The sequence below is a fragment of the Ptychodera flava genome, chromosome 10 (assembly GCF_041260155.1).
Source record: "Ptychodera flava strain L36383 chromosome 10, AS_Pfla_20210202, whole genome shotgun sequence".
Lineage (NCBI taxonomy): Eukaryota > Metazoa > Hemichordata > Enteropneusta > Ptychoderidae > Ptychodera > Ptychodera flava.
Genome location: NC_091937.1, coordinates 4846708 through 4974311, shown reverse-complemented (window position 1 = coordinate 4974311; position 127604 = coordinate 4846708). Strand labels below are relative to the sequence as shown.

At 37.1% G+C, this 127604-nt stretch overlaps 2 protein-coding genes and 1 non-coding gene across 3 annotated transcripts; 2 read left to right on the top strand and 1 right to left on the bottom strand.

Moving 5' to 3' along the window:
• Positions 1 to 11582: 11582 nt before the first annotated feature.
• LOC139142960 (matrilin-2-like) lies at positions 11583 to 19259 on the bottom strand. Its single transcript, XM_070713156.1, has 9 exons — positions 19106 to 19259; positions 17213 to 17335; positions 16715 to 16834; positions 15491 to 15628; positions 14207 to 14329; positions 13681 to 13797; positions 13313 to 13435; positions 11908 to 12030; positions 11583 to 11626 (listed from the first exon to the last, which is right to left on the bottom strand). The coding sequence occupies exons 1-9, from the start codon at positions 19257 to 19259 to the stop codon at positions 11583 to 11585; spliced, it is 1065 nt and encodes a 354-aa protein (XP_070569257.1).
• Positions 19260 to 38665: 19406 nt separating this feature from the next.
• Positions 38666 to 38737, top strand: Trnas-uga (transfer RNA serine (anticodon UGA)). The gene has a single exon. It is a non-coding gene; the product is annotated as a tRNA-Ser (tRNA).
• An 11122-nt stretch (positions 38738 to 49859) lies between these two features.
• Positions 49860 to 122368, top strand: LOC139142959 (matrilin-2-like). Its single transcript, XM_070713155.1, has 10 exons — positions 49860 to 49881; positions 51816 to 52037; positions 60041 to 60163; positions 118027 to 118164; positions 118502 to 118624; positions 119713 to 119829; positions 120609 to 120731; positions 121178 to 121300; positions 121657 to 121773; positions 122238 to 122368. Exons 1-10 carry the CDS (start codon positions 49860 to 49862, stop codon positions 122366 to 122368), a joined length of 1239 nt encoding a protein of 412 aa, XP_070569256.1.
• The last annotated feature ends 5236 nt before the right edge of the window (positions 122369 to 127604 follow it).

The window sequence follows — 127604 nt, the reverse complement described above, 5'->3', positions numbered from 1 at the left end:
TGAAATGTGACCTTCCCCTGTCCAACATTCTATAACTTGACACGCCCCAACCACTGCGCTATTCTCCCAGGGAATTTCTGAAACAGTATCAGCTATTGGTTGAATTTTTATTTAAGTTAGGGACAGAAATTACAGGGCGCTGGCGTTATGGGAGGGAGGGTTGGAATTTATCACGCAAGCATTTTATAAGGGACATGGTATTTCATGCATTCGCGGGAGGGTCACCATATTTTGCGAAATTATAAGAAGGCGAGATTTGGCTGATGTAGCGCTTCACCAAATAATTATGCAGGGGAGTCTATCAGCAAACTATTGACATTTTCCCCCACAAAACAAGCTACATCTGTACATTTATATACTAGTATGTTTGATAATATATGTAAATGTACTTTGCTTGAAGTGGGAAGTAAAACGTGAATGTGTACACAAGAAATTGAATTTTTGGATTTCATTGAAAATGTTGATTCACTATACATTGTAACATTTTCTATGAGAGAACTATAAATAATTTTTTATCAAATATAAAGCTAACAATATCTGTGCACGTTTGATGATTTATATAAATTTACTTGATTAGAATAGGGTGGTTTGTTGTGCATATTTGTACAAGAAAATTTGATTTTGGAATTTCACCAAAAAATAATGTTGTTACACTATACAATGTAGTCTAAGAAAGAACTATGAATATTTTTTCTCAGATAAAAAAGCAAGCTAACTCTGTGTATTTAAAGACGTTTGATAATTGATATACAATTTGCCACCTGTCTCATATGTTTTTGTGTCTTGTCTTACATCAATTTTCAAGGTGTTTAATATACGATACCAACAAATTGTCTTTGCTTGTGCAGCTTGTGGATAATGTGTATGTATTTAAAAGAATTGGTGTATTTCGTCGGTGATTTCCTACTCAGAAAATATCAATTGGACGATCGAAGGTTTTGCAGTAAAATTAGCTGCTGTTCAAAGCGACCCCCCCCCGCCAAGAGAGATTTGTATAAAAAGTTACCCTTCCGTCGGACAGTTTTCTAAAATGTTACCTCTCCCAGATTCCCCCAGTCCACCCAACTGTAATTACTGAAGGCTCCCATATTACAAATTTGTTCTCCCCAACTTGAAACATAAGCTGATGTAATTAAGCATGATTATGGATTTGAAGGAAACTATTTTCAACTGTCATAGTGTGTCATGTTCCAGACAAGAAATTGACCCAGCTTATCTAACAAATCTCTGGTGGTTAATGCGCTCAGAACCCCGTAAATTATACTTTTTCTGAAAGCCTAGAGATAAGGGAACATTTTGATAACCGCAGTGTCACCATTGTTTGCATAACTATCACGTGAAAAGTAATTTGCATGCCCTTTAAAAAATCGGTTTTCCCTATGTTTTGTCACAATACTTCAAAATATCTTACTCACGCTTGCTGGAATGCAAGCTGTCATAACGCTCTTTAAAAGTGTGTCTCAGATTTTTATATCTTGCTAGTTATTTGTAGAGCACAATTTTAAAGAAATCAACTAGGTTTAAATTCACAACTCTGGAAGTTTTACTGGCATGAAAATTGTTTTAGACGGTTTAAAAAATTCTGAGACACACTTTGGAAGATCCTTCGGACAGCTTGCATTCACACGAATTTCAGCCACATGTCTCAAAGCATTGAAACAAAACATACTTCTAATAGGGAAAACCGATGTTTGAAAGGTTATGCAAATTACCTGTCACGTGATAGCTATGTAAACAATGGTGCAACTGTGCTGACCAAAATGTTCCCCTATATCTAGGCTTTCCGAAAATATATAATTTATGGGGGTTCTGCGCTTTAACCACTAGAGAATTGTTAGCTTTAATTCATGGACAATTTTAGAGAAGACGTTCGCAATGAACATAATAATGGCAGGAACGATAAAGGTCGATGGCCGATAAAGTTCTCTCCTCAAGATAAAGAGCGTGACCGTTTTAACATCAAAATCCGTGTTTGCAAGAACATGTAAATCGTGATCGATAATGCCATAAACCTATTCTGTGAGACATATCAATATTTCCATGAGATTTCGACTCATTTCTTAATTGAGTATACATGTGCAACAACAAATGGCAGTAGAGCTCACTCCGTATGTGGGTCATTGTTCATAAATAGGTCAACACACTCCAACCTAAAGCGTGTTATGATTATCCATGTCGCTTACTTCTTTGACAACGTCCAAGGTTCGACAAATACAGAAAGCTTGAATAAGTACATCGAGTACTGTATATGTTACACACAAGCTGAAAGTGCCTCTTGCTTTCAACAGCATCCTAGACATCTATTGGACATTGTGAACTGCTGATATCGTGTTAAACAATAAAGGCCTATATATCCGAAACTTTACTTACTGTAGAAATGTAATGGTTAGTTTATTAAGATGCATCTAAACTTTAATTGGAGACCTTTCAGACTGTATATACTAACCTTCATGATTTTTGCACAATTTATATTATCATAAATAAAATGAATATTAAAAACAAATTAATACATATTTATCAAATACTGAAAAAGTCGAAATCGCAAAATGACATTTTCTTTACCATACTGAAATGCTATTTTGCATAGACATATTCTACTGGTATTTGTCGACGAATAAGGACACATGGGTGACTAATTTTAACACACGTGATAATCAAAATGGTGTCATGGTGTGACAATCTACCTGAAACCCAGTCCGATGGTATTCCCTATACTTGAAGGGATTGGTCGGCACAAATCATGTATCTAGGCTAATCCCCTGACCGCAGAAAATTTCCACGTTACGGATGTGACTGCCAATCTGAAGAATAGTCCCGGCCCGACGGGCCAGGCGTTCGTCATGCATGGTGAACATAGTCAAGCTCGTTCAACCAATCCGAAAACCATTGATTCAATATTTACGACAGGAAAAGAAATATAAGATTTTATTTTACCATAGATAGTATTTAATGTGTTCATAAGGAGATGTAGCAGTTTTAAGCTGTCCTGGAATCCGAAATCTTGCACAAAAGTGTACATTATAAATATTCAATCGAACGAGGCTGCTTTGGGTCACCCACGCTATATGGAGCTACCAAAAGACCGTACGCCACAACGGTCATGCACGTTTCTTTCTAGATAGTGGAGGTACTTGTCAAATGTTACAGTGACAGGGTGTCAGTTACTGTTCCAAAAAGGGCTAGTCACACCTGTGGTTTTCACATTTTTTTATTTTAGGAGATGCTTTTTTATTTGCAGTGTTGTCGAGTTTACATGCTCAGTATCCTGTGCTGTGTGTACGGAGCTGACGGACGAACGCAACGGAGGGTTGAGCACTGATATCAGCTGTTGGCTAGCCGTAGCTTATTTCTTCGCGATCGTACCGTGGTGTTGGAGGAGGATATTTCAAATAAATATGTAATATCAGTTTCTTGACCAAAACTATGAATGGAATTCATCGAAATCTAAAATGAGTCAAACCTTTTTAAAAAGCCTTTTGTGCCCAACATTCGGGCAATGAATTCTCGTACGATTTCGTCACATTGTCTTGTCAGGGGTCGCTTTACCATTTCACGTATGAAGTCGGAGGACTGAAACTTCTCCTCTTATTTGCAAATACGCATGGAACCCAAAATTAACTCAAAAGCAAACAGTGATATTTGTAGGGCGGCAATCACCGATTGACAGTTCACACCCCCAAGTCAGGTATCTTTTAATATGGAAATGATTTTGAACCTACAGCGTTTGTGCCGGGTAATCACGGTGAACAGGTGCATTGTCATATCAACTGTCCATCCGTCTTCAGAATTTGGTTTTATCGGAGTCGGAAACCTAATACGGACAGGTCAACTTTCTGGGCGCGTCGTCTTCATTGAAATTCTCAAATTTCGGTAAGTGTTTTGCAGTGACTTTAGAAACATCTCAGCAATGAGTCCTACCTACTGAATTTTTCCTATTTTTTCTGAATGTATTATAACTATGGTCGTCACTTGTGAAACATCTTAAAGTACTTGCACGTGTTTGATAGGAAACACTAATCAGTTAACTTAGCCTTCTTTCCCGTCAAATTAAGTTATCATTGTCAGATTTCACCCGGAGTTCAATTTTCAAAGAAATAGTCAAAATTCTTACTGCTATCGGTCTCTTCATCTTTTTTGGCAGTTTAAAACCGAAATGAAGAGAAAAAGCGCAATTTTCCGGTAAGTTTGTGGTTACTTTCAATTGTATGCATTTGTGCCACTTACCCAAGGACAATGCAAATGCGTTATTCCGATTACATACTTAGGTCAGGGATTTGCAATTTCACTTTTCATTTTTTTCGTTTCTTAGTTCTGATGTCTTCCAATCGCTTAATACAATGTAGCTGTCAATGGTTCCTTCACAACACGTTTTTACTGGAATTTGATTGAATTTATTATCGTTGACTTGCTTTTGTCAGATCATGACAATTAACACATTCTTGCTAAGATGAAATCAAATGCAACTATTTGAAAATGTTTACCTAAGTGTGAACAAGGTACCTGTTCAGACATTGGTGACGAACGCTTAAGTATTGGTGAGTAATTTTCGAGTTGCAACTCCAATAGGGTCGCCACAAATATACGTGTAACCCCCTGAGTTTTATCGATCGAATCCGTTACCAAGGATGAAAATAGTGACATTTTCAAGGAGAATCAAAAAACCCTTTCTACACTACCAAAACGTGCAGTAGGTCCGTCAGAAGTATGAACAGAACTTGTACAGTGTATGGAGCAATGTAACCTGATCGAATAGCGGGTGGAAATATCAGAATGAAGTACAAAGAACAAAATGAAAGACCGTAAGACTTTGATCACGAAATGGATTTTTTCTCAGCCTCATGGGTCAACAACAATCAGCTACAAGTATAGCATTAAGTGCGCCACCAGTGTTAAACCTTAGTGTAGAGTATAAAGCTAGGCGTAAACCAGTCTCCAATCTTCAGTACATTTTATTGAATAATACCAACGTTTCGGCGACACACAAGTCGCCTTCTTTAGGGTAAACTCTGATAAATAAAATGTACACATAAAAACAACATAAAATGAGAATAAGGTCCTTATTGATGAAAAAAAAAGGTAAAGCAGAAAACAGTAATATGTGCGAGGTGCTTAAGGAAAATACGCTTAAGGTATAATCAGGCAAAATGTGGATAAAAATTATTCATATAAGCTTAGGCCAAAGTAATTAAATTCTTTGTTTTGCGTCCCCACCCGCCTAGGTTTTGAAGGTTTTAATGAAAAACACACACAGTGTATTTGAATAGGAAATTTTAGGACATAACCGCTTTGTTTTTCTGAACTAAAATTTTGTTACAATTTTGTATTTGCTGCAATCAAATTACATTGTGTTTATTTTCTTGTGTGTTTTTCAGTCGCTTAGACGCGGACCTTTTCCCATTTAAAGTGGACGCAAAACAAAGAATTTAATTACTTTGGCCTTATTACAAAATGAGAAAATGTACGTTAAAAGACTTGGTGGTCCAGAAAAAAAGAGCGATGTTGAAATTGGCAGGACATATGGGAAGGGAGTGTAAATTGACTGTAGTGACAAAAGGCTAGAAATAGAATTGGCGGGAAAGGGTAGTAGGGTCGGACCCATCTTGTTTAACGTGCTGGTAAGGCTGAGGTGTTAGGCTAGAATGCGCCAGTTGCATAGAAATAAGACTCTCTAGGTGTAAAACTATTATAACAAACGTGTGTGAAAAATACAAGAGATGGTAGCTTGCTTTGTACTGAATTGACCATCAAAAAGTAGCATTCCTCAATCCAAGTTTCAGTTTCCATGTGATCGGTAGCCAGTCACTGAGATTTTTATGTCCCCCGTTGTGTAAAAAGTACTCGAGTTGACGGAGTAAGTGTGAGTCATTTCCAACATGTATAAAATGTACCTATTTTGAGCACTCGAATATGGATAACAATAACCATCCGAGATATTATGGTCGGTCCTATCGAAGGCAAGCAGGTACACCAATGTGTCTAAGAAATACAGTATTTTGTCTAAGTGAAAATAGGTACCATATATATATATATATATATATATATATATATATATATATATATATATATATATATATATATATATATATATATTTAAAAACTATCTACTGTTGATTGACCAATCAGAGTGCTCAATTCAGGGTGTTTTATCTACTCGTAAAGCCTTGGTCACCAAATTCCAGAAACGAATGACAGTGCCGTAGTAAAGTACTGTCCAATCAAAAGTGAACATGTCATATTCTGTAGACATCTGGTGCGTTTTAATATTCAAATTTGGTAACGCAGCGGGAACCAGCTGCAACACAAAATCTGCTGTGCCCTAGGGCATTTATATAATGTGCCTTAGGGCATTTATAGGATGTTCCATTACATTGGAAGGCTATTTCACAAATAAAAGTTTTAATTCATATCCTAAACATGTTACATTGACAAAGGGACGGTGACGTAAACACATTGAAAACGAAAATATATCAGTTAGGGGCGATAGTTTTTAAGTCGGATAAAACCCTCGTACTCGGGCTCTTCTGGTATATAAAGTCCAACCCTGTGATAAAATGTCTCGGCCTGCAGCCTCGACATTTTATCGTTGGGTTGGACTTTATATACCAGAAGAGCCCTCGTACTCGGGCTTTATCCTATACATACATACATACATATATATATATATATATTATATATATATATATATATATATATATATATATATATATATATGGTACCTATTACTCAGTTTCAAGCTTTTGTGCGATATATAAATTGTGGGGTTGTTCAAAAATCTCCCGCGGGGTAGGGTTATTAAATTTCTGAATGCTCGAGACAGTTTCTTCAACCAGCCGGCCGAAAATAATGTTTCCTTTCACAGCTATGTGGTCTGTTGAAATTAGGACAGCTAGTTAGTGACCGCATTAAATCAGCCATGTTATTCAATAATGATGATGAAATCCTGCCATCAAAACAAACAAAGCAGTCACGATTTCAATTGAAAAGTTCGCGTGTTCTTATCTACCGCCCCCTTAAAATAGATAACTATGGCACGTACTGTGAAGAGCTGCCCTTCGATCTTCGACTCGTTAAACAAGCGCATTAAGCAGCTTTGAAGAGTACGTCGTACTATATGATGCCGACCTTTAGAATATCTCTGAAACTTAGGTAGTACACACTGTGGTAGCTAGGTTATCTGAACGTTGTTGTTGTTTTTTTTTGATTTGGTATTTTTGCCTCGATCCGTCATACATGACCGTAGTAAAAACATTTTGGTCAGAAAGTTTGAGATGTTTCTCAATGGTATCTCACAGCGATGAAAGAATCCCATACATAAGTATATAGTATCATCAACAGACAATTTATTCTACAAAGCAGCAACTGGCAGAGTCAATCTCTTTCTTAACTTTGTAGAATCATCGCATTACTGCAAGCAAAAGGTAATATTGTATTACTGAATCCACGCCTAGTTCTCTCAACATTGTGACATATTTGACAAAGAACAATTGTCTTGATTTCCACACTTTTCTAAAGCCTGTCTTCTTAGGAGAAAATATCTGTACTCATAAACACTTCTAAACGATACGTGGTCGTGAAGGGACCGTGATAGGTCACTGTACGAATTGTCAGCCTTGCTTACTTGAGCAAGATTCTAAAGCAAGATGGTAATGACTGAAGTACATTTTCTGAGTCTCAGTTAACTAGAGACAATGCTTTTGGTAAGTTTGAAAGCACTAGTAAATATTTTGCAACCAAAGGAACTTATCCGAAATACAGTTGACTTTAGTACCAAGGGCGTCAATAATACATCCACAGACAAATAGAAAGACAGACTAGAAACGGGTATCGTTCAAGGTGTGAAGCTGTTGAGTAAATTCATGAAAGCCTCGCCCCAGGAAGCTCTCGACTCTGCTTTCCGAAGAGTGCCGAACATGCACTCTTCTGTAGTTTCCTGATTTTCACCAGTTTTTAAGCGAAAGTATGTTCGGCAAAGTTCGTGTTGTTGTTGTCGTGTAGTGCTGAGCGGAATTGGTTTGAGCTTTGGGGAGGTGAGTTTACCATTTAAAAAATTCCTCTAACATTTTTATGAATATGTAATAATTGTGTTTGAACCAAATTTGAAAGTTCTATCGATAGTGTTAGATTTTACTCAATGGTTTACGATCAGTCATATCGTTTTCTACAAGTTCGTCATGGGAGAAAGTGTTTATTAAACTGCTTGCGTGTTATGTTTTGATTGGCGTGAGGCGTGTGTCTGCCCTGAGAGCACACAAAATAAGCATGGTTGTTACGCGACAAGCAGCACGATGCCATCTCGTCCTACTTTTCGCATAATGTCGGTCGTGCAATTATAAACCACGAACGAAGTCTCCAAAAAGTCTAACACCTGTCAAGCTCATTTTAATGTGGAAAGGCCATAGGTTATCGAGACGACCATAACATCAGACAGCGTGCCGCGTTTCTAGTCTAGTCTGTCTGTCTGTCTGTCTGTGGTTTAGATCGAAAACTCCAGCGCTGGCTTGTTAGAATACCATAGTATAGTTACCAGCCATTATTTATATCTTAACCGCGCGTTGAATTTGCTTGCACTGCAAGTCGTAACAAGAAACCACGTGCTTGAGACTAAATCATACTACTAAAATAATAACCCATAAAATTATCATCTGTTGTGTGGCTAGATACAACAGTATTGGCCTAGATGATAATATGCTTGTTAAACCTTGCAATAGTGATGCTTGTGCGTACATTGTTGTGCCTAAACTAGGGTACCTGTCAAAATGATATTTGCTTAATTTGATATCATCATATAGGTCGAGTGCCTATCTCAACAGGGTAAGAATCAAAACAAACAAAAAAGTCACGATTTGTATGTAGTACAAGAGCCTAAATTTCTATCAGTGTCATTGATCACCTTCTTGATATACAAAGTGACAACTTGTGTTGCCATTTATCCTCTGACTTTCAACCACCAAAATGGGGCGCTTGGACAGAAAATTACTTGTCCGCAGGTTCTAGATTTTATAATTATTTGCTATATTGATTGTTGGGGTGCATAACTGTGGTGTCAAGCTTGTCTACACAAATCTCTCAAGTTATCGAGACTACGAGTAACGAGACAAGATTATTTTGAGTACATCACAAAAATTTAAATGAAAAGGGACAAGAATTACTATTTATCTTGGGCCGGGTAAAAGCACTGAATAGACAATTTGACAATTATCTGTTCACTGATATTATTCCTTCAACGCTTCGCTTTTCTGCTTGCTAGGTCTTTTAGACATTTTTACATATGTTGGGCCCAAATAAACATTTCGTATAGAGACTACGAGAGAATTGTTATCTCGAGAACAATTTACATACACGTGTAGAAAAACCCACAAGATTTGTTTACCTGACTGTGACGGGACAATGAGAATGTCTTTTTACTCTCACTGTTATTAGTGAGAATTGTTAAATTCTCACCGGTGGGAAGTGAGAAATGCACTCCTAGTGAGAATCAATTATCATAACAGATTTTCACCAGTGAGACCGGAAGTTCTCGCCAAACACTGTGACAATGATAATTTCAATAATGAGAATGTATCATGCTCATCATTCACTGCTGAGAACAAACCCGTTCATTGGTGAGAATCAACAAGACTTGTTGTTCACTAGTGAGAATCAGTGTGGTTAATTCTCACGAGTGAACAACAAGTCTGGCTGATTCTCACTAGTGAAGATGAGTATTATTCACTCTCACTGTTGACATTACCATTCTCACTGTGTTTGGTGGAAAATTTCCAGTCTCACTGGTGAGAATCTGTCATCATACTTGATTCTCACCAAGGAGAGCGTTTCTAACTGCTCACCGTGAGAATTACAAAAAAAACCCGAAAAAAACAACCGTTTCTTATAGCCGTGGGAATAACAATGGATTCTCATCAACTGCGAGAAAGCCTCACTTTCTCGGGCCAGTCTCTCATTTTTTTCTTATAGTGTATGTTACCCGTAAGTGACAATCGATGTACGAGAAATAAATAGTTGTGACCAGTTCACTCCTATACATACACTTGCCCTATGATCCGTGCGTATAGGTCGTGTACTTGTCACAATTTAGGTGTATACGCGTTGCTTCACGAGTTATAGGTATTGCCTGAAAACTTACTAGAAATGTCGCACAAAGGTTCTGTTCATGCCAGGATTGACATCTCAGGAAAGAGTTCAAATATCCGCTAAAGAGATTCAATGTACCTGTTACTGTTGAGACATTACTGTCTAGAATTCGTATTTAGCTCTTCATCACTTAACATTTGTGTGAGATCTTCGAAATCTTAAATGGTTTAAAATTTCGGTATGTTCTAAAATATTGCACATTTGACAAATGAAAACTATATTTTTCATTTATCTCATCAATTCAAAAACATTTTGCTGCATCACTACAACTATGTGTTTATTGTTCTTCATCGGAATACAATAGTTATAATACAACCGATTGGAAGTGATTAACTATCGGCAACTCAAGATTGAATTCCTTCAGAATTGAAGTGTCACCACTGAAAATCTTTTAGTTTGTAGCGAGTCTCCATTCTCAGTTGGCTCACCTAAACCCTATCCAAATAATTGAGATTTTAATTGTCTTAGGAAGATTAAAAATTTCAGTTCAACAATGGTTAGTATACAGAGAATGACAGCAATGTTGATATTCAACTGAAAAAATGAATATAACGAAGACTGGATTCTTAAACTCAATAAATTCAATTATGATGTGTCCCTGAACTTGACATTAGATTATCACAAAAAGTTGCCTTCTGCAAAGTATGAGTAATGTTTAATATTTAATCTTTAGCTAGCTAAATGAAAAATACCGATTTGACCTGGAAAATCCATCTGTATTACTTGATTCTACTAATATCAGCAAGGAAAGCTCGAAACGCGAATTTTGCGAGAAGAGTTAGAAGCCAAATTACAAGGACAATTGATAAGCGCCAAAGTCAAAGTGTCAAGCAGAGTGAACTTTGCTACATCAAAGATAAGGCTAATTAAGTATCGTCACTCCTAGACCTCGACACATGTCCTTCGATCTCGGTCTAGAATATGTCCTTCATCACAGGTACAGTAGTAGCTGCCTTCAGTGTTAACACAACCATGGGAACACTCATGTGTTCCAGCTCTGCATTCGTCGACATCTGAATAAAAAAGAGCTTTGAACTTGTAAACTTTATATCCTAGACTACTGCAGAGATAACGAGCCAAGTTCCCTATATCGTGGTCGACAATATTTTAAACGATTTTTGAATCACTTGGTTTCAGAGTTTTGCACGATATGAAGCTAACCGTCATAGATGGTAAAATCTTAGTACGATAAAATGCTTTCATACTGCCTCACTGTCAACTCAAAATGGGGATTCTTAGAAGACGTAAATATTCAACGAATTCGTAAAAAAAAGTCTACGACTAATAAATACCCTTTTGATATTGCTTACCTTGACATGATGTATTATCGGATGCGAGGTGGTAGCCGTCAGAACATGCACACACTGGTTTGTTGCTTACTGTCTCACATATTTGTTCACAGTGTCCATTTACACACGCATCAATGTCTGTTAATGAATAATCACGAGTCATCAATGTCTACAGCCCAATGGAGGGCTCTCTGGTACACATGAAGCTAATCAAAATAAGCATCAATTATAAAGAAAGGCAATATTGGTATATCGAGAGATATTAATGGCAATTTAAATGGCAATTTAAAATACATATATTAAAATCCAGGCAGCACACAGTAAAACCCAATCAAAACACACGGGGTAAAATGACCCAAGTACAAATCATAACCTCTGCATTAACAAAGTGATTAAATTCTCTCAAAATATGCGAATCAAGGAAGTAAGAACATCAAATTCTGAGCAAAATACTGGTGGCACGCGAATGAATGTAAAGGATACTTACTTGAGCATGTGTGTCCATTTCCATCCAAGTGATAAGGGTGTTTGCAATAACATTCATAGCTGCCTTCAAGATTAGTACAATCATGTTCACATCCACCGTTGTCGGCAGCGCATTCGTCAATATCTGTAAAAAATACGTACAAGTAGCATACATTTCAGCTTTTAAAACTTTATGGCAATTTGGTTTGAAAAATAATCACAATCATACCAATCCATAATCCAATGACATTAGTTCAGAATTCGTAAGACAATAGTTGTAAACATAGACACAAAACAGCACAGAACATACAGTAAATAGACGGTACACAAACAAAAGTCATATTCATGAAAGAAAGGTAGGTCTTATTTCGATAGCTTTAAATAACACTACTGATGAAGCTATTATAGACCTACAAACTAAAATGTGAATCAAAGGTCGGATTCATCGTCTCAGTTACAGTTTGATTGTCTTGGAGATATGCTGTTTGAGTTCGTAATTATACCAGTGACTGGAATAGCCAACAAGCTTATTAACTGATGGTTATCAACATAAATATTTCATATTTAAATATACTATTCGAACAAATCAAATTTTGGAAAAGGCGAAAGCTGCTCGTAGCTTCCCTCCCACTATCATCATACCGCGGACCAGTGCTCCCATCTAAAACATGAAAACGCCTCCTTCTGACTACGAAAGACAACAACTGCCCTCTTCTCTCAACATCGGTACGCTTCTATCAGTAAACCAACGGCAAACAACAAGCTCGGCTTTTCGGTCTTATCCGTAGCGCAAAAATTATCACGGCAAGCTCATATAAAAAAACTGTGTTTTCAATCGTCTTCAAACTCACAACCTACGGTATCCAGTCACCCAACAGTCAACCGACAGACAGAACAACGATCGGCCAAATCCCCGCTCTAAAAAACTGTGGTTACATTTTTCTTTCTACGACCCCTCAACACGTTGTAGAGTTCAGAAGCACTCACGCTGGTACACTCTCTATCACGCATCGCACACAAACTTTATCCAAGCAATGAATACACCGTTTAACCTGAAACGGTCATCTGAACTGCGTATGTGCGAGTTTCTTGTTTACAAACAATGCATTTCGTGCACGATATATAGACGCACCTCATCATCATAGATGCAACATTTAAATTATACGATGTAGATTATGACACACATGTTTAACGTTCATCAATCACCATCGTACCTGGGATATTGTGTTTACATTGGTCGTAAGTTGAGCGCAGTTCCGACGACTGTATCCCTTTAAAACTGGGCGAAAGAGCTTTTTGGATCAGCTTTTCCCAGCCCATTTATAAGGTAGAAAAAACACTCGCTTGCTTGCCAAATATTATTTCCAAAGATAAGTTTACATGAAAAGCTTTGTTGTCTTGCCCTGTTAAAATTGGCCGTTTGTTACCTGCGCAGGTAAATCCACTGTTATCTAATTCGAATCCCGGGTGGCAGGAACATTGGAAACTGCCCGCAGTATTGGTACAAGTATGATCACATCCACCATTATCAGCCTCACATTCGTTGATGTCTTCAGAAACAAAAAAATGTCGATTAAACATTCAAACATTCATGAGCTCTTAACAGACATACCATAAATGTTTAGTGAATGGTTATTAGCAACATATTTTCTGAGACGGAAAATGATATTGTTGTTTTCAAGCATAATTCAAGAAATAAAAACCGTCTAGAACGAGATTTGTCTTAATAATTACTGATAACACATCTACATGTTCTTCTTGGCAATCAATAACAAGATATATCAGGCTTGTGTACCAGAGCATGTGGTGCCACCTTCATCAAGAATGTAACCGTCGTTACAGAGACACACAAAACTTCCAATAGCATTGATACAGATTTGATCACATCCTTCATTGTCACACTCGTTGATGTCTGTAACGTGGATAAAACACTTTTTAATTAGAACAGAATCGATGTATGGTATTTATTCTATCCAAAAACAAATAATACCGATAAATTGTGAAAATACTTTGACTTCAGTCATATAATGCATATTTGATACGATGAAGCAAACAGAAAGTTTGTATCCTCGGTAGTGTAGTGAATCAACAAACAAACAAAAAAACAAACAAACAAACAACAAACAAAAAAACAAACAAACAAACAACCGGTACCAACAATCCCTGAAACATTTCTCAGCTTCCTATGGTGCCATCAGCAAAAACTGAAAACTCAAAGATCATAATAATCTGACCGAGCCTGACCACATTGGCTCTAATTATTATATTAAAGGTTGCTACATTTCTTATCATATACATAAAACAGAAATAATGTTAGATACCTGTACAAGCATGATTGTTGTCCGCTAGTTCATATCCATCAACACATGAACATTGATAACTTCCATCAGTGTTTGTACAAATCTGACCGCAACCGTCACTGTCTTCTGCACACTCATTCACATCTGAAGATGAAATAGTTACAATGACACTCGATGTTAACGTCTCACTTCTGACCCTGTTAACCATCTTGCTTGCATGAGATTCTTCAAATTTATGTTGAAATGATAAGCTCTAAGCTTGTCAGTACAACCAGAATGTGTGTAATGTCAAGGGTAATTGTCATGATGACTGAATTCAATTCAAAACTAGAATTCATCTGTTAAAACTCTAACATCGTACACAAGTTTTGCATTTCCAAGGACTTCCACTTGTTTTCTATACAGATTATGACAATATTTTGTCAAAAAATTAACAAAAATTATGACAATATTATGCCAAAAGTTAACAAAATTATGACATATGTGAAAATTAACTGTTGTCGGCACTGAACTCGTGGGGATTCCGACATTCCGCGACACATCATTAGTATCTGTGAGTTTATCAAGATAGCAGTGTTATCTTTTAGACATAAGATATCGTTGTGTCATGGACTTTGCAATTGTAAAGTATGAGTGTGCATTGTATCATCTTCTTTAAATACACAGACAGTAGACATTCTGAATGTTACCTATATCTTTTTAACATGACAATTTTACATTCATAAACAATTTCCTTCGGTAATAAACAAATTGCCGATAATGTGAAGAGAAGACTGGCAAATGATTATCTGCCCTCTACCATATAGTCCCTTTTTTTGGTGATAATGTACAGTATCGAACCGTGTTTTTACGGGTTTGTCGAATAAATACACTCTGGGATACGAATAAAGTTTGCAGGTATACATCACAGAGTAGAAGTATGTCAATAGTTGTGTATGTTTAATGTTGGTCTCAGAAGAGCTTTAGCATCCCGATTGTCTTCGTGTGTGTCTCACTCGACCCTAATGCTCCAGCCTTTTTGACCTCCCGTCTGGCTTGACCATTTTTTGGCCAGATCAACAAGAAGATTAACTGGTCACAGTAATAAATCTACCCTAAACTATCTATCTATTGAGTAGCAAAACGTGTATAGCGCCAGATGTCCAAAGTTAAATAATGCTCAGTGGCGCCTAGAGTTACAGTGAGAATGCTCTCTGGAAGATGTAAATTTAATGAGAAATCATGACAAGCCTATCCACTACAAAATTGAATACAAGTACGATAATCTGCCCACCAATTACTGTGAGGGTATTAGTTTTGAATCACCTGTGCAATCAAGACTGTTGCAAGCGTCTTCACGGTATCCCAACGTACAAACGCATTCCCATGTACCTGGTTTGTTCACGCATGCCTGCTGTGCTTCAAGGTCACAGTCATGGGTACCATCGGCACATTCATCAATGTCTGCAAAAGTTGAAATTGAACATGAACACTGTAGAATGGCGAAAGATCGTTGTTGAATTCAGTTAGTTGCATTAAAACTGCTACGTCTATCATTGGCAACTTTGGAAAATAAAGATGAAAGGTCTGCGTCTTTTAAGGCCTTATCATTTCGAGTATCTTGTTCAATGTTCATTATAATAAATGAAACTAAAGGACAATATGTCAGCATTAATGGAAGGATTACACGGTATCGAATTGGAATATATCATTCACAAGTAAAACAAGTAAAAATGTACTGCTAAGCATATACATGTCCACATGTCCAGCCTGTGATGCATCACCACATCAAATATTAGAACGTAGCAAATTAATGTGGGTGTCTTTTGAAGAAAAATATGTGAATCTTCGAAATGGCTGCCAGGCGGCCATATTGGATGGTATCACAAAACAAATTAATGTGTATATGTATGACATAGGTCAATGTCCTTGTACTAATTTTGAATGATATTGGTTCAAATATGTCTGAGTTATGACTCCGGACATGAAAAATTCGTAACAAAATGGCCACCAGGCAGCCATATTGCATCACATTGTGAAACCAATTGACGTGCGTGTGTATGACATAGGTCAGTGTCCTTGTACAAACTTTGAATAAAATCGGTTGTGACTTGTCTGAGTTATGGCTCCGGATATGAAAAAATCGTAACAAAATGGCTGCCACACGGCCATATTGGTTGGTGTCGTGAAACAAGTCGACGTAAATATGTAAGTCATGGGTCAATGTTCTTTTACCAATTTTGAAAGAAATCTATACACACATGTCTGAGAAGTGCTTGGTGACGGACACACAGACGAATGCACGCACGGACGTGGTGACTAATAACACAGTATAAAGAATGTTGCCATTCGTTGTTGTTTCTGCAGTCTAAAAAGTATCAGCCCCAAAAACACTAAAGCAGCTCGCGGTGACTACTGTCTAAAGTCAGGTTGTGTGTTCACAGCCTTGGCTTGATGCACCTCGTATCAACTTGATGATGAGTATTGTAACAAAGAACAACCCTGCAGTAAATATTTAAAAAATGAATTTCGTATTCACTGAAGGCTTACCAACGCAGTAGCCACTTTCCTCCATGAGGTAACCATTAAGGCATGAACACTGGAAACTACCTGGTATATTAGTACAGTTGTGATGACATCCACCATTGTCAGTCGCACACTCATCAATATCTGTGAAGGAACATTGAATATAGATCACCCAACTGAATATGGCAATCATGCATCAGTATAAATGCATAAATTGTAAAGTATAGCATTTAAAAGATGCAATGTTACCGGCAGTCAGTGAAATATTACAGCGGCATGGGGGTATTTTGTTGTTTTGATAACAGTTCGTTTATTACAAATGGACCGCATGGAGAGTAATGCCGCTCACCATACACCTATGATACATGTTATAACACTGAACTGCATAGTCGTTGGTATCTTTAAATTCTGTTGTGAGAAATCGTCAAGAAAAGCTGTCCTTTTATCAAGAGGACGATCCACTTTACACTGCGTCACTCTTTTGAAATATCGTCATTAGTACAATGTCCCCGAACAACGTACCCAGACATGCGTGATTGTTATCGCCAAGGTCAAAACCGATGTTGCAATCACAATTGTAGCTTCCAACAGTGTTTGTGCAGATTTGATCACAGCCACCATTGTTGGTTTTGCATTCATCAATGTCTGTGAAAAGAAGACCAACAGTTTTACTGACTTTGTGTGAGGTAGATGATGTTAAATGGTGCCAGTGATTTAAAACCTATAATTTTCATACCATCATTTATTGCCTCATTTTAAAACTTACACAAACATAAAACAATTCAAATGCCGCAGAATACAATGGCAATATGAGGCTTTACGACTATAGCCATGCGCTAGTCGAGTCGAGACTCTTGAACTCGTATGTACATTACATTGGGGACTGGACAGAAATTACAGGGGGGGGGCTATTTTTTTCAAAATGAGGCTGCATGAAATATAGTGACCTCCCAAAAGTGTTTGCAGCAAAATAAGTGACCTACCCAAGTTTCATGCGTAAAAATGGTGACCCCCTGCAGGTCTCAGTTCAATAATATCTTTATCGATTTATAATTTGTCATTTGACTTTTGAACTTTAAAAGAATATTTTTGACCTTTACAATTACAAATAATCACTTTAAGGCACGGTTTTAAGTAATTAGATGAATACTGAGATCACATTTAAAGTAAATAATTTTATCAACTTTTTGAAGTACAATTGAATAGAATTCAAAATTGACAGCGACAATAGCTGTAGTGTTTATCGTCAATTACAGTTTGGCTTGTAATTACACAGAGAGCACTATCATTGTTTGTCAAGAAACTTATTTCAGCCTATAAGTCAATGTTAAACTTTGAAACTTGAAAACATGAAAACTTTCTTGGAGCCGATCTGCTGCACATTTATTTGTATTGTAACCCCTTTGTATATGGACCGGTGGCCTTGGAATACAATAAAACTATTACTATTCTCAATGTTAAACAACATATAGTTTAAAAGCACGGATATAGCAAGTATTGCAGGAAAAATGTTGAATGTTTTACGTCTCGACTATCATCAGAAGTTGATTAAAGGGACATTAGCTGTAACTTCTAACTAATTTTTCACTACTATGTTTCAATGTATCAAGTACAGAATTTTACTATAATCCGATCATCATGACCAATGCCGGTGTCCTGCTTGCCAACACAGCCTGTGTATGTGAAATGAACATTGTTATTGTTGATAAATGTATTCAAGTGCGGACCTGAATACAAAATTTAAACAATAATAATGCAGATAATACTCATATAGGGTATATTTATGAGCTAAATATTAGAAATTTCGCCATGGTTCAGGGATTCAAACCAGAAACTACAGATGATACACAGAACAAACAAAATAAAAAAAAATGACCGGAGTTACAGCTAATGGATCTTTAAAGGAGTTGATTGACATCATCGGGTGATTTTTTTACATTTTTCATATTTGTTGCTCAAATTTGCAATTTCAAACATCCTATTCTAATCAAGTACATTTATCATTTGTCAAACATTTGTAAAAGCAAAGATTAAGTAATTTGTAATGTAAAAATTATTTATAGTTTTCTCTTAGACTGCAATGTATGCTGAATCAATATTTCGGTAAATTTCAAAATCAAATTTCTTGTACACATATGCATTTGTATCCCCTTGTTCTAATCCAGCATATTTTTTATCGAACGTCTATAAATGCGCAGATATTGGCATTTTTATTATCGAACATAATATAAATATATAGATACAGCTTGTTTTGTTGGGAAAAGTTGTTGATTGTTTGCCCAACAGGATCCCGTATATTATGATTTGGTATTTGTGGATGAAGTCATATATCGGCCTTTTCTTTTTCTTTTAAAAGTTGCGCAAAAATTGTGACCTTTCCAAAAACTATATTGATATATTTAACACTTTATTTACCAGTGCATGTATGACCGTTGCTATTCAAATTGTAGCCAGAGTTGCAAGTACAGTAGTAGCTTCCTTGAGTGTTTGTACATCTGTGGTCACAGCCACCATTGCTACGACTGCATTCATTGTCATCTGGTGAGAATGATGCACTTACATTATACATTGTTTCTGAAGTGTTTTTACATGTTCTCAAAATTTGCAAAATTATATATAAAATGTTCGGAGCACTGATCTTGCTACACGTTGTATACACGTTGTATATCGCCAATTTGAATTCGAAATGCAATGATTAATCGATCGAAAGGTAAATTTCGCAGTATACAGATATAGTTACAATTTATTGTAAGAGAAGTAGCTATTTCCATCTTGACAAAATTTAGCAAAATTAATATGAAGTCACATGTTTAGGTTTGTCATTGACGTGTTCTAATTTTTAAACTTTTTTGTACTCGTCTGGATGCCTGTGTATAATTTTTTATCTGTCGCAATATTCCTTTAGATATCACCAACCAATCACAGCCAATATCGAGCAACTGTTCGTGACAACTCTTGCCAAATAAAAACAGATGAGTTTATGAATACTAATTGCTGTTGCTATTGTCCTTCAAATGATATCTTTCCCGTGTTCCAGATTGCTATAAGCGCACACACTTTACAGAAACGGGTGGTTCGTTGTTACACCTACAAATACATTCTTGGTTCGGGTTTACCTACCCGCTTCACAACAAGTACCAATCCACCCAGGGTCACATGTACACGAAGATGAAAGCGGTTGACCACGACCGTTACAACCTGGATTGTTACAAGATCGTGTTTGAGAGAGTTCATCATTACAGGGATATCCACACGTGTTCCCTCTGGTCACCTTTCTTGTACGAGTCTGAGTTCCACTAGTTCCACAATCTCTTGTACAAGCACTCCACGAACTCCAAGAAGAGACCTCACAAGGTAAGCACGTCCGACGTCTTCGCCTTCGTCTCAGGCCCTCTCCTGTCCTTATTTCCAATATAGCAATCAGCATCAGAATGCCAATGACAAGGACAGTTTGCTTCCGCATTTTAATCGTTCTTAAATTTTACAAATCAGAAGACAAAAGGTAAGACAAAGTCATGGTAACCACATGGGAGAGCACTGTTTAAAACAAGTCTTTCATTTGGACTAAAGCTCAAAAGCGAATATTTGAATATAGACAGGTTGGAAACTTTGCTCAGACTGAAGTCAAAATAAAGTAATCTAAACTGTGATATTAGAAAAGGTGTCGATGTTTCTGTAACCATGATTTTTAAGTATCATATGATTGAACTGACAAGGATGTCATATTTGAAATACATTACCCAACAAACAAATAGACACAGAAGAAACCCCGACTTGTCTTGAAACGTGTTTAGCAGGCTAATCTGGTTTAGTCTTGCACAGATGAACGTCACGCCTCTGTGTAGCATCGCCCGTCAGAATCGTCCAATATATCTACTCTACGGCACTAATTAATCATTATCCGTGATGAAGTAGTGTCTGGTACCTAGGAGATCGCTTTGCAGATATCAATGTCACATAGTTGTCGATTTTATAGTAGCGGTTGCTGAGAATTCAAAGTGTACCGGTATGCCAGTCTAAATTTTGGGACATCAACTTAAGTTAACGAGGCTGGAACTGGACTGACAAAATCAGAGATGCTTCATTTTGATTTGATTATACACAAAGGAAATGTCGTATTTTGTACGATTCGCTTAGATAGCCACAATATCTTTCAACATAGAGATACAAACAAATCATCATAAGGGTTATGAGTTTTCAGTCGATCACTAAAAGATGGCTGCAATAAAATTGACACGTCTTGTATTACACACGCACTTCATGTACATGCATTTATAGTAACATAGATTATACATTATTTTACATGGTTTCACATATTTTAACGAAAAAGTCGCGTCGTGTCTGGTCACAGCAAAAAGTCAGTGTGAATCCTCAACATGAGCAATTTCACTCATGAGTGGTGGGTTTTATGACTAACGGTTCGTTGGATACAGGGACATAAATTGCGAATGGCATAAGAAATGATAATTAAACTACATTTCATCATAATTTGTAAATTTGCATTGCATTTGGTCGATTACTTCAAGTTAAATAACATTAGTAACTCACAAGAATGCATGGATGGGGGTCGCCATAAAAGGTTTTATAAAACAATCGCAATCTCTTATTTCACTAACATATTTCAAAGACTGCATTTCGGATGTTCTCAACGTAATCAGCTGACCATTGGTAAGTTTAATTATCTGGAGATAATTGAAAGTATATGATAGGCTATCCAACTATTACGAGGTGAACTTCATTAGCTTGATATGGTTGCATTTTAACTTATTCAACAATACTTTTAATTGAGGCATTGTAAGATTTCACCTTTCAGTCAATGTTGTTTTAGGGGACAGAGAAAAATGATACAGTCATCTGTACCCAGTCAGTTTACAATACACTTTGTTCTGTATCTGAGCATGTCAGAGTTAAGCAGTGACCTAAATATCCAGCAGGGTTTAAATTCATACAAGTGGTGTGTTAGGTTCAAAATTGCTCATTGGTTGCAGCTTGTTTGACATGATTCGCTTTGACATAGTTTTCGTTTCATTTTTATCAGGAGATGAACTTATGACTCTCCTTATGCTTATAATTGCAGGATGCCTGCCTTATCGAAGTCTGAAGTGGTGACAAATACAGTATTTATGTCGTAATAAAATGCAAAATCGTGACTCTTTTACTTGATCTGATGGGCACGATATGGAGAGTACGCCCACTTAACATGTAAGTCTCCCTAAGTTAGCGTTGATAGTTTGATTACACAAAGAGAGTATTGTTATGAGTACTCACTAAGCTTTGAACGTACAAAAAACGCTACATCTCTCATTGAACATCGATCACACACTATCATGCTGTGAATGCTCACATAGCCCTGCACCACAGGTGCTCGCAGCGTTGCCCGGATAGGCGATTCTTAAGGCCGGGATCGAAGTGTTAGGGCGAAGGCCGAACCTCGGTAGTAGCATAAAGAATTCATTAGGGAGCGTTCATTTATTATGGCCGGGGATGGGCCGGCAAAATCCAGGGGGAGGGAGGGGGGTTCAGCTCAAATTTGAAAACTGGAAGGGGTATCATGTTAGTATTTTTCAATCAGCTTAGGAGGGGGGTGTCACTTAATTTTCATAAGTATCCGTCCAGTCAAAAAGCAGTTTCAGTGTTCAGAAATATTCTGGGAGATAAAGATGATTAGTTGCATGATTTCATTCTCTGAAGTCATTTAACTGTAAATCTGAACAAAAGTATATTTTCTTTCACATGAATATCTTGACTTGGCAACTCTGAGGCTTGTCTTATTGTAAATCGAGTGCACTGAGGGCAAGGAACAATTCCTATTACTTACATATTAGAGATATAGCAAGTTAATCAGGGAAATTATTTAACTGTTACATGTATACTACTAGTACCATGAATACTTTTAGGTGAAATACCATAATTGTTGTCAACATCTGAACTTTCAAATACTGTATCAGTTATCAAACAAATATAAAAGCACAAATTAATTTGGTTTAGCATTGTAAAAAAATTATTCATAGTTTCCTCATAGACTTCGATGTACAGTGAATCTGCATTTCGGTGAAATTCCAAAATCCAATTTCTGGCGAACACATTCATTTTTTACCACCCTAGTCTAATCAAGTATATTAATATTAATAATCGAAAGTACATAAATACACAGATTTACCTATTTTGGTATTGAAAAATATATTCAGTTTCCTCATAGACTCCCATGTACAGTGAATCTACATTTTGGTGAAATTCCAAAATCCAATTTCTGGCGAACACATCCATTTGTTACCACCCTTGTCTAATCAAGTACATTAATATTAATAATCGAGAGTACATAAATACAAAGGTTTACCTATCTTTATATTGGAAAAAAAATTATTCATAGTTCACTCATAGACTCCCATGTATCGTGGACGAACATTTTCATTGACATTCCAAAATCAGATTTCTTGTATACATAAAATGCACCTTTAGCCATCATATTCTAATCAAGTACAATTATGATAATTATTCAACGTCTGTATTTGCACAAGTTCATTCTCATTCATAGTTTCCTCATAGACTCCCATGTGTAGTGGATGAACATTTTCATTGAAATTCCAAAATCAGATTTCTTGTATACATGATATGCACCTTTAACCATTATATTCTAATAAAGTACAATTATGTTAATTATTCAACGTCTGTATTTTCACAAGTATGGCAAGTTTTTCATTGGAAAAAATATTCACAATTTTATCATAGACTCCCATGTAAGCTTACAGTGGATGAACATTTTTGGGGAAATTCTAAAGTAAATCTTTTATCCATATGCCAGTTGTAACAACCCAATTCCAATTAAGTTCATTTATTTCAATTACAAAATATCTTTAAATGTATAGATATAGTTTTGTACTGCATAGTTTTTTCATACACTACCATGTATAGTGAATCAGCATTATCAACAACTGATTATCATTTAAATCCAAATATCACCATTTTGTACACACACGATTTCAAAAAAATATTGCAATCCACCTGTAATTTCTGTCTAATCCCTTTGAGGGGTAATTTCAACATTATAGCGAGCCAAAAGGGGAAATTTGGCCTTTAACAACTTGTAAGTTTGTAAGAAGGATCATTTGAAAAAATCAAAGAATCTTATTTTTTTGAATTCTATTGTCCAAAACCCCTCTGAGGTGTTTGTGTGTGGTGCAGCTTTACTAAAACAATGGGGGGATATCATGAAATTTTTGTCATCTTAAAAGGGGGCGGGTCATCTTTTTTTGGTCCAATGGGTAGGGGGATCACTGTATTTGACTGATTCACAGGAAGAATTTGCCGGCCCATCCCCGGCCATAATAACTGAACGCTCCCTTATACTAAAACAGAGATTCGGCCTCACACTTCGAACCCGGGCTTCCGATTGACTCCAAGCAATGCTGCGAGCACCTCTGCCCTGCACGTGCGCACTAACAAAATAATTGCCATCGTCATTGAATTCATACTAGTAAAATCCAAGCAACATACATATAGTCTACTCATGACACGTCATTGTAATGTCATGTTTGTCATTCCAATGTAAGGTGGATGTGTTTTTTCATCAATAACACTCATCTAATAAGAGTGAAAATGTGCCAGATAGATTCTCGACGATATCTTTTTTACAATGAAAACTGAAGTTCACTGCAAGGTTATAGTGGCATCTACGTTTGTTGATCACTTGTTTCATTAACAGTGAAGGCAGTGATGGCCAAAAGCGTAATTTAATCATCAAATCATAATCCATGACGTGTTGATAACTAAAATATACCAGTATTTGTCTCCTATACGTCGAGTTAATCATTTCCTCAGCAATAGCACTTCATAGTTAAAAATAAACCACCTTTGCCTAGAGGAGTATGTTTGCAGCCCGGTTTGAAGCATTAGGGACTGGACATAAATTACAGGGGGTGGGTCGGTGTTTTTCGAAAACACCGTTGCGTCAAAAATAGTGACCCTTCAAAAGTTCATGCACAAAAATTAGTGACCCTCCCCCTTATCCGTGCATGAAAATAAGTGACCCTCCCCTGTTACTCAATACCCCCCAACAAACCCGCAATGTGTTCAAGACCCCCTTCTGACTTGCTATACTTTTTAAGTCCCCTCCCGAAAGGAAGGCAAAATGAGGCCGATATAACGCTTTCTCCAAAAAATATCAAATCATATGTGTGTAAAAATTCATTTGAATGTTCTTTGCTTGAAGTGGCAGATAAAAAGTGCATGCCTGTACAAAAAATGTAAATTTTAGATTTCATCGATAATGTTGATTCACTATACATGGTAGTCGACTATAAGAAAACTACGAACGTGTATTTTCCAGTATAAAAAATTAGCAATATCTGTTAATCTATAGATGTTTAATAACTGATATAGATATACTTGATTAGCATGGGTTGTTTACAAGTGCACATGTGAACAAGATATTTGATTTTGGAATTTCATTCAAAATGTTGATCCACTATACATGGGAGTCTATGACAAAACTGTAAAAAATGTTTTTCAGAATTAAAAATATGCACTATTTGTGCATATATGGACCCTGAATAATTGACATAATTGTGCTTGATTAGAGAGGGTGGTAACATGTGCATCTGTGTACAATAACTTTGTTTTTGGAATTTCGCATAAATGTTGACCCACTATATTACTAACGCTAAAGTGTTTTATACCGAGAAAGACATTATCAGTATGCTTGATTTCCTCATTGACAACATATTTGTTGAATTTGGAGGACACATTTCCAACAGTGTATAGGAATTCCCATGGGCACTAACTGTGCTCCCTTACTTGCCGACTTATTTCTGTTCTCATACGAGGCAGAATTTATCCAGAACCTAATCAAGCAGAAAAAGGTCTCTGTAGCTCGTACTTTCAACCTTACATTTAGATACATAGACGATGTTATTTCATTGAATAACTCTGAATTCAGTAAGTATCTCGCTTTGATTTATCCTCCAGAATTGGAGATTAAAGAGACTACAGAAACGGCCTCTTCTGCTTCATATCTGGACATTTTACTTGAATTTGACTCTAATGGTCACCTTTCTACTAGGGTATATGACAAGAGAGATGATTTCAACTTTAGTATAATTAATTTTCCACACCTATCAGTAATATTCCACTCTCACCTGCTTATGGGGTATACATTTCCCAGCTTATTCGATATGCAAGAGCATGCAGTTCATATGGTGATTTTGTAGAGAGACATGGCCATCTCTCTTTCAAACTGTTAAATCAAGGTTACACCAGAGCAAGACTTGTCTCTACATTCAAACGCTTTTTTGGCAGGTATCGCAAGCTGGTTGATAAATACCATATCTCTCTTCGACAAATGATCACTGATGGCATCGGTGACATGGGGCCTTAGTTAGTGACCACTACCTATCTGACTTACAGATTGATATATGGCGGGTGCCACATGTGGGGCAGGATGCGCTTACTATTTTCGAAACACCTGACATCACTTCTTGGTCTTTTGGCCAGAGGTCCATATATCTTTCTTTCATGAATTTGACTTTTTTTGTTACCGTCTATTTACTGTCTGTTCTGGCTGTTTTGTGTCTATGTTTACAACTATTGTCTTACAAATTTTGACCTAGTGTTATTGGATTATGGATTGGTATGATTGCAATTATTATACATGGGAGTCCATGACAAAACTGTAAAAATATTTTTTCAGAATTAAAAATATGCACTATTTGTGCATACATGGACCCTGAATAATTGACATATTTGTGCTTGATTAGAAGAGGGTGGTAACACGTACATCTGTGTACAATAACTTTGTTTTTGGAATTTCGTATAAAATAATGATCCATTATGCATTATAGTCTACGACCAAACTATGAATAATTTTTTTTAAATACAGAATTTGGCAAATCTACGATTTATTTATGCTTGATTATTGATATTTATGTTCTTCATGTGGGACAGGATGCGCTTACTATTTTCGAAACACCTGACATCACTTCTTGGTCTTTTGGCCAGAAGTCCATATATCTTTCTTTCATGAATTTGACTTTGTTTGTGTACCGTCTATTTACTGTCTGTTCTGTGCTGTTTTGTGTCTATGTTTACAACTATTGTCTTACAAATTTTGACCTAGTGTAATTGGATATGGATTGGTATGATAGCGATTATTTATGTTCTTGATTAGACTAGAGTGGTTACAAGTCCATGTGTGTGCGAGAAATGGCAGTCTATGATGAAACCCGATGAATAAATTTTTTTCCAATACAAAAATAGGAAAATCTGTGCATTTATGTACACTCAATTATTGTATTAATGTTCATGATTAGACTAGAGTGGTTTCAAGTCAATAGTTGTGCAAGAAATTTGATTTTGGCATATCACTTAAATGTTGATTCACTATAAATGGCACTCATGATGAAACCCTATTAACAATTTTTTCCAGTACAAAAATAGGAAAATCTGTACATTTATGTACACTTGATTATTGGTATTAATGTTCATGATTAGACTAGAGTGGTTTCAAGTCAATGGGTGTGCAAGAAATTTGATTTTGGAATTTCACCGAAATGTTGATTCACAATACATTGTAGGCTATGAGGATACTACAAATAACTCATAGGTTATCTGATCCTTAATTGTTATTCAAACGTTGTTCGACCTGAAGCTTCCAGTTGTTATTGATGACACTATGCATTATTCTGAATAGTTTGTATTCTGTCAATGTCCTCAAAAAATGAAAACTGTACATACAGCGACATGAACATTTGACACCGACCTACACCCAATGTATTGTCAATGGAAGAATGATGTCAAATAAGTGATCTCCCAAATTGTTATTGAAAGAGTCATTGTAGGGGTCAGTTATACACAATAGAGGAGTTGAATAAGTAGAAATCGTGACAACTTAAATCAATGTGGCTGCTTGGATCATCAATACATTAACACGATTGGAAATATTTTGGGTTAATGGGATTTAGAACAGTTCGTCGAAATTATTGAAAATAAGGTACCGGACCATAATTTGTCGGTACATATTAAGGTAAATTTCTGAATTTTGTCCAATCTACTAGGTAACAAAGGTAACTTAGTTGTTTTTGACTAGTTCCAGTCAAATTTGCTGTTTTTGCAAAAGTTAATGTAGTGTTATAAACAAAAATTTTGCCAACCTGTCATTGTCATACATTTCTGCAGAACGTTTTAAATCTTACAAATTTTCATCCTTTACCTGTTTTTGATTTATCACGGTTGTCAGACTGCGATTTTTCAAACATTTATAATCACTACATTGTTGAATGCTGCCAGTACATTGTAAACTCTCTGTATTTTGCCGATCTGTCATGTTCATTATGTGGTAGGCATTCATAAAACTAAGTTATTTCATACTTTTTAAGTTAGTACCTCAATATGGCAGAGTAAGTAAAGTACTTAAAATATGTTTTTTATTGTATCTACTTAAAAACTACAAGGAGTTCAGGTAGCTGGTGAAAAATTTGTATTAAAATTAAATTTTAACATTGAAAATTTGAAAATATCTAAAAATTGTTCATAAAACACCATATTACATGATAAAAATCCCTGTGAATTAGGAAGGCAAAAAATCAGCATGAATTTATGATCTGTCATCCTTTTTTTTAATACTGTGCTTTAAAAGCCCCGTCAGACGTGACCCTGTATTTTTCAAGGCCATCTTGGATATGACCCTGTATTTTTCAAGGCCACCTTGGATATGACCCTGTATTTTTCAAGGCCATCTTGGATATGACCCTGTATTTTTCAAGGCCATCTTGGATATGACCCTGTATTTTTCAAGGCCACCCTAGTATTGAAGGCCATCTCCATCGTAACCCTGTATATTGAAAGCCATCTCCATCATGACCCTGTACATTGAAGGCCATCTCCATCATGACCCTGTATATTCAAGTACTATTATAGAAGGCCATCTCCGTGACCCTGTATATTCAAGTATGGTTATTGAAGTTCATATCCATTGTGACCCCATACAGACGTCCTTATCCATTAACCTTCAGACATGTTGCTAAATTCTCAAATAACCCAATTTGGGGGCAGGACTAAACAATAATGAAGATTTCAAAGAAAATAATGGGGTCTGTCATTTTAAAATGGAAGAAATCCCTTTTTTGTACAAATTTATCGTAAGTGTCAGGTACCGTATAGCTGAAAGTTGCAAAATATTACAAATTACCATAAAAAACAAGTGAATTGCAAAAACCGAAGAGTAGATTAGCTTAAATTTACTGAATAAACCAATATTACCACAATTTCCTATTATCCCAAAATATTTCCAATCGTGTTCATTGTTTATTATACCCGAAATTTGGGCCCGAAGGGTGCGCCGAAAATGGAAATGGCAGAAAATGAAAGTGCCAGGAGGTATTTTTCTTTTTTCAGTATTCCATATTCTTCAATACGTGCACCTGCAATTTCAGCTTTGATGCATGAAAAAAGGTGACCCTCCCCCATAGGCTTTTACAACTTGAAATTTTATGACCCTTCAAAAATGCTTGCGCGAAAAAGTGCGGCCCACCCCCCTGTAATTTATGTCCAGTCCCTTATCCCTCATGGTCATTGACGACATAGATAATTAAAATCGGATTTTGTCTTCATGATGCATCATTTTCATCGGATCAGCTGAGATTGACAATCTTCATATCCTCGACACAGGTCTTCTTTTATTCAACATACCAGAGGTAGACTTATAGTCTCCATCAAAACAGAGAAGCGAATGAGGACTGCAGGAATACATAAAACATTCATAGCATGTCTAGAGGGCGCTTTATACATCTCCACCATTATATATCGCGTGTATGAAATGTAACAAGAAAACTTGTTAGCATCTGCAGAGATGCTGAATGTTCAAAAGTTTGATTTAGACTCAATACCATTATAATTTACTGTGTCACGTGTCTGTTCCCCCACCTCTTTTCGAGCTATGCAGGCAATTCTGAAAAGTTTTAATTGAATCATCAACAACACTTTCTTGTATTTGAATCCATCTTTATCGAGAACCGAATGCGATTTATCTCTTTGGGAAGCTGTACTGTATCATTTTGTAACGCCTTAACCTTCTTTTTAATCTTTTTATTAAAACTTATTGAAGTAAGTATCAATACAATATGTAGAAAATCTTAAGTATAAAGTGTTAGCTACTGAAGCAAATCATGTATAAGCAGAGATACCAAAAGCTATATGTAAATAAATCATTTTCTTGATTTTTTTAACAGTTTGAGAGTTTGTAATCAACACACAATTTTTTCCACTTTTCTTTCGCTTTAGCCTTATTTATATAACTTTCACACAGAATACAAAGCTTGAGGTCTGTTTGAAATAAATTGTGTACATTTAACTTATTTAGACACCATGCTTTAAAGATCGCATACATGGCAATTTACAGTATGTGATTGACAGCTGTGTTATCTGATGCTAATATAACTGATACCTTAATACCTTGCCGGTGCGATCGTTGTTGACTTTGTCAAAGTTAATCTGGTGATAATCCGGTGACAGCGTCTACAGATTAGTAATTTACCCTTGTTTGCTTCGGCTTATTAGGCAATCAAACGCATCAGATAATAGACGCAGCACAGTGACAAATAAGATTGTCCAAGGACAAATACGTGACACAACGACGGAGAAAAAGTAATCGTTACAAAACCAGTGCTAACATAAGACCAAGGAACCAAAGGTTGACAGTATAAATCTTTATTGGCAATACATATCATAGTCGAATGTATTTAAATAAAATGAGCCATAGCATACCTGTGCTGAGACCAAGACACCCCTACCACCATCCCTACCCCTGGGGACGGACATTTCTACAACTCCCTATGCTAGATCAGTTTATGGAATGACCGTTCGGTGGCGCTTTACTAGCCCGACTATTTCAAACTATAATGGAAAGCCACTTTGGACATTAATGACAAGATAACATGAATAAAACGCTGCTTTGACATAACTTTGCGCCCCCAATCGACAACTATTCATAACATTAAACAGAATAAAGGTGAAGAAAGGTTCTGGAACCCACAGAATGTGATCGCTCTTGCACATATTTTTGAGCGATATGAATAGGATTTAAGTATGATGAAAACGTTCTACACCAACACATGTTATATTCGGTAAGATGAAAGTTTTATATAATAATACCATAATATATTTCTTGTTATAGAACTTCATAATCTAAAATAGCATTCTAACTTTTTCCTTGTCAGTGATGTGTGCATTCCATGTAAGGGGTTGACTGTTCATTTCTTGTAATGCCATCGAAATAAAAAAAACAAGCATACATGTAGAGTAATCCATCGCGTTGTTATTAATTGAAAATGCAGAAATGCACGGAAATAAAAAACCGTGCAACCAGTACAAAATACAGACTAATGCTTATTCTAAAGACTCTCCAAGTTGTCATCAACCGCAGGTTTCTGGCAACAGAATTTTCTTGGGTGCGAAACATATTGACATCATGTAACTCCCCTATGACGTCCACTACGGTTATTATACTGTCACAGTTTAAAATTCCTTATATCGAACATTGAATGATGAATCGCGATTGGAACAAATAATACGTTTACTTTTAGTGTATTACCCCATTACGCGAACAGGTAGTTTATGTTTCTTATTTTCAAACTATGAGTTTCCATGATACTTTACATGTTAGTATTTTACACGTACACGAGAAGTGACGAGATTGTACAAGTGTGGAAAAAGTATAAAAAACTTTCAATTGCAAGTGAAGAGGAACGAAGAAAAAGACAAAGGAATAAAGAAGTAGTAATCCACGTTATCTTTGACACCAAACACCTTGGTTGTCCAACTCTGGTTTCCCGTATAGATGTTTAACTTACACCTAACTGTATTGCAGCTTCTGTTTCCCAACTGTACCACGCTCTAGTTGGTGACGAGAGGCAGATAACAATACCATGACCATATTTGTAGTACGTTATTATCGCGTACTCATAGCCAAGGTGGTCTATTTACAATCCTGTAACTTTCCAGAGAAAAGGTTTCAATTTATGATCAATTTGAAAGTTAAGTAAGAATGGACACATTTGACATCTATGATGGTGCATGATCCATGCATGAAAGCTGAGCAACTTATGTGACATCAGTGTGATAACATCGTCCAAAACTGAGAAAAGTTTAAAAGACATCGTTTGAAATACGATGAAAGGGGATTCAATTTGAACTGTACCAGTTTTAGCAGACATACCAGGACTTCTGAAAATAATGTTTTATCTTTCCTCAGACATGAAGACAATTTTCCCGTTTTAATGCGAATCAACTCCTTGCATATTTAATACATTTGTGATTAACCCTAAAATAATGATCTTGTGTTACAAAACGGGAAAAATTTATGTACATTGCAGTTAAACATTTGGAGTCAAGTACATTTTAAACGAGAATGTTTGATGCGAATTCTGAGCTGTATGGCCGAAGATATAGTTTGAAGTTCGTAGCGAAATTGTCGATCGTTACGTATCAAAGGATGTTGAGCGTCTGACGAGACTGGCTCAACAGCTAGCGGCATTTACTTAAAATTTACAGATGAAGTTACTGCGCAAGCCTGTGCACGAAGTAGCACGGGCTGGTCTATAGTATTAGTCAAAAGTTGTATTTGTGTTATCAGACATAAATTGCTAGAAGCTAATTCAATTCATAATTTTCGGAACAAGTTGAAACTTAAAATTTAATTTCATGATTATTGGTTAAAAAGATGCTCCAAAATTATGTTTAAAAGCAAGTCTTAGAGTAAAGTGAATAAGAAGACGATGTTTGTAAGTGCTAAAACTTGTACTTTTTCCAAGTTATCAGTAGCTAAGATGGTATCATCATGTCAGACGAGCAAACTTCCTTTGTCATGAACGTTCAAAAAAATTCATTACCCTTTCAAGTTCTTTTGCCAACATAGATGCAACTTATTCCCTTGGTTTCCTTGAAAATGTAGTTGTGTATGGCTGTCAAAATCTGTTGACAAAAATCTGCGGAAAAGGGGTTGATCTTCTCATATTCAAAGTGGGAAAAAGAAAATCATGACTATCAAAACAATGCAGTCAGAAAGTTAAAATATGGGTAGAGTGGAGAATTGTGGGTAACCTCACTTAATGCGTGCATATGCATCCGTTTGTTGCGGACACAAATCATCACGCAATCCAGGTCATCGACGTGTTCTACTCGATTGCATAAATTTCCCGAAATCTCGAAAAGAGGGGACATCTGTGCAAGTTAGACGTACCAGGTTGTGTCATTGATTGTGTTTGTACAATATCGCGCACATATTCGATCGCGCGGGTGCAAGCCACAGCTGAGGGTCGATCTTCTACCTGATCACGCGTTACATTAGCATTTTGGAAAATGCTCTTGCCGTTCAACCGTGAGTTCTTGAATGTTATTCACGGATTGGAGCTCGTATCTTGGAGTTAGTACACGGTATCGGAAGGGAAATTGTGCAAATGATACTTGAAGATGCGCAGGCAGAAGCGAGGCTTATACCTCCATGCTGCAACTGTTTCAGACTGTTATCAGTATTTCGCCTTGGTACAGAATTAGTGGGATAGTCTGATAGCGTGACTACCCACTGTCTGCCTTTGGAAAGCGTAACTTCGCGTGTTCTGAGGCTTTGGCGGTATAGCTCCTTGTGAAGCTCGCCTTATAGTCTTGGTTCGGGGTAGTCGGCGGATAATTATTCAGAGGTGTGGCTTGTATAGGCTTGCACACAGATTTGATTCTTTTGTCTTGTATCATACTCTTCATTCACTGATGGGAATCACCCGATTCACCGTGGCTTTGGTGAGAATCAAGCAGATCCGCCGTTCACTGGTGAGAATCAATCTGGTTAATTCTCACAAGGGAATAACGAGTCTGGTTGATTCTCACTAATGAATGGCGATTCTAGTTGATTCTCACCTGTGAATGATGAGTATGATACATTCTTACTGTGAAAATTACCATTCTCACTGTGTTTGGTGAGAATCTGTTATCATACTCGATTCTCACCAAGGAGTGCATTTCTCAATGCTCCAGTCCCGCAAATATTTTCCTATAGAGACGTCGTCGCCGTCTTCAAAATGACGTTCTCATGTGGCCACTTGACAATATTTTAGTGGTCAACTATTAGACTATATGCAGTTTCTCAGGGTCGGCGGTTGGATCCAGTTGTCAATTGCAGATTATTCCTATCCACGTACCGCAGGTTTATAGTGGGCCGCCAAGTGGTTTCCATTTCATTCCCAATCCCTATTTCTGTCCTACCCCTGACCTCCGGTACAATAACTAGGGAGGAAGGGGATAGTCGAGGGACGTGTGTGGACGAATACAATGGATTAGGTTGTACCCTTTATCGAAATTTCGTGAGGTTTTACAGCATTTAATAAAGGATATGTCTGAAGTTCCCATTTCCCCCGAGATTCCCGATTGCACGACTCTACCAGTGCTTGAACTTTGACAAAACCAACCCACCCCTTCTAACATTCCACCAAAGACAAAGATACCTATTCTATGGACGGTTGTCGGTATAGCAATTTGAAAAGCAGTTCAAGGGATACTCATTCGAGCCTGCGGTATTGGACCAATATTTGTCGGCAATGAATTAGTACGGCGACAATATTTCTCTTGCTCAGCGGACAACTTGAAAAAGAGCAGATATGATGAGCTGAAAGATTTTGCTGACAGGGAAGGAAAATAAGCCTGAGACAAAGAAATGGTTGTGCTGACTTTGTGGTGTGAAGAGAGAAGTGGGGAGCTTTTATTGATAGGGAGGGGAAATTGATAAAATTTCTGTATTGACGATGTCAATGGGAGCGGGAAAAAAATTGGCGGGAGAGATAACTGTTATGTTTCAAGACGTAGCGAATGGCCGTTCCCAAACACGTAGCATATCTACATTTACAAACACCTCTGGTTGCAATCTCTCGACATTGGCTGGATTGTCAGATGCAATTACAGCTTTTGAATATTGAAATGACACATTCAGGCGTACTTGTGTGCGCAACCATGAAGTCACATAATTAATTAATATAACGAGACGGTTGCAAGCAATATATGTCAATTTCCAAGTAATGTAATCAGCCATTGCCACGGACATAGAGTCTGTTGGTGAAATCATACAAGACTTGATCCTAACTGACAACAGGTCATTCGGATTACGAAATGGTAGGTGTGTGAATTCTTTGTATGAACTTAGTACAACATCATGTCTGTGAACTAATTATTATCATTTGACGAGACTGGCATGTAAAGGTTGGCTGACACCCATAACTCTACTCTTTAATCAGACAAGACGGGAGTCATTAAATACTAGGTGACTCTTTTCCTCTAGATTACAGTTGTATCTGTTTGGTTAAATTACTATCAATTCGGAGTCGTTGATTTATGCATCAAGACTGTTTCCATGCATTGTCCATTAAAATAACATATCAAAGTAAAACCCAACACACTAAACGTCAAAATACAAAGTACAAGAAATGTCAGCGCGTTCAAAAGATATTATACATATATGGGTAAGATGCCAATATTTTGCAATCAGACCTTATACGATGGTAACAATATATGGTTGATTAAATCACTTTCACAGCAGTTGAAATGACCTAAATGCAAACTAAATACTCAAGCCAAAACACTTTCAACCACAATTTCTTGATTTTTTGTGATTTTTTAACCATGTACCAAAACACTGAAGACCATTTATTCTTAAATATATTGGTATATACTGGTATACCCGATTTCGCCATGATTTAAGATCAACCTTTACTGAATCAGCCTTTAAAGCAATCAGACTAATATTTAAAACATAGTCTGGTTACCATGTGTAGTTATACGATACTGCTTACAACGTGATACAAAGGCATACCTGCATGGTTTAGTGTTAATCCTTCTTATAGCCTGGTTAGATCCGTTGAACATCCCCCATATGATTCGCTACCATCAATACAAAGCGTGGCTCTACAGAAACTTTGTTGATATGTATACACTGTCAATAGTTACACACATGATGAATTTCCTGCAATATCATCTGCTTACCCTGTGTGAGACAGACAGAATACAATAGATTTAAACTGACCCAGCATCTTCATGAAGGTAGTTGGCATTCTGCCAATTATGGACACATTGGAAATAAGATCCCGAGATAGCATTTCTCGATGACGGATTCGTAGCAATCGTCTGTGACCAGTTCATGACAGTGCCACCATCGTTCAAGTATGCGTGTCTGACATATTGTGAATTGATTCCATTCAGTTGAACAAAACCAATCCGGTTCTACTGGGCTGTGTAAAACCTCACTATCGCTCAACTTATACTTATTTTTAAGTATGAAATAATTGGAAACATTGCGTGATTTACTTCGAATTCGTTATATAGAAATAACCTTTGGAAATGCCCTTTTGTTTGCTCTCTTTTCTGCTTATCTTGGCGTGTATTTTTACTTTGTAATTCACATGGTTATAGTAAAACGAAACACAATTGCACATTTCTAAAATGCAAGCCGGTAAACGTCACTAGAATAGATATACGCTGAAATATTAACAGTTTAAGTATCCAGTATCAGAGAAGATGAGAACTTGATTTGCTTCCTTTCTCGACATTTATTTAATTTTAGAATTATTACTAAGTTAAGAAGTCACTTCTGGGCGTCTTTGTAAACTTAGGGTGACCCCCTTTCCCAAAAGAACAATAGGTTTGCACACAGTCCCTCTATCCACGGGACTGTGGTTTGCATGACTATGTTTGTCTGGGTGACTATGACTTTTTGAGTGTATGATGCCGGATATAATCAATTTACTCCCATAAACTGATTGATAAAGTACATGTAATGACTTTGATAAAAGGTGAAATGTCATCACTGTCATTTTTATCTTAATAAACATTTTGACCAAGTAGAGTTACTATGAACTAAAATAAAGCCTAGTTCATTAAACAAACCCTATGTCTTGTAGGGGGCAATGGCTGATTATGTTACTAGGAAACTGATGTAATAAAATGTATCTGTGTCGAGTTGAAGAACCTTCAAACAGACCAGTTCATTGTACATACAGTAGATGCGGTTACACGTGTATTTTTTAAACCGGGGGAATCCGATTAGTCGCTCTGTAAATTTCTTATCAGCGATCTAAAACGATCTCACGTTTACACACCAATCACTAGGGTATAAATTTAGTTCGGGCCAAGCGGTATTCAGTGGCCCAGAGAACAATTGCTAGTGGTGGACACAAACATTGGACAGCTGCTGTCTACGCTCTTTTTCGTTTTAATCAACGATCGAGAGGCCTTCGGCGAAGACATTTACAAGAAGAAGAGAAATTTGATGAATAGAGAATCATGTCCCCCGACAGCAACCTTTAATGATTTCATCAAAGGCAAAATCCTCAGATATGCTCGCACTTGTAACGACACCCACGACTTTATTTTAAAAAGTAGCATTCTTTGCAAGTAAACAACTCGACAGAGAATACAATTAGAACGAAATCACTAAACTAACAGTGGAAATAGACCACAGTATTCGAAAGACACTAACAAACCGCACAGTGACAAGAAAAGAAACAACGGAAAACTTATTTTAAGCACAACATACAGCCCATGCATTAAAACAAAAGGAAATGTTTTGAAACACTGGGCAGAGCTGGAAAAAGACACAAAAGACACTGAGGAATCTATTCCCAGAATCACCAATCATTGCTTAGGGACTGTCAGTTTCTTCGGCCTGGGGGCGGTGGATTCATGGGGGGTCACCCTGTTTTGACTTGGTGATAGGGGGATCACCATGTTTTTGAAATGCCCGATGGGGGTCAGTGTGTTTTTTTTTATTTCGACACAGGCTCATCATTGCCTAAAATGCATCGTGTCAGCCACAAATTTCATCCAGTTGCATTTTCGGCGCGCCCTTCGGGCGCGTAACTTTAATAATCGGACATATTTTTCAGCACGCCCAACGTTAACATATATCAGGCATACATACATCAGAGATATATGTATGTTCAATATTTTTAGCGTGCTCTTCGAGCGCATTACTTTAATACATCAGACATTTTTCAGCACACCTTTCCTGTGCATTACTTTAATTATACAAGACATATATATCAGAGATATCAGGATGTTTCATATTTTTCTCCGCGCCCTTCGGGCGCCATACTTTAATAAATCAAAGATATATGCCAGAGATATCTTGATGTTTGCTAAGTGAAAGTGTACTATTATGAAATCTGCATTTCATATGAAAAGCATGACAAATTCCTGATACTTTTCTGTTCTCTCTATGAGAATTCAGTATGAGAAAGCAACATGCACAAATATCAATGTTACAAGAAAAGGTCATCTCAGACTCTGCACACATCAGATTTGGCTAAAATGCCTCTCTATGGTTCCTCAGGAGATTTAATTGGATGGCTGGCAAGTCTTAACACCCATCAAAGTTTTTGATTTACTGCTTTTTCCTGTTTGATATTAATGATTGACATCCATTTCTGTACAACAGTTCAGGACATCTGGTTAAGCATAGAAAGTGTGAAATACATTCACAGCTCATTCAAATGTACTGTATTCAAACTTTAAGATTGACACTTTGAAATTCCTATCTTACAACTGACATGCCAACAATTTCATTAAAACACAGAATGACTGTTGAAATATAAATGTATGTAAAATATAATATATATATATATATATATATATATATATATATATATATATATATTATATATTAAAATATAATATATACATATATACATATATACATATATACATATATATATATATTACTATATATATATATATATATATATATATATATATATATATATATATATATATATATATATATTTCCACGCTACACAACACTGGGGAACCTGTCATATTTCACGTTTCTAGTTACATATTTACGGTTCCTTAAAACAACTCTTTCGAGAGAATAACCAGTGTTAAATCTGAGGTCTCATTCGGGGAAGAAAAAAAAGGCCAACAGGACGGCGCACGTCAAACCAACTTGAACTGATCCGTTAGCTCAGTTGGTAGAGCATCCGAACTGAATTCGGGGGACGTGGGTTCAAATCCTACATGGGTCATTTTTTCAAGCCCCAAAAATTTGCTGTGCAGAGACAATCAGATGTAGTTGTGTGTTTTTCAATTTAGTTTCTACTATATATATATATATATATATATATATATATATATATATATATATATATATATATATATATATATATATATATATATATATATATATATATATAGCCACTTTTTGACGTCGGCAAAAATAATCCACCGCCCCCCAGGCCGAAGAAACTGACCAGTCCCTTACAAGAGAAACAAAAATTTAAAAGACACACTGGTCATAACAAAATTCACAGAAGTAATTAACAAAAAACAAATCAACTTTATTCCCAAACGGATCTACAGCGTGATCCAAACATTAAATTATACTTGCGTCGGTACTTAAAGAACAAGAACACTGAATTCACTTATAAATTTCACAAACAGAAACTGAGGAAAGAATCTACTCTGCGACTGATTAGAAACCACACTTGCATTTCGAAAGGCAAGCAACAAAGGTGCATTCTGTCAACCCTTGTAACACTATAGGTCTGGCTGCATCTGTCCAGAAGCTTTCTCCACACAAATAAAGCACTATCATACACATTATACATATAATTCCCTACACATACATGGATCATAAACGAAACAAACAATACTGTAACACAAACCATGACATAGTAATGTGGGAATCCAATTTACACATATCCGAAACGAAACAAACACCAATTCAACACAAACTTTTGGATAGTAAGGTGGGAAGCCCCTTTAACATTTTTATGCGAGGCAGAATACAGGATATAATGTAGTTCCGCGTTTATTAGTTCGGCGTTCTGGTCACACGTTTAGTACGGAGCACCGAACCTGAACCAGCCCTCCGACACCGAATTAATTTAGTTTTTTGATAGTTCCGTGTTGTCTGGTCACACGTCCAACTGACACAGGTGTCAGCTCCGGAGTAAACACGCACGTGTACACCCCTAAGTAACGGCCAAACGTACCTTAGTCAATATTCAACAAGTAGAACAATGAGTGTGCGAATTGTCAAATGCAAGCAATGTTTACTAGCTTAAAGCTTTAAGCATCAAGCTTAAAGCTGGTTATGTTACTGGGAAACTGATGTAATATCATTTATCTGTGCCGAGTCGAAGTAACTACAAACAGATCAGTTTGATGTACAAAGAATCGCCCGAACGTACCTCAGTCAATATTCAACAAGTACTACACTGAGTCTGACAATTCTCAAATGTAGGCACTGTGTACAAGCTTTAAGCTGAATTCAATATCATTCCAATCCTATATTTCCTACATGCCATGCGGAAAACCTCAGCATTTGAATTGTGACAACCTGTTGGTAACTCGTGAGACAAAGCTACGATGAAAAGTTGTGACATTAGCCGATTCTACACATAAATATGCTATTTAAACCCGACAGTAACGAAAGCCATAGCAGCCGCTGTACGTGACTTCTCTCCTGGTACGACATGGAACATTACCCTTCCATCTAATTAGTTTCTCCCGTCCCAAGTACTTGCCGGGATTGTTTTTTGATACCTTCTATAACATAATGAAAACTTTCGTTATTTTCTTCCCAACACAAAGTCTATAAGGCAATCTCTTTGGTGCCTTACGTCTATTTTCCATTTCCCTGTCGGCAAACATCAATACATAACAAGAACATACACTCTGTCCGCCCATTTGTCCTTGTTGCAAGTCGTACTAATTTATCTTTTACTAATTAAGATAATGAAATGTTATCGCCGCTAGCGAGGCAGTATTCCTCACCCACCATTTCCATCAGATGAGGTCGAAAAATACTCATCATAAGTTGCTTCCCAATAATTTGCTGGCTATTCTTTTTGTGAGACCTTAAACAATGAGCTAGAACTAGTAATACTATGTCTATTATTACGTGTATTTTAAGTTCTGATGACCCAGATTGAATTTCAAAATTGGTGTACAGATGTACTACCATTGTCCAAATGGCAGCTTCGACCTTCCATTATGTATGGCAAGTATCAATATGAATATAGGAAGTGGTTTCGTTCTGTCAAAGTTCAAGGACCAGTTTCTTGCGATCGGCAAATGTCGATGGACAAAAGAGGGAAGGCATCAACTCAAATGCCACGAAAGCTCTTTTAAAGGATTGAGTTGTATTCAGTTCGTCCGTACACTTTGAACAAACAAGAAGAACTTACCTATCCTTCCCGCTGCTATAAATTAACTAAGTGAACCCTCATGAAGTAGTTCGAAAGGAGAAGCAGGAGAAGCAAATGTATATTTAGAATGCAGCTGCATACCTGAAACAAAAGTAACCAAACCACTATGGAACTATTGCAATTTCGTAACAGTAAGAAAACTAACCGTTCATGTATTTACAAAACAACTGGAACTAATTTGTAAATTCATCTGCTTTTCCATTTTTTGCAATACAGTAAAAATTACATGTAAACCTATGGCTCTGTACGCATAATCTAAGCCTTTTCGGAGTAAATGAACGTAGAACACGATTGGAATCAATTCGGGAGAATTGAATCGTTATATTGTTCAAAATTTTCAAAGTTGTTAGGTGCCATATAGCTGAAAGTTGTAATATTAGAAATTTCTCATAAGAACAACGTTGAACAAAATTCATTTTAATTACAATTTCTAGTATTCGAGAATCACATCAATATGTACAGTGCTACTAATTACTTTATCAACACCATGGAAGTTTGAGGTAACAAGGTAATACCCGCGCCATCTTTCAGCAAAACTTGACTTGTAAAGGCGCGTCTTCAGCATAGTCTGAATGGAGGCAGAATATTTGAACTTCGACCTTTAGGTTTTCTTTCATAATTGGCCAATTTTTATTCTTTCCATTGCGTGAATTTTAGAAAATTCAGTGAAATCCGTATAATGAAATAATTAATATATGAAACAAGTTCAGTTTTACATTCTGATATTAACATCACCTTCAGATCACCCGTCCATCTACGTGCCTTTGAATGCTTAACTTGCATGTAAAAGCTAATTCTATGTTCTTGCTCTGGCGTGCTATCCCATGAGCAGTTCCCCGGCCGCGTGATTCCTCGTGCACGTTCCTGGCAGTAAACTTTTGTTCCTATGAGGCGCCGACTCGGAATGCAAAATAACTACTTTACACAATTAAAAACGTAGTCTAGAAAATAATGTTGTCCTATTTACGTCTAGTCTAGGTCGGTCGAGATTGTCGAAGAGAGAACCTGTGAGAAAGAAAAGAACAACATGATAAATCAATGTGACGCCCAGGATAGCTAAAATGTCCTTCAAGTATGTTTTTGTTCATTTTCATGTTGCAAGAATAGTATTGTCTCAATGTTCAGATGTAATGTCGATTTCAATTTTGTTTGTACAAACAATGTAAGGACACTGATGATATCAGGTTCACCGTTCGCATTTGATCATAGTCGTTACAATTAATCCGTCAATGTTTAGGAAATAGATTGATTCTACTTCCTGCACTGTTACCATGATAGCTACGCGAATCCGAATTAACCATTCAACCATTATTAACCATTAACCATTCAACCATTATTCGAATTGTTTGGGATCTGTAACAGCCAATCAGATTTGAATTCGAGAGTTGATCAATGACATATCAGGATATATAACACCGTCGTTCACGATTATACTGGCATTTGGAAACGCTTCTAGCATTATTCTCAGCGCATCTCGAGGTAAGTAAAATTTCTAAATCTGAGATTCCTACGTTCTGCAATCGTTTAATATTTCATGATGGAATTTTTGGCGAAGTATTTCTTCCTCAGAGTCTCCATACTTTAAAAAGATAGGAATGGCCTTCAAACAATATACGGAGGGATCGTCTCGTTCGCTCAACTTTGTTGATGATAAACATCGCTCCTTTCCAGAAATTGGCGATGAATGTAGTGCAAAATGAAACAAGCATTGGATGCATGTCTTAGTTAACCAGCTATTAAATGATGCTGGGAATCTGAAATAAGGGACCATCAAGGAAGAAAACAATAAAAACGAATAATGAACGCAAAAAAGTAGGCATGTATGATACAGGGGCAGCGAACGTAGTATGATAATTTTTATATCTCTGTATGACGAGCTTATAACCGATGATGTGGGATCGGCTAAGATATATCTGTTTTCGGGAGCTAAGGGATGAACCATTAAAACTTTGGAGGGGTGGGCACAATGAAATTGTAAAAATTTTATTTTACAATTGTAAATTTCTAAAAAAAAATTTTCTAAATGAGAAAAGCTGTGCTAATTTTTTTTTCTGAGTAAATTTTCAGATTTGTAATTTTTTTAGTTCGACGCCGTCTGAGGATACGATGTAATTTCATATCACTAGCGCAAATAAGATTGTGTGCTGTAACCCCAAAATACATATGGCCTGGTGATTTATATTGCTGATAGATTTCGCGAAATGTTGCAGATCATCTTGCGCACTGAATGTCCAATAGTACTGCCTAATACTGGAACAGAAGGAATGAAGAAGTGGCGGAATCAGAGACTGATCTTTGCCCAACCAATGACAGTCCATCCGTCACTCCTGGTTATGTAAAGTATTCTGAACAGAAGATTCATATAAACGAGAAAAAAGAAAATGTTAGCAATGAGTTTCCCTCTGTAGGATTTTTTTACAAGAGGCGAAGATGTGGTGCTGTGCACCACAAGCGACCGCTTAAGCGGTCGCGGGGGGGGGGGGAGGTAAGGAGGTGGGGTGTGCCCCCTCCCATCTTACATCTTCTTCTGAAGCATGGTCATCTTGCTCCTCAGTTGCTTCACTATAGTTTTGAAAATTGACTATTTGGGGTTCCTGGCTTCCCTTTCTACTGCGTGGTGAAATGCCTACATTCATCCCGCCAAACATCATGCATATATCATGATTTACAATTGATTTTGACAAGCTGAGAAACTGTTTGCAAAATATAGTGAAATAAGTTGAGTTGAGTCTAAAAATATTTCAGTTCTAGCTCATTTTTTAGCTCCGCTGTCAGCGACGCGCAGCTTATCAAATGGGTTGATTTTCTGTCATCGTCCGTCGTCCGTCGTCCATCAACAATAGCCTTCTCCTCTAAAACCGCAAGTCGGATTGCTTTGAAAATTTATATGCAGTTCACTTGGGATGACCTCACTTAAGTTTGTTCAAATCATGGTGAAATTTACATATTTGTCCTTTTGGGGCATTTTTTGCTGTTTTTGGTAAAAACATCTTCTTCTCTGAAGAGCTTGTTCGATTGCTTTGAAATTCGATATGTAGTTTACTTAGGGTGACTTCAGTTAGATTTGTTCAAACCGTGGTGAAATTTGCATATTTGTATTTTTGAGGCAATTTTTGTCGTTCTTGGTTAAAAAAATCTTTAAAAATCTTCTTCTTCTTCAAAACTACCGGTCAGATAGCTTTGATATTTGGTACATATGTCCCTAAGGATGATTATTTCAGATTTGTTCAAATTGTGCAGAAATACGCAAATTTGCATTTTTAAGGCAATTTTTGCCATTTTTAGTCAAAAAATGTATTTCTCAAAAAGTACTGGTCTGATAAATTTGAAATTTGGTATACAGGTATCTGTAGATGAACTAAGTAATATTCATTGAATTTCTGATGAAATCTGTCATTTGTAATTTTGGGGAAATTTTTGCCTTTTTTGGTCAAAAAATGTGAATTTTCAAAACTACTCATCTGATAGCTTTGAAATTTGATATACAGGTCCCTACAGATGAACTGAATGATTTTTATTGAAATTATGCTGAAATCTGCAATTTTGTAATTTGGGGGCCATTTTTTGCCATTTTTAGTCAAAAAATGTGTTACTCAAAAAGCACTGGTCTTTTAGCTTTGAAATTTGGTTTACAGGTTTCTGCAGATGAGCTAAGTAATATATATTGAATTTCTAATGAAATCTGTAATTTTGTATTTTTGTGGCATTTTGGTCAAAAATAAACTAAATAATATTTATTGAAATTATGATGAAATCTGCAATTTGAATTTTTAGGGCAATTTTTTCCATTTTGTTCAAAAAATGTGTTTCTCAAAAAGTACTGGTCTAACAGCTTTGAAATTTGGTATACATGTTTCTATAGATGAACTTATTTGATCTTTCGAAATTCTGATGAAACCTGCAATTTTTGTTTTTTGGGGGCAATTTTCGCCATTTTGGTCAGAAAATTTTATTCTCAAAAATGACTCGTCAGATAGCTTTGGTTGACATGTTCTTAGGGATGATCCGATGTGATTTATTCAAAGTATGATGAAATCTTCAATTCTGTATTTTGCAGCTATTTTAGCCACTTTTTTCTGGCCACTGCATTGAGCTATCAAAGATTTCCACCTTATTCATCAACATGTGTCAAGAATAGTTATTCTCTACATAAACACAGCGGAGCTATATCGGCCGCTAGGTCGCTTGTTAAATCTAGATAATGCGTCTGTATTGCTCTGGGAATAACTTGATTTGCTCAGAGTGAGTTGGGAGCCAGCGTGGCAGCCTAAAACTAGCTTGCCACTCTCGTGTAAATCGTCGATCAAAATCACATCTTTTCGGTGCTTTTTTCTCACAAATTAGGCGAATTGAAGTTTTTAGTACAAAAACTAAATGTTTTGTTGGAATCAAATATACCTTTTGAACGGGCTTTCTTTGGGAAAAAATATTCCATCGGCAAGGTGCCAGTGGCCGACGCCACATTTCTTTTTGACGTCGTCGTTATCAAATTAAAGATGACGTAAGATGACCTTCATACTACTCAAACCAATCACACTGCTCGTAACAAAGGCAACACCATAGGCACGTCCATCAGCCAATCACAATATTTAACAAGTATAAGATCGGGCTCAAAAAGCCACAGATGGGTATATAGGGACTGGACATAAATTACAGCGGGGTGGGCTGGTGTTTTACGAAACACTGCTGCATCAAAAATAGTGACCCTTCAAAAGTTCATGCACAAAAATTCGTGACCCTCCCCCTTATCCGTGCATGATAATAAGTGACCCTCCCAAGTTACTCAATACCCCCAACAAACATACAATGTGTTCAAGACCCCCTTCTGACTTGCTATACTTTTGAAGTCCCCCTCCCAAAGGAAGGCAAAATGTGGCCGAAATAACGCTTTGCCAAAAAAATATCAAATAAACATTGTGTGTGATAATTCATGTAAATGTACTTTGTTTGAAGTGGCAGGTAAAAAGTGCATGCGTGTACAAAAAATGTAATTTTTAGATTTCATCGATAACGTTGATCCACTATACATGGTAGTCGACTATAAGAAAACTATGTACGTGTATTTTTCAATATAAAACTAGTATATCTGTTCATCTACAGATGTTTAATAACTCATATAAATATACTTGATTAGCATAGGTTGTTTACAAGTGCACATGTGAACAAGGTATTTGATTTTGGAATGTCTCTCAAAATGTTGATCCATTATACCTGGGAGTCTATGACAAAACTGTAAACAATTTTGTCACAGTTAAAAATATTTGTGCATATATAGACCCTGAATAATTGACATAATTGTACTTGATTAGAAGAGGGTGGTAACACGTGCATCTGTGTACAGAATATTGTTTTTGGAATTTTGCATAAAATGTTGATCCATTATACATTGTAGTCTATGACGAAAATATGAATACATTTTTAAAATACAAAACTTGGCAAATTGTGTATTTATGTATGCTTGATTATTGATATTTATGTTCTGGATTAGACTAGAGTGGTTACAAGTCCATGTGTGTGCAAGTAAGTTGATTTTGGAATTTGACCGAAATGTTGATTCATCATACATGACAGTCTATGAATAATTTTTTTTCCAATACAAAAAATAGGAAAATCTGTGCATTTGTGTACACCTGATTATTGGTATTAATGTTCATGATTAGACTAGAGCGGTTTCAAGTCAATGGTTGTGCAAGAAATTTGATTCAGAATTTCACTGAAATGTCGATTCACTATGCATGGCAGTCTATGATGAAACTATGAATATTTTTTTTTCCAATACGAAACTAGGTAAATCTGTACATTTATGTACACCTAATTATAAGTTTTTATTGGTATAAATCTGTGCATTTATGTACACCTAATTATTAGTATTAATGTTAATAATTAGACTAGAGTGGTTTCAAGTCCATGGTTGTGCAAGAAGTTTGATTTTGTAATTTCTACTGTGGATTTGTGGAATTTCTATACATATGAGGAAACTAAAAATAACTCATAGGTTATGTGATCCTAAATTGTTATTCAAACGTTGTTCTGAATAGTTTGTATTCTATTTCCTGAAAAAATACAAAATGTACATACAGCGACATGAGCATTTGACAGCGACCTATACCCAATGTATTGTCAATGGGAAGATGATATCTACGGAAGCGTATTCGTGCCATTTTTGTAAGAAAAAAAATTAAAAATCTCGTAATTACGAGTTTTTGATTCTCGTAATTACGAGTTTTTGATGCTCGTAATTACGAGTTTTTGATTCTCGTAATTACGATTTTTCAATTCTCGTAATTACGAGAATTAAAATCTTGTAATTACGAGTTTTTATTCTCGTAATTACGAGTTTTTGATTCTCGACACTATAAGCCCTGATTCTCTTAGTTATCAGACAACCCTTAATAACTCGGTCCTTATATAGTTTTGAGCTTTATTTCTCATACATATTGTTGGTTATTGTTCAACGAGAATATGGTGTTTTCAATATGGTGTTTTCAATATGGTATTATCTTGATTTATAAGGTGTAGTAAGCAATTATAATACACTCGTAGATGCATAAATAAATGAATGAATGAACTTTGGACTGTTACATGGCTACAATTGTAGATATTCAGAATGTTATCCATTAGATCAAAAGTCAAGCATAATAGCGTGTAGATTTTGTTTGGCTGGATAAACATTCTTTTTAGGGTGAAATATCAATAGTATGACATTATGCAAATATTTCACATCTGTCAACACCTTTATTAGAGTCTCACAACCTGATAAACACCCCCTCCCCGCCTCAGGAGATAATCCCCGAACTCCGAATACCGCCGATGTGATGTTATTTTTTTTACATCCAGCATAGATTGGCAGTTGCCATCATGTTGGGTTTGCACTAGAAATTATGACGAACAACTGACATCTTCTGACACCCCTTCATGTGTGAAAAAGACATTATCCAAAACAGCAGTGAATGAGGAAGTCGGACAGATTTCCAAACTTTCAGATTAGTATTATTTGCTAACAAAGATTTACACAATCAAAGTTTGTATGGATACAGATAAAGTAAAGAAAGTTTAACAATCCGTGTCTTTGCATTGCTTCTTCCTAATGTAAAAGAATAGTACACAAACATTGATTATGATCAAGATGAATGACCGAATTGAAGTGCAACTCATTTCAAGAACCAAGAAATGATTGAAAATGGCAAATAAAAGTGAAAATATGTTTATTTTTATCACAATAATATCAAGTAGAAGTGAAAAGGAAATCTCAAAATAGACGATGAGTTGAAATAACGCTGTGATAGTTAAATTTCATATGCTTCCATAAACACTGAAATTACAAAATCATCATTATGCAAACATTCTGGCAATTTGAAAACCTCATAATTTTGAGATTTTTAGAAATTTGCGACTACTTGACTGTAGTTTTTGACCATGTATTCATTTATTCGCAATGACAATGACGGACTATAGATTCTCATGACAAGATAATTCTCGTAATTACGATTTTTTAATTCTCGTAATTACGAGTTTTTAATTCTCGTAATTACGAGTTTTTGATTTTCGTAATTACGAGTTTTTAAATCTCGTAATTACGAGTTTTTGATTCTCGTAATTACGAGTTTTTAATTCTCGTAATTACGAGTTTTTGATTCTCGTAATTACGAGTTTTAATTCTCGTAATTACGAGTTTTAAAATCTCGTAATTACGAGTTTTTGATTCTCGTAATTACGAGTTTTTAATTCTCGTAATTACGAGTTTTTAATTCTCGTAATTACGAGTTTTTAATTCTCGTAATTACGAGTTTAATTCTCGTAACTATGAATTTTTGAATCTCGTAATTACTGGTTTTAATTCTCATCACTGCATAAAAACCCTATAATACTTACTGTATTAACATGGATTATTGCCTGTATTTTAGCTGAAGAGTGCATATACAGATGAATACAGTCAAGAATTCATTTTTTGTATTCAGCAAGCCTGTATTCATGTGGATTCATGTGAATTCACGTGTATTATACTATAATACAGGCAACTCATTAATGTGAATTCATCTGAATTATTGGGTTTTCATGCAGTGGTAATCATGTGTCTTCATTCTCGTTATCTACTCAAATGGCGTACTGACATGGCCTCTACACATTGTAGTTTTCCTCCAGCTACATTATTACCTCTATCTACATTATTACACGACTTTGGTCAGTCTGGGGGCATGATATAGCATAGCCATTAACATGAGAACGTTGCAATACTGTTAAGGAAGTCTGTGCCTGTATAGAAACAAAACACTTCAGCCATGTTGCTTAGTTTGCCAATTTAAGGGCAACTTGTAATCTGTAAACTCTGTACTTAGTGGACAGCAAATCAAAATTAAATTCACAGTTCTCACTTGCACCGAATGTCAAAAAGTTTGATACATCGCAACCATATTTGAAAAAATGCATTTATTCACAGCATAAATGTAATAAATAAAATTAAACTGAACTACAATTGACGACTTACAAACTTACAAGAAGAAAACTGTCAAATATTGATTGCAAATGGCATTGGCATTCTCAAACACGTGCGTTTGTTAAATGGTGTCTAGCCTATCGCAATACGTTTCCATGTGTGATTTACTCAAAGTTCACCATCCATATTTTGGATCACTATCCGGTCAATCTGAAACTGATGGGAAAATAAGATATTTTAGAACATAATTCCATCACAACATGATGTATTAACAAACCCATCGATACAACGCACACTGCATGCATGAACGCACAATGCAAGACAAGCTGTACAATGAAAATATTTTGCAACTACATTAAGCAGAATTAGTAGGTAATATGTTACAATGGTCTTTAACAGGAATTGACTTGACTTCTTTTAATTAATTCCTGCTATTACTTATCAAATGATAGGGACAAACAGATCGCCCTGCATCAACTTAGATGTGAGCGCACTGCAAACATGGAGCTGTTCATACAGCATGGTGGGTTGCTGTTGAAGTAGGGGTCATACAGGTCAATCACTCTTATGCCGCGCATTCATGGCAAGCACATCGGTGATCATTGGATGGCATGCATCTCTTATCCCTAACAGAAAACTGACCAATATAGAAAGAAACATTTCAGTGAAAATTCAGGCCAACTACACCGCGTTTCCGACAAGAAATTCCCGTCCGAGCTTAGCTTAGCTGTGGCTGTGAGTGACCTTGACAACACCTCATTCACTGATAATGGCGGCAGTGAAAACAGTCGACGATGTAGTATGCTCATGTAATTACGTTCTATTGCTGATCTTACCTTTCGGTTTGGTAACACTCAAACAACTGCTCAATGACGTTTCTCCTTCTTAAAATGTTTGTAATTTTTGACTGACTTCGAACATGTCGCACTGTTGTTGTGATCAAATGGCCGGCATGGTAGGACAAGTCCCTTTGAAGCGTGTTGCGTTCTCTTTCATCACATGTCATCAAAACGAGATAGAAGTCGGCTACAAATAGACACTAACAGAAGTGTTAAATAAAACAAAACCCCAAGAAGCCCACGCAAATATTATTTGCTGAGCAGAATATCACAAGAAAGGTGATGTCGAGAATTAAAATCTCATAATTAGGAGAACCAAAATCTCGTAATTACGAGAATCAAAAACTCGTAATTACGAGAATCAAAAAACTCGTAATTACGAGTTTTTGATTCTCGTAATTACGAGATTTATAAACTCGTAATTACGAGAATCAAAAACTCGTAATTACGAGAATCAAAAACTCGTAATTACGAGAATTAAAAACTCGTAATTACGAGATTTTAAAATTCGTAATTACGAGATTTAAAAACTCGTAATTACGAGAATCAAAATCTCGTAATTACGAGAATCAAAAACTCGTAATTACGAGAATCAAAACTCGTAATTACGAGATTTTTTTATTTTTTTTTTCTTACAAAAATGGCACGAATACGCTTCCGTAGATATCAAATAAGTGATTTCCCAAATTGTTATATTGAAAGAGTCATTAAAGGGGACAGTTATGCACTATAGAGGAGTTGGATGAGTAGAATTTATGACAACTTAAATCTATGTGGCTGCTTGGATCAATACATTGTTTATTATACCTTAAACTTGTGCCCGAAGGGCGCGCCAAAAATAAAATGGCAGAAAATGAAAGTGCCAGGAGGTATTTTTTCTTTTTCAGTATTCCATATTCTTCAATACGTGCACATGCAATTTCAGCTTTGATGCATAAAAAGGTGCCCCTACCCCATAGGCTTGCACAAAATTTTATGACCCTTCAAAAATGTTTGCGAAAAATGGTTACCCACCCCCAAATACACCGGCCCACCCACCCCCTGTAATTTGTGTCCAGTCCCTTAGAAACTATTTTATGTTTGTGCAGTTCCAAGTTGGGAAAGCGGTCACGAAACTGCAAATCGTACATGTGCTGTCTAACAGCTGGCAGTGCGATACGTAAATTAATAGGTCTATAAAAATAATCTAGTAAAGTAGCCGGGAAAATGCAAAAAAAGGCGGGTAATCACCCGGCACCCGATTTCTAAGGACAACAGTGCATATTGTTACTGACATGCACTGAATGAATACACAGACTAAGTATCAAAAGTACCAGTGATGTCGCTGTAATATAATTTACATAACAAAGGATGCATTACATCATTGTAAATTGCGACAGCATTAGGTCAAGTGCAAAGTGTAGATGATGCTGCAATCCTGCGAGTTTGTGTCGTGAGTTTCCTGCTGTGTCAACGTTTCCTTTATTTTTACCACAGGGGAATATTGTGAAATGAAAAAGACCACTATCACCGTCCTTGGCATTTTACTACTCATTACCATATCAGAAATAATACCAGGAGCTAACTCTTGGAGACGACGACGGCGGCGCCGTTGCTCGTCGTCGAACTGCGAAGTAAGCGACTGGAGTGATTGGAGTACTTGTTCGGCACCATGTGGTACAAAAGGGAAAACAAACAAAGACACGAACAGTGACAGTAGCGGCTTCGTGTGGTGGATCTTGCAACAAGGATCTATCGAAAACTCGATCCTGCAATAATCCTGGCTGTAATGATCGTGGTACACCGAAGTCATCGTCATGTGAATGTGATTCAGGATGGACTGGTACCTGCTGTGAATTAGGTATGTAAATATAAAGAACAATAACAAACTTCAACACAGTTAATAATAGTCATTAGGGGCCCAAGCCGACCGGCTGGGCCCCTATTGGTTTTATAGGAGTTCAACTTTCTTCTTCTTCTTCTTCTTCTACTTAGGGGCCGAGCGCCCTCATGGCGAGGCCCCTATTGGTATTGCTGAAGTTCTACTTTTTTCTTTTTCTTCTTCCGCTTCTTATTCTTCTGCCGTTTTTTTGTCCTTCCTAATCTCAGAAACTGCTCAACGAATTTTTTTGAAACTTGGTACAATGTTTAAGGTCAATGAGAGGTAGTGCATGTTAGTCTTGAATTTTTAATTAGTCATGTGACCTGGCTACAATTTTGAAATGAAAATGTTTTTTACTGTCCCATTTCCATAAAATTTGACCGATCCAAAATCTTTTCGCAAACTTTATAGGCAATAATATGTAGTTGCTATATAATAAATTTCAAGGAAATTGACCAGGCAGTTTTTGAGAAGAAGATTTTTAAAGTATTATTTTTCTGATTTTTCAATGACCTTTGACCTCCCCTATACCTCTGCAGCTAAGCTATACCAAGGGCTTATTCTGGCCTATGTAAGAGTCCTGTTGGGCCAAGGGCTTGTCACTACTGAACAATGACCAACATGGAATCAAACTGCAAATCAATGTTTTGAGGATGAACTTGACCTATGACCCTAGCATGTTTCTAAACCTCATTTATTATGCACATATCTAATTCTGGGCAAGCCAATAGAGCTGGAGGTCTGATTTTTGGTATAAAGTGATAACTATTGAAAACAATTTTTTTCACAAAATGTCACATGACCTTGTGACCCTTGACCTCAAATATACATATCTGTCAATAACTCAGTAACCACAAGAGCTACACCCTTCATATTTGGTATGATGAGAGACCTTATGGTGCCATATGTCATACCTCATTAAATATGCACATATCTAATTTTGGGCAAGCCAACAGAGCTAGAGGTCTGATTTTTGGTATATAGGGATAACTATGGGATACAATTTTTTTGACAAAATGTCACGTGACCTTGATGACCTTTGACCTCAAATATACATATCTGTCCATTACTCAGTAACCACAAGGGATACACCCTTCATACTTGGTATGGTGGGGGACCTTATGGTACCATAGGTCATGCCTCATTTAATATGCACATATCTAATTCTGGGCAAGCCAATAGAGTTTGAGGTCTGGTTTTTGGTATGTAGGCATAACTATGGGATACAATTTTTTCAACAAAATGTCACGTGACCTTGATGACCTTTGACCTCAAATATACATATATGTCCATTACTCAGTAACAACAAGGGCTACACCCTTCATACTTGGTATGATGGAAGACCTTGTGGTACCATAGGTCATGCCTCATTAAATATGCACATATCTAATTCTGGGCAAGCCAATAGAGTTAGAGGTCTGGTTTTTGGTATATAGTTATAACTATGGGATACAATTTTTTTGACAAAATGTCACGTGACCTCGATGACCTTTGACCTCAAATATACATATCTGTCCATAACTGAGTAACCACAAGGGCTACACGCTTTATACTTGGTATGATTGGAGACCTTATAGTACCATAGGTCTTGCCTCATTAAATATGCACATATCTAATTCTGGGCAAGCCAATAGAGTTAGACGTCTGGTTTTTGGTATATAGGGATAACTATGGGATACACTTTTTTTGAAATAATGTCATGTGACCTCGATGACCTTTGACCTCAAATATACTTATCTGTCCATAACTCAGTAACCACAAGGGCTACACCCTTCATATTTGGTATGATGGGAGACCTTATGGTACCATAGGTCAAGCCTCATTAAATATGCACATATCTAATTTTGGGCAAGCCAATAGAGTTAGAGGTCTGATTTTTGGTATATAGGGATAACTATGGGATACAATTTTTTCGACAAAATGTCACGTGACCTTGATGACCTTTGACCTCAAATATACATATCTGTCCATAACTCAGTAACCACAAGGGCTACACCCTTCATACTTGGTATAATGGGAGACCTTATGACGCCACATCATAAACCTCATTTAATATGCACATATCTAATTCTGGGCAAGCCAATAGAGCTAGAGGTGTGATTTTAGGTATATGAGGATAAGTATGGGATACAATTTTTTCAACAAAATGTCACGTGACCTCGATGACCTTTGACCTCAAATATACATATCTGTCCATAACTCAGGAACCACAAGGGCTAGACGCTTCTCATTTGGTATGAAGGGAGACCTTATGGTTTAATATCCGGTACCTCATTAAATATGCACATATCTAATTTTTAGCAAGCCAATAGAGCTAGAGGTCTGATTTTTTGTATATGGGAATCAGTATGGGATACAATTTTTTTGACAAAATGTCACGTGACCCAATGACCTTTGACCTCAAATATATATATTTGTCCATAACTCTGTAATCAACAGTGCTATACCCTTTGACCCCAAATGTACGTATGTACCTAAACGTGAGCAACAATTAGTACAAAAACCTTCATGTTTGTTATGATTGCAGATCTCAAGATGATGCCTTATGTTTCTCATCAACTATGCGAGCTGCTCGGCCCCTAAAACGCTGCTTGCAGCTTTAATTAGGGGCCCAAGCCTACCGGCTGGGCCCCTATTGGTTTTATAGGAGTTCAATATTCTTCTTCTTCTTCTTCTTCTTCTTCTTCTTCCGCTCTTTTTTTGTCGACCTAGAACTCAATCACCGCTTACCGCAAACTTCTGAAACTTGCAGGGCTAATAGGTACCTATGAGATCTCGTGCACCTGGGTATAGAAATTTCGAATAGTCGCGCGACCTGGCGGCCATATTGGATTGGCGAAAAATACCGACTTAATTTTAAAAATCTTCTTCTCCAGAACCAACATACAGATTTAGCTGAAATTTTACTCATGTCATCCTTAGAGTGATCTCTTTCAAGTTTGCGAAAGACGTTTGGATCGGTCACGTGATTTGGCCGCCATCTTGGATTTTATGAAAATCGCAATTTAATCATTAAAAATCTTCTTCTCCAGAACAAAAACACCAATTTAACTGATATTTACTCATCTCATCCTCAGAGTGATCTCTTTTAAGTTTGCGAAAGACATTTGGATTGGTCACATGATTTGGCCGCCATCTTGGATTTTATGCGCATATCTAATTCTGAGCCAGCCAATAGCGCTAAAGGTCTGATTTTTGGTATATAGGGATAACTTAGCAATACAATTTTTTTGACAAAATGTCACGTGACCTCGATGACCTTTGACCTTGAATATACGTATATGTCCATAACTCAGTAACCACAAGTGCTACACCCTTCATATTTGGTATGATGGGAGACCTTATGACACTACATCTTGTACCTCATTAATTATGCGCATATCTAATTCTGAGCCAGCTAATAGAGCTAGAGGTCTGATTTTTGGTATATAGGGATAACTTAGCAATACAATTTTTTTGACAAAATGTCACGTGACCTCGATGACCTTTGACCTTGAATATACGTATATGTCCATAACTCAGTAACCACAAGTGCTACACCCTTCATATTTGGTATGATGGGAGACCTTATGACACCACATCCTGTACCTCATTAATTATCCGCATATCTAATTCTGAGCCAGCCAATAGAGCTAGAGGTCTGATTTTTGGTATATAGGCATAACTTAGCAATACAATTTTTTTGACAAAATGTCACATGACCTCGATAACCTTTGACCTTGAAAATACGTATATGTCCATAACTCAGTAACCACAAGTGCTACACCCTTCATATTTGGTATGATGGGAGACCTTATGACACCACATCCTGTACCTCATTAATTATGCGCATATCTAATTCTCAGCCAGCCAGAGATAGAGTAGTCTGATTTTTGGTATATAGGGATAACTTAGCAATACAATTTTTTTGACAAAATTTCACATGACCTCGATGACCTTTGACCTTGAAAATACGTATATGTCCATAACTCAGTAACCACAAGTGCTACACCCTTCATATTTGGTATGATGGGAGACCTTATGACACCACATCCTGTACCTCATTAATTATGCGCATATCTAATTCTGAGCCAGCCAATAGAGCTAGAGGTCTGATTTTTGGTATATAGGGATAACTTAGCAAGACAATTTTTTTTGACATAATATCACGTGACCTCGATAACCTTTGACCTTCAATATACGTATAAATCAATAACTCAGTAACCACAAGTGCTACAGCCTTCATATTTGGTATGATGGGAGACCTTATGACACCACATCCTGTACCTCATTAATTATGCGCATATCTAATTCTGAGCCAGCCAATAGAGCTAAAGGTCTGATTTTTGGTATATAGGGATAACTTAGCAATACAATTTTTTTGACAAAATGTCACATGACCTCGATGACCTTTGACCTTGAATATACGTATATGTCCATAACTCAGTAACCACAAGTGCTACACCCTTCATATTTGCTATGATGGGAGACCTTATGACACCACATCCTGTACCTCATTAATTATGCGCATATCTAATTCTGAGCTAGCCAATAGAGCTAGAGGTCTGATTTTTGGTATATGGGGATAACTAAGCTTTACAATTTTTTTGACAAAATGTCACGTGACCTCGATGACCTTTGCCCTTAAATAGGAGTATATGTCCATAACTCAGTAACCACAAGTGCTACATCCTTCATATTTCGCCGCCATATTGGATTTTACGTAGAATATGCAATTCCCACTGACACGTACAGTAACTATGAGATGATGTTCAAAATCATACTTTTCCAAGATCGAATTTTGCACATAATATCATTAGTGCAAGATCTTTCAACCATGTTATCCGCTTGGGCCCCGCCAACGCTGCTTGCAGCTTTAATTCTTCTTCTTCTTCTTCCGCTCTTTTTTTGTCGACCTAGAACTCAAACACCGCTTACCGCAAACTTCTAAAACTTGCAGGGCTAATAGGTACCTATGAGATCTCGTGCACCTGGGTATAGAAATTTTAAATAGTCGCGCGACCTGGCGGCCATCTTGAATTTTCGAAAAATACCGATTTAATTTTAAAAATCTTCTACTCCAGAACCAACATACAGATTTAGCTGAAATTTTACTCATGTCATCCTTAGAGTGATCTCTTTCAAGTTTGCGAAAGACGTTTGGATCGGTCACGTGATTTGGCCGCCATCTTGGATTTTACGAAAATCGCAATTTAATCATTAAAAATCTTCTTCTCCAGAACCAACACACCGATTTAACTGAAATTTTACTCATGTCATCCTTAGAGTGATCTCTTTCAAGTTTGCGAAAGACGTTTGGATCGGTCACGTGATTTGGCCGCCATCTTGGACTTTACGAAAATCGCAATTTAATCATTAAAAATCTTCTTCTCCAGAACCAAAACACCGATTTAACTGAAATTTTGCTCGTTTCGTCCTTAGAGTGATCTCTTTCAAGTTTGCGAAAGACGTTTGGATCGGTCACGTGATTTGGCCGCCATCTTGGATTTTACGAAAATCGCAATTTAATCATTAAAATCTTCTTCTCCAGAACTAACACACCGATTTAACTGAAATTTTACTCATGTCATCCTTAGAGTGATCTCTTTTAAGTTTGCGAAAGACATTTGGATTGGTCACATGATTTGGCCGCCATCTTGGATTTTACGAAAATCGCAATTTAATCATTAAAAATCTTCTTCTCCAGAACAAACACACCGATTTAACTGAAATTTTACTAATGTCATCCTTAGAGTGATCTCTTTTAAGTTTGCGAAAGACATTTGGATCGGTCACATGATTTGGCCGCCACATTGGATTTTCTAAAAATCGCAATTTAATCATTCAAAACTTCTCCTCAAGAACTAACACCAAAATCTTTTCGCAAACTTTATAGGCCATACTACTAGATGCTATATAATAAATTTCAAGGAAATTAACCAGGCAGTTTTTGAGAAGAACATTTTTAAAGTATTATTTTTCTGATTTTTCAATGACCTTTGACCTCCCCTATACCTCTGCAGCTAAGCTATACAAATGGCTTATTCTGGCCTATGTAAGAGTCATATCTAATTATGGGCAATCTAATAGAGCAAGAGGTCAGATTTTTGGTATATAGGGATAACTACGAAAAAAATTTTTCTTAACAAAATGTCACATGACTTCGATGACATTTGACCTCAAATATACATATACGTCCATAACTTAGGAACCACAAGTGCTACATCCTTCATATTTGGTAGGATGGGAGACCTTATGGTGCCATATCCGGTACCTCATTAAATATGCACATATCTAATTCTGGGCAAGCCAATAGAGCTAGAGGTCTGATTTTTGGTATATAGGCATAACTTAGCAATACAATTTTTTTGACAAAATATCACGTGACCTCGATGACCTTTGACCTTGAATATACGTATATGTCCATAACTCAGTAACCACAAGTGCTACACCCTTCATATTTGGTATGATGGGAGACCTTATGACACCACATCCTGTACCTCATTAATTATGCGCATATCTAATTCTGAGCCGGCCAATAGAGCTAGAGGTCTGATTTTTGGTATATAGGGATAACTTAGCAATACAATTTTTTTGACAAAATATCACGTGACCTCGATGACCTTTGACCTTGAATATACGTATATGTCCATAACTCAGTAACCACAAGTGCTACGGCCTTCATATTTGGTATGATGGGAGACCTTATGACACCACATCCTGTACCTCATTAATTATGCGCATATCTAATTCTCAGCCAGCCAATAGAGCTAAAGGTCTGATTTTTGGTATATAGGGAAAACTTAGCAATACAATTTTTTTGACAAAATGTCACGTGACCTCGATGACCTTTGACCTTGAATATACGTATATGTCAATAACTCAGTAACCACAAGTGCTACACCCTTCATATTTGGTATGATGGGAGACCTTATGACACCACATCCTGTACCTCATTAATTATGCGCATATCTAATTCTGAGCCAGCCAATAGAGCTAGAGGTCTGATTTTTGGTATATAGGGATAACTTAGCATTACAATTTTTTTGACAAAATGTCACGTGACCTCGATGACCTTTGCCCTTAAATATGAGTATATGTCCATAACTCAGTAACCACAAGTGCTACACCCTTCATATTTGGCCGCCATATTGGATTTTACGTAAAACATGCAATTCCCACTGACACGTACAGTAACTATGAGATGATGTTCAAAATCATACTTTTCCAAGATCGAATTTTGCACAGAATATCATTAGTGCGAGATCTTTCAACCATGTTATCCGCTTGGGCCCCGCCAACGCTGCTTGCAGCTTTAATTTTACTTGGAGCCATAGCTCCTCTGTGCCAATGATGTACATTACAGTACTACGACAATGTGAAAAACTGTACGGTCGATGATCTACAAACGGGTATATCTGGCAGGCGATGTTTGAAATGGACGAAGTGCGACGTCAATACAAAATTACAAGACAGGAAAATCGTCGGTACTGCGAAAGAAAATTGACAGGGCAAACTTTAGGAAGTATACACCTCGCACTTTTACCTGTCGATTAGCTCATAAACGTGGGTAACAACTGATAACGGAAGGACATAAGACTCATCATGGAGTGATCCCAAAGTTTAGCCATACTGGCGATTTCACGAGTCATTAAACTTTACCACTTATGAACGGAAATGTAATATGAAGATAGTATAACTCAGTGTAACGTAAGACGATGAATTTTAAATTTTCTGAGTTAATCCTCGTTACAAGGAGATCCTCTCACCCTTCAACGTTTTACACTTTTCTTGATGGATTGAAACTTACTTCTATGTTGTTGTTGATCACCAGATGACAATGAATGCAGTCGTAAAAATTGTAGCTGTGGTTGTGACAGAGTGCAAATGTGTTTTAACTTATAAAAACTACGACTTGCTTCGAATTTTCCTTTGAATCTTGGATTATTCTTCTGCCTTCAAGGTGAAAACTTAAAGTAGAATGATTTTTATATCCTCTACAGATATAGATGAATGCGAAGACAACGATGGAGGTTGTAATCAGATCTGTACAAATACTCCAGGAAGCTACCATTGTGAATGCAGCTCAGGATTCGAACTAGAAAGTGATCGCAAAACCTGTGTCGGTATGAAATAATTTGACATTTCTTTTTGGTCATATGTAAGTCTTGAAGAGAATGCAATTTATTCTTCATATAGAGAAAACACGCGTAAAAAACATTGTTTGTTAACAAGAAGGTGCACACGCACAGTTCAGATGACCTTGCTTTCAGGTCAAACGTGATGCGTTCGTTAGCCAAAGCCACGGTGCCTAAGGACATTGACATAAGCAACAGGTCATTTAATGTTTGAATCCTTGTCTTTCTTCTACCAAGACATTGACGAATGTCAGGAGGGACGCATGACTGTGATGTAGACAATCAACAGGTGTGTGTAAACAAAGCTGGTACCTATGAATGTATCAATGAATGTGACACAGGCTACCAAGATGATGCCTGTGATGGCTTCTTTTGCATAGGTAAGACAAATGTTATAAACATATAACAAAGTTACATCGCTAAGCTACTTAATCTGACAATTTAGATGTAAAAGTACTGTTCAATAATTTTATTGACACGTAACAAAGGATGACCAACACAAAGTTTCTGTATCACATGGACTTAAAAAGTAGTGAAGAATTGCATTTTTCTATTTGTAAGAGGTTTACATGAGCTGTTGTTTGCTCCCCAGGGAGTTGAGTGGTATAACATTAGGTCCAGTGACCAGGGGTAATAGTAATTGTAAAGTGCCTTGATCGCATGTACTTGAGGATATGTGCGCTATATAAGAACCCATTATTATTATTATTATTATTATTATTATTATTATTATTATTGTACTTGGGCCTCAGCCCAAGTACATTTGTTTTCATTCCGTGGGAAAAAACTGTAAGGTATAACCATTTCTGGCTGAGACCAGGGAGGGCAAAATGTATTGGCTTCATCTTTCTTGGCATAATAAATGGCGTAATGATGTTAACTGAATGGAAGTGCTGCTCTCAGCCAGTCTTGAATAAGTGAGATGTGAATATAAATGCTTCTCTATCTGAGTTTTTGCCACAAAATCTGAATATAATCAAAATGTGCATCGAAATGCAACAATTAATGCACCCTCCGTTTCCTAGGCGATGGCACGACCCTTGCTACACCCACTGGACGAGCCAAAGTGGGAGGGTAATTTCGGTTTGGTCGAACAGGAGGGCTCGAGACCAGAATTTAACATTTAAACTTGAAACATGTTTAATCACTGACAAGATGTGGATTAGTGTTAATCAAAGAGAAAGTTTGAAAAGGAAAGGTTTTATATCCCGGACACAATGAAAAACATTACGACTGGAAACTGTACCCCCGGTTGAGAATAGTAATGCCCACAGCGATGGAGAACACTTATCCTTGAGCTGAGAAAACCAGACCATCATTTCGAAATAGAGCTGCAGATTCGAGAAGCTCGTTCAAAATAGCTAGGTACACCCCATAAAGGGGTGGTTTCGAGTCTTGAGGGCAAATTTCGCCTCCTTCATTTAGAAATCGTACGTTTGTTTTTCCAGGGGAACACATCATTTGACACAAAATTTGCATGAAAAGGGGTCGCCAGTAAGCACGTGGTCAAATCTGGCATAAGAAACAATATGAAATGTTTGGTAAAGCCAGTCCAAAATAAACTGATTTGAACTTTTGTGTTTTGTAATTTATACCACTGCAGTAACATGACTTTTTTTTGACAACATCACACAATGTAATACGTTTTGAAACTGAATACTCCGACGTATTCTGTGTCCCCTTTGCTAAAAAATACGGTATGCCGATTACCATGTAAGGAGATGATGACGTCAAGACATTTGTAGTGCGTTTGGTCTTGGATGGTGCACGAAGTTTTGTCGAGGTAGCTTGTGTATTTATTTCCTAATTAGGGTCGATCTAAAAGAAGGCCGAAGGATGTTATGATACTCTAAGCGAGCTGAACTCCAATGCGAATGGTGGATAATTTGGAGGATGTCTAGACTGATCTCGTCTCATTAAGATTATTTGGCGGTCAGTATTGAATTTCAACTGCGTCACAAGTTTGCGAAATGAGTATTCCGTCGAACGGTCAACGAACGATATTTTAGAAATCTGGAGACATGGCACATCGCAGTTTTATTTTAGTATTTTATATTTTACAAAAGATGTAAGAAGCAATGATTTTGTTGAAAATTCTGAAAAAAAATATAGGAAGATTTGATCGCGAACACATTTTCACTTGGGGGTCAACTAGCCCTGCGTACGATGCTGTGTGTTCCGCTAGAGCTAATAGCCCCGCTCACCACAGCCTTGCAAAGACCCGTACGTTGGGTCGGTGACTTCAAATCCATTTTGGGACTTGACGTAAAAAGCCAAATTACTGCCGAAATTCAGCGTTCTTGGTCCCAAGTCGTATTCCAGCCTACCTCAGCTACTCGATCGCTTCCAAAAATGACAGTCTTTTATTCACTTCTCGTAAATAACCGTCGATGTCGGCAACTCTCTCGCTAGCCCTGCGTACGATGCTGTGTGTTAGCTGTAGCACATAGCATCGTATGCAGGGCTAGGGTCAACATGGGGTCGCAGCCATGTTGCCTCAAAACTTATTTCTGTCTGCACTCAAAACTCAAAAATGTCGCATATGAACCTGAAAATCGATGTAATTTTGTCAAACTTCGGCGAAATTTCAGCCTATAGACAAAATTTCATCTAGGTAAGGTAAATTTACTGAAGTTTGATCGACAAATAATCCTGAGCTTGAACCGTGACAGCTCGCCTTCTCCGGGAAGTCATGCATCCGGCCAGCTGCCCATATGGCCGCGTGCATGAGATTGTTTTCAAGCGACGGCGGCAGACCGTACGGGGCTCTGGATATGAACCTACCGCGGTGTAGCTGTAATATACTGTTGCGTTGTTTTTAATCACCACGGACGAAGTCCGAGGGGACTCATAGGTTTGGTCATGTCCGTGCGTCCGTCCGTCCGTTCACGCCTAGTACCCAACCCCATACAGATGCACGTCGATTTGTTTCACAATGCTATCAAATTTGGCCGTGTTAGAGGACTTTTTAGTTTACACCTCCATAGACTCCCATGTATAAGGCAGTTCTCCATAGACTCGCATGTATGATGCCAAAAAAATAAAAATTAAGTTTCTCATCGTATTCATATTGCCTAAAGGATGCAGTGACACAGTTTTTTTGTCCCCACGGATAAAGTCCAGGGGGCTTATAGATTGGCTCATATCCGTCCGTGAGTCCATCAGTGAGTCCATCGGTTCACGCAGATATCTCAGACATTTTGACAAAATATCATGTGACCTTGGTGACCTTTGACCTCAAATATACATTATTGTCCATAACTCAGTAACCACAAGTGCTAAACCTTTCATATTTGGTATGATGGGACACCTTATGACGCCACATATTGTACCCCATTAATTATGTGCATATCTAATTATGAGCGAGCCAATAGAGCTAGAGGTCTGATTTTTGGTATATAGGGATAAGTTAACAATATAATTTGTTTGACAAAACTTCACGTGACCTCAATGACCTTTGACCTCAAATATACATATTTGTCCACAACTCAGTAACCACAAGTGCTACACCCTTCATATTTGGTATGATAGGACACCTTATGACACCATATACTGTACCTCATTAATTATGTGCATATCTTATTTTGAGCGAGCCAATAGAGCTAGAGGTCTGATTTTTGGTATATAGGAATAACTTAGCAATACAATTATTATGACAAAATGTGACGTGACCTCAATGACCTTTGACCTCAAATATATATATTTGTCCACAACTCAGTAACCACAAGTGCTACATCCTTCATATTTGGTATGATAAGACACCTTATGACACCACATATTGTACCTCATTAATTATGCGCATATATAATTTTGAGCGCCCCAATAGAGCTAGAGGTCTGATTTTTGGTATATAGGAATAACTTAGCAATACAATTATTTTGACAAAATGTCACGTGACCTCGATGACCTTTGACCTCAAATATATATATTTGTCCACAACTCAGTAACCACAAGTGCTACACCCTTCATAAATGGTATGATGGGACACCTTATGACACCACATATTGTACCTCATTAATTATGCGCATATCTAATTCTGAGCAAGCCAATAGAGCTGGATGTCCGATTTTTGGTTTATAGGGATAACTATAGGGTAGAAATTTAAATATGCCCATCTAAATATTAGACATCTACCATCGAGAACAAAAGAAATTTGCTGTAATTTGAATATTTAAGGAGTTTAAGCAATAATAAATAAAGAACCCCTGCCTCAAACTCCACAAAAGTGGTAGACATATTTTGCCGTTGTCATGCCATTGCTTCGTTTAATAACCAGTTAATCAAATGCCTAATTGACAGGAGGAAATTCAAGACCATATTTGAATAGTAGTATATATTGTCCTCAAAATTACTCTATCTCGGCCCAAGTACTCATTGCCTTCAGCAATACTGCCTTGTTATTGTTATTATTATTATTATTATTATTATTATTATTATTATAATTATTATTATTGTTATTATTGTTGTTATTGTTACGTGACAGAAAACAAACAAAAGGTCAACTCAGCAGTTTCCGTATAAATTTATAACGGGAAAGTAAACTAATTGCTAAGTCAGGGATAAATTACAAACTGTAAAAGTGTACTTGCTACTTATCTAAACTGGGACGGCAAAGCTCCTGTCTCAGAGTTGTAACATTCCGTCGGATGAATGAACAGTCCTTTGGCTTGCAGGCTTGAAGTTGCACAAAGTCCATAGTATAAATCCAGCGTGGCAGTGAAGGTCTTGAAAGTCTTGAAATTAATACTGCTTGAGTTTCCAAAGACTTGAAGCAACACGCAAGAGACACGATCCCAAAATGTCTGACTGCAAGCTTGCTGTCCCAGTATTTATATTCAAGTGGTTATATAAGAGCATATAAGAACGATCTAGATTTTTTATTGACATGCTAAATACTGTTCTAAAATTCTCTCTCTTAGACAACTAATTAAATTTCCAGAACATTCCAAACACCACTAATTGAATTCAAAGTTGTGAGGTCGTTAAGGGCAGTGACCTTGAGAAGGTTCTCGACTAATTAAACTCAGGTCATGATGAGTGTAGGGGAATATGACATACATAACATTATTATTCACTGCATGAAAACCCAATAATTCAGATAAATTCACATTAATGAGTTGCCTGTATTATAGTATAATACACGTGAATTCACATGAATCCACATGAATACAGGCTTGCTGAATACAAAAAATGGATTCTTGACTGTATTCATCTGTATATGCACTCTTCAGCTAAAATACAGGCAATAATCAATGTTAATACAGTAAGTATTATAGGGTTTTTATGCAGTGTTATTATTATTATTATTATTATTATTATTATTATTATTATTATTATTATTGTTATATCAATTTTGATTATCCGCCAAATATTTTCACTATATACAATCAGAAATAAAGAGGAGAACGATAAAATCCTTGATTCAGGTGTCATAATTCGTCATTCTCTCAAGATGAAGAATCATTTTCCACATTTCGCTTTTTTGATTAATTCAGACATTAATGAGTGTGCAGAGGACATCGATGGCTGTGGTCATATTTGTACAAACACTGAAGGTAGTTATGAATGTTCATGTCTCGATGGTTTTGAATTAGCTGAGAACAACCATACCTGCAATGGTGAGTTGAATTACGACTTATAAGGAGCGTGTGTTTTTTGAAATTTTCTTCTCTATGTACATAAACGTTTTATATTGCGGAAAAATACAACTATGCGGGTTGTGCGATTTCATCAGTTGGGACTGGGAAATATGCATCTGCACATTTGACGTCCTTGTAAGCATGTAACGAAAATTAACACTAACTAACTCGTCGTTTTTCATATGCCATAAACATTTCAAGTCAGCAGCAGATGGTTATATGCCATATTGCAATGCACCGAGGGTAATATCTCTACATGTGAATTACAACTGCCATGCCTACTGCTCTTGACTTCTGCTTTTGTCGTTTGATTGCCACTTCTAAGGATCGTGGAATGATGTTTGTGTAAAGGATGAGTATAGATTATAGAAATAGTTGTGCTCCTGTCAAAGTATGAAAAATAAAATAAATGGCACTTCAAAGTCCTTAATGAAAATTGATGGGGCGGGCTGCGCACCTCTTCATAATATGCAGAAGATAGTCATGTAATCCAATTTTTATATCAGTATATAACATAAATAGTCATAAATGATAAAATGATAAAAGGTTAAGCGAGAAATATGAAGTTTTTGACGATTTATTACAAAATAATGAAGTTTAGCAATATATATTATTCAGAAGGCCAAGTATTTGAATTATTTCAATTTTTTTCCATAAAACTTAAGAGGCAGAGCATTGTTTATAAATTATGCATAATAGAGTAGAATCGATAGTTTTTCACAAACAGAATAGTGATGAATAAAGTCATTAGTATATTCAAAGTCCATAGCATCTATGTCAAAAGTACAAAACTATAGTTGGAGATAAAAAATTAGTGCCTCGATCAACCCCGTTTAACTATGCACTCTATGATAGAGTCTGCATCAACAAAACAATGAGAATATTATAAAAAGGGATGCATGCCAACGTTTGTTAGCAATTTAATATGATTTTGTACTCACTGAACACAAAATCATGTATTTATTTTACGCAAAGCAGATGAAGTATCTTCTTTTCCAACTCAGATATCAATGAATGTGAGAATGATGGATGTGATCAGATCTGTGCCAATGCTATCGGAAGTTTTGTTTGTTTCTGCAACGAAGGTTACACTCTTGGTGAAAATGAAACCACGTGTATTGGTATGCAACACCATCAATAATATGCTGTGAGAAGTGGAAGGACGTCTGCGATATGGCAAAGAAAGACACACCTTGCATATGAAGATATAAAAAACAAATATTTTTGAAATGACGAAATATTTTACTGAATAAACCAGAATTCGAAGTTGCCATGGTTATAGATATACAGGAAATATTAATATAGGCAACATATTCAAGCGATTAATTCTGGGATCATTTTACTGCCATATCTTACGACGCCAGCTGACATGTAATAATTTCATGATACTTAAACCGCCATGTTGTGTGACGGGAGTTGAAATTAAGCAAGGTGACGATTTCTGCTGCTTTGCCTAGCGGTCGAGTTTGAAATACGTTGGGATCGCTTCTTGCACTATAATGCTCCCCAACACACCGTAATCGAACTGAAAATTCTTCGGCCATCATGTTTACCACAACTTATCTAACATTTGAATTGAAAACTTATTGGGCGACAAGCAAAACATGTCCCCGTCAGACGAAGAATATTATTTGCAGTATGTAAAACTCTTGCATTCGATATTAATCTAATATCCAAATAATTCACTACCTTTTCCAAACTGTTTCTTTTCACAATTTAAGTACATATGACACGAGTCCATTTCAAATTCTAGCAATCCTTTGATACACTAAAATGCGGCAGAAAGTATTTCGGTTTTTCAATCAAACCAACTCGTACGTCAAAATATTTGTTTCGAACCAAAGTGATGCTACAAGTGCCTTTTATTTGTCTGACTTTTCTTTGAAGACATCAACGAATGCGAGACTGAGAATGGCGGATGTAACCACACATGTACCAACACAGAGGGCGGTTTTGTCTGTTCTTGTCATCCCGGATATGAGTTAGATGTAGATGGATTGACCTGTACAGGTGATGTATCACTGACACGTATCAAGATAATAACTATTTCATGGGCGTCCTCACTGTCTTTTAAGTAAACAGCCAATGTGCATTTGAGAAAGGTGGTTTCTATACCCAGGATGACAATTCAGACAATTTTAAGCAAGTGTCCCACTCTTTGGTGAAGAATGCCGTATTACAATTCCCATCATTATTGACAAAACTTGAGCGATTGTCACACTCTTCTTTAAAGTGTATTACGATGACTATTCTTGTTGACATTCAATGCTTATATGCGTTTTGGGGATACAACTACTATTGGCACTGAATACAGCAAAAAGCCGTTATTAACTTAAATACAGTGTTACTTTAGATGCTTAAATACAGTGTTACTTTAGATGCAAATGAATCAAGAACGGCATAAAGTGTCACTTGTATAGTTAATTAGTTTTATAATTAACAACCTCCTTGATAACATTCCATTTAGTCGTGGTGTCGGACAGACGTAAAAGCCAATTTCTCTTCCACGCTCTTGCAGATATTGACGAATGTGCGGTTGACAATGCTGGATGTGAGCATGGTTGTACAAATGCTGAAGGCAGCTATGAATGCTATTGCAAACACCCATATTACCTTGACAGCAACGGACATACTTGCTCAGGTGAGAGAATTTGTGTTTATGGACACCATATCACTCTTGAAGTGGAGGCTGTCAGTTTATGTGAACACCTCTTAAAGGTGTACTCCTTTCCTTTAAACGTGACGTCAGTTGTCAACATGTGAAAGGGCAGTCTCTTTCTCGTTTCAGCCTGGATTAATAGTCATTAATAAAATGAAGTATTGTTCAGGGAATCGTTAAGGATCCAGCCTTGCCCGAGTCTCATTGAGCCGTGAAATTCATTCAAAGCAATACAGTAAATTTACAGGCGTCAGTTGAAGCTTTCCTAACACTTTTCTATGATAAATTACATAAGGTGCTCTTTTACTGAATCCTACAGACACTGAGACGTGCAGCAAAGGAAAATGCGATCAAATCTGTGAAACACTCAGCAACAAACCTCTCTGCAGTTGTACTGACGGCTATGAATTGAAACCAAACGATCAATCGTGTCAAGGTCTGTATACAAGACATGAAAAGTACATTTTGATGCAAAAAAAATCTATTTTATCTTCAAGAATCACTTAGTACTTTTGTATTCATCCATTCAGATGGCTATAGGGTCTAGATTAGAGGTCTGCATCTCGATGACTATCTGTCCAGAGGCGCGTTATATTTTAATATACTGACGCTTATCGAAATGTGACCGTCATTTGCATTATGTACGTTACCTGATAAACCGTTGTTGCTTTGATTATTTTCAAATTCAGTTATAACTGTCCAAAGTAAATAAGTCACTTATCTAAAACAAAAATGTGACATTTATAGAGAATTGTTTTAAACAGCTTGTCTTCAGATCAAATATCAAAGTCTCCCATCATGAACAAATCGAGACTTCAGGATTAATTTTGAAGCACCGTCAAATTATGTCTCTATGCTGAAAGTATTCATACTCGACTATTTTAAAATCAGCGTTACCGTTTTCATCCCTAGACATCGACGAATGCAGAGCCGGTACACATGAGTGTTCCCATGGTTGTGTTAACACTGAAGGCAGCTACTACTGTACTTGTGACGATGGATATATTCTGGATCGAGATAGACGGACGTGTATCGAGGTCTAGGAATACTTTCATTTTCGATAATTATCGTCAACGACCCTGTTTCACCACTTTCGACATAGAATCGTAACACTCGTGAGCAAAATTGTATCCTTCTTGCCATAGCTAAAATTTGTCACGCCAAGAAATATTACAGTCAGTCTAATGCCAGGACCGACTACATGTAATACGTGTCACTTTATGTAAATACTATCAAATGTCCTAATGTATGTCACTATTTCAATACAAATGCTGATAACTCTTTGCTGTTCTGTCATACTTTGCCTACAGAAATTCACTAGAGGTTTGCATGTAGAAATTCACTCGAGCTTTATATTCAAGAAAGTATAGCATGTACACTCTCTTTCTTGTCCTAGTGCATTGACTCTGACGGGATGTCAAAAAACCAAGCTGACGTTGATCAATCTTATAGACTTGATTTCAATAAAATATGATACATTTTGAGGGAAAATTAGTGACTTTTTATAAAGGTTAGAATGACTTAAAACAACAGAGTGCATTTCTTTTACTGACTCCCGCTAACTCTATTCAACTGTGTCAAAAAGTTAAATCGTTCACGGTATTAAAAGGAAATAAAACAACATTACACCATGCATTTCAGAAAACGAGAAGTCTGCTGGATTACATATATACAGCTTACTGTTCTGAATGGCCATATGCAAGTAACGCACTCTATGTGAATTTAGAAAGCTGGCATTGTAATTAGGTTGAAATAGTCAAACTTCGAATGTTAAAGTTGTGTTTGGTTCATCTCAATCCAGTGAGATCCAGTGAGATCCTTACAGGCATATGCCAGTCAGTGCCTTTTATCAACAAGCTGGTTGGTGATTTATAGGAATCGGCCTTTCCCATAAACCTTGCAATTTTTTTCCGATGCCCATTTACCGTGGTGTCGATTCTGTAACTCGCCACATTTGACAGCTTTGCCACTCCTGTGAGTTAGTTTATTTAGTTGAGGGATGGCTACGCCTAAAGGCGAGCACAACGAATTGTCGTACTGGGTATGACTACGGATAGCAACAGTGCCCTATGGAAGCTGCATGGAGTATGAATATAAACAAAAGCAGTGAAATTTCGATCATGAACACTTTTTTTCGAGGTACAATATGAACACACTGTTGTAGTTATTGAAAACTGTTGAAGTATTATATTCCTCAACGGAAGCCTTCATCGAAAGGCGATGTAATCATCATATGCGAGTGATGTTGTGGTCTAACCTTAAGAGCGCTCGTTTGCTTATTATTGGCTGCTATTTTACAAGATCTGTTGTGATACCGACATAAAATCATAGTCGGGTCATTGCTGTGAAAACGTAACCATAAGGCTGGCAGAGTTTAGTCACGAAATATCAGTCTGGTTTTACATGAGAAACACGTGCAGGGGCCTAGAAAAGGCTGCGAAACAAACTAACAAGCAAGTAGATTATCAAATTGGGCGGGACTCTTTCAACAAGTTCTACGTAAATGTCTTCGCAATGGCACATTTATCCTCAACGTTAGAGAAGGTTTAATTCTTTTTGTGAATAACTTGAGAGAAAGCGTTCGCAACGGGTATATTAATAGGGTATATATGTCACTCAGTCCCAATTCAGAATAAGAATGAGTAGATATATTTTATCAGATTCGTAATATTTTGTATACTTTGCAAAAACAGGGATGAAGGTCGATCGCTAATAAACTTTTCTCCTCTGAGTAAAGAGCGTGACTTTTTAATGGTAAAATACGTGTTTGCAAGAACGTCGTGTTCATTTTTTGTTTATAGTTAAAATTAAAAATACTCTCGAGAAGTTAAAGTTAAGATAAACTTAAGTTTATTTTTTAAAAATTAAATTTTTTTGTTCAAAGTGTTTTAAAACATTTTACTCTAAAAATAAAGTTGCCCGTACAAAATAAAAATTTTGCGGTCGAGAAATAAAATCTCTTACAAATATTAAAGATATTGTCAAGAAAAATTAGAGTTTATATTCAAAAGTAATAGAGTTCCGTGGCGTGTAGGGGCCACCGTGAAGGTGTGACAAAAACAGAATAAATACATCAAGTATATATATGTTACACACAAGCTGAAAGTGCCTCTTGCTTTCAACAGTATCTTAGGCATCTATGGGATATTGTAAACTGCTGATATCGTGTTAAACAATAAAGGCCTAAATATCCAGAACTTTACTTAACTAGAAATGAAATGGTTAGTTTATTAAGGTACATCAGAACTATAATTGGAGACATTTTATAATATATATTATACTAATCTTCATGATATTTTGCATACTATTTAATATCATAAATAAAATGAATATTAGAACAAATTAAAATGAAATTTTATCAAATACTAAAAAACTCGAAATCTCAAAATGATATTTTATTTACCTTACTTAAATGCTATTTTTCATAGCCATATTCTACCGGTATTTGACGACGAGAAAGAGCGTCTTTTTACATACGTGATGATCAAAATAGTGTCTTCAAAGTTGGTATGACAATCAACCTGAAACCCATTTCAATAGTATATCCTATTCATGGACATTATTTTTACGATACTTTGGCACATAACTTTGAAGTCGGATATCGGCGCGACAGAAAATGTCCAATACATTTGACCAACCATCCTTAATTTATGAGCACAAGCCGACGAAAGCTTGTATGTGATCTTAAAAAGTCTTTGTGTTAAAGGTGTGATCTTGAATAATTTCCTTGCACGTTGCAACGTCGTGTGTCTTCTACATACGTGAACAAATAACTTTGCGTATCCGTTTTACAACCATCTTTAGAACTAGTTGTTGAAGTTGGAAACATGATACGGTCATGTCAACTTTCCGGGCGTGTCATCCTCTTTGAAACTCTCAAATTTTGGTAAGCATGTTTCAGTGACATTAGAAACATCTCAGCAGTAAGACTTTCCTGCTGTATTTTTTCTACGCAGACTGTTTATCAGAGCCGTGAACAATTACATAAAGCTTAATGACCGAGACGTTTGTTTGGTTTGATTGGTTGTCGGTAATAAAGGCGGTTCAAGTCCTGAATGTGCTTCTGTTAGGTCTGTGCACTATGTTTATAAAAAACAATCATTTATTTATTTATTCATTCCCATTTTGTTCATTTTTAGTTACCTCGTCACATTCAGTAGAATTTTACATCCTGTAATTAGTTAATCTACAAAACACTTTCCTTTCATTAAATTTAGTTTATTGAAAATTAGGTGTATGTAGTGATGCTTGTTTGACCGTCAACTCATCCAGAATGTTTGGTTTGCTTGTTAGTCGTGGCGTCTGAAAATATACGGAAACTATCAGTCACAGTAACTATTTTAGATATCAATTGCACTCGATACTTTTCATTGTGCAAGGTAGTGTAACTTTTAGGATTGTGTTTGACTTTTTAATTGTTAAAATATGTTTCGCTGTGGCACAGCGTTTGCTTTCTTTAGTGTTACCTATAGACTCTGAGGTACAGTAGTTTTTAATCAGTGAGACAACAATTCGATATATGCCAAAACAAAATTTAATGTATTATAACTCTGGTCGTCACTTGTGAAACATCTTAAAATACTTGCACGTGTTTGATAGCAAACACAAATCAGTTCTATTTTTAATTGAATAACTTGGCCTTCTTTCCCGTCAAATTACGTTTTCCTTGTAAGATTTCACCCCGAGGTTCTATTTTCAAACTCCCAGTCAAAATTCTTACTGCTGTCGTTCTCTTTGTCTGTTTTTTGCGGTTTAAGACCGAAAAGAGAAAAAAACGTCATTTTCCGGTCAGTTTGTGGTTACTTTCAATTGTATTCATTTGTGTTATTTATCCACGGATAATGGGACAATAAAATGTGTGATTCCGATTACATACTTTCCAAATACAGGATGGGTAGGTCAGGGCTTTGCAATTTCTCTTTGCATTTTTTTCAATTTATTAGTTCTGTCGTCTTCCAATCGTTTAAGATAGTGTAGCTGTCAATGGTTCCTTCACAACACGTGTTACTTAGATTTGAAATTAAAATTCATCTTTAATGTTATTAAAATCGGTAGTGAAAGAAGTTAAAATATCCTAATTTATTCTGATGAACATTGTGTCTTATCGGTGAAAATGACAGCAAACCATGGCAAAGTCCATCTGACTGTCGAAGAGCAACAAATGTGTCATATGGTTTCTTGATTACCTTAACGTCCTGAAGCTTTCACAATTCTTAAACTTCTTGCAATCGCTCACAACATTCCAACTTTTCCCCACACAGAAACTGGGCAGTTTGGATTATTCATACCTATCTTAATCCTACTGTTCGTAATGTTTTTGTCGTAAACACATCTATCGCACACTTTAAACACCTTTCCCGGGTTCTTGAACCCGTGTGGTCAAAATTGGCTGTTCTGGCCTTTTTGATCACCCCTCTTAAAATGCTTGGATAGTTGACTTGGAAAACAATTACCATTACAGTTTCATTATCAATTAAGCCAAACCATAGACTCTCGTGTTTTTCTCGAGGGTCTATGGCCAAACACCGGAGACATCATGAGACACGAACAATCGCAACAACACCAATTCAAAGAAAAGTCAAATTGGACTCCACGAACAGCAAAAAATACAAAAACCTGAAAGCTATCTGAAGCTGCTAAACTCGCACTTCTGGAGATACCCTTTCAAACAAGGAAACAAAACATGTCGCGTGCCCAAAGAATCGCGATAAACCAGCTTGCAAACAGTAGACAAATTACCATAAAAACCCTTCGACAAGGGTCGGGTTTTGTCTTTGTCAACACAAAAGATTACGTACACGAATGCGAAAGGCAATTGCGCAACACTAAGTATTATACACAACTAGCCAGTGACGACACAGAACAAACAGTAAACAAAGTACACGAACTATTAAACAAAATGTACGAGAACAAACACATCGATCATGATACTTGTAAGTATCTTGATCCAGAAAACATAAAATCCGTACCCCGCAGTGGTACTTATTGCCTAAAAATACACAACCTCGGCAAAATTCTAAAAGACACACTATTCAAAACAAAATTTACTGAAGTAAAGAAACATAGAACAAACAAACTGAACCACCAAACGCACTCACAACGAGACCCAAACATTAATATACTTGCCTCGCTACTCGAAGAGCAAGACCACAAAAATGCATTAAAATAATTTTTCACAAACACAAACTAAGGAAAGAATCTACACTGCGACTGATGAGAAACCACACTCGGGTTTCGAAACGCAAGAGTCAAAGGGCCACTCTATCAACTCTGTAACGCAGTAGGTCCGGCTGCGTCTCGCCATAAGCTTTCCCCACACAAACAAAACATTACCGTACACACTGATCCAAACTTCCCTACAAATATCCAAGGCGAAACAAACATTTATTGTTAACACAAACAATCGGATAAGAATGTAGGAACACATTTTTGAAACGAATCAAACACAAACTCGACACAAAAACATTTTGGATAGTTAGGTGGGAGCCTCTTTCACACTTTTTACATTCATTGCTCTTCTGTGGGGGGTTGTCAACCTATGTAATCGCAAATCCTCAGATTTCCATCTGATATAAGTATGTACGTACACAAGAAAAGTAAACTCATGAATTTTAATAGACGGGGTGGCTAAGACCAATTTCAATCAAGATTGGTCACAGCCACCCCGTCTAAGTCTGTGTGGGGAAAAGTTGTCATAAATAAGGCTAATGCAATAAGGAACACAAGGATAATTTTCCTCAAAGCAGCCTTTTTATTTCCACGATCGCATTCCCTGACGGAAACCGAGTATCAATAGAAGTCATGTTTGTAGGTAGGCTGGTAAAAGGAACCATAGGACTTTTTTCTTCGCTTAAGAACATCTTTTCTCTTTATTTCAATTTGAAAATAAACAGACTACAGAGACAGAACAAACGTTTTCCTCCGTATCATTTACAGACAGATTAGCCGAGCTATTTTCGGCTTGTTTCTCTTTCTGTTCCACAATCTCAAATAGAGATTTTATAGAAGATCTCAGGTAATATCACCGAGTCTGATGGGCGCCCTTCAAGGAGTAGCATAATCGCAAAGCATTAAAAAATAGATGAGTAAGCTCTATACATTTTCAAAGTTTGAAGACTTTGATTTGTCATTTTATAGGGAGGAGAGATGAAGGCAGTTACGCACCGACGACATACGGTTCATACGGTTATATACGAATATTAATGAAATAAAACATAGCGTCTAGGTGTGAAAATCTTAATTAAAAGCAAGGTGACATTATGAGAGTTGTCAAATTATCGAGCTAAGACATTAATATTTGTGTTGACTTGCTTTTGTCAGATCAAGACAATTACTGTTAACGTTCCATGCAAAATGAATACGTTAACATTTTCTCGCTACGATGAAATCAAATGCAACTGTTTGAAAATGCTTACCTAAGTGTGAACAAGGTACCTGTTCAGACATTAGTGACGACGGTTAAGTATTTATCGGTAAGTAATTTTTGAGTTTCAACTCAAATATGGCCAACACAGATGTATGTGTAAACGCCTGGGTTTTATCGATCGAATCCGTAACCAAGGATGAAAATAGTGACGTTTTTAATCTTGAGAATCAAAAAACCCCTCTCTTAGTCTAACCCCAAAACATGCAGTTGGTCCGTCAGAAGTATAAAAAGAACTTGCAAAGTGTATGGAGCAATGTGAGGAAATCAAATACCGGGTGGAAATGTCACAATGAAGTATAAAGAACAAAAGGAAAGATCGTAAGACTTTGATCACAAATGGATTGTTTTTTTCTCAGCCTAATTCGTACACAACAATCTGCTACAAGTATAGCATTAAGTGCGCCACCAGTGTTAAACCTTACTTTAAACATTTGTTTCTTTGTAAATTTACTTTGACAGTTTTAATTGGCGATTTCAATCATAATCTTTGTGAATTTTCTTTTAACTTTTGAATTTTTTCCCTGCTGATAACAGTGTATGCAAATGCCCAAGAGGCACTAGTGAAAATAACTTTGCTATAAATTTTATCAGGTCAGTTGAGTAAATCGTTTTGCACAATTATGTTGCAACATTCATTTGTAAAACTGTTAAAAGTACGTGCCAAAAATACAAGAGATGGGTATCTTGCTTTATACGAAATTTACATCAAAAAGCAACATTCCCCAATCCCATTTCTCAGTTTCTTTGTGATCGGTAGCCATTCAGTTTTTATGTATTCCGGGCTAGAAGAAGTATATAATATATATATATATATATATATATATATATATATATATATATATATATATATATATATATATATGTTTATATATGTGTGTGCGTGCGTGCGTGTGTGTGTGTATGTATGTATATCAATTAAGGGGGTTGCTGAAAAATATCCCTCGGGGAGGGGGGCTACTGTAAATTTCTGAATACTCGAGACAACTCTTTCAACCACCTGGCCGAAAATAATGACGGGTCCCTAACGCTATGTTTCCTTTCACATCCATGTGATCCTTGGAACTAGGACAGCTAGTTAGTAGCTGCATTTAATCAGACATGTTATTCAATGATGACGATGCAATCCTGCCATCAAAACAAACAAAGCAGTCACGATTTCAATTGAAAAGTTCGCGTGTTCTTATCTACCGCCCTCCTTGAAATAGATAACCTTGGCATGTAGTGTGAAGAGCTGCCCTTCTATCTTTGACTTGTTAAACTAAGGTAGCAGCTTTGGAGAGTACGTCGTACTATATGATGCCGACTTTTAGAATAACTCTGAAACTTAGGTAGTACACACTGTGGTAGCTAGGTTATTTTACGTTGTTTTTAAATCGGTATTTTGCCTCGATTCGTCATATATGGCGGTAGTAAAAACATCTCATTTTGGTCAGAAAGTTTTTGAGGTGTTTCTTACGGGTATCTCATAGCTATGAAAGAATCCCATATATCAGTATATAGTATCATCAACAGGCAATTTATTCTACAAAACAGCAACATCCAAAGTTCATTTCTTTCTTGACTTTATGATTACATGTACTGCAGACCAAGCACGTAATTTGTATTACTTAACTTCACGCTCAGCTCGTCTCAACAATGTCACGTGTAATTTTGCAACATATTTGAAAACGAACGATTGTCTTGATTTCCTCACTTTTCTAAAGCCTGTCTTCTTAGGAGAAACTATTTGTCCTCATAACACTCTTCTACACGATACGTGGTCGTGGAGGGACCGTGATAGGTCACCGTACGAATTGTCAGCCTTGCCTGCTTGAGCAAGATTCTAAAGTCAGATGGTAAGTCATATCGTCTTCTACAAGTTCGTCCCGGGAGAGAGAGTGTTTATGAAACTGCTGGCGTGTTATGTTTTGGCGTGAAGCAGTGTTTCTGCCCTGAGAGCACACTAAGTAAGTATGGCTGTTACGTGACAAGCAACATGATGCCATCTCGTCATACATTTCACATAATGTCGTTCCTGCAATTATCAACCATAAACGAAGTCTCCAAAAAGTCTAACACCTGTCAAGCTCATTTTATATGGTAAGGCCATAGGTTATCGAGACGACCATGACATCAAAGAGCGTGCCGCGTTTCTAGTCTACTATTTCTGTCTGTCTGGTTTCGATCAAAAACTCCAGCGCTGGCTTGCAAGAATACCATAATATAGTTATGAGCCAGTCTTTATATTTTAACCACGTGTTGAATTTGCTTGCACTGAAAGTCCGAGTCGTAACAAGAACCACTTGCTTGAGACCAAATGATTACGAAAATAAAACCCATAAAATTATCATCTATTATGTGGCTAGATACAACCGTATTGGCCTAGATGATAATATACTTGTTGAACTTTGAAATAGTGATGCTTGTACATTGTTGTATTTAAACTAGGGCATCTGACAAAAATTTATTAGCTTAATTTGATATTATCATACAGGTCGAGTGCCGATCCCTACAGGGTAAGAATCAAAACAAACAAAAAAGTCACGATTTTTATATAGTACAAGAGCCTAAATTTCTATCAGTGCCATTGATCACCCTCTTGAAATACAAAGTGACAACTTGTATTGCCATTTATCCTCTGACCTTCAACCAGCGAAATGGGGCGCTTGGACAGACAATTACTTGTCCGAAAGGTTCTAGATTTTATAATTATTTGCTATATCGATTGTTCGAGGGCATACTGGTGTGTCAAGCTTGTCTACACAAATCTCTCAAGGTATCTAGACTACGAGTAACGAGACAAGATTACCTCGAGTACATCACACAAATTTAAATAAAAAGGGAGAAGAATTACTATTTACCGTGTGACCGGTAAAAGCACTGAACGAACAATAATTATCTGTGTACTGTCATTATTCCTTCAACGCTTCGCTTTTCTGCATTTCTTTTAGACATTGTTACATATGTTTTGGCCACACAAACAATTAGTATACTGTGTAGAGACTACAAGAGAAGAGTTATCTCGAGAACGATTTACGTATAAATGTAGAAAAAATCCACAAGATTTGTTTACCTGACTGTGACGGGACAATGAGAATCTCGTTTTATTCTCACTGGTATGAATGAAAAATGTTTAATTCTCACTGGTGAGCCGTGAGAAATGCACCCTTGGTGAAAACCAATTAGCAGATTTTCCCCAGTGAGACCGGAATTTCTCGCCAGACACATTGAGAACGGTAATTTCAACAGTGAAAATGTTATAGTACTCATCATCACTGGTGAGAATAACCCGTTCATTGGTGAGAATTAGCAAGACTTGCTGTTTACTATTGAGAATCAGTGTGGTTAATTCTCACGGGTGAACAATGAGTCTTATTGATTCTCACCATTGAACGGGTTTATTCTCGCTAGTGATGATGAGTATTATACATTCTCACTGTTGAAATTGCCAGTCTCACTGTGCTTGGTGAGAATTTCCAGCCTCACTTGTGAGAATCTGTCATCATACTTGATTCTCACCAAGGAGTGTATTCCTAAATGCTCACGGTGAGAATTGCAAAAAACATTTCATATAGCCGTGAGAATAACAAGAGATTCTCATCAACTGCGAGAAGTGTCACTTTCTCTCGCCAGTTTCTCAATTCTTTTCCTATGTATGTTACCCTTAAATGATAATCCATGTACAAGAAATAAACAGTTGTGACCATTCACTCCTAATATTATATAGGGCTCAGCCTTGGTGTCGCGCCAGGCTTAAGATAGGCAATGTTATTTGTATTGATTCATGATAAAATATAATTGATTGTTACTTCGTAAGACAACTATGCCCAGTTTTCCTCTGATGAAAGCAGTTCACGTACGTACACGACGTCAAACCCTGCAGCAGTGCAGGTATAGATTTTCTGTTATGTGTTAAAATGTTGGACAAAAATTGGCAATTTTTACCATGATAACAGCCTATTGCGTAAAACAATGGTCGTATTATGCAATAATTATCATTGCGATGGTAACCGTACTGCCAAACTTCCACTTGCAAGCTGAAAACTACAGCTTTCCGTCTACAAACTGGCAATTTTTGAATCTAATTATTGACACAGGGCGCTTTTCTAAAATTAAATCTCAGCATTCTCTGCGTATGCCCCGTTCATGGGCACGACAGTTTTCTCCTTTTTTTGATTTTTATGCGTTATATTAACGCTATTTTGTATCAGCGACAAGGCGAATAATAATTACTGGCTAATAAAAGAAATATATTTTACAAATGGCATGTTATATAATAATTTGCACGTTTCGTATTTGTCTATTTACGAGCACTCCAAAAAACATGGCGGCGCCCACGAAAGTAGGCTACACTTCCGGTTACTCGCATATTATATTATAAATATGCGCGTGCGTAGTCAGTAAGCCGCTGGTGCATCTATAAATACATTTGCCCTATCATCCGTGCGTATAGGTCGTGTACTTGTCAAAATTTAGGTGTATGCACGTCGCTTCACGAGTTATAGGAATTGCCTGAAAAATGTACTAGAAATGTTGCACAATGGTTCTGTTCATGCCAGGATTGACATCTCAGGAAAGAGTATAACTCCCGCTAAAGAGCTTCAATGTACCTGTTACTGGTGAAACGTTACTTTCCAGAATTCGTATTTAGCTCTTCATCACTTAACATTCGCGTGACATCTTCGAAATATTAAATGGTTTTAAATTTCGGAAAGTTCTAAAGTATTGCGCATTTGACAGATGAAAACTATAATTTGTCATTTTACTCATCAATCCAAAAGCATATTTTTTTGCTGCACCACTACAACTATGCGTTTATTGTTCTTCAGCGGAATACAATAGTTACAGCCGATCGGAAGTGATTAACAATCGGCAACTCAAGATCGAATTCCTCCAGAATGCAATGTCACCTGTCAAAACCTTTCAGGTTGTAGCGAGACTCCATTTTCAGCTGGCTCACACGGAACCTATTCAAATGACTGAGATTTCGGTAATTGTCTTACGAAGATTGACAATTTCAGTTCAACACATGGTTAGTATACAGAGAAAAACAGCAATGTTGATATTCAACAGAAGCAATGAATATAACGAAGACTGGATTCTTAAACTTAACAAATTCAATTATGATGTGTCCGCGAACTTAACATTCGATTATTACGACAACGTTAAGCGATTTGACCGGGAAATTCATCTGTATCAATTGATTCCACCAATATCAGCAAGCAAAGCTCGAAATGCAAATTTGCGAGAAGAATAAGAAGTCATATGAAAAGGGCAATTGATAAGCGTTAATGTCCAAGTGTCGTGCACAGTGAACTTTGCCACATCAAAGATAAGGCTAATTAAGTATCGTCACTCCTAGACCTCGACACATGTCCTTCGATCTCGGTCTAGAATATGTCCTTCATCACAGGTACAGTAGTAGCTGCCTTCAGTGTTAACACAACCATGGGAACACTCATGTGTTCCAGCTCTGCATTCGTCGACATCTGAATAAAAAAGAGCTTTGAACTTGTAAACTTTATATCCTAGACTACTGCAGAGATAACGAGCCAAGTTCCCTATATCGTGGTCGACAATATGTACACGATTTTTGGATCACTTGGTTTCAGAGTTTTGCACGATATGACGAAGACCAACATTGATAGTACTGACTCACTGTCAACTCAAAATGTGGATTCTTAGTAGACGTAAATATTCAACGAATTCGTAAAAACTAGCCTTAGACAAATAAATGCCCATCGATTTTGCTTACCTTGACATGATTTATTATCGAATGCGAGGTGGTAGCCGTCAGAACATGCACACACTGGTTTGTTGCTTAATGTCTCTTGTTCACAGTGTCCATTTACACACGCATCAATGTCTGTTAATGAATAATCAAGAGTCATCAATATCTGCAGCCCAATAGAGGGCTGTCTGGTGCACAGGAAGCCAATTAAAATAAGCATCGATTACTAAGAGAGGCAATATTAATATATCGAGAGATATTAATTTAGTATCATTACCTCTGCATTAACAAAGTGATTAAAATCTCTCAAAATACGCGAATCAAGGCAAGTAAGAACATCAAATTCTGTGCAAAATACTGGTGGCACGCTAATGAATGTAAAGAATACTTACTTGAGCATGTGTGTCCATTTCCATCCAAGTGATAAGGGTGTGTGCAATAACATTCATAGCTGCCTTCAAGATTAGTACAATCATGTTCACATCCACCGTTATCGGCAGCGCATTCGTCAATATCTGTAAAAAATACGTACAAGTAGCATACATTTCAGCTATTTAAACTTTATGGCAATTTGGTTTGAAATATGAATTTTTACTATAACCCAAACGGGATTCGAAAGGTAGATCTAATTCCAACAGCTTTAAATTACGGTACTGATGAAGCTATTATAGACCTACAAACTAAAATGTGAATCAAAGGTCGGATTCATCGTCTCAGTTACAGTTTGATTGTCTTGGAGATATGCTGTTTGAGTTCGTAATTATACCAGTGACTGGAATAGCCAACAAGCTTATTGAATAATGGTAGAAACTGTATCAACATAAATATTTCATATTTAAATATACTATTCGAACAAATCAAATTTTGGAAAAGGCGAAAGCTGCTCGCAGCTTCCCTCCCACTATCATTATATCGCGGACCAGTGTTCCCGTGTTCCCCTTCTGACTACGAAAGGCGACAACTGCCCTCTTCCCTCAACGGTACGCTTCTATCAGTAAACCAACGGTACAACAAGCTAGGCTTTTCGGTCTTACCCGCTGCGCAAAAATTATCACCGCAAGCTCATATACAAAATGTTTTTTCAATCGTCTTCGAACTCACAACCTACGGTTTCCATCCAGTCACTCAGCAGTCAAGCAACAGACAAAACCACGGTCAGCTAAATCCCCACTATAAAAAGTGTGGTTACATTTTTCTTACTACGACCCCTCCACACGTTGTTGAGTTCGTGAAGCACTTACGCTCGTAAACTCACTATACCACATCGTAGACAAAATTTATCGAAGCAATGAATACACAGCTTAAACTGAAACGATCATCGGAACTGCGTATGTGCGAGTTGAGTTTCTTGTATACAAACAATGCATTTCGTGCAGGATATCTAGATGCACCTTATCATCATAGATGTAACATTTAAATTATATGATGTAGATTATGACAGACATGTTGCAACTTTCGTCAATCACAATCGCACCTTGGATACAGTGTTTAAATTGGTCTTACGGCCCATACGATCTTTCAGCGCAGTTCCGACTACTGTATCCCTTTAAAACTGGGCGAAAGAGCTCTTTGGATCAGCTTTATAAGGTAGAAAAAACACTCGCTTGCTTGCCAAATATTATTTCCGAAGAGAATTTGACATGAAAAGCTTTGTTGGCTTGCCCTGTTAAAATTGGCCGTTTGTTACCTGCGCAGGTAAATCCACTGTTATCTAATTCGAATCCCGGGTGGCAGGAACATTGGAAACTGCCCGCAGTATTGGTACAAGTATGATCACATCCACCATTATCAGCCTCACATTCGTTGATGTCTTCAGAAACAAAAAAATGTCGATTAAACATTCAAACATTCATGAGCTCTTAACAGACATACCATAAATGTTTAGTGAATGGTTATTAGCAACATATTTTCTGAGACGGAAAATGATATTGTTGTTGTCAGGCATAATTCAAGAAAAAAAAACCGTCTCGAACGAGATTTGTCTTAATAATTACATTTACATGTACTTCTTTGCAATCAATAACAAGAAACATCAGGCTTGTTTACCAGAGCATGTGGTGCCACCTTCATCAAGAATGTAACCGTCGTTACAGAGGCACACAAACCTTCCAATAGCATTGATGCAGATTTGATCACATCCTTCATTGTCACACTCGTTGATATCTGTAACATTGAGAAAAAACACTTTTGAATTAAAATATAATCGATGTATGGTATCTATTATTATTTAAAAACTATCTACTGTTGATTGACCAATCAGAGTGCTCAATTCAGGGTGTTTTATCTACTCGTAAAGCCTTGGTCACAAATTCTGTAGTAAAGTACTGTCCAATCAAAAGTGAACATGTCATATTCTGTAGACATCTGGTACGTTTTAGTATTCAAATTTGGTAACACAGCGGAAACCAGCTGCAACACAAAATCTGCTGTGGTACAAACATAAACTAATGTGCCCTAGGGCATTTATAGGATGTTCCATTACATTGAAAGGCTATTCTACAAAATCTGCAGTGGTACAAATTTAAACATAAACTAATGTGCCCTAGGGCATTTATAGGATGTTCCATTACATTGGAAGGCTATTTCACAAATAAAAGTTTTAATTCATATCCTAAACATGTTACATTGACAAAGGGGACAGTTGACGTAAACACATTGAAAACGAAAACATCTCAATTAGGGGCGATAGTTTTTAAGTCGGATAAAACCCTCGTACTCGGGCTCTTCTGGTATATAAAGTCCAACCCTGCGATGAAATGTCTCGCGGCCTGCGGCCTCGACATTTTATCGTCGACATTTTATCGGGCTTTATCCTACACAAAAAAAATATAATACCGATAAATTGTGAAAATAGTTTGACTAGAGTGATATACTGCGTACTTGCAACGATGAAGCAAACGAAAAGTTTGTGTCCTCGGTAATGTAGTGCATCAACAAACAAACAAGAAACAGTGCCAACAATCTCTAAAACATTTCTCAGCTTCCTACGGTGCCATCAGCAAAACCTGAAAACTCAAATACTATATCCTGACCGAGCCTGACCACATCGTCGCTCATTATATAAACGTCACTGCATTTCTTATCATATAGATAAAACAGAAATAATATTAGATACCTTTACAAGCATGGTTGTTGTCAGCTAATTCATATCCATCAACACATGAACATTGATAACTTCCATCAGTGTTTGTACAAATCTGACCGTACCGTCACTGTCTTCTGCACATTCATTTACATCTGAAGACAAAATGGTTACAATGATACTCGATATTTAGTCTGTACTCCCGACCCTCTCAACCGCCTTGCTTTGCATGAAATTCTTGTTTAATTACTAAATTTTTGTTGAAATGATAGGTGCCGAGCTTGTCAATGCAGCCCGTTATTGTCATTGGTGACTGACTGACTTAAATTCAAAACTAGATTTCATTTCTTGAAACTAAAACATTGTCATGATTGTACACAATGTTTGCATTTGAAGGGACTTTTAGAGAGAAGAACGAGAAAATCCATTTGTTTTTCGATAACAAATATTATGACAATATTTATGCCAAAAATTAACAAAAATTATGACAATATGTGAAAATTTACTGTAGTTGTCGGCACTGAACTCATAGCGATTCCACATTCCGCGACACAGCATTAGTATCTGTGAGTTTATCAAGTTAACGGTGTTATCTTTCAGATGTAAGATATCACCTAATCATGGACTTTGCAATTGTAAAGTATGAGTGTGCATTGTATCATCTTCTTTAAATACACAGACAGTAGACATTTTGAATTTTTCCGTATAACCTACATCCTTTTAACGTGACATTTTCACATTCATAGGCAATCCTCCAATAAATGTGAATAGAAGACTGGCAAATGATCATCTGCCCTCGAGCACATAGTCCCTTGTTTGGTGATAATGTACAGTATCGAACCGTGTTTTTACGGGTTTGTCGAATAAATACACCCTGAGACACGAATAAAGTTTTTAGGTATACATCACAGAGTAGGAATTTGTCAATAGTTGTGTATTGTTTCATGTTAGTCTCAGAAGAGTTTAAGCACTCCGATTGTCTTTGTGTTTCTCACTCGACCCTAATACTCCAGCCTTTTTGACCTTTCGTTTGGCTTAACCATTTTTAGCCATATCAACAAGAAGGTTACCTGTCACAGTTACAAATCTACCCTAATGAGAAATAATGACCAGCCTATCCACTACAAAATAATCGCATTTATACCCATCCGTAATCCATAACACTAGGTCAAAATTCGTAATAAACTAGTTATAAACATAGACACAAAACAGCACAGAACAGACAGTAAAGCACCGGTATACCAACAAAGTCAAATTCATGAAAGAAAGATATATGGATATCTGGCCAAAAGGCCAAAAGATGATGTCAGGTGTTTCGAACATTGAATACATGTACGATAATCTGCCTACCAATTACTGTGAAGATATTAGTTTTGAATTACCTCAGCAATCAAGACTGGTGCAAGCGTCTTCACGGTATCCCAACTTACAAACGCATTCCCATGTACCTGGTTTGTTCACGCATGCCTGCTGTGCTTCAAGATCACAGTCATGAGTACCATCGGAACATTCATCAATGTCTGCAAAAGTTGATATTGAATACGAACACTGCAGAATGGCGAAAGATCGTTGTGAATTCACTTAGTTGCATTCAAACTGCTATGTCTATCATTGGAACATAAAGATGAAAGATCCACGTCTTTTTAGACCTCATTATTTTAAGTACCTTGTTCAATGTTCATTATAATTAATGAAATAAAGGACAATATTTTAGTATTTATGGAAGAATTACAAGGTATCGAATTGGAATATACCATTCACAAGTAAAACAAGAAAAAATGTATTGATAAGCAATAACATGCCTACATGTCCAGCCTGTGATGCATCAACACATCAAATATTACAACGTAGCAAATTAATGTTGGGTGTCTTAGGATGAAAAATATTACCAATTTTGAAAGAAATCGATACACACATGTCTGTGAAGCGCTTGGTGACGGACACACAGAGCACGCACGGACGCACTGACATGACAAAACCAAAACCATAAATCCCCGCGGAATGTTGCCACTCCTCGTTGTTTCTGTCTAAAAAGTGTCAGCCACAAAAACATTTAGACACTTTGCGATGACCATTGTCTAAAGTCCGTTTGTGTGTTTGCTTCGCTGAAGCCATGCACCTCGTATCAACTTGATGATGAGTATTGTAACAAAGAGCAACCCCGCAGTAAATATATAAAGTGAATGTCGTATTCACTGAAGACTTACCAACGCAGTAGCCACTTTCATCCAAGAGGTAACCATTAAGGCATGAACACTGGAAACTACCTGGTATATTAGTACAGTTGTGATGACATCCACCATTGTCAGTCGCACACTCATCAATATCTGTGAAGGAACATTGAATATAGATCACCCAACTGAATATGGCAATCATGCATCAGTATAAATGCATAAATTGTAAAGTATAGCATTTAAAAGATGCAATGTTACCGGCAGTCAGTGAAATATTACAGCGGCATGGGAGGTATTGTTTTTATAACAGTTCGTTTATTAAAAGTGGATCGCAAGGAGAGTAATTCCGCTCACCATACACCTATGATACATGTTATAACACTGAACTGCATAGTCGTTGGTATCTTTAAATTCTGTTGTGAGAAATCGTCAAGAAAAGCTGTCCTTTTATCAAGAGGACGATCCACTTTACACTGCGTCACTCTTTTGAAATATCGTCATTAGTACAATGTCCCCGAACAACGTACCCAGACATGCGTGATTGTTATCGCCAAGGTCAAAACCGATGTTGCAATCACAATTGTAGCTTCCAACAGTGTTTGTGCAGATTTGATCACAGCCACCATTGTTGGTTTTGCATTCGTCAATGTCTGTGAAAGATGATTAACAGTTTTACTAATTTGTACCATTCATTAGGTAGATGATGTTAAATGGTGCCAGTGATTTAAAACCTATAATTTTCATACCATCATTTATTGCCTCATTTTAAAACTTACACAAACATAAAACAATTCAAATGCCGCAGAATACAATGGCAATATGAGGCTTTACGACTATAGCCATGCGCTAGTCAAACCTAGACTCGTGAACTCGTATGTACATTGCATTAGGGACTGGACAGAAATTACAGGGGGACTATGTGTTTCAGAATGAGGCTGCGTGAAATATAGTGATTTTTAAAAGTGTTTGCAGCAAAATAAGTGACCTATCTGAGTGACCTACCCAAGTTTCATGCTTAAAAACAATGACCCTTCTCCTGCAGGTCTCAGTCCATATCAATAATATCATAATTGGCGTATAATTTCTCATTTGACTTTTGAACTTACAAAGAATATTTTTAACCTTGATAAATACAAATAATCACTTTTATTCACAGTTTCAAGTAATTAGATGAAAACCAAGATCACATTTCAAAATAAATAATTCTATCAACTTCTTGAAGTACAATTTGCTAGTATTCAAAATTGAAAGCGGCAATAGCCGTAATGATTATCGTCAATTACAGTTTGGCTTGTAATTATCAAAAAAGCACTATTATTGTTTGTCAAGAAACTTATTTCAGCCTATAAGTCAATTTTAACTTTGAAAACTTGACAACTTGAAAACATTCATGGAGCCGATCTGCTGCACATTTATTTGTATTGTAACTCCTTTGTATATGGACCGGTGGCCTTGGAACGCGATAAACTATAATTATTCTCAATGTTAAACAACATATACATTGAAAGGCACAGATATAGCAAGTATTGCAGGAAAAATGTTGAATGCTTTACCTCTCGACTATCATGAAAAGGTGATTAAAGAAGTTGATTGATATTGGGTGATTTTTTTATATATTTCATATTTGTAGCTCAAATTTGCAATTTCAAACACCCTATTCTAATCAAGTACATTTATCATTTGTCAAACATTAGTAAAAGCAAAGATTTAGCTGGTTTTGCAATGTCAACATTATTTATAGTTTGCTCTTAGACTGCCATGTATGTTGAATCAATATTTCGGTAAAATTCCAAAATCAAATTTTGTACACATGCATTTCAAACTACCCTATTCTAATCCAGCACATTTTTGTCAATTATGGAACGTCTATAAATGCACAGATATTGGTATTTTTTTATGATCAATCATAATATAAATATAAGAATATAGCTTGTTTTGTATGGAAAATTGTTGTTTGCCCAAAAGGATCCCGCGTATTATGATTTGGTATCTGTGGATAATGTATTATATCGTCCATATCTTTTTCTTGTGTTTAATAGTTGCGCAAAAAAATTTGACTATCCCAAATAGCATATTGATATATTAACACTTTACTTACCAGTGCATGTATGACCGTTGCTATTCAAATTGTAGCCAGAGTTGCAAGTACAGTAGTAGCTTCCTTGAGTATTTGTACATCTGTGGTAACAGCCACCATTGCTACGACTGCATTCATTGTCATCTGGAGGAAATGATGCACGCACATAACACATTGAATCTGAAGTGTACATGTTCACAAAATTTGCAAAATTAAATATAAAATGTTCGGAGCACTGATCTTGCTACACGTTGCATACACGTACATCGCCAGATTGAATTCGAAATGAGATTATTAATCTATCCAGAGGTAAATTTCACAGTATACTGATTAGTTACAATTTATTGTAAGAGAAGTAGCTATTTCCATCTTATTAAAATTTAGCAATAATGAAGTCAAATGTTTAGGTTAATCATTGACGGGTTCTTATTTTAAAACTTTCTTGTATTCGTCTAGACGTCTATGTTTAATTTTTTATCTGTCGCAATATTCCTTTAGATATCATGATGCAGATGTCAATGTCACATTGTTGATGTGGATTTTATAATAAAGTAGCGGTAGTAAAACAAACCAACGATGAGAAAATAGCATTGCTGAGCATTCAAAGTGTACCGGTATGCTAGCCTAAATTGGGGACATAACTTAACTTGGCTGGAACTGGACTGACAAAATCCGAGATGCTTAATTTTGATTTGACTATACACAAAGGAAATGTCGTATTTTGTACGATTCGCTTAGGAAGCCACAATATCTTTCAACATAGAGATACAAACAAATCATCGTAAGGGTTATGAGTTTTCAGTCGATCAGTAAAAGATGGCTGCGATAAAATTGACACATCTTGTATAACACACGCACTTCATGTGCATAGAATGGAAAATTGTGATTTGCATTAATAGTAATAAAGATTATTTTACATGGTTTTAAATATTTTAAGGAAAAAGTCATGTCGAGGCTGGTCACAGCAAAAGACAGTGTGAATCCTCAACACGAGCAATTTCACTGCTCTTGAGTGGCTGATTATATGACTAACGGATTGTTGGATACAGGGACACAAATTGCGAATGGCATAAGTACTGATGAACTGCACTTCATCATAAATTGTAAATTTGCATTGCAGTTGGTCGATTACTTCAAGTTATTTTAGTAAATCACAAGAACGCATGGATAGTGGTCGCCATAACAGGTTGTAGAACAAGCGCAATCTCTTATTTCACTGACACACATTCAGAAAGACTGCATTTCGGATGTTCTCAACATAATCACCTGATCATTGGTAAGTTTAATTATCTGGGGATAATTGAAAGTATATGATAGGCTTCTCAATTATTACGAGGAGAACTTCATTAGCTTGAAATGGTTGCATATTAACTTATCAACAATACTTTTAATTGAGGCATTGTGAGATTTCACCTTTCAGTCAATGTTGTTTTAGGGGACAGAGAAAAATGATACAGTCATCTGTACCCAGTCAGTTTAAAATACACTTTGTTGAGTATCTTAGCATGTCAGAGTCACGCAGTGACCTAAATGTCCAGCAGGGATTAAATGCATACAAGTAGTGTGTTAGGTTATAATTGCTCATTGGTTGCAGCATATTTGACATGATTCGCTTTGACATAGTTTTCGTTTCATTTTTATCAGGAGATGAACTTATGACTCTCCTTATGTTTATAAATGCAGGATGTCTGTCTTATCTGAGTCTAAAGAGGTGATAAATACAGTATTTATGTCGTAATAAAATGCCAAATCGTGACTCTTTTTCTTGGTCTGATGGGCACGATATGGAGAGTACACCCACTTTACATGTTAGTCTCCCTAAGTTAGCGTTGATAGTTTGATTACACAAAGAGTTTAGTTATGAGTCTTCACTAAGCTTTGAACGTTTAAAAAAGCTACATCTTTTATTGAACATCTATCACACACTATCATGCTGTGAATGCTCGCATAGCCCTGTACCACAGGTGTTCACAGTGTTTAAGGTCGACATCGAAGTGTTTGGCCGAAGGCCTAACCTTAGGTTGTAGTATGAAGAATTCATTATACTAAAAACCGAGAATCGGCCTTACACTTCGATCCTGGGCCTTCAATCGACTCAAAGCAATGCTGCTAGCACCTCTGTCCTACACATGCGCACTAACAAAAACTGCATTGGGACAAAAGGCCAGTAAAACCAAGCAACAAACATGTACTCTACTCATGGCACCTCATTATAATGTAATGTTTGTCATGCCAATGTAAGGTCGACTTCAGCTCTGTTTACTAGCCAGGTGGATGTGTTGTGTCATCAATAAAATCCACCCAATAAGAGTGAAAAATGTGCCAGGTAGATTCTCGATGATATCTTGAAACTGCTGAAGTTCATTGTGAGGTTATAGTGGCATCGACCTTTCAAGTTGTCGAATTGTTTCATTAACAGTGAAGGTAGTGATGGCCAAAAGCATAAAATTCCTTTTAATTACGAAATTATAATCCATGATGTGTTGATAACTAAAATATACACATATGTTCTAAAGTTTGATTTTGATTCAATATTTTATTAAAAGTTTTAATTTTAATATATAAATTACTGTTTACTGTGGCACGTTTCATGTTGTAACGGTTTACCCTTCTACCCGTAAAGATAGTACTACGATTGGATTATACAGACTTGCCAGGAACCTAGTCCTGTTCCATAAGTATTCTTCGTTATGAAGTTAGTCTTAAGGAGAAGATACTACCTGTGATTTTTCTTCAGGCATAAAGGATGCAACGGCATGACCAAATCTTGACTAGATTAATGGCAAAACTATAAGGGATTTGAGTAAAATCAATTGTCAAAACAGATGGAATATTGTTCATAAGAATTCAAATACTAATCTATCCTGTTAAAAAATGTGTCGCTGAGTTATCAACTGTGTTGCGTCTTTGCATGGGGTAACAAGGCATATTTTAGCATCGACCACTTGCGTATACGTGTCAAATAAAATGGTTTTGAAGTGCTGTGGAAAACTTCGAATTTTGTGGACGAGCATAATGGTGTTTCATGGCAGATAAAATCGATCTAGTAGTTTTAGACCATTCATGAGGTCACCTAGATTATTTCATATCCATACAAATAAGTATTCAGGTTAAATCATGGACATTCATTATTTCATGAGGTGTCTGCTGTTTTTAAAATTCATATTTTAAATTATCATTTTCGAGAACTTGCTTATAAAACAGATGAAAATATAAATACATCACACGAAGACAAAATAGTAGTGAATATGTAAAATATGAGTAGAAACATACTACAAGTACAATGAAGACAACATAAAGCACGTAAATACAATCGTTTCAAGATTGTACAAACATATTAGTGAGTTTGATAAGGTAAATTGTTGTACTACATTAGGTATGATGTATTTTTTAAAATTCTACTAAATCAGTTTTATGGAATGACCGCTCTGAATCGCTTTGCTAGTTTTGGTATTCAAACTGTAACGATGCTGGAAAGTCACGGGGATACTATTGACAGAATAGCATGAATAAAATGCTGCTATGGCACAGCTTTGCGCCCTCAATCGACAACTGTTCATAACATTGAGCAGAATAAAGGTGAAAAAAGCCCCTGGAACCCAGAGAATGTGATTGCTCTAGATTGAAGTATGATGAAAACTCCTAATGTCATCGAAATAAAAAACCAAGTATACATGTAGAGTAACCCATCCCCGTTGTTGTTTATGGAAAATGCAGAAATTATGCAACGGAAATAAAACAACCGCACCACCAGTACAAATACAGACTAATGCTTATTCTAAGGACTCTCCACGTTGTCATAACCACAGTTACCTGGCAACAGAAGTTTCTTGGCTGTGAAACATATTGACATCATGTAAGTCCCCCGGTCACACTACGGTTGTTTTACTGTCACAGTTTAAAATTCCATACATCGAACCATGGAATGATGAATCACGATAAGTACAAATAATACGTTTACTTTCCACATTGTACCAGGTGACACGCACAGGCATTTCATGCTATTTATTTTCAAATTCTGAGTACCTATAATACTTTACACGTCAGCATTTACACGTGACGAGAAGCGACGAGATTGTACAAATGTAGAAAAAGTATAAAAAACTTTCAATTGCAAGATTTTTTAAGAAGAGAGGAACGAGAGAAAAGACAAAGGAATAAGATAATCCACGTTATCTTTGATACCCAACACCTTGGCTGTCCATCTCTGGTTTCTTAGAGAGTTCCCGTGTGCGCGATCCGGTATAGAAGTTTGATGTTTAGCTCATGCCTAAGTGTCCAGACTTGAAGATCCGTCGCTCGAGGGCGCTCATCTACGCTCCCCCTCTACGAAGGGAGCGTCCTCGAGCGAAGGATCTTGCCGCTGCTGTTTCCCTACTGTACCACGCTGTACTTAAGGACCAGTGACAGATGAAAATACCATGACCATATTCGATAGTAAGTTATTATCGCGTTATTACAAGCTATTAAAATCCTGTAACACGAAAAAAGTTCAATGTGGTTGTTAAGTAAGAATGGACACATTTGACATCTATGATGGTGCATGATCCATGCATGAAAGCTGAGCAACTTATGTGACATCAGTGTGATAACATCGTCCAAAACTGAGAAAAGTTTAAAAGACATCGTTTGAAATACGATGAAAAGAAATAAGACTTCTGTAAATGATGTTTTATATTCCCTCAGACATGTAGGACACGTTTTTTCCCGATTTATTGCGACTCAACTCCTTGCATATACACATACATTTGTGGCTGAGCCTGAAAGAGTGATGTTACAAAACGGGCAAAATTTCTGTACATAGCAGTTAAAGTTTGGAGTCAAGTACATTTAAAACGTGCATGTTGGATGTAAATTCTAAGATGTATGGCCGAAGATATATTTGGAAGTTTGTAGCGAAATTGTCGATCGGTATGTATCAAGCGTCTAACGAGACTGGTTCAGCAGCTATATTGGCATTTACCTAAAATTTAGAGATGACATTACTGCGAAAGCCTGCGCGCGAAATAGCACGGGCTGGTCTATCGGCCAAAAGTTGTATTCGACATTCTTGAGAATAGAGCAGATAAAAGAATTTATATCTGGCTAGCTTAATCAAGGTAAGTGAGGTAACCCACAATCTTATTTATTTGTGCTATCAGACATTGTTTGCTAGAAGCTAATTCAATTCCATTAATTTCAGAACAAGTTGAAACTTAAAATTTAATTTCATGATTATTGGTTAAAAAGATGCTCCAAAATTATGTTTAAAAGCAAGTCTTAGAGTAAAGTGAATAAGAAGACGATGTTTGTAAGTGCTAAAACTTGTACTTTTTCCAAGTTATCAGTAATTAAGATGGTATCGTTATAGCATCTGTAAGACGTGCAAATTTCTTTTGTCATGAACGTTCAAAAAATTCAATACGTTTCCAAGTTCTTTTGCCAACACAGATGCAACTTATTCCTTTGGTTTCCTTTAAAATATATGAATGTCAAAATATCTGTTGACACAAATCTGCGGAAAGGGGTTGATCTTCTCATATTCAAATTGGGGAAAACAAAATCATGATTATCAAAGCAATGCAGTCAGAAAGTTGAAACATGGGTAGAGTAGAGAATTGTGGGTAACCTCACTTACTGCGTGCATGCGCATCCATTGGTTGCACACACAAATCATCACGCAATCCAGGTCATTTACCTGTTGTACTCGTTTGCATAAATTTCCCTGAAAGTCGTCGACATCTGTGCAAGTTAGACCACAGACAAATAGTACAGGCAGACTGGAAACGCATGCATGCCTTTTGTTCCATGGTCGTCTCGGTAGACTATTGGCTTTTCATATTAAAATAAGCTTCATAGGTGTTAAACTTTTTGTAGGCTTTGTTTGTGGTTGATAATTACACGAGACTATGCGAAAAATACGACGAGATAGCATCGTACTGCCAGCAGTCGCGTAGCAACCAAGTTACTTTGTGAGCTCTCAGGCCAGAAACAGTGCTTCACGCCAATCAAAACATAACACGCCAGCCGTTTCATAAACATGTCCTCCCTTGACGCACGTGTAAAAGACGGTATGACTGACCGTAAACCATTGAGTAAAACCAGACAGTATCGATAAACTTTCAAATTTGGTTCCAACTGTTATGTAGGTCATTTCCCCCACACTCATCATGACCTGAGTTCAATTAGTCTAGAACATTCTCAAGGTCACTGCCCTTAATGACCTCGCAACCTTGAATTCAATTAGTCATGTTTGGAATGTTCTTGAAAGTTGATTAGTTGTGTAAGAGAGATAATTTTAGAACAGTAATTAGCATGTCAATAAAAGTTCTAGATTGTTCTTATATGCTTATGTAAACACATGAGTATAAATACTGGGACAGCAGCTTGCAGTCAGACTTTTGGGATCGTGTCTCTTGTGTGTTACTAAACTCCAGCCGTAGTAATTTTCAAGACTTTTCAAGACCTTCACTGTCAACGCTGGATTTATACTGTGGACTTTGTGCAGCTTCAAGCCTGCAAGCCAAAGGACTGTTCATTCATCCGACTGACTGTTACAACTCTGAGACTGGAGCTTTGCCGTCCCAGCTGAGATAAGTAGTCTGTACACTTTTAAAGCTTGTACTCTATCCCTGACTTAGCAATTAGTTTTATTTTCGTAATAAATTTTGTTTAAACGTTAACTGCTGAGTTCACCCTTTTGTTCGTTTTCTCTGCACGTAACAAATTGGGGGCTTGTCCGGGATACGAATATTTTGAGCCGTTTGACAACATTTTGTCTGCCTTTTCAAAACTACTGTATACTGTGAACTCAGCAAAATTCAATCATGGCGGAATTCAAGCCAGACGAATTTATGGATGACCTTGATCAGGACGCATTTGATTCCCTCAAAAAAGACAACCTCATTGCACTGGCCAATTTCCTTAAAGTAGATGTCAAAGATCTATGCGCAAGCGGGAAATACAGTACCACATTGCAAAACATTTAGTTAATTTAGGCCAATTTGAGGAATCCACCTTGAAAGATTATGAGCCCGAGTCTACCTTTGAACTAAGAAAATTAGAATTAGAAATTCAGGCAGATTTGGAGCTTAAAAAATTGGCATTAGAAAAAGAAAAAATACAAATGCAATTACAAATGGAAGAAAGACAGAGAGAGAAAGATAGGCAGGAAAGATTAGAAATGGAAGAAAGACAGAAAGAGAGGGAATTGGAAATGAAAGAAAAAGAATTGCAAATGGAAGAAAGACAAAGGGAGAAAGAAAGAGAGGAAAAAGAAAAGGAAAGAGAATTAGCAGAACACCGACTGCAGTTAGAAATGAGACGTTTAGAGCTTAGAAAGTCAGGAAAATTCTTCCCTTCAGACAATTTTGACATCACTAAGCATTTCAGGTTAGTTCCCCCTTTCCAAGAAAAGGATGTTGATAAATATTTCCTTCATTTTGAGAAAATTGCTCAGAGTCTGGATTGGCCGAAGGAGTCCTGGTCTATGCTTTTGCAGAGTGCTTTGGTGGGTAAAGCCAGAGAAATTTACATTCAATTGTCAGTAGAGCAGGCTTCAGATTATGATTCTGTGAAGGAATTAATTCTCAAGGGCTATGAGTTGGTGCCTGAAGCTTACCGTCAGAAATTTAGGGATTGTGAGAAGGCGAAAGATCAAACTTATGTTGAATTTGCTCGAACAAAAGAACAACTGTTTGACCGTTGGTGCTCTTCTGAAAAGGTCAGTCAGAATTATGACAATTACGACAGCTTGTTTTGATTGAAGAATTTAAGAGCTGCATTCGGAGTGACATCAGACGTTTATCAATGAACAAAAGGCAGATACATTGGAGGTTGCTGCACGTTTGGCCGATGATTATTCATTGACCCACAAATCTTCATTTCTCAGCAACCATCCCAGTCTTTTCCATACAGAAACAATGCAGGTAAATTTAACTCCTCCTTTTCATCCAAGAATTTCTCGAAGGACAGTAGGAAATCAAATGACAACAGTTCACAAAATTCAAGTAACACTCCCACATCAGATTCCAAGTCTCAATCTCCTTCTGACAAACAGTTCGGTACACTTTCTTGTAATTATTGTAAGAAAGACGGCCATTTAATGTCAGATTGTTTCAAATTGAAAAGAAAACGTGAAGGTCAAAGTGGTCAAAGTGGATCTAAGCCCACCGGCTTTATTTCTTCATCAACTCAATTAGAGTCTAATAATGTGTGTAACACATTTTCTGAGGTTAAAGCCCTCTCATCCCCAATTAATGAGGTCAAGGTCAATTCTTCTCAAGATAGCATTATGGGTATTTTCGAACCATTTATTCATAATGGTTTTATATCACTTTCTAGTGATTTCTCTTCCGCTACCCCTGTCAAAATTTTAAGAGATACCGGGGCTTCCCAGTCTCTTTTGTTGGCAGATACCCTGTCGTTTTCTGAAAAGTCATTTTCAGGTTCTAAAGTTCTTATTAAGGGGGTAGATTGCAATGACTACATTCCTGTTCCTCTCCATAATGTCTATTTGTCTTCTGACTTTGTTTCTGGACCTGTGACTTTAGGTATTAGGCCTTTTTTGCCTTTTGAAGGGATTCACCTTCTTCTTGGAAACGACCTTGCCGGGGACAAGGTCATTACTAATCCACTTGTGACTGATAATCCTAGTTTAGATCAGGATCCAGAGCCAATTGAACAAGAGATACCCGATTTATTTCCTTCGTGTGCAATTACTCGAGCCATGTCAAAGAAAACTTCCGAGAATCAAAATACTCTCAAAAATAATGTCACAGATGTTGACTTAAATGACACCTTTCTCAGTCAGGTGTTCGACACGGATCATTCCGTTATCCCTCGTGGATTTGAAACTTCCAATAAAACTTCTGCTGACCAAAGTCAGACATTTTCTAGATCAAATCTCATTGCAGAACAACACAAAGACCCAGATATTTTGTCTTTGTTTGACAGGGTAGATGATGAAGGTAAAACTTCAGATAGCTCTGTTTTCCTATTATACAAAATCTGGTATTCTCATGCGTAAATGGAGACCTCCAGACGTTTTGGTTGATGACGATTGGGCTATAAAACATCAAATTGTGGTTCCAAAGCCCTATCGTGCTGAAATATTGCGCCTGGCCCATGAAACGCCCTGGCATGGTCATTTGGGAGTAAGGAAAACTTATCATAAAATTCTCAGTCACTTTTATTGGCCTAATCTCAGGCAGGATGTAGCACATTTCTGTAAAACTTGTCACACATGTCAGGTGGTAGGAAAGCCGAATCAGACCATTCCAAAGGCCCCTTTACAGCCAATTCCTGCATTTCAAGAACCATTTAGTAGGATTCTAATAGACTGTGTTGGGCCCCTACCAAAAACAAGATCATGAAATGAGTACATGCTGACAATAATGTGTACATCAACTCGGTTCCCCGAAGCCATACCACTGAGAAATATAAAGACAAAGACTATAGTGAGAGCTTTCGTCAGATTTTTCACTTTATTCGGTCTCCCTAAATGTGTCCAGTCTGATCAAGGCTCCAACTTTATGTCTGGTATTTTCAACAAGTAATGGATCAGCTAGGCATTAAACAGTATAGGTCATCCGCCTATCATCCAGAAAGTCAGGGTGCTCTTGAGCGATTTCATCAAACTTTGAAAAACATGATTAGGACCTACTGTTTTGACATAGAGAAGCAGTGGGATGAAGGAATTCATTTTTGCTCTTTGCTGTTAGAGAGTCAATTCAGGAGTCTCTTGGTTTTAGCCCATTTGAGCTTGTATTTGGACATACAGTCCGTGGCCCACTTAAGCTCGTTAAAGAGAAATTCCTATCAGACGATGATGATTGTCTGAATATTTTGCAATATGTGTCAGATTTTCGTACAAAACTCTCTAAAGCATGTGAATTAGCCAGAGAAAATCTTGAGTCATCTCAGCAGTCAATGAAAACCAAATATGATAAAAGCACCTCAAAACGGAAGTTTAAACCAGGTCAAAAGGTTCTTGTTCTACTTCCAATTCCTGGCAAACCACTCCATGCTCGTTACTTTGGGCCATACCTAATTGATAAGAAATTGAGTGATTTAAATTACATCATAATAACACCTGACAGGCGAAAACAAAAACAGCTATGTCACATAAATATGCTTAAGCCATATTTGGATAGGGATAATCCTACTATAACTCAGCCTGTCAGTGCAGTCAGTTCAAACCATTATGAAGATAGTGATACTGAAACTGACTTGAGTGAAAATACTCTAAACTCAAAGCTGGGCTCAGTCAAGCTTCAGCACTCAGAAATCCTGGAGAAGCTGGAGTCTACAAAGTTGGCACACCTCCAGCCAGAACAACAACAACAGGTGAAAGAACTGCTCCATGAATATAAACACCTGTTTAAAGATGTTCCAACAAGGACGAACGTCATCTATCACGACGTTGATGTTGGGGACAGTAAGCCTGTAAAACAACATCCATACAGACTGAATCCAACAAAAGCGAAATATCTCCAGGAAGAAGTCAAATACCTGCTGGACAATGACTTTATTGAACCCAGTAAAAGTAACTGGAGTTCGCCGTGCATACTTGTTCCCAAATCAGATCACAGTTATCGTATGTGCACGGACTTTAGGAAGGTCAACACTTTAACAAAGACAGACACTTTCCCAATCCCGAGGATTGATGACTGCATCGACCGAGTGGGAAAAGCCAAGTATGTGACGAAATTTGACCTACTGAAGGGATTTTGGCAAGTCCCTCTGACGGATCGTGCTCGTGAAATATCCGCCTTTGTTACACCAGACGGATTGTTCCAGTACAAGGTGATGCCATTCGGAATGAAGAACTCTCCGGCAACGTTCCAACGGATGATCAACGACGTCATATCCGGGCTAGACGGATGTGCAGCTTACGTTGACGTGCAGCTTACGTTGACGACGTCGTCCTGTATAGTGACACCTGGGAGGAACACATCAAGCTCATGCGGAAGTTCTTTGAGAGACTGAGTAAAGGCAATGTTGACTGTCAACCTCGCCAAATCTGAGAATGGTTTAGCAGGGGTAACTTACCTTGGACATACTATAGGACGGGGTGAGGTAAAAAATGTTGATGCCAAAATCAGTGCCATTTCAAGTTTTCCTATACCAAATTGCAAGAGACAACTGATGCGCTTTCTTGGTATGGCTGGCTATCACAAAAAATTCTGTCCAAATTTCTCCACAATTACTGAGCCTTTGACTAACTTTCTTAAAAAGAAAGTAAAGTTTGTTGGTCAGAGCAATGCCAACAGGCATTTGATACACTTAAAGCCATACTGCAAAGTGCTCCAGTGTTGTCTGCACCAGATTTCACTTTGCCATTCAAATTAGCTGTGGATGCTAGTGATACGGCTGCTGGTGCTGTTTTATTGCAAGAGGATAGTCATGGTGTAGATCATCCTGTTTGCTATTTTTCACGCAAATTTAACAAATCCCAGAGAAACTACTCTACAATTGAAAAAGAGTGTTTATCTTTGATATTAGCTTTACAGCATTTTGAAGTTTATGTTACTTCTTCAAATCAGCCAATAGTGGTTTATATTGATCACAACCCTCTTGTTTTTCTGCAGAAATTTAAAGGCAAAAATCAGAGATTGCTAAGATGGAGTTTAATGTTACAGGAGTTTAATCTTGATATTAGACATATCAAAGGCAGAGACAATTTAATTGCAGACTGTCTCTCTCGTATTTAGAGTTTATTGTTGTTCACTTTCAAGAAGTTTTACTTTAGAGTAAAAAAAAAAAAAAAATTGAGTACTTAAATCTTTTTCAAGATTACATTTGCAAAAGAAAGATTTTTCTTTGAAAAATTTTCTTTTTTTTGAAGAGGGGGTGTGTTATGTAGGTCATTTCCCCCACACTCATCATGACCTGAGTTCAATTAGTCTAGAACATTCTCAAGGTCACTGCCCTTAATGACCTCACAACCTTGAATTCAATTAGTCATGTTTGGAATGTTCTTGAAAGTTGATTAGTTGTGTAAGAGAGATAATTTTAGAACAGTAATTAGCATGTCAATAAAAGTTCTAGATTGTTCTTATATGCTTATGTAAACACATGAGTATAAATACTGGGACAGCAGGCTTGCAGTCAGACTTTTGGGATCGTGTCTCTTGTGTGTTACTAAACTCCAGCCGTAGTAATTTTCAAGACTTTTCAAGACCTTCACTGTCAACGCTGGATTTATACTGTGGACTTTGTGCAGCTTCAAGCCTGCAAGCCAAAGGACTGTTCATTCATCCGACTGACTGTTACAACTCTGAGACTGGAGCTTTGCCGTCCCAGCTGAGATAAGTAGTCTGTACACTTTTAAAGCTTGTACTCTATCCCTGACTTAGCAATTAGTTTTATTTTCGTAATAAATTTTGTTTAAACGTTAACTGCTGAGTTCACCCTTTTGTTCGTTTTCTCTGCACGTAACACAACACACTCATTATATATTCATAAAAATATAAGAGGAATTTTGAAAATGGTAAAACTCACTTTCCTGAAGCTCAAAACTTTCCCGTTTTCGCCAGCACGCCAATTCCGCTCAGCACCACACGACAACAACAACACAAACTTTGCCGGACATACTTTCGCTTAACAATTGGCAAATCCGAAAATCCGAAAATCCGAAAATTACCAAAGGATGCATGGTCGGCACTCTTCGGAAAAGAGAGGCGAGAGCAACCTGAGGCGAGGCGAACATGGATGGGTTACGTAACCGCTTCACGCCTTAAACAATACCCGTTGCGACTCTGTCTTTGTTTCTCTGTGGTTAGACGTACCAGGTTGTGGGTCATTGATTGTGTCTGTACAATATCGCGCACATATTCAAGTGCAAGCCACAGCTGAGGGTCAATCTTCTGCCTGATGACGCGTTACATTAGCACTTCAGAAAATGCTCTTGCCGTTCACACGTGACTGCTTGGATGTAATTCACGGATTGTAGCTCGTATCTTGGCGTTAGTACACGGTATTGGCGGGGGAAATGTGCGAATGATACTTAAAGATGCACAGGCAAAAGCGAGACTTATACCTCCATACTGCAACTGTGTCAGACTGTTATCAGTATTTCGTTATTGGCACAGCATTTGTGTGATAGAGTCTGACAGAGTGATGACTACCCACTGTCTGCCTTTTGAAAGCTTAACTTCACGTGTTCTGAGGCTTTAGCGGTATATATAGCTCCTTGTGAAGCCCGCCTTTATATAGTCTTAGTTCGGGGCAGTCAGCGAGTAATCATTAAGAGGTGTGGCTTGCATATAGATTTGATTCTTTTTCCCTTGTACTTTTTCATGGTGACCTTTGTTGTCATGTATATGTTATAAAATGATATGATATTGACGCAGCAGTGCGAGACAGTCTTATCACACATGATATCCACATGCATCGTGGATGATATCGTGACTTTGATATATAAACGTTAGTAAGTCAAGAAACGGGAAGAAGATAACGGCATTTCTGACAATGTTTTTTTTTCTTGTCGATTTCTATGTATTTATGTGGAATACAATGAGTTTTTCCGATGAAAAAGCGCCACTAAGCGTCTGTCGACAGCAGACACTATAGTAAAAACCTGGAGCGAGAAAGTGACGCTTTCTCGCAATTGGTGAGAGTCTCTAGTTATTTTCTCACAGCTATCAGTGAGAATTTTTAATGCGCACTGGTGAGCAGTGAGAAATGCACTCCGGTGAGAATCAAGTATGATAACTGATTCATCCACCAGTGAGACCGAAAGTCTCACCGGCCATAGTGAGAATATTTTCACAGTGAGAATGTATCATTATTCACTGGTGAGAATCAACCAGACTCTCCGCTCACAGGTGAAAATCATTCTGGTTAAATCTCACCTGTGAATAAGGAGTCTCGCAGTATTTTCCTATAATGAGGTCGACGACATGTGGCCACTTGACACTATTTTAGTGGTCAACTATTAGACTATGCGGTTTGTCAGGGTATGCGTTGGGATCCAGTTGTCAACTGCAGGATGTACACTGCAGGTTTTTAGTGGGCCACCAAGTGATTCACATTCCATTCCTAATACCTATTTCTATCCTACCCTGACCTTTGGTACAATAACTGAACTGAACTAGGGAGGGAGGGGCTAATCGAGAGACGTGTTTGGACGAATACAATGAATTGGGTTGTACCCTTTATCGACATTTTGTGAGGTTTTACAGCATTTAATAAAGGATATGTCTTCTAATTTCCCCCGAGATTCCCCTATTGCACGACTCAACCAGTGCTTAAACTTTGACAAAACGAACCCACTCCTAACATTCCATCGAAGACAAAAGATACCTATACTATGGATGATTGTCGGTATAGCAATTTGGAAAGCAATTCAGTCGATACTCATTCCAGCTTGCGGTATTGGGCCAATATTTGTCGGCGAGGAATAGATACGGTGACAATATATCCTCGTCAGCAGGCGGCAAAATGTCATTCTCTTGCTCAGCAGACAACTTGAAAAAGGCCAGATATGATGAGCAGAAAGAGTTTATATTTCCACTGTTTTGTAGATTTTGCTGACAGGGAAGGGAAAATAAGCGTGGAACAAAGAAATGGTTGTGCTGATTTTGTCGTGAGAAGAGAGAAGTGGGGAGCTTTTATTGATAGGGAGGGGAAATCGAGAAACTTTCTGTATTGACGATGTCAGTAGGAGTGGGAAAAACAAATTGGCGGGAGAGATAACTGTTATGTTTCAATGTAGCGAATGGCCGTTCACGAAAACGCAGCATGTTTGTCAGATGTAATTAGGCCTACCGCTTGTTGAAAGGGCACATTCAGGCGTACTTGTGTGCGCATGCTTGGAGTCACGTTATTTTATTTGTACTTAAAGGGACAAAGTCGGCCAGTTTTCATGAATTTTGTTTGATACGAGATACTACTTAAATTGTTTGACATGTTGAAAATAATGAATAAATGGGTGACCATGCGTATGTTCGACCCCGGTTTTAGACAAATTAAATGAAACCATCGCGAAAAAGAATTAATGGTCATGACCATTTATTCATTCTCGCAATCATTTCATGTATCGTGTCGAAAACTTGGGTCGAATATATGCATGGTCACCCATTCTTTCAGTATCTTTCAACATGTCAAACAATTTAAGTAGTATCTCGTATCAAACAAAATTCATGAAAACTGGCCGACTTTGTCCCTTAACATATAACGAGACGGTTGCAAGCAATATATGTCAATTTTATCAGCCATTGCGACGGACATGGAGTTTAATTGGTGAAATCATGCAGACCTGACAACAGGTCATTCAGATTACGAAGTGTGTTAATTTAGAATCGGTAGATGTGTAAATTCTTTGTATGAACTTAGCACAGCATCATGTCTGTGAACAAATTATCCTTCATTTGACGAGACTGGCATGTAAAGGTTGGCTGACACCCATGACTGTACTCTTTAATCAGATAAGACAGGAGCCATTAAATACGAGGTGACTCTTTTCATCTAGATTACAGTTGTATCTGTTTAGTTCAATTGTTATCAATTCGGAGTCGATTTATGCATCAAGAGTGTTTCCATGTATTGTACATTAAAAATAGCAAATCAAAGTAAAACCCAACACAGTAAACGTCATTATAAAACGCCAAGTGTATGAAATGCTAGCGCGTTGAAAAGACAGTATGAGAACGATGCCAATGGTTTTGCAATCAGACCTTGTACGATGGCAGCAATGTATAGTTATCAAGGTGATTAAGTCACATAGACAGCATTTGAAGTGCCCTGAAATTCATGTACTAAATATTTTTAATACTCAAGCCAAAACACTTGTTAGCATGCATTTCTTGAATTTTCGTGAGTTTATGACCATGTACCTAAACATTGAAGACCATTTGTTTTTCAATATGCTGGTAAACAGCTTGACCTGATTTCGCCATGATGTAAGGTCAACCTTTACGGAATCAGCCTTCCAAGCAGTTAGACAAATATTTGAAACATAGACTAGTTGCAATGAGCAGTTAGACGATACTGTTGACAACGTGATATCCAGGGTTGACCTAGTTTAGAGTCAATCAATCTTTATATCCTGGTCAGATCCGATGAACATCCTCCTTATGATTCGCTACCATCAATACAAAGCGCCACAAAATAACTATACGGGATATACGGAGATTATTTCATGCAATTCATGTCGTCAGTTTGTAGCACCATATTAAATTCTTAACGTACCATTTGATGTACGTGAAAACAATATCCCCATAGCAATTCCCACAATGGATCAGTCATATTTACTAGTGTGGTGTATGTGTCTACTTTGCTCATTTGAAAAATACCTGCAAATCATCTTTGTCAATTCAGCTTCATTCACTCTTCGTGTGTTGACAACTCCTTTGTGACTTCAGTGTGTTACTATTTAACGTTGTTTAGGAAATATGGAATATCATAATCATATTCTCAATCGAAATCATAATCATTATCCTCGTCATCACGATCACTGTCATTCTCGTCATTGGTTCTAGTACTGCATGCAAATGTGTTTAGCCCTCAGTTCAATGTCAAGGCTTTTGCTGAAGGCTTTTTTGAATTTGCTTCTCATTTTAGTCCGCCAAAGTCTGTGGCCAATCTATCCCTGCACGCTAATCCTTATTTATTCAGCCAATTTCGTTGCAACTGGCGTATTTAAAATACCTGCGTAGACCAGAAACATTGAATTTAACATTTTCAATCCATATTTTATGCAACAGTGATGCACCAAAACGTAATGAAATGAATTGCCACCCGGACCCTCAAGGACAGTTGTATCAGAGTGCTTTTGTCTATTTTTGGCTTGGACCAGTGATTGAATAGGCGTCGGTGAGAGTCATAGTATCAAGAATCACAATCTTGTGGCCCTGCAAGGCTTTGTCGATGTATACACTGTCAGTTTTTACACACATGATGAATTTCCTGAGATATCATCAGCTTATTCTGTGTGACACAGACAGAATACAGGAGGTTGAAACTAGAACCAGCCTCTTAATGATCTACCATCATGAAGGGGCCAATTATTGCAATTTTGGAAATAAGATGCCGAGTTAGCATCTCTCGATGACGGCTTCGTAGCAATCGTCTTTGAAATCAGTTCATGAAAGTACCACCATCGTTCAAGTATGCGTGTCAGACATGTGCATTGATTTCGGTTGAACAAAACCAATGGGATCCTACCGAGCTTGGTGAAATTTGCTATCGCGCAAAATAGAGACATTTCAAAGAAATGAAATCATAGGAAACATTGCGTCATTTACTTCATTAATAATAATAATATTAATAATATTTGGTTCTTATATAGCGCACTTTTCCACAAGTAGATGTGATCAAGGCGCTTTACAATTTTATTACCCCTGGTCACTGGACCTAATATGATACCACTCAACTCCCTGGGGAGCAGACAACAGCTCACATGTGCAGCCAATAAGCGCAGCAGAGCTAAACGCACACATAACAACCTCTGTCCTACCGGGTACCCATCAATCCTGGGTGGGGAGAAGCAATGAGGAATAAAGTGCCTTGCCCAAGGACACAACACCACAGCCATGCCGGGGCTCGAACTCACCATCCTTTGATCGTGAGTCCACTGCTCTAGCCACTGGCCCATGATGCCTCCAAATAATAGAGTGGTAAACTTTTAAAATGCCCTATTTGTTTGCTCGCTTTTCCGTTTATCTTGATGTGTATTTTTACTTTACAATTGACATAGTTGTAGTAATACGAAACAAAATTGCACATCCTTAAATGCTGGAATAGGTATACGCTGAAATATTTACAAATTACGTACCGAGTATCAGAGAAGGTGACTCTGAGAACTTGATGAGTTTCCTATTTGGACATTTACTTGAGTTCAAATTCATTACTGCTGTTAGGCAGTCACTTATAGGCGTCTTTGTAGATTTAGGGTGAAGCCCTTTTTGGAAAGATCAATAGGTTTGCATGACTATGGTTGTTTGCGTGACTATAATTGTTTGAGAGTATGAAGCCGGATACAATCGATTTACTTCCATACATTGATTGATTAATTACATGTAACGACTTTGATCAAAGGTGAAATGTCATCGCTGTCTCTGTTATGCGCCGACAAAGACAATGCTTAGACACGGTAACTGACATTATAACTGATTATTCAAGCCATGGTGTTGAAGGAAAACAATCTGAGTTCAGATGTGTTAAACCACGGTCCAAACCTGGAGCAATAATGCCTTTTTAAACGTAGACACACAAAGTGTCTTCAAAGCAAAGTTTTAGTTCTCCATCGCGTAAGTTTTCCGAATTATCAAATTTCAGTTGGCCTTTTCTTTCATGTTGTTTTTAAGAGTATGCGTAAGACTTGCTGTTGATAAACATAAACGAAAGTAAAACAATGGGCAACACAGGTATCGTATATCTCGAGAAGTGGTGGTTGTCAAAGAAAAATACAAAGGTGGAATATGCGCAACGTAAGGCTGATGGAAATATTCCATATGCATAAGTTCAAGTCAAAACCCCGACTTGTATCCCTCGGAGCAATGGTAACTTTAAGGTTCTACATCGATAACCTAGATGAGGAGAGTCGTCCCACATTTAATGATTCCTCTTATCTTATAAAAGAACAGCCATCGGTACCATCCAATCTCTGCATACCAATCCTGCCAACTGAATGACGATTTATCTGTAGATATCACATCCTTGAAATGAACCAACTCACCTGACAATTTTATCTTCATAAACTTTTTGACCAAAACGAGTTACTATGAACTAAAAAAAGCCCAGTTCACTAAACAAACTCGATGTCTGGCAGGTGGCAATGGCTGATTATGTTACTAGGAAACGGATGTGATATCATTTTCTGTGTCCGAGTCAAAGTAAACAGACGAGTTCTTTGTACGTAGAAACGCCTGATCGTACCTTATTCATATTCAACAAGCAGTACATCATTGAATGTGTACAAGCTGTGAGAAGAGTTCAGTATCACTCGAATCCCATATTTTCGACATTCCATGCAGACATCCGAAACATTTGAATATTGACAACTTGATGGCAACCTGAGAATCAATTACGATGAAAAATTGTGACCTCAGCCGATTCAACGCATAAATATGCTATTTTAGTCCGACAATAACGAGAGAACCATAGCATCTGCTGTACGTGACTGCTCTCCTGGTACGATAGGGAACATTACCCTTCCATCTAATTAGTTTCTCCCGTCCCAAGTACCTGCCAGGAAGTATTTTCGATACTAGCTATAATCTTATGGAAACTTCCATTGCTTTCTTCCAAACACAAAGTCCACAAGGCAATTTTTGCCTTACGTCTATTTTCCATTCCTTGTCGGCAAACATCAAAACATAACCAGGCATACACTCTGTCCGCCTGTTTGTTCTGTTGCAAGTTGCGCAAATTAATTAATTAATTAATTAATTAATAATTAATTAACTAATTAATTATTGACAAGTAAGATAATGAGATGTTATTGCCCGCTAATGAGGCAATATTGCTCACTCACCATTTTCCACCAGCTGATGCGGAAAAATACTCACCATAGACATAAAGCGCTTCCGAACGATTGCGTTTGCTGCCTGAGTTTGTGAGATCTTAATCAAGGTGCGAAAATGAATACTACCGTCTTAATTCCATTACGTGTATTTTACGTTCTGATGACCTGGATTGAATTTCAAAATTAGTGTACGGATGTAAAACCATTGTCGAAATGGCAGGTTCGGCCTTCCATTATGTATGGCAGGTATCAACATTACATATCAGAAGTGGATTCGTTCTGTCAAAGTTCAAAGACTAGTTTCGTGCGATCGGGAATGTCGATGTACAAAAAAAGGAAGGCGTATAATCTCGTGATGATTCACTCAAATGCCACGAAAGCTCTCTAAAGGGATAAAGTTTTATTCATTTCGGTCGTCCATACACTGTGAATAAGCACTCTTCTCATTTCGAACTTCTTCCTTAAGGAGAACTCAGTAAATATATGGCAGGGAGATAGACAGGTGAGTTCTTCTTCTTACATAAAACCTGATGACTTAGTACGCATCTTGGCAAGACTCTCAAATTATGTAATCTAAGCCTTCTTGCAGTAAATACATCCATGATTACTTTCCTGTGATGATTGATAATTCAGCATGTGTCTGTAAATAGAAGAACATAAATTACTTCTCACATATAATGACCGAAATGGATAAAGAACAGAAAGCGACTTTGTCCATGTGAACAGTGTGCAGTAGGGTATTAGAGATATACGACTAATTGTATCTCCAAAACCTAACACTACCATAAAATATACAGGTTCATCAGGTCACGTGATTCCAAAACAGGTGCATGCTGATGAAAACCTGAGCTGATATGCGCAGTGCAAATCTTGACAACAAATTATTCTGAACCTTTGTCAGTATGTGTACTTGGATTTCTTCTCTTCCTTAATTGACGTTCTGACATTGATCATCACCTTCAAATCGCCCATCCATCTACATGCCTGCGAAACTAACTCTTATGTTCTGGCACTCTGTGTGCTATCACATGAGCAGTCCGTCCTCGTGATCCCTTGTGCGCGTTCTTGGCAGTAAACATTTGTTCAAATGCGGCGCCGAATGTAAACTAATTCGTTTACATACTTTAAAAGTTTTAGTCTGGTAAACTACATATGGTTATCCGTTGTTTTACATTCTTGTCTAGGACGGTCAATATTTTGTCTCGCACACATGCCAAAAAAGGAGACCCGTAAGAAAGGAAAAACACGGATAATTTAACGTGACGCCTGGATAGCTACTAATGTCCTTCAAGGATGTATTGAGTATTCATGTTCAATATTTTGGTCGTTTCATGCTGTTCTCTCTCTCTCTCTACACACACAAGAGAGTGAATGGTAGTCTTTTCGTTATTATGTCACTTTCAATAAACATGTCTTGTTGGTGTGCTATACAATGTAAGGACATTGATGATATCAGGATCACTATTCGCCTTTGATCAAAGTCTTTACAATTAATCCGTCAATGTTGGGAAATAAATTGATTAGACCCGGAAATGTAGATCCGTAGATCCGGCTTCCTGCAGTCTGACCGTCATAGTTACTTGAATCCGGATTAACCATTAAAGTCTACATTCTAAATTATTTGGGATCTATAACATCCAATCAGGCTTCAATTCCAGAAATCGATTGATGACATGTCAGGATATATAACACTGTCGTTCAAGATTATACTAGCATTTGGGAAACGCTCCTAACATTATTCTCAGAGCATCTCGAGGTAAGTAAATATTCGAAAAGTGAGTTTCGTATGTTCTGTAATCGTTAAATGTTTCATGAGAGATTTTTAGGCAAAATATGTATTCCTACCTATAACTTAAAGATACTTATAAATGGCCTTCAAACACTATAGGGAGGAGGTCATCTCGTCTGCTCAACTTTCGTGTTGATAAGCATTGCCTCTTCCCAGAAATCGGCAATGAATGTTTGTGCAAATGTGAATTAACTTCAGCAGTGGATGCATGTTTAGGCCAAAAAAAAAAAGAAATGTTTCTGGTCAGGTCTTTCTTTAAAAAATGGTGCGGCGACGCGCATTTTTTTTTTTTTCCCTCAAGGGAGGGAGGAGGGTCAGTTTATAGTTTTATCAATATAGTCACATATATACTGTTCATGCAGTCACTGATCATGCCCCAAAGAATTTTCTCTTTCTCTTCAGCCATTTTGGTTTGGTGTCAGCCACGGCCGCCGGCCACAAACAGAAAAAAAGGGTGACGCGCTGTTGTTCAAGTGACGCCCGCGCTGACCAGAAACATCTCGTTTTCATTTTTTAGCCTTATAGTATACCAGTTTTTTTATTTTTCAAATCACTGCAAGACTTTGCCAAATAAACTTTGGTTGTGTCCCTGCGTTTGTATGAACCTGCTTAAGCAAACAAAAACGACAATTTCAAAACACATTTTGTTCAGTTAGTTTATCATCTGGAGGAAAATTTCTGCCACGTTTTCAGACTGAGTCAGAATATTGCAAAATCAGCAAATGTTGGTTGTTTCCATCCATTTTTTCAAGTCGCCTACTGAGCCAATCATACTTCAGAACAAAATAGTTGATGCTTTTTAGTCGCTCTGTCATCTTCTCCACTACTGGTCCTTAGACAGAACACGGTCCTCCATCACAGCGGCCGTGGACAGAACAATATTTTAATATGGTTCACTGAAGCAGATATTTTTCCCTCATTTTCATACGTATTTTCATCATGAATGGTTGGAGAATGGACGGCAACTCGTTCTGTGTATTTTTGGTGTTCCTGGCTCTGTTGGTACACTTTCATCGATGTGGCTGAGTGAAGACAAAAAACAGCCATGGTCATGGTGCATTTCCCTTTGTTTACAGCCGGGAAATCTTGCTGAGCTTGCGTGACCAACAGGTGTCTGCTAATGTTTTGAATGCTAACTTTCCAGTTGATATTTTACGTATAACGAACACTCAGACGGGAACGACAATTTTACTGCAGGAACTCACAAGCGAAGGAAAAGAGGTAGGAAGGGTGGTGTAAGACAAAACTGAGACAGCGAAAAGCCAGACTGCCATTACCAACTGTACTTCTAGCAAACGTTCGTTCTTTACGTGCAAAGGTCGATGAACTGCAAGCTAATGTAAACTACATGAATGAATATAAAAATTCATGTCTGTTTGCTTTCACGGAAACTTGGTTGGATGAACAGGTTGGTGACCAAGATTTATTTGTTGATGGTTTCGGTACACCAATCCGTTTGGATAGAGACAAAGAGAAGACAGGAAAAGATCATGGCGGCGGAGTGTGTTTTTATGTAAATGAGCGATGGTGTAAAACCGTGACTGTCCGTGATGGAATGTGCACACCTGATATTGAGCTATTGTCTATTTCTCTTCGTCCGTTCTATATTCCCAGAGAATTTTCTCAATTGTTTTTCACTTTAGTCTACGTACACCCACGAGCGAATGTTTCTACAGCAGCTGAACACATATCAAATAATTTACAGAAATTGGAATCACTTGCCCCGGATGCTCCGAAGTTTGTACTTGGTGACTTCAATCATTGTGACTTTAGCAAGAGTGCAAAAAATATCCACCAATATGTTTCGTGTCCTACTCGTTTTGATAAAATACTTGATAGGTGTTATGGTACAGTTCCTGACGCATACAAATCTTTTGCGTTGCCCTCTCTTGGATCTTCAGATCATAATGTTATAATGCTTGCCCCTATCTATAAACCAGTCATTAAGCGGATTCGTAGAGTAACAAAAACTGTGAAGAACTGGTCAGTAGACAGTATTTCTAGCTTACAGGCGTGTTTCGAATGTACTGACTGCGAGATGTTTTATCATTCTTGTATCGATTTTAATCAACTTGCCGATGTCATTTCTTCCTATATTTCATTTTGTGCGGATTCTGTTATTCCTACGAAAAATGTTAAAATTTTCCCCAATAACAAGCCATGGGTGACCAAAAAAATTAAAGTCTATTCTCAACCAGAAGAAGAGAATCTTTTTTCAGGGTACATCAGGCGAGAAGCAGTTGATAAACAAAGAAGTCAAGAGAGCGATTAGGCAGGCAAAGTTAGATTATAAAAATAAAATTCAATCAAAGTTTCTTTCTGGTAACTTTCGATCTACTTGGCAAGGTATCAAGCATATGGCAGCAGTAAATAAGGTTACTCCTTCAGAATCAAAAGTTACACTAAATAACTTAGACTCAGCGGCGCTGCCAAAGGTCCTGAACACATTCTTCACTCGTTTTGAAACAGAGGATTTTTCATCTCAAATCTCAAATCTAAAACAGTCATTGTCTCCTGAGTTAGGGATGTCTATTGAGACAGAGAAAGTAGCTAAAACTTTAAAATCATTAATGTGAACAAAAGTCCAGGTCCTGATTGTATTTGTGGTCGCACCCTGAAGTTCTGTGCTGATCAGCTTAGTGTAGTCTTACAACACCTTTTCCAAGTTTCTCTTGATACAGTTAGTATTCCTGCCATATGGAAAAATTCTATAGTAGTACCAGTCCCAAAGAAAGCTAGCCTTAAAGAACCCAATGATTTTCGACCTGTTGCTATTACTTCCCTGGTAATGAAACATTTGAGAAAATAATTAATCCATTATTCTGACAAAGGTTGGCAACAAACTAGACCCCCTACAATTTGCATATCGACCGGGAAAAGGTGTTGAAGATGCTAAGCTTTTCATTCTCAATACACTGTACAAACACTTAGAAAAAACAGGTGCTCATGCAAGAATCCTTTTCGCAGATTTCTCCAGTGCTTTCAACACAATCCAACCCCACATCCTTGCAGAAAAACTCTTAAAATTTAATTTTAGCAATCAACTTGTACTTTGGATTATTGACTTTCTTACAAATAGATCACAAAGGGTGTTTGTCAATGGTATTTTGTCAAGTATCATTCAAACAAATACAGGTTCTCCTCAGGGTTGCGTTCTGTCTCCTCTGTTGTACATCCTTTATACTGACGATTGTAGAAGTACACATGAAGGTAGCCATCTTGTTAAGTTTGCTGACGATAGTGCTCTGCTTACACTTCTACAGGGATCAGAATGTCATCATGGTCCCGCTCTTAGTGAGTTTGTTGATTGGTGTGATAATTCGTATCTTAACTTAAATGTTAAGAAAACTAAGGAAATGATAATTGATTTTAGGAGGCAAGAACGCAACCCTCCTACGTCCATTGTTCACGATCAAGAAGTCGAGATTGTTTCGAAGTATACATACCTTGGTTCAATATTTGACAACAAATTGAAATGGGATCATAACACCGATGCTATACTGAAGAAGGGGCAGCAAAGATTGTACTTTTAAGGAAACTGCGTTCATTCATGGTTGATAGACAAATTTTATCTCTTTTTTATAAATCTTACATTGAAAGCGTTATCTCATTTTCATTCATTTGTTGGTATCAAAATCTGTCTGTTAAAAACAAAACTTCACTTGATAGAATTGTTTCACTTAGCTCAAAACTAATTGGTATACCCCAGAGAAGTCTTTCTACGTTTTATAATCAGCAAGTACTCAGGAAAGCCCGCTCAATTCTTTTGTCTAGTGATCACATTTTATCAGCAGAGTTCGACACACTTCCCTCTGGTCGGCGTTTTAGATACCCAGCTTGCAGGTCAAACCGGCGCAAGTTGTCATTCATTCCAACCGCTGTGCGGCTTTTAAATGATTCCTAAACTGTTTTTTTTGTATAGTCCTGCGTCTCCTACCATTTTGTAAATTTGTATTATATATTTTTGATGTTGTATTTGAGCCACGCTTTTTAATTGCCCGTGTTTGGGATAAATAAAGTTCTATTGAATTGAATTGAATTGAATTGAATTGAATAATGTTGCTGAAATTTGTGTGAGAGCAAGCTGTTCTGAGTATCTTCCAAAAGGTGTCTCAGAATTTATTTAAACCTTCTGAAACAATTTTTATGCCGGAAAAACTTCCAGAGCGGTGAATTTAACCCTAGTTGATTTCTTTAAAATTGTGCTCCAAAAAAAACTAAGCAAGATATAAAAAATCCGAGACTCTGGAAGAGCGTTGTGACAGCTCGTATACCAGAAAGTTTGAGCCAAATATTTTGAAGTATCGAGACAAAACATACGGAAAACCGATTTTTTAAAGTAATGCAAATTACCTGTCACATGACAGTTTTGTAAATTACGGTGACATTGTGCTTACACTGTGCTTACACTGTTTTGGAACCTTAACTCGACAATACCATTTATCAAACATAACATACAAAGTGTAGACCAAAACATGACATTCATTATAAAAGATGATTCTGCGAGACATATATAGGTGCCCTGTCGAATGATGAAACCTTGCCCTGCGAGATGTAAACGTGAAAACCGCACTGTCTGACTAACACAACGGAAGATATATGATATAGGATTCCCCATTTGAGGGATTTAGCCTAGGACTGGCTGTGGTTATACTTTGTAAGGAATCGCTTATGACGTATCTGAGCAATGCATTAACAGGTGAAAATTGTAATTTGAAGATGGGATCGGCAGTCACGGTGACTCACACCACCTCTTGCCATTCAGTGTACGTATTTCAAATACGGTCACATCCGTCTTCCACCTTATGGACTTATTTTACTAAGTTCAGGTCCCGGGGGGGTAACTCCATGGCTAATAGTACGGGGGGCTCCGCACGAACATGGAAACCCAAACTGTTGTGATACCAGTTTTGAGCAAAAAACCTACCCTTTCTGATACCTAGTTGTGGAAACGCAGCTATCTCTTGGCGGGGTAGCGTGAATTGCTATGTGAGTGGGGGGGTTGACCTTTGACCCGCATAGCAACTCACGCTACCCCGCCAACAGATAGCTGCGTTTCCACAGCTATCTGATACCATACAATACCATACGTATACAGATACGACTCACTCGCCTTGCGTACCAGGGGTACCAACAGTCAAACCGACAGATCGGAAATATTGATGGTAGATCTGGGATGTAGATACATGGGTTTCCAGTGTTGACAGCATGATTTTTTAACAAATGTCAGTTTGTGTTTAAAACCGGACCCTTTCTCATACCAACACCTCGTGAAAAGTATACCCTTTCTGATACCAAACAGTGCAAAAAAACGACCCTTTCGCGCGGACCCTCCCCGTATAGCCATCTATGGGAGTTACCCCCCCCCCCCCGGGTTCAGCTACACCGATTGACGCTAGCAATGTGTATGTAATGACGTCACTGTGACGTTTTCCGAGTTAATTATCAAGTTGACTCAGAGACCCTTTCTAGAGGGTCAATGGTTGACTTTACCACTGCATCGCGTGTAGGTAACGGCCTGAAGTTGTATGCTCAATGTTTAGTAATTAAATTTAAGTCAAAAACTTGATACTAGTATATGAAATGTAATGTAGCATTTGGACCTAGAGTATATGTAGAAAAGAGTCATTTGTTTCATTTTAGCTATTCTCTCCCAATTGGGACAGGGGTCGCTATTCTCTCTTAATTGGGACAGGGTCGAAAGAATCAACATTTAAAAAAAGTGATTCCAAGCATGATAGACAAATTTATACCCACTCTATGCATATTCAGTCAAAGTACACAAAAATAAAAATGTACATACGGCGACATGAACATTTGATACTGACCTAGACCCTATGTATTGTCAATTGGAGAATGATATCAAGTAAGATATTTCCCACATTGTTATTGAAAGATTAAGTTGAAATTATCAGTTATTATTGAGCAAGAGTTTTGGATAAGTAGTAATCATTCGACCTAAATCTTTTGCCTCAAGGTGGCTACTGGGATCATCAATAAATTGCTTAATATACCCTAAAATGTGGGGCAAAAGGGCGGGCAGAAAATGGAAATTGAAGGAAATGAAAGTGCCAGAAGGCATTTGAAAAGAATTTGATATTCAATAAATTTGCAAATACCCCCTTGTAATTTTAACTTTTTTCAGATCCCCCTGGCATATTGTAAATTTTTTCAAGTTCCCACTGAATTCCCCCCTATCCAGAGGTGTTTGTGAATGCAGCCTAAGTTAGCATTTGTCTGCTCTCCGTCGCTTCCCTGAAAGAAATTTCCGAAATTTAATTAAATTCCCTGCTGTGTCACTATTTCCGCTATTTTTACCATAGGGGAATATTGTAAAATGAAAAAGACCACTATCACCGTCCTTGGCATTTTACTACTCATTACCATATCAGAAATAATACCAGCAGGAGCTTCCTCTTGGTGGGGACGACGACGACGGCGCCGTTGCTCGCCGTCGAACTGCGAAGTCAGCTCGTGGAGTTCTTGGAGTTCTTGTTCTGCACCATGTGGTACAAGTGGGCAGCAAACACGGACACGAACAGTGACAACAGAGGCCTCGTGTGGTGGATCTTGCAACATGGAGCTATCGGAGAGTCGATCCTGCAATAATCCTGGCTGTAATGATCGTGGTGAACCGCTGTCATCGTCATGTCAGTGTGATCCAGGATGGACTGGTACCTGCTGTGAATTAGGTATGTAAATATTAAGAACAACAACAAACTTCAACACAGTAATAACAGTCACTATACTTGGAGCCATAGGTTCTCTCTGCTTATGATGTACGTAACAGTACTACCACCATGTGGAAAACAGTAATGGTACTGACGATGATCTACAAACAAGTATCTGGTAGGCGATGTTGAAATGGACGAAGTGCGATGTCATTACAAAAGTACACGACAGGAAAATTGTCGGCTCTGCGAAAAAAATTGACAGGGCAAACTTTAGGAAGTACACATCTCGCACTTTCACCCGTCGATTATCTCATAAACATGGGTAACAAATTATAACGGAAGGACATAAGACTCATCATGGAGTGATCCCAAAGTTTAGCCATACTGGCCATTTCACGAGTCATTAAACATTACCACTTTTGAACGGAAATGTAACTATACGTGTAACGTAAGACAATGAATTTTAAATATTCTGAGTTAATCCTCGTTACAAGGAGATTATTCCACCCTTCAACGTTTTACACTTTTCTTGATGGATGAAACTTACTTCTATGATACTGTTGATATGTGTGCGTCACTGTGCCCTTCTTTTCCACCAGATGACAATGAATGCAGTCGTAGCAATGGTGGTTGTGAACATAAATGTACAAACACTCACGGAAGTTACGACTGCACATGCAACTCTGGCTACACATTGGATAGCAACGGTCACACATGCACTGGTAAGAAATAATGGTGTCCAGATCACTTTGTGGAAAAATTCGCTCACAGTAGATGCCACATTAGATTTTCGCACTTCTTAAATGTCTTCGGAGAGATGAAAGGGTTTTAAAGGGAGGGGGTCGTCGGAATTCTGCTCAAAGGTTGCCAGGGACCCCTACGACCGATGTAAACACCGTATAGGTACGTTGGCGATTGTTAAAAGTTAAAACATTCTTGTTAACAATCAATATCATAAAATTTAAATTTTGCAGCTATGTTGACGTGATTCAACTAGATACCATGCATGATGTACATTGTTTGTAAACAAGAAAGTCGCACAAGCGCAGTTCCGACAACTCTCCCTTTATGTCAAACGTGATGCGTTCGTTAGCCAAAGCTACGATGCCTAAGGACACTGACATGAGCTACCGTCATTTAATGCTTTAATCCTTGTCTTTCTTCTACCAAGATATCGACGAATGTCAGGAGGGAACCCATGATTGTGATTTAGAAAATCAACAGGTGTGTGCGAACAAACCTGGTACCTATGAATGTGTCTGTGAGACAGGATACCAAGACGATTCCTGTGATGGCTTCTTTTGCACAGGTGAGACAATTGTTATAACATATGACAAAGATTACATCGCTAACCTACTTAGGCCTAATCTGACAATGTAACGGTGCTGTTCAATGATTTTATTGACACGTAACATAGGACGACCAACACGGAGTTTTCTGTATCAGATGGAGTTAAGTGGGAAGAATTGCATTTTTCTATTTGCTAGAGGGTTATATCAATTTTGATTGTCCTCCCAATATTACCAGTATATGCAATGAGAAATTAAGAGGAGAATGGCAAAAAGCTTGATTCAGGTATCATAATTCGTCATTCTCCTCAAAATGAAGGATAAATTTCCACATTTCACTTTTGTTATTAATTCCAGACACTAATGAGTGTGCAGAGGACATCGATGGCTGCAGTCAGATTTGTACAAACACTGAAGGTAGCCATGAATGTTCATGTCTCGATGGTTTTGAATTAGCCGAGGACAACCATGCCTGCAATGGTAAGTTGAATTACGACTTATAAGGAGCATGTGTTGTTTTGAATTTTACTTCTCATAAACGTTTTTATTGCGGAAAAATACAACTATGCGATTTCTTTGATACATTTCTCACGTTGAGAGTGTCCGTGCGCTTGATACGTCATCTGATTAAGAACGTAATCAGTTGAGATTGAGAAATGTGCATCTGCACATTTGACGCCATTGTAAGCATGTAACGAAAATTAACAGCACCCGTCTTGTTCATACGCCCTAAACATTACAAAACTTCCAGTCAGCAGCCTTTCTCAGATGGTTATATTGCATATTGCAATGCACCCAAGGCTAATTTTTTTACATTTAAATTAAAACTGCCTACTGCTATTTAATTGTGCTTTTGCTGGTATTTTTGCCTCTTCTATGGACTGGAGAATGATCTTTTTGTCTCAAAGAATAAAAATAGATTAAAGAAATAGTTATGCTGCTGTTAAAGTGTGAATAATCAATGATACTTCATAGTGCTCAAGTGAAAAATCCATGGAACGAGTTGCGCAGAGATGTATACCTATTCATATTACGCAGAAGAAAGTCATGTAATCAAATTCTTATATCAATATATAACATAATAAATAGTCATCAATGATAAAATGATAAAAGGTTCAGCGGGAAATGTGGCATTTTTGACAATTTATTACAAAATAACGTAGTTTAGCAATGTATATTCAGAAAACCAAAATATTTGAAGTATTTCATTTTTCCCATTATACTTAAAAGGTAGAGTATGCATAATAGAGTACGATTGATAGTTTTTCACAAACAAAATACAGTGATGAATGAAATCATTACATACTTTGTTCAAAGTTCATGGCATCTGTAAACGTCAGAAATACAAAACCATTGTCTGATAAAAATTTAGTAGCTCGATCAACCCCGTTTTACTATGCGCTCTATGATAGATTCTGCTGTCAACACAAACAATGAGAATATTACAAAACGGTATAACTGCCATTTAAGTTTGTAAGCAAGTTAGTATGTTATTGTACCCAACATGAACACAAAAACATGTATTCACTTAGCGCAAAGTAAATGAAGTATCTCCTTTTCCAACTCAGATATCAACGAATGTGAGAATGATGGATGTGATCAGATCTGTGTCAACGCCATTGGAAGTTTTGTTTGTTTCTGCAACGATGGTTACACTCTTGGTGAAGATGGGACCACGTGTAATGGTATGCAACACCATCAATAATATGCTGTGAGAAGTTGAAGGACGTCTACGATATGGCAAAGAAAGACATACCTTTCAAATGAAGATATATAAACAATTGTTTTTGAAATTATGAAATATTTACCCCGTAAAACAGAAGTTGCCATTATGGAGATAGATATGCAGGAAATATGAAGGTTTGACAAAGTAGGCAACATATTCAAACGATGAATTCTGAAATCATTTTACTGCTATTTCTGACTACGCCACCGGACATATAATAATGCCATAATACTTAAACCGCCATGTTATGTGACGGCAGTTGAAATTAAGCAAGATGACGATTTCTGATGCTTTGCCTAGCGGTAGACTTTGAAATACATCGGGGTCGCGTCTTGCATTATAATGCTCCCCAACACACCGTATACGTAATCGAACTTCGGCCACCATGTTTACCACATTTTATCTAACATTTGAATTGAAAATTGTTTGGCAACAAGCAAAACATGTCCACGTTAGACGAAGAATATCGAATTGTATATTTCCAGTATGTAAAACTCTTGCATTCGATATTAATCTAACATCCAAATAATTCACTACCCTTTCCAAACTCTGTTTCTTTTCACAATTTACGTATATAGATATGACTCAAGTCCATTGCAAATTTTAGCAATGCTTTGATACACTGAAACGTGGTAGAAAGTATTTTGTTTTTTCCCTCAAACAAATGTGTACGTAGAAATAGCTTTTCTGAACCAAGGTGATACTTCTAGTGTTATTTATCTGACTTTTTATTTGAAGACATCAACGAATGCGAGACTGAGAATGGCGGATGTGACCATACATGTACCAACACAGAGGGCGGCTTTGTGTGTTCTTGTCATCCCGGATTTGAGTTAGATGAAGATGAACCGACCTGTACTGGTGATGTATCACTTACACTTATCAAGATAATACCTATTTCATTAGAGTCTTCACTGTCTTTGAAGTAAATAGCCAATGTGCATTTGAGAAAGGTTGTTTCTATACTCAGGATGACAATTCAGTCAGATTTCAAGCACGTGTCATTCTTTTTAGTGAAGTATGACATATTACGATTCCCATCATTATTGTCAAAAGTTAAGCGACTAATATGAAGAGTATCACGATTACTATGCTTGTTGACATTCAATGTTAAATATACTTCTTGGGGAGGCCACTACTATGGGCTCTGAATACAGCAAACTTTAGATGCAAATGAAGCAAGACGTGCATGAATTGTCACTTGTATAGTTAATTAATTTTATAATTAACAACCTCCTTGACAACATTCCATGAAGTCGTGGTGTCGGACAGACATGAAAGTCAATTTCTCTTCCGCGCTCTTGCAGATATTGACGAATGTGCCGTTGACAATGCTGGATGTGAGCATGGTTGTACAAATCTTGAAGGCAGCTATGAATGCTACTGCAATACACCATATCATCTTGACAGCAACGGACACACTTGCTCAGGTGAGAGAATTTTTTTATGGACACCATATCGCTCTTGAAGAACAAGACTGTCAGTTTATGTTGACACCTCTTAAATGTGTACTCCTTTTCTTTAAACGTGACGTCAGGTATCCACATGTGAGAGGGCAGTCTCTTTCTCGTTTCAGCCTGGATTAATGGTCATTAACAAAATGAAATATTGTCCATGGAATTGTTAGGGTCCCTGCCTTGCCCGAGTCTCAGTGAGCCTCAGATACTGTGTACTCGTTGTTAAATTCATTCAAAGCAGTACAGTAAATTTACAGGCGTCAGTTGAAGCTTTCCTAACGCTTTTCTACGATTAATTACACAAGATTCTCTTTCACTTGATTCTACAGATACTGATGCATGTAGCAAAGGAAAATGCGATCAAATCTGTGAAACAGTCAGCAACAAACCTGTCTGTAGTTGTACTGACGGCTATGAATTGAGACCAAACGATAAATCGTGTCAAGGTTAGTATACAACATATGAAAAGGACATTTTGATTCGAAAAAAAATTCTTCAAGAATCACATGGTACTTTTGTATTGATTCATTCAGATGGCTATGAGACCTAGATTAGTGGTCTGCATCTCGATGACTATCTGTCTCGAGGCGCGTTCTATCTTAGGTGCGACACTTATCGAAATGTGACCGTCATTTGAATAATGTACGTTACCTGATAAACCGACATTGATTTGATTATTTTCAAATTCAGTTATAACAGTCCAAATGAATGTCTCTTATCTAAAACAAAAATATGACATTTATAGAGAATTATTTTATACAGCTTGTCTTCAGTTCAAATATCAAAGTCTCCCGTTGCGAACAAATTGGGACTTTAGGATACATTTTGAAGCACTGTAAGATTGTGTCTCTATGCAAAAAGTATTCATACTCGACAGTTTTAAAATAAGCGTAACCGTTTTCATCCCTAGACATCGACGAATGCAGAGCTGGTACACATGAGTGTTCCCATGGTTGTGTTAACACTGAAGGCAGCTACTACTGTACTTGTGACGATGGATATATTCTGGATCGAGATCGACGGACATGTATCGAGGTCTAGGAATACTTTCATTTCTGACAATTATCATCAACGACCCTGTTTCACACTTTTCGACATAGAATCGTGACACTCGTGAGCAAAATTGTATCCTTCTTGCCATAGCTAAAATTTATCACGCCAAGAAATATTACAGTCAGTCTAATGCCAGGACCGACTACATGTAATACGTGTCACTTTATGTAAATACTATCAAATGTCCTAATGTATGTCACTATTTCAATACAAATGCTGATAACTCTTTGCTGTTCTGTCATACTTTGTCTATAGAAATTCAGGCGATTTTTGCATACAAAAATTCACTAGAGGTTTGCATGTAGAAATTCACTCGAGCTTTATATTAAAGAAAGTAACATATAGGCCTACAAGCTCTTTCTTGTCCTAGTGCATTGACTCTGACGGGATGTCAAAAAACCAAGCTGACGTTGATCAATCTTATAGACTTGATTTCAATAAAATATGATACATTTTGAGGGAAAATTAGTGACTTTTTATAAAGGTTAGAATGACTTAAAACAACAGAGTGCATTTCTTTTACTGACTCCCGCTAACTCTATTCAACTGTGTCAAAAAGTTAAATCGTTCACGGTATTAAAAGGAAATAAAACAACATTACACCATGCATTTCAGAAAATGAGAAGTCTGCTAGATTACATATGTACAGCTTACTCTTCTCAATTGCCCCGTGAAAGTAACGCGAGTCCGCACTTTATGTGACTTTAAAAAGCTGGCATTATAATAAGGTTGAAATAGACAAACTTCAAATGTTAAAGTTTTATTGGTTATCCAACTCTGGTTTCCCATATAGATGTTAATCTTACACCTAACTGTGTTGCAGCTGCTGTTTCCCTACTGTACCACGCTCTAGTTAGTGACGAGAGAGAGATAACAATACCATGACCATAATTTTTTTTTAGGTAGGTAGGTAGGTTGGTTTATTCTGTATTCCAAGGCCTTTGGCCCATAATACAACAATAAAAAATAAAGGAATGTACATTTCAAAAATATGTTATCTGTGTCATCTAATAAATTAAACAAAGTATATAAATTAACTATTCAAATCATTTAACTCGTTACGTAATTTCATAGCATGAAATATAAAAGCAGCTAAACTTTGTAAGATTTGATCATTATGTTGGGAAGTAATTCAATGAACTTTTCTGATGATGGCGATTCAAAATAATATATTTGTAAATACTTTCTCCGCAAATTCTGGAAAAGAGAGCAAACTAACAGGAAATGATATTCGTCCTCTACTTCGTTTGAATCACAGAAAGTGCACAATCGTTGATCTCTTTCAATCCCATGTTGTCTATCACTTTCAATACGTAAGTTATGTGAAGAGCAGCGAAACCGTGCAAGCATTTGCATATGGATGGGAATTTTAACAGCAAAAATATATTTCTCAGGCTCTAAAGAAAGCTTGAAAGTACGATATGATATTAACTTATCCAAAGTACAGATTTCACTATACCAACTTGCAAACAAAACTTTTTTAAAATTTTTAAACAAATGTTTCAGAAAACTCTTAATATTATTCACACTTTGATTTTCCCATACATTTTGAAGGTTACATACACCAGAAGTTCCTTCACCTCATGCACCCATGTTCGTTTTTTCCTTGTTCCAGACATTTCAATATTGTACAACATGTCATAGCATTTCCTTGGATACCTGTACTTTGGCATATTTACAAGTTTTGCCCAGTATTTTACACAACGTTTAGCAGTATATAAATGTATAGAATATCTCCCACATTCTCCCAACACAGTGACATTTGGAGCTTTGCTAGAGACTCCCAAAAATACACGACAAGCAAACTGCTGTACTCTTTCTAAACAGTCATATTTCTTATAACCCCAAATCTCAGACGCGTAGGTTAATATAGGTAGGATCATAGTATCAAACACTTTAAAATAAACATCATAAGGGAACATACCCATCTTTTTTGTTGTTTTGACAATATTTAAAAATGATTTTTTTGCCTGTTGAGCAATAGTTTTAGTTGCCATGGACCATTGCAATCGACATGAGAGTAAAATACCAAGATATTTGTAATAAGAAACTACTTCAACAGGCTTTCCGTTAAAATACCACTTTTCTGATTTGGACAAATGACCCCCAGATTTGAAAACAATAATTTTTGTTTTATCTAAATTTACATTTAACTTCCATGAATCACAATAAGAGCTTAAATTATTCATCAGGCGTTGTAATCCAATAATCGTGTCAGAAAAAGTGTGACATCATCTGCAAATAAAAGGCAAAAGATTTATATTAAATATGGAGTAAGTTGTACACCACGTAACTCATTTCTGTGGAGCTCATTTGGTAACTCATTTATAAAAAAAGAAAACAAAAAGGGGCTTAACATGCACCCTTGACGAACTCCTATTGGACAGTCAAAAACATCAGTGAGTCCACCCTGGGATCTAACGCATGCTTTTACATTTTATACATAGCATGAATCATATTAAACATTTTACCACCTATTCCCCCTTTTAGCAAAACATACCATAATCTCTGTCTTTCTACTGTGTCGAACGCCTTGGAGAAATCGACGAAAACACAATAAAATTTGCCGCGTTTAAGTGTCAGATATTTTTGTACAATACTTTGGAGAATAAAAATATTATCAACGGTAGAATAACCACGCCTAAAGCCAGCTTGTGTTTCATCAACTTTACCAAGAGATTCGGCCCAAAAGGTCAAACGATTGTTGAGAACAGAGGTAAAAATTTTACTGAATACACTTAACAATGAAATGCCTCTATAATTTCCTGCAACATTTATTTGACCTTTTTTATGTAGAGGGACAATTATTGCTTTGGTCCAATCGTCTGGGAACAGTCCAGAATCAAACAGTTTGTTAAAGAGAACTATTAAACATGGCAACAAGTAAGTTTCAGAAACTTTGAAAAATTCTCCTAATAGTTCATCAAATCCAGAGGACTTGCCATTTTTAAGATGACGAATTGCTTTTAAGATCTCATGACCTGAAATCGGTCCATTTAATATGTCATAATCCACCTCTGTCATAAATGGAATAACATCCGTATTTTCTAAAAGATCCTTCAACTCATCAGATAAAGAAAAATCATAATTAGCCCCAGGTTTAAGAGATAACAAATTACTAAAATAGTCAAACCACTCATCTAGACCAATGGTGTTTGTTAGTGGTCGTTTAATAGTCAATTTTCTTATGGCCGACCAAAACAATTTTGAGTTGGACGCACAGTTTGAGGCTAATTTAGATTTTTCTTCTTCAAAATAAATTCTTTTTTTGGAACGACATTTTTCCTTAAAAGTACGTTTTACATCTTTATACTCCTGTAACAAAGCAAAATCATTTACTCTACGAAAACGTTTCAATAAAGCATACTTTTTTGCTTTCAATTCCGAACATTCAGTATCGTACCAATGAGGTTGCTTCAGTTGATTTTGTAATTTGGTGTAAGACGTTTTGCCATACCACATGCTGTCGCAGCTGCTTTGAATAAATTCCCAACGGTCGCAATGCAGTCACTAACATCAGCATTTGCATCAGCAATAATATCATCTAATTTGTTCACATTGTTATCCGACTGCAAGTGGTTTAAGAATACATTTTCTTTCTCTGAATCCCAAACATACTTTAATATAGATTCCCCATTTGATACATTTATTGTACTTCTGCATGTTATACCAAGACTAAAACACATTGGGAAATGATCAGATTCTGTTCGTAATTCAATCGAAAAAGACGTCACTTTTGAAAAGAGATCAGAGGAAACTAACGTATAATCTACAACACTTGTGCCAGCATTGGCAATACAGGTAAATTCCCCACAGTTTCTGTCAACACCTGTTCTACCATTTAAAATATGCAAATTGAAAGAACAGCAAAATGAAAGCAGTGAGCGACCGTAGCTATTTACTTCTTTGTCTTTAGATAAACGTGATTCGTTAAAATAATCTTTGTTATACAAAACAGTGTCATCTATAACGTAAGTCGTGTCATCGTCAACAATGTAGTCTAGTTGCTCACCAGTGCGAGCATTCATGTCACCTGCAATAATTACATAAACCTCTGGTAATTTGGATAGTACATCAATAAATTCAGATTCTAACAACTCAATACCATTTCCAGACGAAAGATCTTCATATACATTTGAATAGATAGGTGATATGTATACGCTCCAAAATAGTACATCTTTTTCTAAACCAAAAACAGTCCCATCAAAAAGAAGAAGAATACTGTCATGTAATTTACACTTTATACGTTTCACTTTGTCAGCAAACCGTTTGTGAACAATTGTACAAATTCCACCCGGATATCTACCTCGACAGGCTCTCCTCTGTCGCACAGAATTAAACACAATATGATTAGGAAAACTTTTATCAAATTCACAGATATCACTACCCCAGGTTTCAACAAAAGAAACAACATCAAGATCAGAAATGAAATTAACAAAATCGAAAGAATACAGTTTGCTTTTAAGACCTTGTATATTCCATACTAAAAATGATACAGAGTCTGGGCCATGGCCGAATTCCTACGTAGGAGGAGTTGGTTCTGGTGCCCTGTTGGATGCAGCTCGACTCTGGTTCCGCGTAAAAGGCCGTGCAATTGTATCTGTTTGTTGCTGTCGTTCTTTAGGTCTAGGTTCTCCGACACTTTTCTTGGACTGACGCTCAGCCGTATTACCCTCTAGAACTACTAGTTTTCCATTTTTATAATATGCCGTCTTTCCTTCCAGAGAAAAGGGTTCAATTTATGATCAATGTGGTAGTTAAGTAAGAATGGACACATTTGACATCTTGGATGGTGCATGATCAAAGCGTGAAAGCTTTAGCAACATGTGACAATTGAGAAAAGTTAACAATATATCGTTTGAATTCAATTTTGAACTGTAATATTATATAGGGCTCAGCCCTTGGTGTCGCGCCAGGGTTAAGATTGGCAATGTTATTTGTATTGATTCATGATAAACTATAATTGTTACTTCATAACGTTTATATGACAACTATGCCCAGTTTCCCTCTGATGAAAGCAGTTCACGTACTTACACGACGTCAAACCCTGCAGCAGGGCAGGTATAGATTTTCTGTAGCGTGTAAAAATTTTGGACAAAAATTGGCAATTTTTACAATGATAACAGCCTATTGCGTTAAACAAGGGACGTATAATGCAATAATTATCATTGCAATGGTAACCGCACTGCCCACCTTCCACTTGCAAGCTGAAAACTATAGCGTT

Coding starts and splice junctions, on each gene's coding strand:
- LOC139142960 (XM_070713156.1), bottom strand. CDS start 19,259: ATGTATAATGTAAGTGCATCATTCTCACCAGATGACAATGAATGCAGT. Junction 17,336..19,105: donor CAACGGTCATACATGCACTG/GTAAATAAAGTG, acceptor TTCTTTTCACAG/ACATTGATGAATGCAAAACC. Junction 11,627..11,907: donor AAATGGACACACATGCTCAA/GTAAGTATCCTT, acceptor TATTTTGATTAG/CTTCATGTGTACCAGAGAGC.
- LOC139142959 (XM_070713155.1), top strand. CDS start 49,860: ATGGAGCTGTTCATACAGCATG. Junction 60,164..118,026: donor TGATCGCAAAACCTGTGTCG/GTATGAAATAAT, acceptor TCTTCTACCAAG/ATATCGACGAATGTCAGGAG. Junction 121,301..121,656: donor CAACGGACACACTTGCTCAG/GTGAGAGAATTT, acceptor TTGATTCTACAG/ATACTGATGCATGTAGCAAA.